Below are 144179 nucleotides of genomic sequence, written 5' to 3'. Positions count from 1 at the left end.
ATATGTCTAATAATTCTAATATCTGAAATATTTCATGTTGTTTCAGCCCTTTCTTGCTTTGCTTTTTCTCAAACATGGCACCTTCTTTTCTTGTGTGTTTTTTGACACTAAATTCTAGGCTTCTCATTTTTCTTGAAACTTGATCTGCAGAAATTCACCTGGAGTGAAGGTACCTTTAATTCTACTCTGTGCCTGAAGGCAGTATCACAGTCTAGGATGATTTAAAATTCTACTTGTGGCTTAAAGGTTTTCTAATCCCAAGGAAATATAAGTTTTGATTGCCAATTTAAGTAAAATTTAAATTTAAGTAAGTTTTAGTAAAATAAACATTAAAAATAACTTTTTGGAAATATTTACCTGTCTGTTCAAGTGTCTGTCTGTATACCCATCCATCTGTTTGTCTGTGTTTCTTTGTGTGTAAGTGCTTAGAGCATTATGTGAAGTAAAGTCTATTGAATGGTTAGCAACAAGGTTTATTCCTAGTTAATGCAGATTTATGCAGTTAATGCAGTTAATGCAGTTTAATTCTTTGACCTTTGTTCTAGTTTGATTTACTTATTTTTTGTTTAGAATGACCATATTTTTTTCTGCCAAAGGATGAAGTCCTTGATTTAAAAACACACAGACACAAGAGCACTTTGCTATAATGTATTACATTATCTTGTCTGACCAGAGCTCTCCTCATGTTCCTCTGTGACTGTTTTCCTGATTGTGCACTGGGCTTGTTTCTGTTTGTAACCTTGGATGAGAGTCCTGTCTCTGGTTTCTAATCCAGCATCTCCAGCTTCACTACTTACTGAGAGACTTTTTACCAAGCCTGCCTCCTTGGTTTTCAAATCTGGCCTGCAGAGAGAGTCCGTCTGCCAGGGCCTGCTGTCCAGCAGTTTACTCTGAGATCTTGGTGCCGACCACTGTGCGGGCACTGTGCCAGGCTCCTCTGGTCGGTCCCTCCAGATGGTGAGCTCTGCTGGATCATCTGAATATCTGCCAGGAACTTCCACTGGATGGGGGCTTCCCTTTGGGCAAGGCCACTTGCATGTGCCAGCTAGTTTCTCTAAATTCTTCCTCTCACCTTTTCTCCCCCCTCCCCATTTTACGTCTTCTCATCACTCTCCTTCCCACCCTATTCTTCCCCTCTCAATTTTATTTTGCCCCCTTTTATTTCTCTCTCTCTTTTCATCTGCTTCCCCCTTTCCCTTTTCTTTCCTTCAACCATTTTCTTCATCCTTCTCTTCATCTCCTTTCCTTCTTTTTTCCCATTTATTCTCTTTCCCTCCACTCATTTTTATCTGTAAAATGATCTGCTACAGGATTAAATGCAATTATAAAATGTGAGTTGTTTACCATACTGTTGGATACATAGTAAATGTCTTTTCTACAGGAGCCATTACAATTATTATGCATTTATTGAATCATTTATACATTCCTTCAACCAGTATTAATGAACTTGCTGTGTGTTAGGCCCAATCGCAGTTACAGTGAGGATTCAGACATGATTCTAGTCCTCAAGGAGCTCACAGCCAAGTAGTGAGAATAATAAGGAAATAAACAAATACTGTGCAGTTGGCGGGCCATCTGTGCCCCTGTGTGCAATACATGTGTCACCTTGTGTACAGAGGCTGTGGATTGTCAAGCCTGTAGTGGATTCAAGGGACCCAGTCCATGCATGCATGGCTTGTTAGTGTTCTCTGAGTGAGGAAGGGAATAAAATCAACAGACTGTTATAGTCGAAGAAGATGGATTTGAATTCTTTAAATGGATCCTTTCGTTTTGCTCACAACTATAAGTCAGCCTGCTGAGCTTCTAAACCTTGGTCATTCCTGGAGCAGAGTTTAAGAAATCTATATCTGAGCCATTTTTAGAAACAAGGCAGTAGATAAGAAATAGGTTAGGGTGCTGGCGCTTGCAAGAGGCAAGCCAGGTTTCTGTAAGAATTGAGATTTCTTTTAAAAATAGAATCACCATCCGTTCTGTGATTTTCATTGTGGCCAGATTTGAGCCTCCAGCACCATTTCTTGTTCAGAGGATTTTGCCCATGGAAAATAAGATGTCCCAAGGCATTCAAAGGACAATTTTCCACAAGCATTCCAACTGCTTTGAAAACTTAATCATGTGTGAAATGTTCTATTTCCATCTTATTGGCCATTTGGCCTTTGTAGAAGGCTCCTCACTAAGCCCTGTGCATTCGCTGTCTGTCCGGAAGCAGGGTGAATCCACTGAGAATGGCAGTGCATCCCAGGCAGCCCTCTTGCCAGGCTGGAGCCAGGAGCCTCTCAGTATTGATGTCATTTGTGGAAGTTGGCCTTGGCTGCCTCTCTCCAGGTCCCCTATCCCCGGGCTGCCCCATGAATGCTAATAGCTGACCACAATTTCCTTCAGGATGGGTCCAGTGTCGTGAAACACGTGGTACTGAACCTGCTAGAAAAATTGGTGGGTCTGTCACCCGTCCCAATCTTTCAGATTGTTGTTGTCTCCTAGTGACCTGGAGTCAATCCAGGTGTTGTACTATAACATGGCTTTGCTTGTTGGACAGTAAACAATGGTCCCTACCAGGTGACATGGAGGCTGAGTCAGTGACAATGCAAACCTTTGAAAGTTCCTTAGGATTAGCCCACTGAGCGGTTTCTTGTACGAAAGCAAGTGGGTGAGCGAGATATTTAGAAATCTGTAGGATTTGCTTTACCTTTCAAACTACACCTTCCTTTCTGTATAAAAAAAACTGGTCTTTGCTGTAAAATATCTACAGCGTGAGGTTCAGGGAAGGGAAGGACCAGCGGAGGCCTGAAGGGAGAGTGAAAGTCTGGACCATTTTCTTGAACTGTGTTAAACAGAGCCTGTCCCAACTAGCAAACCTCTCTCTTTTGAATAATGCTATTTTTTAAGATTTTAAAAGTAATGCATACTCACTTTAGATAATTAGAAAAATTCAGAATGCACAAAGTAAAAAATACAAATCATCCATGTTCTCATAACCTAGTTATAACCACAGCTGCCATTTGGTATTTGTACTTCTGGTCATAGATGTACAGATAAATAGAAAGGTAGGTAGGTAGGCAGGTGACATATAGATAGAAAGGTTAGAAGGTAGATGGATAGATGGATAGATGATAGATAAACAGTTAGATAGATAAATAGAAGAAGCCACAACATCTTTCCATATCAATAGAATTCCTCAATTCTCTAGAAGACGAGTTCTCAAGGTATCATTCCTGACTAGCAAGTTTGTACATTTAGAAGTTTTACATTTCTAACTTCTTGGAAATGTAAACCCTCAGACCCCACCTCAGATCTTTAGGAAATCAGAAACTCTGGGGGTGGGCTCAGCATCTGTGACTTAACCAGTCCTCTGGGGGATTCTAACGGACATACACTGAAGTCTGAGAACTGCTGCTTATCTCCAGTCTGGTTTTCCCATCCACTGGCTTTCTGAGCTCTAACCCATCTGCTACACAGGTATGTTTGTTAGAAGGATTCTTGGTTTGGGGTTAAACTTAGTCCAGGCCAATAATGTATAGTCCCTTTAAGTTTAACTTTGTGTTCTTGGGACAACTGTTCAGTCTTTCAGATTCTTTCCTTATCAGCCTCATCCACCTCCTCTCAAGCAGTCTGGGGACCAAAGGGACGCCATACCTTGTGGTGATGTCCCCCATGTGCCAGGAGGTAACTGGCCTGGTCTCATCTTTGGACACTCAACTGGCATTTGCCCCCGGACATTTGTGACTGTTGACATGTGTCTTATTCTTTCTCAGCTTATTCAGGGGCCAGGGGCCTCCCTCTCCTACTGGGTCTTTCCATGGCTCCTACAGACCCCTGAGTTTCTGCCCTATTTCCTGTATACTCTTGACTGGCTTGGCCCATGCATGCTGTCACCTGTCAATGTCTTCCCTGGGAGTCCATTGCCCTGAGGTGACGCTCGCTCTGCTCAGTTGTCTCTCTGCCTTATTAGTCATGTCCTCTGCACTTGCCTTGTACAGTGATCTCTGCCCTAAGTCCCGAGAGGACAGTAGGGTCAGGTTATGTTTGCCCTCAGTCCCTTGAGCTCACGAGACACAGCTTCTTCTCCCTGACCATCGCCCTGACTCTGTCTCCATTTCTCTTCCTTCCAGTCTTGTATGCAAAACCCCCGATATATGGCCCACTTTTCCCAGCTGTCAAGGCCATCTCAGGTGTAGAATCCTATTTCAGATGGCAAAAGCTAAACAGAAATTATTTCTCTTGGCATGTGTAGTAATGCCTCNAGTCATGTCCTGTGCACTTGCCTTGTACAGTGATCTCTGCCCTAAGTCCCAAGAGGACAGTAGGGTCAGGTTATGTTTGCCCTCAGTCCCTTGAGCTCACGAGACACAGCTTCTTCTCCCTGACCATCGCCCTGACTCTGTCTCCATTTCTCTTCCTTCCAGTCTTGTATGCAAAACCCCCGATATATGGCCCACTTTTCCCAGCTGTCAAGGCCATCTCAGGTGTAGAATCCTATTTCAGATGGCAAAAGCTAAACAGAAATTATTTCTCTTGGCATGTGTAGTAATGCCTCACCCTGAAGCAGATGGGTGTAGGAAGGCAAAATAGAAAAACACAATGCTATGTTTCCAAATGCTACCCTCTTTTCATAATCAAATATACACACAGCTTTCATATAATTTGGGTTCTACTGCACGTACTTATTGATGGGTCTTTTTTTGTCACTTATCCATATGCCATAAACACTGTTTCCATGTCATTAAATACTTTTCTACAACATGACTTTTAATAGTTCTGAGAAATTCAATTAAATGTGTGGTGAGAAGGAAAATAAATTGCTATTTTAAAAGCTATTGGCAGTTTGTCTCAGTTTCTTTAGGGTATGATAGCAAAATTCCTTTGAGGGAAAAATTGTTTTCTTTTTCTTTTTTGCAATTGGGATAGCAGGAACACTTAACTGGGCCTCTTGTTTATGCAAAGGCAATAACTAATGATGTCACTGGAGCCCAAGTAGGAAACATGCAGCAGAGAAATGGCAATGAGAAAGCTGTCTTCTTGAGCTGTTCAGGTGGTCGCAGATTTTTGTTTTCCCTTGGGGGTCTGGGGCCAGGGGTGTAGGCCTCAGACCTAGGAAAGTGAGAAGGATGTGGGTATGATGAGTAAGAGAGGCATCTAGAGGGGCAGGGGGCCCAGGACAAAGAGGCAATTTGGTCAGTGAAGAGCTCCTTGCACTGAAACACAAATAATGGATTTGTGAGCCAAGATGTTTGACTTTGAAGTTTTGCTTTTCTGTCTTGTATTCATTTTATGATTTGTCCAGTAAAAAGTATTGCACACACAGCACACATCCAAGTGATGCCTTGGGAAATGAAGGAAGGAAACTAGTTCTATGTTTGCAGTGAAGTGAAAAAAGAATAAAAATATGGTCAAAAGATATAAGTCAACTGCAACATGACCCAGGAGCTGAGAGGTACAACAAACCACTCTAGCCACTCCTGTGAATTGTTAGAAATATTCAGGAACCCCTGTGTCATAAAAGAAAGGGAAGTCCAGTTTTTATTTGAGTATTAAATAGCAGGTTAACTACACAAGGCTGAAAAGAGTGGGACACTTTAAACTTAAGTGTATCATAATTTATTTAACCATCTTTTATATGCTTTTCTATTTTCCACAATCATTCATCACACTGCTATAAGCCATCTTATAGATAAAGTTTTGGGTATATTATTGATTGTGTCCCTGGTGCAAATTCCTAGAAGGGGAGTTGCTTGGGTTACTGTGTACCTGTTTCAAAGTCATGTGAGGTAGATCAATTTTATTTTCAGTCTTTAACTCTCCAGAAAAACAATCATCAGAAGAGTCACGAACCTGTCAGAATTGATACTTGGTGTGTATTATGCGAACCAGATGGAGGATTCCAGCATTTGAAGGAATGCATATGACCCGGGTTCACATTCTGGCCTGGGTGCCATTGGGTAAGGCACATATCTCTCTGAGACTTTCCTCATTTTGGAAATATGGCTGATTCAGTATCAACCTTATCAACTTGGATTTGTGGAAATTACACATAGAAAACTGCATAGAATTTTGTGTATACTAAAAAAATCTTTAGATTTTAAAAATACTTTTTTCAGAGTGAGAGAAACTTGAAGATTTCAGTGCTTTTTTTCTTTGCACCTCCAGAAAGAAAAGAAAAATAAGTCACGTAGAATCTGCTTGTGATGCTGTCTGCTGCCAGCCATTAGCCCCAGTAATTTGATTCAAGGTTATTTATGACCTACTTTTTGATTCACTGCAGCCCTGGCTGTGCTATTTCTTATGTTCCTTTGCTAAGAAACCAACATACAAGCAGAGAGAGTGTGTTTCTGTGAAGGGGTGGGTAGGCTTCTCTGGAAATGCTGGAAACCTTTCCAAGTCTATGGCACAAGCTACTAGCGTGATTGAGAATGGCTGCTGTGCAAACGTAGGTGTGTTTCCCCAGGATTCCTTACAGGGTTGGAGCCTTGGGGATGGTTCTTATCTCCATTGGTGCTTCTTCCCTCAGACACTCACTCACAATAATGAGATCTCAAATGGCCTGTGGCTTATGGCTTGGGCTCTGCTTCTCCTATGTGCCTATGTCAATAAGAATGGAGTCATGTAGGCATGGGAAGCAGGTGCAAGAGGGCAAAGAAGTGTTTCTTCAGTACTGTTTGTGCTCCTTGACACCCGAGAGGTCAAATCCCAGGAAGAGATAAGAGTTCCTCACGAGAACATGCACGGAGCAAAATGGTAGAAGAAACCAATGTTTTGGTGTCTTCCTAGCTCCCTGACACTGTTCTGGAGGCTTTTTACAGAGGTTTTGTCATCAGGGCTGGGCCAGGGGGAGGTGAATGAAGAGTATCATGCTAATGTGGGGGGATCCCATCCTTACATACAATTTAGATATTTTCTTCTTCATGGATATTTTCATTAATTTTAACATTAAAAATATTGTCATATTGGGTTGAATAGTGACCCCTCAAATTCAGAACCTCAGGATGTGACCTTATTTGGAAACAGAGTAATTTGTTAAGACAAAGTTAGACCTTATTTGCCAATGTAATTTGTTAAGACAAAGTTAGACTGGTTGAGGGGAGACTCTCAAGTCCAGTGATTGGTGTCCTTATAGGAAGGCCGTGTGAACACACAGAGATACACAGGAGAGATGCTCATGCAAAAACAGAGGCAGAGATTGGAGCAGTGCAGGCACAAGTCAAGGAGCCAAAGACTGCCAGCAGGCACCGGGAGCTGGAAGAGCAAGGAAGATTCGTCCCTAGAACCTTGGAGGGAGCATGGCCCTGCTGAGACCTTGGTTTCTGACTCCCAGAGACCAGAACACGTTCCTGTTGTTTTGAGCTACCCAGTTTGTGGCACTTTGTACAGCAACTCTAGGACACCAACACAACTGCATGAAAATATTATTTATGCAGATTACGGAGTTTTTTGGTGCCCCTTACATTTTGTACCCCAGCTGAGTGCCTTCCTCTCCTGACCCTACTGCTGGCTCTATCCTCTCACTTATCCATTTGTAACAACTCAATGAGCACACAGGGGAAAATTGCCTATAGGCCCTTTTTGACACAACATATATGATACATGATTACTATTTCTTTGACTCTATTTGAATGCTCAGTTGGTGAAGTTTGGACATATCCAGGCTACAGAAGTGCCCAGTACTATTTGTGTAACAAACACCAGGCATTGACTGTCAGAAATTGTATTGAGTGATAACAGCAAAATAAACAATCTCTGTCTTTGAGGGGTTCACTGATAGGAGGAAGATCAGAGAGACACAAACGCCACAGAAAAAAAAGACAGTGCAAAGCAGGGCCAAGCTCCTCCAGAGGATTGTGTCTGCCCTAGAAACCTTCCAGGCCTTTCACAAGGAGTACTTCAAACTCCTTCTATCCATAGGGTAAGAGATGAAAGCTATGGAGTATTTCCTTTGCCCTATTCCCTCCCTCCTGCTTCCTAGTACGGGTGGTCCTCCTGGTGTCCTGCCAACAAACACCTCCTCTGTCTTGGCAACTGTTGTGAGATGGGAGGTCAGGCCCATGGTGATGTCAGAAAACACCAGGAGCCAGGAGGCCCACGCCAGGGTTCAGAAAGAGTGTTGTCAAAATAAAACATTTTCTTTGGAAACGGAACCCTGAGAGGGGCTCAGATTTCAAGAGCCCCTGGGTATTTACGTATGGTAACAGGATAAATGAGGTCTCTGCTGGTTTGGAGAGCCAGCTGGGAAGAAAGGGCAAGAAAGAAGAAACGGGTTGATGGCCACGTGAGCCTTGTGTGTGATGCCACACTGGAAAAAGAATATCAGAGAAATAGGGTTGCATGATTTTCCCAGCCAGAGGAAATTCAGCTCTCTTGGGGCCAGCTGTATATAAAATCATTTGCCTTAGTGATACAGGTTAAAAATAGTGGAAATTGCCAGCTCCCAGAGTGTGGCCAATTATTAAGATTATCATAATTGGACTGGAAATTAACCTATTGTGTATGGAACCCACAATGTATCCAAATTTGTTTTAGGCCAGCGGGTTTGTGAGATGGTTGCTGTGTTCTTGGAAGAAGCCAAAGCAGAGGTGGGGTGAGAGCAGAGCCAGACTCCTGCAGCACTTGTGGAAGTCAGAGCAACGACAAGCTGTGCCATGGGGGTGACAGGCTTGCCCTTCCCAGTAAAGCAGAATCCAGCCTGACCATCTAGGCATGTTTGCCTGCTCTCTGGGGGGCATGGGCACTGGCACTGTGTGCTCTTGATGGTCTGGAGAGAACCCTCAAAGGCCCCTGCCTTTGAGAACTCTAAACTGATATAAATGCTGAGACTTACATAGAAGTTTTGCCCATCTGGGAGACAACATGTAATGGGAAGAAATGACCCAGCACAATATGGTGAAGGGAAGAAGGGAGGGGGGCTCTCTTGTGTGGCAACACAAGGCAGAGCTGGGACTAGGATGAGGTCTGCAAGATGCCTACAATGTGAAATTTAAGGAGGATCTCACTCCCAGGTCCATGCAGGTGTAGCATCTGCACTTGCATGAATCTGAGAGTAAGGGCCTCCTCAAATATTGTGCCCTGGTCTCAGTCCTGGTCTCAGAACCGGACTCTGGTCCTTGTTGAGGGGAGACACTGAGCAGGATGCTGGTGACAAAACTAAGTAGAAGGGAGCTTAGGGGTCCTGTGGCAAGTGCCATGGTCTCCCCAACATTCAATTCTCCTTCCTCTTTAGTAACAGAAGCCCGGTTTTATTTAGGGTGGTGAGCAATGAACCTAGTTTAATAAAAACACATAAGCAATATTTCTCAGGTGCCCTGATACCTTGCATCTCGGTCTTGAGACCAACATCTCTTCCTTGAAAGGGAAGCTTAAATACATATTAAATAGGCAGACCAGCTGCTTGAAAAAGATCCTAAACCAGAAGAGAGGAAGAGACCTTCTTCTGCTTCTTTTACGCCCAATTTTGAGTTTTCTCCTACTTGCAGCCTGCAATTTGGAAGATCCACAGTCATCTTACACCATTAGGTAATCTTGAGAATGAAAGCCACATGCCAGGGAGACAGAGTAGAAGGAAATATCTGGGCCCCTATGATACTGGGGAGCTGTTAATGGAGCTGTTATTAAATTTTATACTAGATAGATCTTTATAGATAAGGAATCACTGACTCTGAGAGATAAAGGAAGTGGCTTCATCTTTTCATCTGAAGAAGGGCTGCACATGAACTGAAATCCAGGACTATCAGATTCACACCTGTGTTCTCAGCTGCTACCTAGTATTTCTGTTAGTCAAGGGTACTCATTGGCCTCTCTGGTATATTTTGGAGTAGAACTGAAAGCCCCTTTCATGACCGGTTGAAAGGTTTCTCTCAAGTTTCCCCTGACGATCGGTGCTCCCCAACCCCAACCTGAAGCCTGCTCAGTATCTCTGCTCCCTCCTGACTCTGCAGACACCACCTGCACCACAGTGCTGGTCTTGCTTGCCTAGCCAGGAGGGGAACGCCCTCTACGGCTTTTTTTTTTCAACCTCCACACTCTCAACTAGCTTAGGTTTTCATAAAATATGCATGCTTTTTCCAATAGCCTTGGGAAATCCGCTTCTGTCCAGATCAGCTGGGCTGATTAACAGTTGAGGCTGAGGAAAGTCACTCTTATTTTAACTGCTTTTGCCTTTCACCAAGGGGGAAGGGAGAGGAGTTCTGGCTGGAGCATCTTCATGTTTCAAGTGTAGCTCAGGATCAGAAAAGCTGCCCAAGGACAGTTCTTCAGGTGATGGTGGGTAAACCTCAGTGTTCTCAGGACTGGGCCTACCTGATGCAATTTAACCCCTCTCCCCACCTGCTTCTCCCAAACTTCCCACTTCTTTTCGCTCTCAGGTACTGTGGACACTGTTGACATCAGAGACTCCTCCCTTTCATCTTAAAGACTTTGAACCCTGGAGCAGGTTTCTCAGGCTGGGTTTGCTTTTTGAATCATGTTTATCTTAGGGTTCAGGCTTGTCTGATCATGTAGAGAGTTGATTATTGGGGAGGAAGCATGTGAGGCCTACATGGGGGGTCTATTTATATGAAAAAAATAAAGGATTTTGTAGGAAAAGAGCTCAAGGTAAGGGAAGAGAAAGTTAAAGTACATATATTTGGTTCATAGTGGAGGGAAGGGAATCAAGGTGATACAGGACATGGTGCATGACTCTGCCAGGAACAGGCAGCTGCAAGAAAGGCTTTGGTACAAATGACACAGGTTTTGTTCCTGCCTTCTCCCTGGGACCCTCAGGCTGCCATGAATCACCCCGGTGGCTCCAGGAGGTGTGTTGACGGTGCAGTGCTACCATGATGGACAACGGTGCTGATGGCCTCTGGGCACCTCCAGTGGACCGTCTAGAGGGTACCAGTGACCTTGCCAGTGCTTGGTGACACCCCTCCTAGCAGGGCTCAGCTGGGCATGAGCAGTGCCACTGACACCTCTGACTGGCACTGTGTGATAGTTAATTTTAGGTGACACCATGCTCAGATATCTGGTTAAACATTCCAGGTGTGTCTATGAAGGTGTTTGGATGAGGCTGATGTTTACATTGGCAGACTGATTAAGGCAGATTGCCCACCCTGATGTGGGTGGGCCTTTTGAATGAGTTGAAGGCCTGAATGAAACAAAAAGATTGACCCTGCCCTAGTAAGAGAGGACTGTCCTTCCCAAAGCCTTTGAATTGGGATACCAGCTCTCCCTGGGTCCACAGCAGCTCTGATCTTTGGACTCAAGCTGCGACATGGGCTGCCCAGATTTTTGACTTGTTATCCACCAAAACTGCATGAGCCAATTTTTAACTAATGAAATAATTAATTTTATTTAGTTCCTCTAGAAAACCTCTGACCAATATACACTATCAAGAAGCATCACCATTGTGACCCCAAATAAAGGGTCATGCCATGGAGTAGCCAAAAGGGCTGTCTGAGAAACATAAGTGGAAATTTCTAGAATTACCTTATATAAATCTTTAGGAAGAGTCTTGTTTCCTTAGAGTAAGTGAGAGTATAGAGGACACAGTCAAAGAAATACTTCTTTGTGGCCCTGTGGTGGGCTGAATAATGGTCCCCTGAAGATGTTCACATCCTAATCCTTGGACCCTATATATATATGTTACTTAACATGGCAAAAAGGACTTTGTGGATGTGGTTAGATAAAAATTTTGCAATGAGGAGAATGCTCTGGATAGTCCAAGTGGGTCCAAATATATCCACAAGGGTCCTTCGAAGGTAGGCAAGAGGGTCTGAGAAGAGGGCAGGAGAGGCGACAACGAGAGCAGATGTGGCGGCAATGGATTTTGAGGATGGACAAAAAGACCATGAGCAAAGGAATAAAGTGGCTTCCAGAAGATAGAAAAAGCAAGAGAGACTGTTACAGAACCCAGCCAATAGTGTTCTGGAACAGCCGTGGGGCTCAACTGCCTGCCACCAAGTGTGACTTTCAAGGCAAGAGTTTGGTGAAAAAGGAAGGGGGTTATTTATTTAAAGGTTGTGCAGATTTAGAATAACAGCAGATTTCTGCTGCTAAGTTCTGCACCCTTTTGAAAACACTCAGAAAGGATTAGCCCTGCTTCCTTTTGCCAAGCCAGGCCAGTTTCAGAATATGCCACTCAAAAATACCATCCTTCAGAAACACAGAAGTCTGTAGCGCAGCATTCTCGGTCACAGTTGAGCTCCAAGCATCTCCCATATGTCTGTGTGCTTGGCCAGGCTGCTTCCCCACAGTGCTCGTCGCCAGCTCTGCTGCCATCTCTATGTGGGAGGGGCAATGAGGGTGTTTCCAACAGGCCTCCAGATCTCCAGACCAATTGACAGACAGACCTTCATGCAGACTTCCAGACCTCATGTTACTGGGCCCACTCCAATTTTATTTTTAAGGATTTTATTTTTTAGAGGGAGAGGAAGGAAGAGAAAGAGAGGGAGAGAGACATCAATGTGTGGTTGCCTCTTGCATGCCCCACACTGGGGACCTGGCCTGCAACTCAGGCATGTGCTCCTGGCTGGGAATCGAACCACCAACGACCCTTTGGTTTGCAGGCTGGTACTCAATCCATTGAGCTCCACCAGCCAGGGCCCACTCCAATTTTAAAGGCTTGGCTCAGAACTTCCTGCATGACCAAACAGCTCTTCCTACACCTGGCTCTTTCTATGGTACATTAGTATCCACCATTTTTGTCATCTCCCCAGTGTCTTTGACCTTCTTCTGGCTGCCATCTTTAGTCAGGGCAAGAGTTCCCAGCCACGCATGGGCATCCAGGGTGGACGTCCACCTCTGTAGTTCACGTAGGCACCCTATGAGCTTTCCTTCTGGCTACGTCATGAGTCACTGTGTCAAGTCACTCTGCCAGTGCACATTTGTTCTCAAAGTCACATACACAATTTGTAGCTTCAGCAGTTTCTCCCTTCGGGAAGGCATGGGCTGTTAATCTTTGTTATGCAGTGTGCCTTAAACACTGTGCTTTCCGCTTTTCGGGCATTCTATCCCCCTGCTCTCCTGTGCCTTTTTTGTAGGATTTTGGGGGAATGTAGGATGCTCCTAATTTCAGGGACCCATGCTCTGTACACCCTTACAAGACTAATACAGGTCCCAGTTGAGAACAATAATCATCCCCTTGGAAGTGCAGGGCATGAAGGTGCCAACCTGAGCAGACAGTGAGTCTCTTTCTATACAGCCTGCGTGGGAGCCATGAGGATGATCCTCCCTGTTACAATGTGAATGTGGAAATGCTGAACTTATCCTGAGATGACCTTCCCCCAACTGTCTTTTCACCTTTATTATGTGAGTGTGTGTGTATAATATACCCTTATCTGTGAAGTCACTATTAGTAGGGTTTCTGATGTGGCAATCAATTGCATTCTCACTACCCAAATCTATGCTGGATTTCCTCTGGGCACCTCAAAATCTCACATGTAAGGACCAGGAGGGCTGAGCATTTTTTGGAGACACTTAAGGCTTTGCAGTTTATTCCTGTTGCACATGAGGCAGGTCCATCCTACTGATGGCAGGGAATGTGTGGGGCCCCTTTTGATGCCCTGGGATTATGTTTGATGTGAGCACAGTACCAGACAAGGTGGTTTGTTGATCTGATTTGAAGGCTTTGATGTTCAGTGAAGGTGGCTCGAGAGTATTTTCACCAAGAAAGAAGAGTGGGTAGAGTGAGCCCTGCAAAGCAAAGCAACAATTGGGGCTGTAATTATTTCCTGGGAGGTGGAGGAGGCAAGGCTGCAGTTCTGTTTTGTTACTCTCCACCCATCTTGCAGTTTCTCTGAGTTTGTTTTGGCTTCCCAAATAATCTGATTTTCACATTTTGTCATTGTGTTTTCTTTAACTATTTTTAGATCCTTTGAATCAGCTTAGTTGGCAGCTGCTGTTCCCCCAAATACTTGATGGACTTCTAGTTCCACAGTGGATGAGGCCAAGATGCGAGGGTGGGGTGGGGAGGGTGTTGACTAGAAAGCAGCCGTCTTCTCACTGCCCTTTCCTGGGCTTCTGAGACACGGGGCAGGGGGCAGGCTCTGGCTCAGCTGGTGTTGCTTGTCCACAGTTGGTGGGCAAGCAAGGCTAAAACCTAGGCTTTCTCACCTGTGTGGCAGCTCACATCACCTTCGGCGAATGCAACTCATGGCAATATTTTAAGGGTGGCCCTAGGTGCTTCTGCTCCAGAGAACACACTATAGGTCTTCGAAGGTTCTCTCTGTAGAAGTGGACAAGGGCAGGGCTTTGGACTAACTCCACAACAAATACGTGGCTTTAAACTCAGCTGAGATTTCAACATTACTTCATGATATTTGAATCATCCCTTGGATATTCCTCCTCTAAAACCTGACATTGGCTGGTGACTGCCTGGGTTCACATTCTAGCTCTGCCACTTACCACCTATGTAACTGTGGCCTCTCTGTGTCTCAGTTTTCTCATCTATAAAATGGGTATAGCAATAATAGCGTCTACCACCTAGTGTTGCTGTGAGAACTAAATGAGTCAATATAAATAAAACACTTAGGACAGTGCTTGGCACATAACACACACTACAGGGGTGTCAGCTGCCATTTGTTCCAACCTTGGAGTGTTTCTCCCGTTCCCACCCGTAGCCCAATTCTGCATTCTCGGGCAATGATGTTGCTGTCTTCACCAGTGAGGAAATAGAACCCTCTGGTACAAATGATCTCAACTTTATTCACTTAAAAACCTTCACATTTCATGGATGTGTTGCCCCTGCTTTCTGATGTCCAATGACAAATGGCCTCTCCTTGCTCTGGTGTTAATGCTACCACTTGTGGCCCAGACCCCTGCTTTTCTTGCCTCTTATGTCTAGATCTCCAGGGTGTCCCTGTCCTGGGTCATTTCTTCTTTTCATGTCCATACATCTTAATGCCATTGGAAATGGTGAGTCAAATACATTCATAGTAGAAAAAATACAAATAAATAAAAATAAAAATCACTCAGAATCTTACTTAACTGGGCTTCTCTCCAGTCCATTCTTTCTATCCATACCGAATGGGTTTTCTACATTTCTGATTCATCACACCACTATTCTGCAACCTCCCAATGGTCCCACTTTCTGCAGAAAATGTTTATCTCCCTCAGGACGGCACTGGGGCTCTTTGTAATCCACCTTCCCATCCTTCTCTGCCACTCAGGAGGCCTTTGTGATCCCCCAACTTTTGTTCCTACTCTTTCTCTACCTGGTAAAATTCTATTAGTTATTCAAGCTCTACATTAGATGTCTGTTCAGTTAAGCCTTCTTTTAACTATCTCCAGTCAGCAGCTATTGCTTCCTGTGTGCTCTGGCGCTTTCTGTTCAAATTTCTAATAAAGCATTTATCACACCTTACCACCTGTGCAGGTTCAAATTTACATGATTCTCTTGATTCATGGAATTTGGCTATTGTTGGGTGATTTTCTCTTGCTTAGCACTCCTGTGGATGGTTAAAATATGAAATGGCAAGAGAGTTCTTCCTGAGTTGTTCGAATAGGCATTTAACTTACTGTTGAACTAGCATATCATAAATTCTCCCAGATTTCAATTTGCAACAGCAACAGGGTTTTCCTCCTGCCGTCCTCCTGACCCCAGCTTATCTTGAAAGAGCAGCTTTCAGGGGCATCTTTTCTGGTCTTTCCAGGAAACACCAGTGACTTATCTATGCTAAAATTTCTGCTGTGTTTGCCTTTCTGAGTTAGAATCTGTCAATCTCTGGACTTTTAGATCAGTGGTCCTCAAGCTTCAGTGGATGTCAGAATCACAGGTGATGGAGGTGGGGCAAGTGGGTTGAGGGGAGGGAAGAGGGAGACAGGAGGAGGATGGGCTAAAATGCTGGTGGTTGGGCTTTGCCTCCAGAGTTTCAGATTCCCAGAAAGCCTGCGGTGGGGCCTGAGAATGTGCGTGTCTGGAAGGATCTGGGAGATGCTGGTGCTGCTGTTCTGGGGACCACACCTGGAGAACAACTGCTTATGGAAAATGGACCAGCTTAGGCTTTGCTTTCTGCCACTATCCTGCACTTTCTTTCTGTCTCTATGGCAATGGCCATGAGGCCATTTTTTTCCTTTGCCAGTAGCATCACTACTGGTGAGTCTCATTAGTCCTAAACCTGTTTCTTGCTCTTCCCTGGCCCTCTTGCCCTTCTCTAACCTGTCTATTATAAGCACAAAAAGGCAAGGATTATGCCAATGTGGTTTCTATGTCTTTAGTGTCAGTGATGACTGGCACACACCAGGAGCTTAAATAAATGGGAGAATAATTGGTTGTTTGGTTGGGGCCCTGCTATGGAATTGGTCTTTTTGGCAGGGAGTTAAATACTTTCCATTTAATGCATATTGTGGATGAAATAAATGAAATGGTACTTTGCAGCAGATATAAATTAGAGAATTGGGCACAAAACTGTCTGCCTAGGAGGAAGGTTAACTAATAACCAGTTAATCAATAAGTTGGATGGAAACAGTGGTTGCTGATGACACCAGGAGTGGTTGTGTGAATGCCAAGAGACCCAGTGGCCCACGGAGCCATTTTGTGGGCAGGGTTGTTCCAAGTGTCGTCACAGGAGCACAGCTGCAGCAGCACGCATGAGAAAAATTCTCCGCGAAGAACTTTGGTTTGCAGGGGAAAAAAGGAAATGTAAGTCCTACAAAAGCTGCCCTGGCCTGGCACTTCACAAGATATTAATAAAAAGGCTGACTAAAGGTTCACTATAAAAAAAGAATAACGCCTATTTTTTTCTGATTAAAAAATGAATTCACACTTTAGAACTTTCATGAATACAAAAAGTATCCCGTAAGTTACCTATAATATTAATACATGTACCCAGAAATCATTTGCATTTGTGTGTTGAATTATTTTCTTCCGTTTTGTGTCTTTCTCTCCATCTTTTTTTTTTGTATGGTATTTTATGGAGTTGCAGCCTTTATATTATGTGTCTTACTTTTAAAAATTAACTTGGAATTATAAACATTTTTATCATTTATCTGTCACCCAAAATATGACTTTAATCTTTATTTTCTTAATACAAAAATACTATTTTAAATAAACCTAAGGATTCAGGATTACATATATAGTAAGAAAGAAAAATTTTCTCCTCTCCAAATCCACTTCTGCGAAGAAATTGCTAACAGTTTGAGACTTTTTTCCAGGCATAGTCAGTAATTCAAAGTTTTAAAAAAATAAACAAATGGGCTCAAATCATTCAGCAACTGCTCTTAAAAATGATTTAACATTTTGTTGTTATGTCTCCTTTTTTACTAAAAATAGTGAAAACATGATTTTTTATAACTGCTCAATATTATTGAGCATTTATATTGTTTGGCACTTAGTATTCTGAAGAATGCTGAGATGAACATCCTAATACATACTTCATTGTTGTTAGGAAGAGAGGGTATTTCTGATGATTGTTGCATGCCAAACAAGTCAGTATCAAGAATTTAGCCTGAAACCGGGCTCTGGCCTAGGGTCTCATCTTGATTACTGACTTCACCCCTCACTTTCACCAGCCTCTCAAGTCTGTTTGGGGTTTAGTGCAGTCTGCAGTGGGAGTGTGGACCACTGAGACCCAGGTCCCACCGGTAAGAATTCAGGTGGCATTTTCCCAGAGGAAGGAGAAGTTGCGAGGCATTCAGAGGAGCAGAAGTCTCCTAAAGGAGAGGGAGTTCCTGTCACTCCTCCTCTGTGAACACCCGAGGTGAGGGGGTGAGGGGGATGAGCCCTGCTTTCCCCTCCCCCCTGATGTGGAAGACTTCCATCTTCACCTCTGATCCTGAGCCACACTAGAACAAAAGGTTTAAGATAGGAGACATTTGAAGTTATGCTAGTGTGTGGCAAGGGCGGGATTCACAGAGAAAGCTCTGGAGACAATCGATGCCTGGGCTAAATGTTCTTAGTATGGGAGTTCATGAGCATTTCTTGGAAGAGAGGAAGAATGTGTTCAATTTCACACAACAGGAATATGTGCTTCTTTTTTTTTAGAGGAATACAAGGAATTTATTTATTTTTGCTTTTTTAAAAATATATTTTATTGATTATACCATTACAGTTGTTCTATTCCCCCCTTCATTCCCCTCCACCCTGCACACCCCCTCCCCCACCATTCCCCCCTCTTTAGTTTATGACCACGTACGTGTCTCAAGTTCTTTAGATTCTATATTTCCCCTACTATTCTTGCCCTCCCCCCTTTCCATTTTCTACCTACCGTCTATGCTACTTATTTTCTGTACCTTCTCCCCCCTTCTCCTCCTCTCACTCCCCTGTTGCTAACCCTCCATGTGTTCTTCATTTCTTTTTTTGTTTTTCAAATTCTTTTCAATTTTTTAAAATTTATTTATTTTTTAAGTACAGTATTCTATCTATTACTCCCATCCCATCCTACCCCCATGCTCCCCCCTCCCTCCCATTTCCACCCTTCTCAGTTGTTGTCCATGTATCCTTTATATATGTTTCTCTAAATCCCTCCCCTATTTCCCCTGAAATTCCCTCCCTTCTGGTCACTGTCAGCTTGTTCTCTATTTCAGTGTCTTTGGTTATATTTTGCTTGCTTGTTTGTTTTGTTGTTTAGCTTCCTGTTAAAGGTGAGATCATATGGTACTTGTCCTTCAACACCTGGATTATTTCCCTGAGCATAATGCTCAGGAATATGTGCTTCTTGGTGAAAGTTTGGAAGAGGTTCATAGTTCACTTGGAATGAGAAGAAAATCTTGTCCTCCTGAGATGTACAAAGATAAGGAAGGACTCTTGGGTCCTTGGGGAATTATTCCAGGCCTGGGACACAGTTCAAGGGTATCAGCAGCCATTTCTCATTTCTTCAAGCATATCTTGATCTGGGATCATTCCTACCATGAACCTCTCCTTGAGATGGTGGAACTGGGGAAAGGATGCGTCTGGAAGGAAAAGAAGAAGAAGCCGTGAAGGCACAAAGGCTTTTCCTTTAGACACAGCACTGGGAATTTCATGATGGCCATTGTCTAGAACGGGCAAAATGTTCGAAGTCTCATGAGCTGTGTGCTTGGGGGTTGGTCACAAGTCTCTATCTATCTCTCAAGCCAAAATACCTCCAATAAATTATGTATGTATATTATATATTATGTCATTTATTTATATTTTATAATTGTTCAAGTATGGTTGTCTCCATTTTCCTGCCACCACTTTCCCCTGCCCCATGCACCCCCACCTCCCACCCTCTATCCTTTCCCCCTTTGGCTTTATCCATGGATCCTTTATACATGTTCCTCATGACCTTTACCCTCTGTCCCCCATCATCCCCCTCTCCCCTCCCTCTGATTATTGTCAGTTTGTTCTTTATTTCAATATCTCTGGTTATATTTTGCTTGCTTGTTTGTTTTGTTGATTAGGCTCCACTTATAGGTGAGATCACATGGTATTTGCCTTTCTCCACCTGGCTTATTTCATTTAGTATAACACTCTCCATTTCCATTCATGCACTTGTAAATATATTATATATTTACATAGAAAGGTAAGGTCAAATCCTTGTAACAAATTACGCATACATATTTATATGAATATATAAAAATATATGTATACGGAGCTACCTCATAAAACCAGAATTTAGTTCTAAAAATTGTGTATGTATTCATATATGTTTAAACTTCAGTCACCTTCAAAGTTCTATCCATTTGATGCAATACACCTATCATGACTTTTTTCCCACTGGTCAAAACAGTTTTTTAACTCATCGATTTTGATGCATTTTATTTATTCTGTCCTTTTTTGTTTCACCTCTTCCATATCAGCAAAATGTTTCTCTTTGATGACTTTTTTTAATCTGGGAAAACAAAAATTCACTCAGGGCAAGATTGGATGAATAGGGAGGGTGGGACACCAGGGTCATGCTGTTTTTAGTTGAAAACTGCTGAACACTCAGCACAGTGTAGGCAAGTGCTCTTGCAAATCACCCACCATGAAATGGGCAAACGTGTTGAAAGAGTCTTCAAAGAAATTCACTGAAACTGAACTCAGCCTTTCACACAACACCAGCTAGTACACTGATACAGATGGGTTCCTATAACACTCATCTAGTGGAAGGAGACTATTCTGCAAGGTGCCCACCCACCAGAAGATGATTCTGTTTTTTGGGGTCCTGTCTAAATATTATATTTATTATATTACATATTTAGAGAGAGAGATGATACCCATTATTTATAGGTAAGGTCAAGTGCCTATAACACTATATATGTATTTATGTGAATGTAAAGTAGAAGAGAACAAGGACAAGCTGGTACTCACAAGCACAAGTGGGAATGACAAGGATGAAGTGAAGCTCAGGGCAGTTCTTGATGCCCCTGGCCTTGGTGGAATGGACTTCCTGCAGAAGCTGAGTCTTTTCATCAATGAGTGAAGCGCACACCTGGCTCAAGAGTTACATAAGTTGAAGAAGAATCTAGGGGAGGGTAGAGCAGTTGTAGGCCTAACTACTCCCTCACACCAAGGAGATGAACCAGCAGATAAGTGATAAGATGTGTGAGCTGCAAAATACCTGCTACTTTCCTTCCAAACCACCACCCAAAAACCTCCCATAAGACTATCTCTTGTGGGCCACCCTAATCAGAAGCAAACAGGAAAGGGAATGTAAGCAAATGTAGTCCAGTCTAACCAAGTTCATACATCAGCAAGTCACCATTGTCCTCTTCTAACCATTTGTCACTTATACATACTGCTGATATCATATTTAATCTCCAAATAAAGCTAACAACAGTCATGTTCTTACCAAACATAATACAACATTCAGTGTGCAGACAGAAACACTCTAACCCTTTTTCCAAAAGAGGATATAAAGTATTTTTTTGTCTTTGGCAAATGTTCATTCTTCTTCTGGGATATTCATACTCACCCTTTTTTATCCTCTGCCTTAAGTACTGAAACACAAAATTAATATCTATTAACATATCTGGTGTAAGATAACAAAGGGAAGAGAGAGAAAGAAAAATATTCGGTAATAAGCATTTGAACCCATATAAAAATAAATGTTCATTACTACTATAGTCCTCTGTACAATTGACCACAGAGTTATATTGTAGCTTGTATTTTTACAATAACTACCTTCTTTCACTACTCATTCCATTTCTCTGTGTCTTCAACAAGCACCTCAACTTGTTGTGGTTCCTTGCTTAGTGAGTTACCCAAAACTATTGCTGAAGGGTCTGGGTCATTAGTAGTGTTTCTTCAATTAGGTCGTTGAATTTAATCTCAGAGCAGGGGAACCTTCTGCATTCCACACATGCTGCTTCTTGCCCTTCTTGTGTAGTAGCAACTCAGTTTCCCCATGATATGCAGGGTCACTTGTCCCAACCTGTACAAGAACTTGCCCTTTTCTGCATGTTGAGTCACTGGCACAAGGAGATCAAGTGGTCAGATGGCAGTCTTACTAGTCTTCAGCTGAATGGAATCATTGCTAAGTTGCTAGTGAAGGCATTTCCCCCTTGGAACTAAGACCTCTAACCCAGAAGAATCTAAAATTGAGGAGACAAAAACCAAATTTTTCTAGTGGGTGAGTGGTTCTCATTTCCAGCCCTTGATTCCTAAACCTGTGAATCCTGGCTATGGGAGAAATAGCACCATATGCTGATTTAGAGCATATATTGCATCCTGGAGAATATTGCCCCACCCTTCAATATTTTGCCACCAACTTAGTGCCAAAACTGAGCCTTAAAAAGGTCATTCTGTCATCTTGCCAAACTAGCTGCTTCCAGATGATGGGGGAATGTCACAGGACCAGTGAATTCATGAATTTGATAAATATGAATCCATTTCTGCACGTCATTTTCTGTGAATGAGTTCTTTGGTTGGAAGTGAGGCTATTTGGAATACCATGATAGTTTTGATGGAAGAATTGTAGGTGGGGAAGGCAAATCCATATTGAGCCACTGGCTAAGACTAAAATACTTTCCCTCCATGATGAAAATGGCCCAAGATAGTTGACCTGCCACACAGTCACTCTGAAGAATGGTGCCATATCAGTGGCTCAGTGTTGGCCTTTGTTGTTGGCAGACTAAGGACTCAGCAGTAGCTGAAGCCACATCAGCTTGGGTGAAGAGAAGTCCACGTTCTGGAGCCACAGGAGCACAATGTTCACAAATTCATTGGCAAATGACAAGAGTGGCTGGGGAAAGATGCTGGCTGTTATCCACAGAGTGGGTGATCCTAGGCACTTGATTATTAAATTTCTCATCTCATAAGGTCATCCTTTAGTGAGCATTTATGCACAAAGTACAAATATCTTTACAACCATTTTCATTTGGAGAGTACCCTTTTCCTAGACCTCCTTACCATTCATTTTCCAGCCCAAACATTAGCTATAGCCCATACAACAGTTTGGGTTCATACCTCTTGCCATCTTACTTTCAGGAAAAACATTGGGTTGCCCAAAAAGTCTGTTTAGTTTTGGGCATAAAATAAAAAGCACATTTTCTCATTTTCACCAATAACTTTATAGATTTGTGTATTTTGAGTATGTCAGCTCTCTCCCATGTGGTAAAATGTAGATTGTTCTCAATTAATGTCTCGATTTGATCACTATCAACTTCAACTGGCCACTGGACTGTGGAACATCTTCCAGTGAGAAATCTCCAGCATGAAACTTTGCAAACCAGTTTTGACCCATTGTATCAGTCACAGCACCTTCTCCATACACTGCACAAATCTGTTTTTGAATTTCAGTTGTTGCACTTTTACCCTTCTTGAAATAATAAAGCATAATATGCTGAAAATGTTGTGTAGTTTCTTCCATAGTCAATATTAAAATGCTACACAAAAATCCACCAATTTTGATAAATTTTGTTAAATGCATGCTGATATGACAGCTGTCACAATACAATGTAACAAATTTATTTAGAATGAAGTTAGACAACTAAGTGCTACTAGAGCCATCTTATGGAAAAAACCCAACGGACTTTTTGGCCAACCTGATAAATGAGTGCTTTGCTCCAAATACTACCCATTGGTCATATTTTCATTTATCATGGTCCTTCTGGCTGATCCTGGTTGTGGCTATAGTGCTGCAGCCACCTGCTTTCAGAGGAAGAACCATCTGTGAACCACTACAGAAGTTTCCATGCATCATTTCTCTGAGCCACTGACAGTTCAAGCATGATTACATTTGCTGGGTTATATGGTCCAAGTGGCAGAGCAGTTTGCAAGGCAGCCTATACCTACCTCAAAACCTTCTCTTGTTTGGAGGCCCACTCAAAGCTGGCAGTTTTTTGAGTCACTTGGTAAATGGGTATATGTTGTCTCTACAGTCCAGAGACCCAGTATACAAGATGGTCCAGAATGGTAACATCTTGTCCTCCACATTGGAAGATATGTCAACATGCCTGAGACCACAAAATTTCACTAAGGTTTTTGTGGGATTTCTTTTTACCTTACACAAATGTTATCTTAATGTCCCTAAAGAAGTTGATCACCAGGTCCAAGTAGCATAATATCATTAATTCAATGGACCAACACAGTATTCTGTGGGGTGGAAAGGTGGTCATGTTTCTATGGACTAGATTATGTATAAGACCAAAGAGTTTCTATAGCCCCAAAGTAGAACAGTGATGTATCGCAGGCCTTGCCAGCTGAAAGAAAACTACTTCTGATGGCTTTATTAACAGGCGTAAAGAAAAGGGCTTTTGATAGACTGATACATGCATGCCAGGTGCTAGGGGAAGTGTTGCTTTGCTCCGATTAAAGAAAACATATCCGGAAGAACAGTTGCAACTGAAGTCACCACTTGATTAAGTTTAAGATAATCCAAACTCCACCTGTTTTCTATGTGGGCAAACTCTTACAGACTAAGTATATGGGGATGTGGTACTAATCATCATCCCTGCATCCTTCAAGTCCTTGATGGTGACACAATCTCTGCAGTCTCTCCAGAAAAGTGACATTGGCTTTGGTTTGCTATTTCCCTAAGCACAGAGAGTATTAGTGGCTTCCTTTGGCCTTTCCTCCTATAATAGACCTCACTCTACAGATAGAGATTCTGCTGATTACGTCTATTCCCCACTCCAAGACTGGGGAAAACACCATAGGATGATTTCGGGATCCACTGAGCCCCTACGAGAAGGGATTGAACCAAAACTCCACTAGCCACTTGACCTTCATATCCCCATTCTCTGACTGGTGGACCACAGAGACATTTTAGTTTTTTAGGAATTAGTGCCAATTCAGACCCAGTGCCCCATAGTCCACTAAGAGTCTCATTGATTCTTCTTCTCCAATGTACAGTCACCATGGTAAATTGTCACATGTCCTTTCAGAGAAGCAGGGAAGAAGATAAACTGTAAATTTTTTGCAGAGTAGCATGCTTCTTTTTCAAGGACCTTCTAGCCCTGGGTTGGTGATCTGGCTCAAGCCTGGGAATTGACTGAAAGCCGGTGATCCTCTAGTCTCGTGACTTAAGCCATACTTCTGTTCAGTAGACTTCTTAGTCAGATAAAATCAAACTTAAATATACTCCCTAAATATTTTGGTTCAAGGATAGCATGACCAACTAGCCAATGCCAAAGATCTCTGTGAGTCAGATTGTTGTGATAACGGCTTTGCCTCTGCTGTCACTTGGCCCCTGCAACATCAGAACCCTATCATTCCTACTGTACTTAGAAACCCCAATTTATACTATAATATCTGACCGACAGAGAAGAGCATCTACAAAAGTCTTCAGGGATGCAGGGGGAGGCGGTCCACTCATGAAATTATCACAGCCTTAGTGAAGGGGGTGTCCTCTGGACCCTTTCAGATGGATTATAAGGTCCATGTGATCAATTCATTCTGGCATTCCAATCTCCTTAGAACTTTGAATAAACAAATACATATTATAAATATAATATTTTGTATATATTTTTTTTACAGTGCACCAAAGAAATTAAGGCATTTCATTCTCAATTACTGTAGAACACCTTTGTATATATTTGTCACGAGCGTATGTCCTTGATATAGTCTTTTCTATAAGCTAGCATTTTGTTCTCACTTGAATTATCTGGTGCTGGCCTTAAGAACGAAAAATGCTGAGCCACCTGCATGACCACCAGTCCTACAGATGACACCAGCACTGAGAAATAACAGGGAGCCAACAATGGTGACTTATGCTATTCACTCAGATCTTATTGTGCAGGTTTACTCAGCTTTTCATTAACCTAGTAATAATTCTAATCACTCAGAAACAATCAGTAACAATATCACATGAGAGAATTAGGGGATAATGAACCTGAGTCCCCGAGTTTCAGTGTGTGGTCTGGGAGACATCATGGTAGGCAAGGGAGTTGTCTTCCTTTTGCAAGGAAGAATCTCCAGAGCCAGGTGAGCAGCATGGCAGATGAATTTCTCAGTCCAGCAGGGACTCAGGTGGCTGATGGCAATGGAGACCAGTGTGGAATGGAACAACATCTTGGGTGTGTGGATCTCAGCTGTCTCAGCAGTGGTCTGCCTCAGTTACACCTTGAAAGTGGTGTACTCTACCCTTCTGAGTCTCTTCATAAGTGTCTTGACACCCCTGATGTCAAGTGGGGGTTTTCCCCCAGGAGCCTATCTATGGTCCTGCTCTGCAGACATGACTGTTCTGATCACATGTACAGATATCTTAGGTGTGTCTCCTTGCCCGATGTATATAGCATGACTTAGGTAATTTCCCTCCTGAACCAAAGTGTCATGGTTGACTGGAAGCCATCTTGGTTGGCATGAGTGACTGGACCAATGCCATTTAATTGGTCCTGGTCTTTGCAATATTTCATTTAGCCAACCATTCAGCATCTATGCAAAATGTTAGTTATTCACATCTCTTTGAACTAGATTATCAAAATGTATTTTAGCCTTAGTGAACCTATATTAATCAGAGTTCTTCAGAGAAAGAGAGAGTAAAAGAGCAAGAGAGAGAGACTGATTGTAAAGAATTGTTTTGCCCTGGCTGGTATAGCTCAGTGGATTGAGCTTGGGCCTGTGAACCAAAGGGTCGCTGGTTCAATCCCCAGTCAGGGCACATGCCTGGGTTGTGGGCCAGTTCCCCAGTAGAGAATGTGTGAGAGACAACCACACACTGATGTTTCTTTCCCTCTGTTTCTCTTCCCCTTCCCCTCTCTCTAAAAATAAATAAATAAATTCTTCTAAAAAGAAAGAATTGGCTTACACAATTAAAGAGGCTAGCAAGCCTCAAAATCTGTAGGGTGAGTCAGCAGGCTGGAGATCCAGGAGAACTGATGTTTTGGTCCCAATTTGAAGTTGGGCAAACTTGATATCCAGGAAGAGCTGATTTTTCATTTCATTCCAGTCAGGGAAAAGTCAGTATCCTGGTCTGAAGACCTTCAGGCAACAGAACTCTCCATGATTTGGGGAAAGGCCTGCCTTTCTGTTCTATTCAGGATTTCAACTTCTTAGATGAGGCTCACCCATGTGGAAGGCAATCTGCTTTACTTAATTCACTGATTTAAATGTTAATCCCATCCAAAAACTTTCTCACAGAAACTCTAAGAATAATATTTAATCAAATATCTGGCCATGGGTGGCATAGCTCAGCAGATTGAGCATGGGCTGCTAACCAAAGGGTCACAAATTCAATTCCCAGTCAGAACACATGTCTAGGTTGCGGGCCAGGTCCCCAGTGGGGGCCATGTGAGAGGCAACCATATATTGATGTTTCTGTCTCTTTTTCTCCCTCTCTTCCCCTCTCTCTAAAAATAAAGAAATAAAATCTTTAAAAATATATTTGGGCACATCAGGGCCAAATTGACATATGAAATTAACCATCATAAGCTCCTTATCAATAAATTTTGCCTTGTCTAAGTTTATATTTCTGTTTCCTCCAACCCTGAACTAAACAGAATGAAAAGGGAGTGGAGGAGAAAGCTAATATATAGAACCAATAAATTTAATGACTCCATTGGTCACAGTTTATATCACGACATACATTCTATCAGGTCCCCAAGAGATTGGTAAGGGATACCTCCTAACTAGCAAGGCAGATGACTGTCCTTTTAATTAGCTTATCTTTGCTTGTCACCTAATTCTTGGTTTTTAGTACTGAAGTGAGTAGGTGACAGAATAGCAAAAGGATGTTTTTGTCACCTTTTCCTTTCTCTGGGTAAGAATAATAACTCAGTCTGCAGTTTCTTTCCTTTTAAATGGGCTACTGCTTCATGGAAGTTGTGAGTATTAGAGACTACAAAGAACTTCATACATAGTGGTCATATAATAAGTAGTTGGCACTTGTTCTTCTCCTTACACCTTACTCTGAGAGGAAAATCCATTCTCATCTTTTTTGCTTGAATACTTTTGAGAACTTTTGTGATTATAGTTTAATTTCTTGCTGCTTATCCTGAACTTTGTAAAGTCAGCAAATTATACCTTTCCTACCCATGTGTTGTTCCTTAAGAAAACTATCTGTAGGATCTGAAATCCCAGAGAGCACCAGAAGGTGCTGTTCCTGGAATATTAAAACACACCCATGATGGGTTTATTCTGTGCAAACCGCAATGCAAATGCTACAGTGAGTAGTTTTTATCAGTCACAAGCTTTCTCTTCATTCAAATGATGTATTTTCCAGTGCTTGGAAGACCAGATTTCACAGTCATTAAAGGAAATGGGGTGAGGGTGTGGAGGAAGAAGGAGAACTACAATCTACTGAGTACTGGAACCTGCACATGGTACTGTCTTGCCTAATTAAAAAAATCTTCAAATGGTCTAATTTTTATAAACAGGTAGCCATACAAGTAATGAATAAAGTCACACAGAAAAAATCCAGGAATGGAGTGCTTCATAGCATGTGTTCTAGAGTCAGACTGTTGGGATTTGAATCCTGGTGAAGGGTAATCCCTCAAATTTCTTTGTGCCTCAGTGGTAAACTTTGCTTCCTCAACTGTAAAATGGGGACTACTCTGCCTACCTCAAAGGTTTGCCATGAGGGTTAAAGGAGTTAATACATTAAAACCTTAAAACATTTCCTGGCACACTGTGCATGAGCTCAGTAAGAGCACAGTAAATATTTGCTATCAGAGCAGGTCTCATCAGTGTACATGGTTATGTAATCACATCCTATCATGGGGGGAAGCTGGGGGAAGGGTCCACAGGAACAATCTGCACGATTTTTGCAACTTGCTGTGAGTCTTAAACTCTTTCAAAATAAAAGGTTATATAAAACAAAAGCAAATCCCTTGGCTCCGAAGTCTGTACACATCCTTAGATATCTCTTTCTCCATCATTAGGAAAAGGCAATTCTTAGTTACACTGCAGGAGCTGCTCTGGCCTAAGGGCTGCAAGGTTAATCAAAGAGAGAGTTTTTTCAGGATCCAACTGTACATTTAGAGTAAAGCTTTAGCTACTTAGGGAGTAACTAATTAAATCTGCAAGCAACTTGTAGTTGAAAAGCCCATGATTTGAAACTTTGAGAAAAATATCATCCTGCCTAGTTTAATTATGAATGCAAGATCTTGGCAAAAAAACCTCAGTGGTCTGAGTTCAGGGTGTGTTTGCACACATACATCACACACTTGCCTTAGTAACCTCAAAGATTAGCTGTTTGTCATGTGTATTGGGCCCAAATGTTAGATAAAATCTTAGTAAGTATATGAAATAAGTGCTATAATCTTGTGCATCATATAGTTAAAAAACACTTGAAATGTCTAGAGATACAATTTTTAAGACCTTAAAAGGAGCAATGCATCCAACCCCCCGCAGATCAGGTTATTTTGCTGCTCCAGTAAGGCACTTGAGGCTTTCTGGAGCCAGGGGTGAGGAAAAAGCAAAGAATTTTCTGGCTCTCTCAAAGGCAGTCTTATTCACCCTTCAGAAGCTCTTGAACTCCGGGAAGTATTTCAGGGAAAGTATGTTCGGACCAAAGTTCCCAGCAGTAAGATTTTTCCCAATGTTCTTCAAAGGCAGTAAATGGAATCTCTCAAAGGGATGGAATGAGTGGTTTGAAACTCATATTCAATTATAACAATGATGTGTATTTGGAAAAATAAATTTAAAATATTTTGTGTAATTTTTATCTAGAAAAAGTAAATCTGAATAAAATCTTTTTGACTGAGATGGACATGTCAAAGGAAACACTCTGTACACATCAATAATTCTTACGGCAATGGTGAAAATTTTCAGCAAATGGTGGTGTGGGTTTTAAAAAAAACTATTCTAAACTTCCGGGCAGATGGTATGATTCTTCTTTCCCTAAGAATGACATCATATTTGTCCCATCCCTACCCTCCCTACCCCCCATTATTGGCCAAGACAAAGCAGAGTGACAGCAAAATTATTAGCAGAAAATTTTGGGGGGCATAACTGAGGACTCAGTATTTGGAAGGGGACTTGGAGAAACATGTTTTCAAGATTGTCTGTTCTTTCACTGGTTTGAAAAAGCTGAGCCCTCTGAGCTTCACAGAATTATAGATTTTACATAAGCTCTCGCCTCCCCTCTGTGGTCTTGTTGACCAGACTGATCTCGGGATTTGAATCCTGTTTCAACAATTTAAGAGCTGAACTGTCCTGAGCGAGACATTTAATCTCTGTGAACCTCCACTTCTTCATTTATAAAGTGAGAATGATGATAAGCATACTAGCAAGGTGATCACTGAAGTGCTTGGATGAGATAATGCATTTAAAACATCCAGCATTTAAAAAGTCCTCAATAATATTGCTATTATTATTATTATTATTATTATTTAATCCTCACCCAAGGGTATGTTTATTGATTTTAGAGAGAGAGGAAAGGGGGAAGAGAGAGAGACATTGACGTGAGAGAGAAATATCAGTCAATTGCTCCTATATGCATGCCAACTGGGGACTGAATTGGTAACATAAATATGTGCCTGAACCCCAAATTGAACCTACCACCTTTTGGTGTAGAGGATAACACTCCTACCGACTGAGCCATCTGGTCTGGGCTCATAATTATTATTTAATTGAGTTTATTGGAGTGATATTCATTAATAAAACCAAATAGGTTTCAAGTGTATAGCTCAATAAAACATCATTTGCATGCTATATAGTGCACCCATTGCCCAAAGTCAAGTCTCTTTCTATCCCCATTTATCCCCCCTTTGCCCATTTCCACTTCCTCCCAACCCTCTCTTCCCTCTGGCAATCACTATACTGTTGTCTGTCTGTATATATGTGTGTGTTTGTGTGTGTGTTAAGCAATACCTATACATTAAACAGTATATATATACTGTTGTCCATATATATATATATATTATATATAATATGTAAAGTAATATTATATATTATATATACTAAGCTTAATCCCTTCACCTTTTGTCACCCAGCCCTCCAAAGCCCCTGCCCTCTGACTGTGCTCAGTCTGTTCTAAGTATCCTTGCTTCTGTTTCTACTTTGTTTGTTAAATTATTTTGCTCATTAGATTCCACATATAAGTAAAATAATATGGTGTTTGTCCTCTTCTGACTGATTTATTTTACTTAGCATAATCATCTCCAGGTCTATCCTAGCTATCATTATTATTCAGCAGTGTAATTAATTGGTCTGACCTCCTTCATCTAAATGTTCCCCCCACCATTCCACATACATATTAATGTTTTCAGTTCTGTCACAGGATCTTATGTAAATGCCTGGTCATGTTCCAAGTATAAATACATTGTGTATGTAGGAAGATAGAACTAATCAAGTAGAATCAGGATTAGGAGACCTAGACATCTCATCTGTAATTCAGCCACTGGTCAAGGCAGAATCTAAGGATAAAAGGTTTAATTTCAGATGCCTGAACCTGGGATATCTCTCTGCATAAGACAAGCGATAATAAGGCCAAACAACAGTCTTTTACTTTGCCTGCTAATCTCTTAAATTCCAAGTGCTCCGCTGTTATGGGGAACTGAAAACTCTCCAGTTTTATAAAATGGGATCCTTGCTGTCCACCTCCCTTGCAGATGGGTTGCTTCCATTTTGTGAGAACCCAGGAGTTGGGGGCTGCGTCTTGGTAACAGATGATCAGCTTCTCAGCAGATGGTCCAGTGCCTGAAGCTCCTGTGCTCTCTGAACACCCAGCTTGCATTCAAACCTCATGTCTCCCTAGAGAGCTCAGCCTCTCCTGAACTGAAGCTAACTGAACTTTGCAAAGTGCGCTTAGGGCTGCTTGCATTTACATTTCTAACTTTTTTTCTCTTTGGCATTTTGTTGCTATTTTTATGCTCCTTTTCTTGTATTTTATGTCTTTGTAAGGCAGATGCCATCTTTTCTGGAACAAGATGGCATATAAATATATACATATATGCATACATAAAATGTACACTGATATTTGAGGAAGACATAAATACAAATGCATCCCTCCAGGACACTTGTATTCAAAAGACTGGGAGTGGGAGGAAGGGAAAGCGAGCTGTGTTTTTAAAAAATATGCATGCCAGTATTCCTTCTGATTCATCCCTACCCCCACTCTCAGACCCAGGTGATATTTGAATCATGGTGGAGGGTGGGTTTGTATTTTGAAAAATTCCTCCAGGTGATTCTGAAATACCTCTGCCTCCCACTCCCCTGTCCATGGCTGAGAGTCAAGTCTCCAGGTTTGCTCAGCTCCGCTCCTGTGTTTGGTCAGAAAGCACCCCACTCTGCCAGATGAGCTCATCTTTCTGTGGAAATGCCATCCAGGATTCATGATATAGTGTTATGCCCTTGGTTTTAGAGAGGGATAATTTAAGAAACACAGTTTAAGGGCATTTCTGAATCTTCTCAAAGCCTTAGATGAGGCCATTGTCTGTTATGTGAACAAATGTCACCCAAATAAAGACTTTTCTTTGTAATCCCTTAAAATACTCAGTGCTCGAGAAAAATTCAATTCTCCAGGAGATGTTAAATTCTGCCTCTCTGTAGATGAGACTTGGAGTGTTCAATGTTTTGTCATTTTCTCTGCCATTGTCTTCTAGGGAATCCTATTCAATCCAGCAAATATTGAACACTAGGTCCCATGTTACGCACTGAGTTATAAAGATGAGGAGGGAAAGTTCTGGGTGGGCTCTGGGACACCAACAGTCTGCAGGACGCAAAGTGAAATACATGTCCCATTGCAGCTATGCTTTCCTCAGGTTTCTCTTATGATAGTATCATCCTTTTTCTCAGTAGTTTCTGGAAAACGTTGCTCTCTGAATGTTTAGTGCCCTATTATATTCATGTTTTTTTTTTCTTACAGTGGAAGACAGGCTTTTGGAGGGGTTTTTGTTGTGTTTGGTTTGGATCATTTGCTGTCCTGTACTTTCTGGTGCCACATTATCCCATTCTTAGAACATATTCTCTTTATAAGAGCCTCATATGCAATGCAGCCTCTCTTCCATAGCCACAGCTGATAAGACTGGAAGTGAACACCGAACCCATGCTGGGCCAATAAGGGTTTAAAATTTTTTAACCCTCATTCAAGGGTATGCTTATTGATTTTAGAGAGAGAGGAAGGGAGAGAGAGAAAGAGAGAGAGAAATATTGATTGGTTGCCTTTCATATGTGCCCTGGCCAGGAATGTAACTGCAATGTAGTAGGCATGTGCTCTGATTGGGAATCAAACCCACAACCTTGTGGTATATGGGATGATGCTCCAACCAACTAAGCCATCTGGCCAGAGCCAATCAGTTTTATCAGACTGAGAATTTAGAGTTGGAATTCTGAGAACAAGTCAGGGGTTCTTGGGGACTGAGGTTCCCATTCTGAAATGGGAACGGTGGAATTTGTGGTAGTGAAAAAGTGAAATAGGAGTGACAATCTTTGGAAGGAGGAGACTGAACTCAACACCCAGAGAAAAGCTAAAATGAAAAACCATATAAAGTGAAGGAAAAATGGATATGAGCATGAGACAGTGAGAAAAGTGTATGGGAGCTTATAAAGTTTTCTTGTGACTATTTCTATTCTCTCAGTAAAATAAAAGGCAAGGTCTTCAGCTGAGAGTAGGAATGGGAAGGGAGTGGGCTACTGTGAAAGTGAGAAGAAGGTGTAAATTACTCATCTCTGCCTGAGGGAGTGAACTGACTAAGGAAATGTGGTAGGAGTGACAATTTGACAGTCTCACTGAAGTGACTAAACTGAGACAAGTCATCTAGTTCTGTGCTTTTTCTCTGACCACACTTCCTCGGCTGACTGGGTATGCAGCAGGAAGAAAGTTGCGTTTGACCAGCAATGGGTTTTCTGCCAATTGAGCATGAAAGAGGAAGAGAGGTGCAAAGGAGCTGGTTATGTCTGTGGAGGAATGATTATAATATTGGAACGTTGCATACGTTCCCAAGTGAGGGGCATTTGGTTACAAATGAACAGGGTTCAAGATCCCATGTGGTCTAAAATCAGTGGTATTAAAATATAGAGGGAATAAGCTCCAGTGATAAAAGACTCTGTTTGGAGATTAAGATATTTGAAACACAGATAATGGAGGTGTGTGGTAAATGATAATGACAAAGAATAAGGTAAGTGTGAGCAGAGGTGGTCAAAATAAGCAGTGATGAGAAGATAGAGGAACTGAGAGGTAAAGGTACCTGAGGTAGCATCTATGTAAATACTGAAATCATCAAGTGTTGTACCAGTAGGTCTAGAGGTAGGGGGTGGGAAACAGAAAGGAGGGAATCCGAGACCTTTGAATAACTCCAATAAAGAGGAACAACAGATGGTACTGTATGGTGTGTACGTGTAAAAGAAGCTGTTTGTGTGTGTTCATGGGGGAGGAATGAAGGTCAGAAAGTGGCACTGAGGAGTAGGGAGAACATCTTTCCCACTCACAGTTCCAGTGGTGTGAGATAAATCTGTCACTTGAGCGTGCCACGAGGCTGAGAGGAGTGTACTCAGGGAGGAGCATGGCTTCAGCAACAGCAAGTAGAAGGAAATGTACAGCTCTTAAGGATGGATAGGATTTTGCTGATGACGGGTGATGGGTTTCAGAAGGTACAGTGGGAGAGTTTGAAGTAATAGGAAATTGAACTTTGTGGAGCTCAATTATGGGTTTGATTTTAACTTTATGGAGGTGAGAGTCCAGGTGGAGAAGAGAGACCTGGGATTGTGAACATCTTGTGGTAATGTAGGGAAAGAGGAATGTGGGGCCAATTGGAGCAGCACTGGTGGACTCCTACTGGGAGATGAACAATCCATTGGAAGTGTTATAACTCCTTGAAAGTAGATCCTTAGGCACATGGCAGCTAGCAGTGAGCAGAAACTAATGGGATAGAGGTGCTTTGTGGTGGAGGCATGGATGGGTGAGCATGGTGGAGTAAATGCATGGGACATAGCAGTGGGCACATGACACAAGCTCAACAAATCACAGACCCCAGCTCCCATCAGAGATGGTCTCTAACACCAAGCATCAATAGTATAGGCTTTAGTGATCACTTTCCACATCCCTGCTATAGATCTGCAATATCTTGTACTTTATTCGGAAACCCTAACCTCTGAAAAACAAAAGGTTTTACATTATGCATAGTGGCAAAGTCTGATATGACCTGAGCTAACAAGATGTTCTATATAAATGTCCTTTATTTTAATATTATGAATATTCATACATTTTATCATAAAAAAGTTAATGAGTTTTATTATGGAGTGCTGCTCCACACCTTAGTGGGGTCACATATAATCCCTAGTATATACTTCATGTTTCTAAAATTGAAAAGGTTCTAAAACTCTGATTCCAAAGGCAAATGTTTTAGATTAATATACCCAACTATTTAAAAATCCTTCTGAAGCAAACCTAGAGGTGAGGCAGCTTCATAGGACTTGGCTCCACCTGGAGACATTGTGAAGAACACTGTGGGGACTCCCAGGACCCAGGGATCCTGCTTCTTCTCTAGTTTCTTGTTTTTAGTCTCTGTTTCCTCTATGGGTCAAAACATGGTGGAAAGAAGAAAAGCAAAAATAAATTCTTTAAAAGAAGCTATTCCCCTCTGTGTTTCTTCTCTCTTTATTGCTAACTAGCTTTGGCATAAAATCATCTGTTGTAGGAGAAAGTTAAAGGATTTTAATGCAGGTGTTGAAATTCATACCCATTAGAGATTCCAGGGCTGCTGCAGACCATGGTTCTTGTCATTAGAGAGTGAAGGTAAAGCCAACTTTTAAAGACAGCAATGGTGAGAGGCAGGACTAGAGAGCAGATCCTATCTATATTCCAGTCCTGGCATCCATTATTTCTGAGGCCAGTTCCACCTTTCCAAGGTTTGATTATTTGAGCCCATAAATCTCCATCTCCTGCTTAAGCTGGTTCAAGTGTTCTGTTTAAACATTAAGCGGCAGGGATGTCCTTCCAAGTAGACAGTGTACAGTTTCAGGGATTCCTGACCCTGGAGATATTGGGTATCATAAACAATAAGTAGCTATTAGGACCATGGAAGTGTCTCAGTAAGTAGCAAAGTCTCTTTCCACTTCTGAGCTGGGCTTTAGGATGGGAGAGAAGTATTATGGAGACAAGATGAGGGATGTGACAGTCCTGGATGGAATGGGTTACTAAAAGAGTTCCAAGTCAAGAACTCAGAATCACGAGACAAAGTAGATACCTAAGTGCTATCCTCAGCCAACCAGGTTCTAAGGTGCTGAATTCAGAGCCCTGGGAAGGTCCTGGGGTGAGCATCACTTACAAGTGTTCCCTCAAACATAGAAATAAGGAAGCTGTATAAGGGGTAGAATCTGAGTTGAAACAGAGTAATAAAAGTCAAACAGGCCATCCCAAGTAGTAGTCATCATTTGAAAGAGGCTGAGCAGAGAGGGTGGTTATGGTAATATTTATAGAAGAAAGGAAGAAAATCAAATGAGAGATAAGAACTTCAAAGAGGAGTGAAAGAGGTAGAGTATGGAAAAATTCCTGAGCTGAAGAGAAGATAGGTATAGCTGCTCTTTGTAGGTTATTTGTGGCTTAGGTTATGGATATAAAAAAAGGTAGAAAAGCTGACAGTTATCTGGAGACACAGAAGCACAATGGTCAGAACATGATCAGGGTGGTGTGGGGGCAACTTTCCTCGAAAGTCCCCCCATGTGCTGCGGGTGAGAGTAAACATGACTGAGACATGATCTACTTGCGGGTGAGAGGTGGCCAGTTTCCCAGAGGAAAAAGGCCTTGAGCAGTGGTCAGTTTCTCAGGGGGAAAAGGCATTGAGCCCTCTCCTCTAGGGGCTTTTATTGGGTTGTAATATTCAGGAATACAGGGCGGCAAGGATCAAAGAAATCTGAGGGCTTAGTCTGAGTCTGTCAGGCAGAGAGTTTTAGAGTTTCCTGCTTGAACCCTTAACATATGAATGAAAGCACTCTTAGCAGAGCAGATTTCACAGGTTTATCAGGAAGTCTTTGTGATGCCAGATTTTTCCTCAGGAGATGCTCTAGAAAGGCAAGGAGCTTCACCCCTCCCCATCAGGTATTCAGGCTTAAGGGGATTAGAGCCAGGAAGCACTTCTCAGAGAACATGGGGACTCAGGCTATGTCAAAGCCGGGGGGCAAGAGTCCATTGCTCCCTCTTTGTTGCAGCCCCACGAGTCCTTCCATGATAGCCTCCCATGTGATCGTGTCTGGCTAGGTTGCCCCTCCTCTGAGGGGTCTTACCCATCTGACCATGCTTTGCGGGCAGGGAGGAAACTGAGGCAGCATTTGCTAACAGAGACAAGCTTTGTCTCCTGCGGCTCACATTCCAGAGGTAGTCGCTCACTCATCCTTAAGCCACAGGGGGTAGAGAGTTATAATTCCTGAAACCAGGCAGAGAGGTCCACAATAGGGCGGTACTGGACTCAAGGATGAGCCAGATTGTTATGATGGTAACTCTTACATTTCATGCTCCCCAGGGAGCTATGTCTCTCAGTATTCACACTCTTGTGTAGCCCCTCCCACATGGACTCTAGTCTCAGCCAGGAGACTTGCTTTGGCCAATGTGGTACCAAGAGATATAGTAGAAGACTGATAGGCACTTGCATATTGGATCTATACTCTTAGAATGTTCCACCTTTGACTTCTGAAATCACCATGCTATGAGGAAGCACAAGTTAGCCATGTGGACTCTCAACCTGGAGGATGATCAAGAAACAGCCAAGAATGAAACTCTAGGTCCTAGATGTATGGCTCTGATTGAGCAGTCTTGCTCAGTCCCCCAGCTGAAACCCTAGTTATCAGGGAGCAATAAATTCTCTGTTGAATCCACTCAACTTTCTGACTCATAGCATCGTGAGCAAACAAAATGATTGTTGCATTAGACCTCTAAGTTTGGGGGCAGTTATACGGGAATAGGTAACTGAAATAGGTGGTCTTCTACTTACGGAGTTCCTGTCTCAGGTCAGAATTGGCCTTAGAGCTAGTGGGGTGGGGGTGGTGATGGTGGGGAAATGACTGAGCCTGCAGCATGTCAAATCTCTAGTTGTGGGGGTCCTAATGCTGGAGAGTTTAGCCAGCTTGACTCAATGATCTCTGTGTTTTTAGCTGGGTGTTGCTGGTTGTCTGTTGTTTTTTCTTCCCCCTCCTAGTAGATTTCAGGTATACACCCCCCTATTCATGGTAATTTGTAGAAAAGCTTCCTTAACCCCAGGATTAGATCCTGACTATTTAAAACTAGTAACTGGTTTAAAAGGGGGCATGTGACTCAGTTTTGGCTTATGAAGCAAGAAGATCCTGCATAGGGGCATCTATGGTTTCTGGATTATAATAAACAGCTGCAAGGTAGAGTCCCTTTCCTTCCAACGCTGTCACTGTTCACATGCCTTGACCAGCTATAACCATCTTTGCACAAGCCTGTCAGAGAATCCAGCACAGGAGAGATGGGAGAAAGAGGAGAGTTGTAGAGCTATGGGGCTGGAACTCTAATGCTACATGCCTGTCTTCTTATTATGTGACTTAGTAACCAAACTTCGTGTTTAAGCTCCTCAGTAAGTTCAGTTACAGGTACAAATATCCTAATGACACAGGCTTGTGCTTTGTTTCTAATTTATGGAGGTAAAATTCACACAATGGCATGGGTTTTTATTGCAAGCTGGAAATAACTAAGAATGCTTGCAAACCACTTCACGCCTTCAGTGGGTAGGCTCTATCCTTGGGTCCATGCTTCTCCCTCAGCACCATTTCTAAAGTGCCTGCCACTGGGATGCGGCAAGGATCCAGACAGGTAATTTTAGAGCATCACAACTGTGAGGATTATTATAGGTTATGTGTGCTCATCCTGAACTAAGACCTTAGGTTCCAATTGTCAGCTTGTCACCCAAGGAAACATTACCCATTAATCCTTACCCCCAAGATGCTTTGATACAGATACAGATTCTGCCTTTGTGTCTTCTAGTTCAATGTCTAACATACTGGCTGACTTGAGTGCCTGAAACTTAAAAAGAGAAAATAAAAGACACATATCCACATGTTGAATAATTGTATCTTCAAATATTATATTCTTTTTTCCTAGATATAATAAACAAGTAAATTAGCCTGGTGTAAAAGTGTAGCTAATAACTCCATTTCTATCTAATATGTTCTGTTACATAGAAGACTTCATAATACTCTTCCTAATGTTTCCCCAACACTTTCTGTACTTTGGTATCAAATAACTGTAAGATGGTGCTATAGAAATTAGAAATTTATCTGTAATTGTCCTTATCTTCAACTGTGTCTATAGTAAGTCACCATACTGAGGTCACTAAATTCTATGTATAGGTCAGAGGGTGCAGATGACTCAAATCTATTCCCACCACTGAAAGGCAGCGCAAAGCTCCTCCTTACTTCTCACTCTGTGGTGTCTTTCCAAAGAGGTGACAGAAAGGCTGTGTTATTTGGAGAGAGCTGAGTCCTGTGAGTGGAAATGATCAATGGAGTATCCTCACTGTTCATTACGGGGAAAACTCAGAGAGGGAAAATGTGCCGTTTTCTTTTACTGCTCTTAATGGTACAAAATCTCATTGCTCCATCTCTCTTCTTGGACTGCACTAGAGCAAATTGTTTTGGGACATGCACAATTTGAAGCAAAGCAATTAAGTCAGGATGGCAAATGCTGTAATGCAGCTACCCTTCCTCCTTGGAGAAGTTAGATAAATAATGCAATTGGTCTTCCTAGGAAGACTGTAACAGAGCCTTAAAGCCTTAAGTAGGTTTAGAACAGTAAATCAAGGTCCTTTGTCAGAAGAGAACCGCAGACTCTATTTCCAGTTGGTATGCTAGATGTATTAGAGATGTGTAAGTCTGCACAGTGTCTGCATTCTAGGTGAGGAGGTTTGGGGGACAGCTAGGCCAGAGCTCTTTCCTCTGAGCCAGGCTACTCTTCTAGGAATGCTCTAGGTGAGGCAACTCTAGTGTTAAATGGGTTCCATATTTTAATCTTCATCACTTGGTTGGCACTTGCTCGTATCCTAGTTCCATCACTTTATTTTCAATCTCAGTCCCAGCTGTCTGCAGGATGTAGGGCTTCTTCCTATAGCCAGCCAGAAGGTAGCTGGTCAGTACATCACAGAGGGTGCTGTTAGAGGCCAAGAAGGAGGTGCAATGGTAGCAGCTACCTATGTACATGAAAGAAAGAGGGTGCAAGAGCATTTCTGTTCAAGTAAGTATGTATTGATTACCCCCTTTCGTCCAGGTCTCAAAGATCTTACTGTCTAGAGTAAGAATTGACAAATTACATCTGTGGCCTTTAGACTGTTGCCTATTTTTGTAGAGAAAGTTTTATTAGAACAAGATCATGCCCAATCATTTATATATGAGCTATGGCTGCCCTTTGCTCTACAATGGCAGAATCAGGTGGTTGTAAATAAAATCAGATGGCCCACAAAGACCACAATGTTTATTGTTTGGTTCTTTACAGAAAATGTCCATGTCTGTCCAAGTCAGTGCTTTGGGGCATATATACAGAATTACCACCACTATCAAATAACATGATATTTTCATCACCCAGGAGAAATCTTGTATCCATAAGCAGTGAGCTTTCCAACAACTCCTGGCAACCACTAAACCATCTATCTCTATGGATCTGCCCATTCCTGACAGTTCATATAAATGAAATAATGCACTGTGTGGCCATTTATGACTGGCTCCTTTCACTAAATACACTGTTTTCAAGGTTTATCCATGTTGTAGCATGTATTGGTACTCCATTTCTTTTTATTGCCAAATAATATTTCATTGTGTGGATATACCACACTTTGTTCATTCATCAGTTGATGAACATTTGAGTTGTTTCCATATTTTGGCTATTATGGGTAATGCTGCTGTGAACATTTGTGTATAGTCTTTTGTGGATGTGAGTTTTCAATCTTTTGGGGTATATATACCTAGGTGTGGAGTTACAGGGTCATGCGATAACTCTATGTTTATTGTTTTGAGGAACTAACAAACTGTTTACAAAGCAGCCATTCTGTTTCACTGTTCCAGCAGTGATGCATGAAGATTTCAGTCTTTCTGCATTTTTGCTAACACTTGCATTGTCTAGCCATCCCAGTAGGTGTGAAGTATTGTCTTGTGGTTTTGATTTGCATTTCCCTGATGATCATCTTTTCATGTGCTTGTCAGGCATTTGTACATTTATTTTGGAGAAATGTTTGTCAAGTCCTTTACTCCATTTTTTTAAAATCCTCCCCTGAGGATATATTTTTATTGATTTTAGAGAGGGTGGAAGGGCGAGAGAGAGGCGGGGAGGGGGTGGAGAGAGAAACATGGATGCGAGAGAGAAACATTGATTGGTTGTCTCCCAGATGCAGTCAGACTGGGGATCATATCTACAACCTTTTAGTGTATGGGGTAACTCTGCAACCAACTGAGCAACCCAGGTAGGACCCTTAATTCATTTTTAAATTGGGTTATTATTGTTTAATTGCAAGCTATTTATATATCCTGGATTCTAGTCCCTTATCAGACATATGATTTGCAAATATGTTCTTCAATTCTGTGGGTTGCCTATTCCCTTTTTTGATGATAACCTTGGAATTAAAAAATTGTTTTAATTTTGATGATATCCCATTTGCTTATTTTTTCTTTTGTTACTTGTACTTTTGGTGCTATATCTAAGAAGTCTTTGCTACTTCAATGTAACAAAGATTTACTTGCATGTTTTTATCTAAGAGTGTCACAGTTTTAGCGTTTGCATTTAGATCTGTTATCCGTTGTGAATTTATTTAATCACTTCTTATTTTTTAGTTACAGTTGACATACAATAGTATGATTAGACATTGTATAACTTACTAAGTGATCATCCTGATAAAACTTGTACCCATCTGACACAATACATACATATTAGCATATTATTGACTATATTTCCTATGCTGTACTTTATATCACATGACTACTGTGTAACTACCAATTTGTACTTCTCAATCCCTTCACATTTTTCACCCATACCCCAAAACCTCTTCCCATCTGGCAACCATCAAAATGTTCTCTGTATCTATGAGTCTGTTTCTATTCTGCTTTTTAGTTTTTTTTAATTCAATTGCTGATAGAAATGTATTTAGTACCATTTTGTTCATATTTGTGTGTGTGTGTGTGTGTGTTTGTTTCTTGAAAGAAACCCTTTACCATTTCATGTAACACTGGTTTGGTGGTGATGAACTCCTTTAGCTTTTTCTTGTCTGGGAAGTTCTTTATGTGCCCTTCAATTCTAAACGATAGCTTTGCTGTGTAGAGTAATCTTGGTTATAGGTTCTTGCTTTTCATCACTTTGAATATTTCTTGCCAATTCCTTCTGGCACACAAAGTTTGTGTTGAGAAGTCAGCTGACAGTCTTATGGGAGTGCCCTTGTAGGTAACTAACTGCTTTCCTCTTCCTGTTTCTAAGATCCTCTCTTTGTCTTTAATTTTAAATTATAATATATCTTGATGTGGGCCTCTTTGGGTTCATCTTGCTTAGGATTCTCTACACTTCCTGGACTTGTATGTCTATTTCTTTCACCAGTTTAGGGAAATTTTCTGTTATTATTTTTTCAAATAGGTTTTCAATTTCTTACTCTCTCTCCTCTCCTGCCCATGATGCAGATGGTAGTACACTTAAAATTATCCCAGAGGCTCTTTATACGATATTCTTTTTTCTTTTTAATTCTTCTTTCTTCTTGCTGTTCTGATTGGGTGTTTTTGCTTGCTTATATTCCAAATCACTGGTTTCATTTTGGTCTTCATCTACTCTGTTGTTGATTCCCTGTAAATTATTCTTTATTTCAGTTAGAATCATTCGTTTCTGAGTGGTCTTCTTTTATGGTTTCCATGTCTTTTTTTTATGTTGTTGAAGTTCTCACTTAATTTACTGAGCATCCTTATAACTAGTGCTTTTAAATCTGCATCTAGTAGAGGGCCTGTTTCCGTTTTTAGTTTTTTTTCTAGGGTTTTGTTCTGCTCTTTCATTAGGGACATGTTTCTTTGTCTTCTCATTTTGACAGTCTGCTTGTGTTTGTTTCTGTGTATTAGAAATAGAACTGGTACGTCTCTCAGGCTTGGTAGAGTGAATTTATGCAGTAGGTATCTTGTAGTATCCAGTGGCATAGCCTCCCTGATCACCCAGGCTGGGCATTCCAGGTATGCCCCCATCCAACCTGTGGGCTGAGTGAACCCTTCTACTGTAGTTGAACTTTGATCACTGTTGGCACATCAATGTTGGCACATTTACCCCCAGGCCAATTAGCCGCAAGGACAGGATGTAACCAACATGGAGGATCATCTGTGCAGGAGCCCACCCTGAAAGCAGGGCTCTGGTGTCTGCTGAGTCTGCCCCTTGAGTATGTCCCTTGTGGAGGTGGTTTAGTGGTGTTTAATTGTGGTCTGAAGCTGTCCAATGGTACAATGTCTCTGCGGCTTACTAGGTAGTTCAGGCCAAGGTCAGCTATTGCCTGTGTTCCACCTGGGCCCACCCCAGCTACAAAGTGATCTTCTAATAGCTGCTACTTTTGCTGGGCTTAGAGGTGCCCAGGAGAGACCAAACTGCAAACCAAGTCTGACTGCTGCTAGTGCTGGGCCTGGGACCACTTAATAAGAGGTATGGGGCATGCTGAGTCCAGAAGCTGCTTGGTTGAGAGATTTTTAGGAAAGTCTGAAGCATAAGCCAAGACCAGCTTTCATATGTAAAAGCCACTGGAAACAAATTGGGTGGGCCCACAAGATGGGTGGGGCAGGATCTCAGGGAGTGACCAGGTTGGGGCAAACAGTGTTAGTCAGTTGATGTAGTCTCAGACACTACACCTGCATGCCAGCTCTGTGGGGGAGGGCTTGGCAACAGAACAATGTTTTTTTTGCCAGCCCTTCTCTCTGGGAAAAAGCTAACCCTCCAGCTTTCATCCTGATTCCAGGTAATTCAGATTCTCCCTGTATGTCCCTGGTGCCATTTGAGCTGCTGCCCCAGCAATGAAGCTTAGAGTGAGTCATTCCAAGTAAGTTTGTGTATAGCCTCTATTTAACAGGTGTGTCTGGAACTCCAGTGGCCTTTTTGTGTCACTCAGCCACATCCCCACTGATTTTTATAGCCAGAAGTTATAAGAAGTTCCCTTTCTGGCACTGGAACTCTGGGCTGGGGGCCTAGTGTGGGCCTGGGATCCCTTGCTCCTCAGGGGGGCACCTCACAACTAAGATATCTTCCCCAATTTTTATCCACTACTTGTGCGTGTGGGATCAGCCTTTTCCTCATCTCTGCCCCTCCTTTCAGTCTTGATGTGGCTGTTTTTTATATCCTTAGTTGTGGGAGCCTTGTTCAGCTAGATTTTAGGCAGTTATACATTTTGAGTTAATTTTGGTATATAGTGTGAGGTTGGGTTCAACCTCATTCTTTTACACGTGGCACCATTTATTGAAAGGACTATTTTTTCCAATTGAATTGTCTTTACATCCTGTTGAAAATCAATCAACTGTAAAGATGAGGGTTTATTTCTTGATTCTTGGTTTTATATCAGTGATCTATTAAATGTCTCTCGTTATGTCAGTCTCACACTATCTTGATTACTGAAGTTTTATAATAGGTTTTATAATTGAGAAATGTGAGTACTATAACTTTGTTCTTCCTTTTCAAGATTATTTTGGCTACTTTTTATTGCCTGCATTTCCAAATGAATTTTGGGATAATCTTTCAGCTTTTGAATAAAAGGCCAGTCAGGATTTTGATAGGGATAGCATTGACTGTAGATCAGCTAGCGGAGGATTCCAGGATCAATATTAATCCTTTGCTTCCAAAATGTTGTGAACATGGGTCATCTGGGTTACTTACATCAATGATTTACAACAGGTTTGAGCATCAGTGCAAAATATTATTGTTGATTTCTCAAAGGATAAAAATTGTACTTTTCCATTAATAGTAACCTTTTATTGCCTAATTACAAAAGGACAAAAACTATTATATATTCAAAAAAGTTTTGATATGAATTTGTATTTTGTCATTTTATAACTACATCTCTATGTAATTGAGATATCATAATGCATAATCTGACAAAATGTTAAGTACTCTTGTCTTTAGTCAATATGTGGAATAATATTTATGGGGTTGTTGTACCACTTACAAAACAATTGTTGGCTCCCACCTTGAGAAACTTTAATTAGCTTGAAAGTTTTTCTTATATAGCAGATTCATCTTTCTATACAGAATGCCTCAGCCACAGAAGGGAGCTTCACCAGGAGTGGCAACTGAGACTAAATATAATGTCCAGCTGTAAGAAGGGAGGAGGGGTGTGGGGGCTGATAGAAAGAAGGTGAAGAGATTAGTCAAAGAACATGTATGAGGGACCAAGGACATGGACAAAGGTGCGGGACTGATTATGGAAGTGGGGGGTAGGTTGGGTGGAGGTGGGTAGAGGGGGAAAAGGGGGACAACTGTAATAGCATAAAAAACAAAATGTTAAAAAATAGTAGGGGTGTTTTGGCAGGCGTGGAGAGATAGAAGAAGGTGAAGGGAAGATAAATGGTCATGGAAGAAGACATGACTTTGGGTGATGAACACACAATACAATATACTGAAGATGTATTATAGAATTGTACACTTGAGACCTGTATAATTTTATTAACCAATGTCACCCAATAAATTTAATAAAAATTAAAAAATAAATGGCTGTAAAAAATAACAATACCAGTTAGCTCATCATCAACCCAATGCTTGCAATAAGTTGACTTTCTTGTAAGAAGAAGATCCCACACTGAGTGCTGCTCCTGCTGTCTCAGGCTGACTGTGCTGATTGCCTATCCTGCCTTTGGAATTCTTGCCCTGGGATGCTCTAACAATTGAGTTAATTAGCAGCAATAGTCACATGAACAAGTCAGCCATGAAATACCTTAATTTTTTCTTTGACACCTCTAATTACCAGTCTTTGTAAAAATAGAAAACAAGCAGACAGAAATCTCATGAGCACATTCTAAACTTTCTTGTCGCTACCACCTTTCTGTATATTTGGAACAAAGGGAAGAAATGAAAAATCATGGGGTGTTTTTCATTCAAAAAGATGTATTAAAGAAAAATATAAGTACATTGATTGCTTACACCATTCCAGAGAATTTGCTAGCTTTTTATTCTCCTTTACTTGGAAAGATCCATTTTGCCATAGTCTAATGGAAGAACACTGATTCTAGCATAAGAGTCTCTGAGCTCATCACAAATTCCTGTTTTGCTAGTCTCAGTTTCTTTATCAGTTACAGAATTACTAACAGTGCACTTTTGTATGCGAGACTCAAGGAAAAACCTAAGAAGGAGAAGACTACCAGTTAGTTTAATGACTAAAGTAATGATTTTTACTACTAGTGCACAATTTCTGTATTAACAATACTGTACCTGTCACCTCATGAGATTCCAAGACTCCCGTAGAAGGCCATCTATTTCCAGAGAGGCCTGGGTCTGTCTGGGCATGTTTCCTTCTGGAACAAGTGGAGGCCATGCACCTTCACAAGAGTGTGCCCAAATCATGGAAAGCTCGGGAGAGACCAGCCTCCAGGAGCTCCTTTCTGATGGTGGGACGGGCCAAAGGCAGAGAGCCAGAGACCTGTGTGAAGTGAGACCAAACAACTGGAAGAGAAGAGGGAAAAAGTCTCATCTGTCAGAGAGAGGAGCCATAGCACCCCAATCTCCCAGCTGTCCATGAACTGATATTGCTTTCATCTTTTTGTACTCTTTGGCTTCCTGTTATGTTCTCCTTTCTTTTTCAAAGGGTCAACTAACATTTTTCCAGGACTCTGACTTGGTGCAAACTATTTGTTCTTGTGGGAAATAATATTTTTTGAAAGATGAACTAATATAAAGGTTTTCTCTAATTCCCTCTCTTGTCTCTTCCCCACTTCCTGTGCAAGCCAGATTCCACTCTGTGTTCATTGCCTCAGGGAGGGCTGTGCTGGTCAGGGTAGCCTGCCAGGTGCTGGCTTTCTGTTTCGGAAGCTTGACCCATGTGGGAGAGCAGGTGAGGTGCCCTGGGTAGGGTTTGGGGATAGTAGGAAACCTCCAGGACAAAGGAAATATAAGTGCCTCTGAGGGAATATGCCCATCATCAACAGAGAAGAGGTTTTTCCTCCTACTTTCCCACCCCCAGACTGGAAAAGGGCCTGAGAGTTGGATTCAACCCTCAGAGGAGAGAGGTAGAGAGGTGACAGTGAGAACAAAAGTCAACGGGACTGAGAGGGCTGTGTTCACTCAGCTTCAAAGGCAGGGTCTGGGAGCCCATGAGCTGCAGGGAATTGGGAGAGGCTGAGAATCTGGGGGCCCTGCAACTTTCAGCTTTGGCCTTAGATTTGGGAGGCTGCAAGAGCCTAGAAGAGTTGTGCCTGAGCAGCAGATCTTATAAGGTGGGCCACGGAGAGCCTGGCTGAAAATCTTGCGCCCTGTTTGGGCTCAGAAACTTTACAATGTGTCATAAGTAAAACAAAAAATGCATCCCCCAAAGGGCCACAAGAACAGGAATCCCAGGTTGCAGACAAGTAATGGAGCAAATGGCATGAGATGATGTTGGGAACTGCCCTGCCTGATTTCAGGAGCTGTAAACCCCCATTGCTACGGCTGAGTGAGTGACCTTTGGACCATAAGCCACTAAGGAGACAAAGCTTATCTTCCTGGCAGGAGCACCACTTCTTCTCCGTTTTCCATAACTGGCCTCCAATGCTTGATCAGTTATTCAATGATGGGTAAGATTCCCCAAGGGGGGAACCACCTAAGACAGGCATGATCATGTGGAGGCCCCAGGGAAGGACTTGGGGGGCCATGGAAAAAGGGAGTGATGGACCCTCACCCCTCGGCTTTGACAAAGCCTACCCCCTGAGTCTGAGAGAAGTCTCTGAAAGTTCCTTGGCTAACTTGCCTCCTCTGCCTGACTTAAGCCTGAAACAATGACAGAGGGTGGTGCAGCCCAGGTGATCAGGCCTGAGAAAGAATATATAAAATCCTGTGAAACCTGCTTTGGTAAGAATGCTCTTAGTTAAATGATAAAGGCCCAAGCAGGAAATGAGTGTGTTTGCCAAAGTTTTGTAGCCTCTTAGCTGATAGACCCTGACTCAGAAGAAGCCCTAATTGCTTTGTATGCTATCTATCATCTGAATTTTACTGCCTGACAATGATTAATGAGCTGTACCTACATTCCTGCACAAATTAAACCCAATAAAAGCCTGTCTAGGCAAGGGTCAGCACACTCTCCCTTGAGAGAGTGACCAGGCTGCTCTGCAGTGCTGCCCCCTTGAGGGAGTAGCTGTGCCATCCCTTTTCCTCTACAGGACCCAGTAGTCCATGTGAATTTGTCTCATATCTTATCCATGATGCTGTGGGTACTGTGGGCTGGTGTTGGCGTCAAGATACATTTTGTCCAATACCTGTGGCTCAAGCACCAGGAAATTACTTCCTCTCTCCCTTGACCCCCATGGCCTTGGCACAGAGTAATCTCTCTTGAACTGCAAAACTACCCCAGACAAAGTGGAGGTGGTTTGCCATGGACTGAGAGTGCATTTTTTTTGGCCATCATTGATGGGTGAGGGATCAAATAAAAATTGAGTTGTAGAAACTTTTGTAATTTTGACATGCTTAAATTGGTGGACTGAAATTCATAGGCATCATACCACTATTTGTTTATTCCTTGTATATACCCTACTCTACATGGTGTGAGTCCCTCAGACCAGATTAATTGTGGTAGCACAAGTATTACTGAACCTACCATTTACCTGGTTTTCTATTAGGTGTGGGGCATGCCCACATGACTAATATGTGGTTGGTTTTAGAAAGCCTTTAAGAAGACCCCACCTCCTGGTACTTGTGACCTTGAGCTAGGTAGATGCTGAACTTATGGAATGCCAATTCCAACATTAGGATACTATAACACTGTGACTTCATCTTGCTCTCTCTCTCTCTCTCTCTCTCTCTTCTCTCTTCTGCTTGTTCTGAGGGAAGTTGCCTACCAGGTTGTGAGCTGCCCCATGAATAGGTCCATGTGAAAAAAACTGATATCTTTAGCCAACAGCCAATGAGGACCTCAGTCCCGCTAACAGCCATTGATGGGAGGTTGGCTTCTTCCAATGTTGGACTTGCAGATGGCTGAGTCTGGTTAACACCTTGATTTTAGTTTTGGAACAGGCCCCCAAAGACACCCAGCTATGCCACCTGGATTCCTGAACCTCAGAAACTATGAGGTGATGCTGCTATAAACTGCTAGGTTTGGGGCTTATTAGCTATGCAGCATTAGATAAGTAGTACCTAGTCCTTGCCCTCCCAGAACTCATGCTCTAGGATGATACTTTTTTTGGAAAACAGCATCCATGATGATAAAGATTGGCAAGCTGAGTGTAGTGGCGTGGATGCTGTTGATCAGGCTTCAAGGTGGTGAGAAGGGAAAGAAGGGGGACTCTAAATGCTGAACAGGCGATCAAAGCTTTTGAGGACTATGATTGGTTTCCTCTAGCCAAGCATTCTCTTTGATCACAAAAGTGCATTTTCTTGAGATGACAATATTTGCATTTTCACTTAGCAGGCCAGCAAAAATTGGAGAAAATATCATCACATGGGAGAGATGCAAAACAAAAGCAGGGCTATTCTGCTGTTAAACTTAGCTCAAATGAACAACTATTTGGGGGGATGCCCACTCTGTACTCATGTGTGTCTCAGATATTCATAACATGCCCTGCCCCAGCCTCTGCTGAAGGGCCCTTTCCTGATGACATCTTTGCTAGCAGCAAGTGTGCCTGTGAGGGACACCCTTAGTCCTCTTCCCTTCTGTAAGAGGGGGAGCTCATAGCCAGTGACTGTCACCCACCATTACCGCAGTTGTAACAATTTTGTTGCAACTGGAAAGAGGTTATGGTGGTGGCGGAGGTGGCAATGTAGGAGAAATGGGACAACTGTCCCTTCTGAAAAGCTTTGACTCAAATATTGGGAGTAATGCAATCTTTTTGATTCTGCTACATTTAGCTAAAGATCCTTAAACCACTGTAAAGGTATGCTCCCTTTTCATCCAAAATATTGTGTTCTAACTAACACAACCCTGGGCATGTAGGTAATTTCCCTGCAGATTGACTTTTCTTTTGGATAACATCATAGTGGAACATTATTCCTGGTTCTTAATTTTAGGAGAGTTCAGACGGAAAGATGCATCAGATTGAAGGAGGGCACTGAAATCAATTACAAACTGATTATCTTGGAACAGTTTCCTTTTTTCCCCCTTCCCGTATTCTCAAATCCCCATACACACTGCATTTGGGCGTCATCAAGCTGCTTCAACCTTCTGATAATTGCCTCAAGTGTCAGAAGTCATGGGGAGAAACAGCAGTTTAGCATCATTTCTGCAGAAGTACCACTGAGATCCATGGAACTTTGCAAATCTTGTGGGAATACCTTACATTTAATCTTGTCAGCCCAATCAACTTACTGCTTGCCACATTCGATCTTTTAGAGATGATCCATTCCTGGGCACAATGTGTGTTTTACCTGCTAAGCATTCATTCCCTTGTCTTCTCCTAAGGGCACCCTGATTTTCTGAGGAGAAAAATCCTCGATCCACATGATTAGAAAGGGACTGATCCCATGCCTGGCTCTGGCAGCAGGCATGAGACCCAGACATGGGCAATCAGAGGACTGTGTTACCTGGTCCCAGTGATTGGTTTAGGATGGACATAAAACCCAGTCCAGGCCAAACATAACCACTGAGATTTGATTTTAGGACTTGTGTTAGAAGGGTTGGAAAAAGACATGCCCTATTTTGGGGCATGGTACTACAGGTAAAAGCCCTCTTAAGATCACAAGAAGAGTGCCTGCCAGTGGGAGGAGACACCATAGAGGAAAAAAGAGGGGTGGGATGGGGAGGGGGGTGAAGGAAGAGTTTTGTGAGCCAATACATTTTTCTTCAACACTCCTTTGTTTTTTTTCCTGATTTGTTTAAATAAGTTTAAGCTCAGTAAGTATAATTTGCATCTTTATGAGTCTTAACTGTATGTTGGGGAGCAATCTTTCACATGCCCTGCACATTCCTGCTGGATTTATTAAGAATTCAAGGCCCTGACTGTGCCACCCACCATATGTAGAGACATTCATCTAGGCTTACCTGTGTTGCCCTCTAGGACTTGGGGGGCATTAGGAATGGACAAAAACCAACAGCATGCTCATGGCTTACTGTCTGTGACTATTGCTCCTTTGTTTTTAATCTAGGAGTTTTGTGTCTTCTGCCAACACCCATGAACATGTAACAGACTAGCTTACTAGCTTGATAAGTAAGGTGAAATCCCAGACCCTGAATATTCGTTGTAGAGCTCCTCTGGGCTTCCCTGTGCCAGTGAGTGTGGCATGTTCATGTTCACTTGGCTGGAGGCACACACTTGACTGGAAGACAGATCGTCTTGAATCCTGGCTCTGCCACTATCGATGTGATTATGAGTAAGTTATTTAACCTCTCAGGCCTTCTCCTCTGCGTAGTGGAGAAAAGATGCCAATTACACACACTTTCCATGAGGATCAAATAAGAAAATGCTTGCCATACATTTGGCATAGAACCTTGCACAGAGTAAGCTCAAAAAGTGCTATTATTAATCACTTGGTAGTGGCACTTAGTACATTATATTAATTTTTAAATGTTTCAAAATATATTCTTATTACAAAGGAAAAAAATGTTCACTGTTGAAAAATTGAAAAACATATATCAGGAAAATAAGAAAAGTTTTAAAAATTGTAATTCTGCAATCCAGACACTCATTATTATCATTTTGGTCGATATCTATCTAGAATTTTAGTGTATGGGTGTGTGAGTGTGTGTTGTGTTTAAGGCAGGATCATAACGTACACATTGTTTTGTAATTGGTTTCATTACTTAATATATCATGATGATCTTTCTCTTTCTAGTTCATACTTCTGTAGCTTTTTGTTATAATAATTATTAAATAGTTATATATATATATATATATATATATATGAATATGAGTAGCATAGTTTATCTGAGGTTTATCTTTTTTTTTTTGAGACAGACCTGTAATGCTATGAATTTCTCCCTTAGGATTGCTTTCCCTGTGTCCCACAGATTTTGGATTGTTGTGTCCCCATTTTCATTTGTTTCTAGGTAGCTTTTGATTTCTTCCTTGATCTCATTTTTGACCCATTCATTGTTTAATTGTATGTTATTTAGCTTCCATGTCTTTGTGTGTTTTTTAGTGTTGTTCTTGTGATTGATTTCTAGTTTCTTAGCATTGTGATCAGAGAGGATGTTTGATATGATTTCAGTATTCTTAAATTTGTTGAGATTTGTTTTGTGTCTTATCAATGTGGTCTACCCTAGAAAATATTCCACATGCACTTGAAAAGTATGTATATCCAGCAGCTTTGGGGTGAAATGCTCTGAAGATGTCAATTAAATCAATCTGATTTAGAGCGTCATTTAAGGCCACTGTCTCCTTGCTGATTCTCTGTCCAGAAGATCTATCCACTGAAGTCAGTGAGGTACTAAAATCCCTGACTATGACTGTATTTCTGTCAATCTCTCCTTTTATGTCCATCAAAACTTGCTTCACATATTTAGGTGCTCCTATGTTGGATGTGTGAAAGCTTACTAGGGTTATATCTTTTTGTTGGATTGTTCCCTTTATCATTATGTGGTGTCCTTCTCTGTCTCTTACTATAGCCTTGGTCTTAAAATCTATTTTGTCAGATATAAGTACTGCTACTCCTGCTTCTTTTTCTTTTCTATTTGCATGAAATATATTTTTCTAGTCCTTTACATTTAGTCTGTGTGTATCTTTCAATCTGACATGTGTCTCTTGGAGGCAACATATATATGAGTCTTGTTTTCTTATTCATTCAGCTACCCTAAGTCTTTTGGTTGGAGCATTTAAGCCATTTACATTTAAGGTTATTATTACTAGATAGGTAATGGGGAGGGGAGGTTAGTGGGTAGAGGGATTGAGCAAAAAGGAAAAAGGACTCATGGGTGTTGGGAACTGCCCTGCCTGGTTTGGAAGCTGTAACCCCCCATAGCTAATCCTGAGTAAAGGATCTTGGGACCATAAGCCACTTAGGAGACAAAGTTTACCTTCCTTGTAGGGGCACCACCTCTGCACCCTTTCTCTTCACCTTGCTTGGCCCAGGGCAGATGACTGGTTAGGGAATGATGGGTAAGATTCCTCAAAAGAATTTCTTAGGACTACCTAAGACAAGCATAATCATGAAGGGGCCCTCAGGGAAGGACTTGGGGGGCTACAGAAAGAGGGGATGATGGACCCTTGCCCCTCCACTTTGACATAGCTTGGGTCCTCATTCTGTTTGCAAGAAGTCTCCTAATCTCTTGGCTGCCTTACCTCCTCTGCCTGACTTAAGCCTGAAACAATGCTGGAGGTGGGTGCAGCCCTGTGCTGGAAAGGGCATGTTCCCTAGGGTGATCAGGCCTAAGAAAGAATGCATAAAATCCTATGATGAAACCTACTTTGCTAATACCCTCAATTTAAATGATATGGGTCCAAGCAAGAAGTGAGTTTATTTCCCAAAGTTTTATGGCCCTTTAACTATCTGACCCTGACTCAGAATAAGCCTTCAGAGTTCTTTGAATGTTATTGTTTAATAATTTCTGCCTGACAATGATTGATGAGCTTTACATATACATCCTGTATTCTTGTGCAAATTGAACCCAATAAAAGGTTGTCAAAGCAAGGGTTGAGGTGCTCTCTTCTTGAGAGAGTAGTCAAGGCACTCAGAGGCTTTTTCTCCCCTTGAGAAAGAAGCCACACCATCCCTTTTCTTCAACAGGACTTGGTAGTCCATGTGAATTGTCTCATCTCATCCATAATGCTGTGGACCCTAGGAGCCAGGATTTGGGTCATATGGACATGGATGACAGTGTGATGATTGCTGGGGGGAGGGAGGTATAAGGGAACTAAATGTCGGAATGTTGAATTCTTTCGTCCATCCTACTATTGTTTCCCTGTAATTATTCTTTATTTCAATTAGTGTATCCTTTATTTCTGACTCAGTCTTTTTTATGCTGTTGAGATCTCACTAAGTTCCTTGAGCATCCTTATAAACAGTGTTTTGAACTCTGCATCTATAGATTGCTTATCTCCATTTGTTCAGCTCTTTTTTTGGAGTTTTTACCTGTTCTTTCATTTGGGCTATGTTTCTTTGTCTCCTTGTTTTGGTTGCTTCCCTGGGTTTGTTTCTATGTATTAGGTAGAGCTGCTTTGACTCCATGTCTTGGTAGTGCAGCCTAAAGTAGTAGGTGTCCTGTAGGGTCCAGTGGCACAGCCTCCCCTATCACTCAAGCTGGGTACTTAATGTGTGCCCTTTGTGTGGGCTGAGTACACCCTCCTCTTGTAGTTGAGCCTTGGTTGCCATTGGCAAATCAGTAGGAGGGATTTACCCAGGCTAGTCAGCCACAAAGATTGGCTGTGACCACTGACCACCAAGCTCTGCCCTTCATGGAAGATCAGCTGTGCAGGGACAGTGTGGTGGTTCTCCAACATGGTCTGTAGCTGTCCACTGGGTGCCTTAGCCCTGGGGTTTTCCAGGTGATGTAGGCAAAAATATACATTGCCCAGGGAACCCTTCCTGAGCTGTAAAGTAATCTGAGATGGCTGCATATTGTTCTGGGCTTAGAGATTCCCAGGTGAAGCCATGCTGTGACCCTAAATCTGACTGCTGCTAGGGCTCACTGAAGCTAGCTGTTGTTTGTTTGATAGCACGTAGGGCCAAAAGAAACCAGTGTTATGGAAAAGCAGCTTGGGTGGGCTTATAGTTTGGGTGGGATAGAGCCTCTGTGGATCACCAAGGTGGGTCACACAGAGTTAACCAGATTGATGGAGTCTCATATATAGCACTAGCCTACCAGTTCTGTGAGGGAGAGGGCTCAGCAAAGGTACAATGGCCTCTGCTTGCCCTGATGACAGACCCTCCCTGTACACTGCTGGTGTCTTCAAGCTGCCACCCCAGTGCTGAAGCACAGAGGGAGCAAGTCTGTGTTGGTGAGTCGAAGTGTGGGTTCCCAAGAGGAATTGCTTAGGGCTCCAGCAGCCTCATCCACCAATTCAATCCCTGCTGGTTTTCGCACCCAGAAGTTGTGGGGCCTTACCTTCCTAGCACTGAAATCCTGAGCTAGGGGGTTCAGTATGGGTCTAGGTCTCCTTGTTCCCAAAATACCCCTCCTGGATTTTTATCCATGTTGGTGTGGGGCCAGCCCATTCCATGTCCCTGCCCCTCCTAGCAGACTGGATGGATGTGGTTTCATATTTTTTAAGGAAATTTTATTGATTATGCTATTACAGTTGTCCCATTTTTTCCTACCTTTTATCCCCTTGCACCCTGCACCCCCCCACCAACATTCCCTCCCCACCTTAGTTCATGTCCATGGGTCATACATATAAGTTCTCAACTTCCTATACTATTCTCAACCTCACCCTGCCTATTTTGTACATCTAATTATGTTTCTTATTCCCAATACCTTTACCCTCCATTCTCTCCCTCCTCCTCCCCACTGATAACACTCCATGTAACCTCCATTTCTCTGGTTCTGCTCCTGTTCTAGTTGCTTGTTTTTGTTTTTTTATGTTCAGTTTTTGATAGTTGTGAGTTTGTTGTAATTTTACTGGTCATATTTTTCATCATTATCTTTTTTGTTTTTAAAAGATTTTATTTATTTACTTATTAGAGAGGGGAAAGGAGAGAGGAAGAAAGGGAGAGAAGCATCAATGTGTGGTTGCATTTGTGTGCCCCTCATTGGGGACCTGGCCTGCAACCTAGGCATTTGCTCTCAACTGAGAATTGAACCAGTGACCCTTTGATTCAGAGGTAGGCACTCAATCCACTAAGCCACACCAGCCAGGGCAATCTTCTTTTTTCTTAGATAAATCCCTTTAACATTTCATATAAAAGAGCTTGTTGATGATGAACACCTTTAACTTGACTTTATGTGGGAAGCACTTTATCTGCCCTTCCATTCTGAATGATAGCTTTGCTGATTAGAATAACTTTGGATATAGGTCCTTGCTTTTCATGACTTCGAGTACTTCTTTCTAGCCCTTTCTTGCCTGTAAGGTTTCTTTGGAGAAATCAGCTGATAGTCTTATGGGAACTCCTTTGTAGATAACTGTCTCCTTTTCTCTTGCTGTCTTTAAGATTCTCTTCCTATCTTTAATCTTGGGTAAGTTAATTTTGGTGTGTCTTGGTGTGTTCCTCCTTGGGTCCAATTTGTTTAGGACTCTGTGAGCTTCCTGAACTTGTGAGTCTATTTTATTTGCCAGATTGGAGAAGTTTTCTTTCATTATTTTTTCAAATAAGTTTTCAGTGTCTTGCTTTTCCTCTTCTACTTCTGGATCCCCTATGATTCAGATGTTGGAACATTTAAATTTGTCCCCGAGGTTCCTAAGCCTCTCCTCATTTTTTTTTTTGAATTCTTGTTTCTTCATTCTATTATGCTTGAATATTTCTTTTTTCCTTCTGGTCCAAATTGTTGATTTGAGTCCTGGTGTACTTCCATTCACTGTTGATTCTCTAATATTTTTCTTTATTTCACTTTGCATAGCCTTCACTTCTTCCTCTATTTTGTGTCCATAGTGAATCATTTCTGTGAGCATCTTGATTACCAGTGTTTTGAGTTCTCCATCTGATAAGTTGGCTATCCCCTTGTCATTTAGTTCTTTTTCTGAAGTTTTGATCTGTTCTTTCATTGGGGCTATATTTCTTTGTCTCTGCAAGTCTGTTACATAGTAAAGGGTGAAGTCTTATGTATTCACCAGGGTGGAGCAATCCACTTCACTGTGTCAGGGTGCTGTATGTGAAGGGGGGAACAATGGTGCTTGCTAGGCTCTGAGCTGGCTTTCAGTCACTTCCCCTGCTTCCCACAAGCAAGGGCATCGGGCCCTTCTGGCACTGATTCTTGGATGTGCGCTTTTGCGTACATTCTAGGACTCTGTGGATCTCTCCAGCACACTTTCCTGTGAGGCTGGGAGTTCTTCCTGCTGCCACAAACCCCACAGGTTCTTACCGCCAAAGGTTTTGAGCCTTTAGTTTCCTGCACTTAAACCCTGGGTTGTGTGGTCTGTCTCACTCCCCAGTTGTTTCTCCTGGCTTATTTGTATACAAATGTAATACTGCTTGGTCTGCCAGCGGCCGCCTCACCCACCTGGTCTGCTGCCTTGCTGTGCATCCCCTCTGGCCCAGCTTTTCATCTTTGCCACTCCTACCAGTCTGGATGAATGTTACTTCTTTAACTCTTTGGTTGTTGGACTTCCATAAAGTTTGATTTTCTGGCAGTTCTGGTTGTTTTTTTGTTTTTAAATTTGTTGTTGTCTTTTTTTTTTTTGATCATGTGAGGAAGGAAAGCATATCTCCCTATGCCCCCATCTTGGCCAGAAGTCAGATATGGTTTCTTCAATTCTGTAGTTGTCATACTTCCATTCAACTCAATTTCTGACATTTCTGAATGATGGTTGTTCTGTATTTTAGTTGTAATTTTGACATGGTTGTGTGAAGAGGCAGGCCATGTCTGCCTACATTGCCATCTTGACCAGAAGTGTATATTTATCTTTCTCTTACAATTTGAATAGTTTTTACCATGCATGTATATATTAATAAACACTACATCATTTGGTTTGCTCATTTTAGTACTAAATAGACACAGTACTACGTTGCATTTCTGTGACTTGCTTTTATGTCTGCCATATGTACCTGAGATCTATCCATGTTAACCCATGTAGTGGGTCATTTATTTTTCAGGGGTTATGGTGTTCCTTTGTATAAATATACCCTGATTTAGTCCATGGCATCTGACTAAATCATCAAGGAAATAGGTTTGGGGAAGGATGTTGCCTACCTCCCTTGGCAGGTGCTTCAGACTCTGGATGGGACATGGAAGTTCTACCTTGACTCTAACCACTTGCTCCCAGGTCAGTTAGAGGTTTCCCAGCCCTACACAGTCTGACTCAGACAATGTTGGCCCTAGGGGTATTGTGGAGGGGATCCTTACAAGTGTAGAGGAAGGAAAGTTTGAGGATCTGGGGTTATGGATAGAAGACAGCCTGGATAACACAAGTAGATTACAAAGATTCTCCAGGGGGAAAATGTGGAAGAGACAAAACTTTTTTTTCATTAGAATCTATGGCTAGATGCATTTATGGAGTATTGAGTAAGCTGAGATTATTCTGCCTAAGAAAAAGCATAGAAAAAAATCATACAATTTAAAACAACCTATGCAGGTTGAGTGTGTGGAAAAAGTGACACTTTCTTACATTACTAATAGGAGTATAAATAATCAAAACTGACATGGAGAGCAATTGGCCAAACCTACAAAAATTTTGAATGTACCTACTCTTATTCTAGTGATTGAATTTCTAGGAATTTATCTTACAGTTATTAAAGATTACGTGTACATGGTTACTGATTGCAGCATTATTTATAATAAGATATTCAAACAATTCAAATCTCTTTCTGTAGGGGATTAAATAAATAAGTTATGGCTTGTGGAAAACAAAACAGCTGTTACAGACAATGAAGCAACTTTTAGGTACTAGTAAGGTACAATCTCCAAGTTTTGTTAAATGAAGAAGCAAAGTACAGAGGTTTTAAAAAGAAAGTGTGTATGTGTGTGTACTCATGTGCAATTTGCTATCTATGCATAAAATATCCCTGGCTGGGGTGGTTGCCTCTGGGACCTGAATAGTAGGGGCTAGAGATATGAGAAGGATATTACTGTTATCTTTTGCATCTTTAAATTTGTAACATGTGAAGATGTCAATAAGCTGAAGAAAAGTGACATGAAGATAAAAAGAGATGGGACAGAGAAGGTAAAGAGAAGGAAGGGGGAAGAGGAGAAGGTGCAGGTACAGGCTGCAGCTCTGAGGAAAGGCAGAAGGGATTTGTTCTGAAGTGGGGGGCTCCTGGAAGATACACAGGTGAAAAGAGTTTTTGAGAAGTTTGCAGAGTCTCATTGGGGGAGTGAGGTGGGATATATTGTTTTTCGTGATGCCCTTTGTCCAAGAAAATATTTACTATTGGATGTCACTTTTGAAATTGGAGATTTTCTTCTGGTCAGTGTTTTTGTTTTGTTTTGTTCTTTGCAAACAAAAAGTCTAACAGTGATAATAACAATAACAAAAAGTGATAATAATACCAGTGATGAATTATGGCTATTACGTAGCCAAGTACAATGTGACAGATATTGACTAAGCACATTACATGCATCTCAACTATATGAGTTTGGTAGTATTATTATTTCCATTTTATAGATGAGGAAACTGAGGCACAAAAAAGTAAGTAAAGTGTTCAACATTACATAGCCAGTAAGTGATAGCATGAAACTTGAACTCAGTTTGGTTTGCCTTCAAAGATTGTATTTTTAACCGCTCTGTTCATTTCTAATGAATGACAAATTTGTTAGGAAGCATGGGTAGCATAAGTATGCACACACACACCCACCCCCATATGGCATCTAATTTCCGATGTTAACTGTGTACAAACACACATGGGCCAATTGTCAGATGGAGCTGGGATTAAAAAGTGAAATAGATGTTATAATCTTGTTCACCCAAGACAAGTCTAGAGATTTTAGAACAGTTGGCAGGGCAATCATTTGGGGACTATTAGGAGGAAAGGCCTGCAAACCAGCAGCCAAGCAGGTATTGTTACCATTTCCAGTAGGCTGCTGGGAGTTCCTGAATGGGAGACTGAGGAGGAAGTCAAACAAATAGTTTGCTGACTCCACCAACTTGCAAAAGTATTTTCAAAACTCCACACAGATTACTCACTCTTCAGAGGCCCTCATGCTCTGTGTGAAATTTCAGAGAAAACGAGTTAACCCAAAAAGTCTTATAAATTACCCCAACGCTAAGTTTAGTCAAACTGCTTTGGCACACATGGGAGACTTAGGAGCCAGTATTTTTCCTAGAAGACTATTTCTTTTCTTCTTCCTTATTATCCAACAAGGCTGACTCCAGTGAGTTGATGAGAAGAATTCCAGGCTGATTTTCTCAGTCTTCCTTCTAAAGGGAGATGAAGTGATGCCAGTACCTTCATTACCGCCGAGGGAGAGAGTGTATCTCTGCATTTTTGTCCATGTTAAATCGCAATTTGTTGGAACAGCGTGTTTCTACTCGGTTACTTGTATTCCCACCAACTCTGGCTTAAAAAGAAAGGCTGCTCTCGACTTATGTTTTCAAATATTGTAGCCACTAACGGTGTGGCTATGGAGCGCTTGACACGGAGCTAGTCTGAAGAGAATGGTTCTGCAAGGGTCCATGCATGTTGTATTTTAAATGCTTAGTATGAAAGAAGTGGTAAATCTCAAAATTTTATGTTGATGATCTGTTGAAATGATGTTACAGGTAGCCCTTGCTTTGTTTGCATGGTGGTGCAGAACCACAACAGTGACTGTGCAAGCTAAAACATACAAATAATTGTAACAATCAATTGGGGGGAAATTATGATTGCTATGTGACCTTTAGAAACTTTTGTCAAAATATTAAAAATTCTTACTGCCAGTTACACATGTTTGAAGGAATGAAAAAATAGTAAAGTTGATTTATTTGGCACACAGTCATTTATGATAGTAGAAAAGCTGAGAATTAAAGTGCTTTTTTCTTTTGATAAAGTTTTCAAGAGTAGTTTGAACAGTGCTCATCACGCTCTTGTATAACTTACATGTGGAATGAGCATGTTCCTAAGCTTTGGGGAACTGCCACACTCCTTCCTGAGATCACTTCCCAACATTTTATCCTTTGCTATCCCATGTCATGAAATATCTCCTAAAGTTCTTCATTGTGCAGTGTTTAGTTGGTGTCACCTCCTCTGGGACATCCGCATCCTTTTTGTCATAACACGTCCCTCAATTTTGTCACGTTTGTCTTTACCCAGTTCCTCTGCCTGCATGCCTGGAGTCTCTACACGGGTGGAGGTGCCAGCTTCCCACAGTCATCTGTCTTCTTGTCACACCAACCTTCACTCCAATAATGTCATGCTTGCTTCTTTGCTGGTCTCCCATCTTTGTTGGCCAGTCCCTTGTCCAGATTCCCATTTTTGTAAATGCCTCATGGGATTTACCACTGAGAGACAAGGAGGCAACACACCTGCATACTTTGCTGTCTATGCATGAACTGATGAATAGATGTGCAGCGACCAATCACCAAGAGACTTTGAAAGAGATCATATGGTTGGTCACTGATAATGATGCACACCTGTTGTTTAGTCAGTTGTGGCTTGAAACATAGCAGCAAAGTTTGTACTGTATGCAGTTACTCAGTTCTTATACCACAGTAACTTAAATTTGAACCATGTATTAAATATTGAATAACATATTGAACATGATATTATTCAACTAATAATAATTAGTTAACTGGTAACTGAACTTCATGCATATTGAAGGCATGCACAGCAACATTGCCCATATTTTGAATACTGGGTTGAATAAAATATATGATTAAAGTTAAGCATACTTGCTTCTTTTTTAAAATATATTTTATTGATTATGCCATTACAGTTGTCCTATTCTCCCCTTTATTCCCCTCCAGCTTGCACACCCCTCCCCCACCATTCCCCCCTTCTTTAGTTTATGTCCATGTGTCACAAGTTCTTTAGATTCTATATTTCCCATACTGTTCTTGCCCTCCCCTCCGTCTATTTTCTACCTACCATCTATGCTACTTATTCTCTGTACCTTCTCAGCACTTCTCCTCCTCCCACTCCCCTGTTGCTAACCCTCCATGTGATCTCCATTTCTATGGTCCTGCTCCTGTTCTAGCTGTCCTCTTAGATTGCTTTTGTTTTAGGTGTGGTTGTTAATAACTGTGAGTTTGCTGTCCTTTCACTGTTCATATTTTTTTAATCTTCCTTTTCTTAGATAAGTCCCTTTAACATTACATATAATAAGGGCTTGGTGATGATGAACTCCTTGAATTTGACCTTATCTGAAAAGGACTGTATCTGTCCTCCCATTCTAAATGAAAGCTTTGCTAGATAGAGCAATCTTGGATGTAGGTCCTTGCATTTCACGACTTGGAATACTTCTTTCTAGCCCCTTCTTGCCTGTAAGGTCTCTTTTAAGAAATCAGCTGACAGTCTGATGGGAACTCCTTTGTAAGTGACTGTCTCCTTTTCTCTTGATGCTTTTAAGATTCTCTCCTTATCTTTAATTTTGGGTAATGTAATTATGATGTGCCTTAGTGTGTTCCTCTTTGGGTTCAACTTCTTTGAGACTCTCTGAGCTTCTGGGACTTCCTGGAAGCCTATTTCCATTGTCAGATTGGGGAAGTTCTCCTTTATTATTTGTCCAAGTAAGTTTTCCACTTGTCGCTCTTCCTCTTTCCCTTCTGATATCCCTATAATTCAAATGTTGGAACATTTAAAGATGTCCTGGAGGTTCCTGAGCCTCTCCTCATTTTTTTGAATTCTTGTTTCTTCATTCTTTTCTGTTTGGCCATTTTTTTCTTTTTTCAGGTCCATTTCCTTGATCTGAGTCCAAGTTTCCTTTCCATCACTATTGGTTTCCTGTGCATTTCCCTTCATTTCAATTAGTTTAGCCTTCATTTGTTCCTCTAATTTGTGACTAAAATCAACCAGTTCTGTGAGCATCCTGATCACCAGTATTTTGAACTGTGCATCTGATAGACTGGCTGTCTCTTAGTCACTTAGAAGTATTGGCTCTGGGGCTTTGAGCTGTTCTTGAGCCATAATGTTTTGGTCTGTTCACGCCTGATACATATGAGGGGTGGAAACTTAGGTGTTCAGGAGGGTGGGGTGACCCAGTCGCTGGGTTGGGACACTGTATGTGGGGGCAGGGTCAGAGAGGGGCAATGGCGTTTGTTCTGCTCTCTCTCGGATTTTGGTCTCCTCTGCTGCTTCCTGCAAGCAAACTGGGCCCCTCTGGTGCTGGCTCCTGTACACCCTCCAGGACCCTGTGGGTCCCTCCAACAAACTCTCTGTGAGACTGGGAGCCTCTCCCGGCACCTTGACCCTGAAAGTCTTTCCAACTGGTGCTTTTAGGCTCTAATTCCCGTGGCTGGGGCCCTAGCCTGAGTGGTCTGTCTTGCTGCTCACTCCTTTACTTGGTTTATCTGTGCGCGAATGTGTGACTGCAGTCAGCCAGCTGTCTTGGCCCCTCACTGGGTCCGCCTGTTGCCACCCCACGCCTGGGATCCACCAACCACCACCTGTATGTCTGCATGCCTGCGCACCTGGGTTGGTCCAGCAGATCATTCCTGCGTGACCCCACTCCGCCGCTCACTCAGCCCCTCTTACCAGTCTGGCTGAACGGTTCATCGTTGTCAGACTTCTGTACACTTCAATTTCCTGTGTTTTGGCTGCATTTTTGTTACTAAAACTTTGTTGTCTTTAAACTTGGTTGTGTGAGGAGGCACAGTGTTTCCACCTACGCCTCCATCTTGGCTGGAAGTCCCACTTGTTTCTTTTTACTTTCTGAATGTGGATAATGGAAAATTTAAAATTATGTATCTATCTTGCATTATATTCCCATTGGACAGTGCTACTCTGTACCAATTGATTTATTGAAACAGTGCTACTCTGCATTAATAAAAACATTAGGAGAAAAAAAAGAAAAAAAAAGACCTGCAAAAGAATCAAACATTGTCACAGTTTTGAAGTGATAAGAATAACAAACAAACAAAGGCATAGATTCAAATCTACACAAATTAAACATGATTATAGAGTGAAAAACAGCAAAGCTAAAATTATACAGATAATAGATTGGGAAAACGTTTGCACTAAATATGTAAGCCAAGAGCAAATTGCCAATATTATAAAATTACTCATTCAAATTTATTCTAAAAAATATCAAGATTCCAAAAGGTTATAAAAGATGTGACTAGCAATTTATATGAGAGGAAATTGAAATAGTACAATAAGTGAACACTTTGTAAAGCATTCATTTTACCTAGTCACCAGACATAAAAATTATTGTCAACTTTGGGTCACCATTTAATATGCATTTGATTAACAAAACAATTACAGCACCCAACACTGTGGGGAATTCAGTGATTTCATGCATCATAACTAACATTGCAATTAGATACAATGCTTTTAGTAAGCAATGCTGTGTAAATAGAAAGGCCCATACAGATATCCCTAACCCTTTGACCCAATAATGGCATTCTTGAGAATTTACTCCAAGGAAATAATTCAATAAGAAAAAGAAGTTATATATATATAGTAAGATGTATATTGTGTCATTACTTACAATAGCACAAAACCGGAGCTCTGTCAAATATCCAATATAGAACACTGCATCCAACAATGACAGAATGAGTACACAGTGGTTTTCAAATGCACATGGGACTTTTACTAGATTCAGCACATGCTGTGTCATAAAGCAATGTGCAATGTGTTTTAAAAGATTCAGCACATGCTCTGTGAGTATAGTGGAATTACTCTCAAAACCTATAACAAAAGCTAACTACAAAAGCACCAATTGCTATAAAATTAAGCAATAAAATTCTATGAATCCCATGAATCAAAAAAGGAAGCACAATGGAAATTAGAAAATATTTCCAACTAAATGATAGTGAAGATATAGTATATTAATATGTAGAAAACACCTAAAAATGGTGATTAAGGAAATAACTTCCTAGAATTCTATAATCATCAAAAAATATCCTTCATACATAAAGATGAGATAAACATATCTTCAGATTAACAAAAACTGGGAGAATTCATGCAGTGCCTGGAGCAAAATTTATGTTCTTATGTATGTATTAGAAAGAAAACAAAATGCTATACATCAGTAATTCAAGTTTCCATCTTAAAACAGAGCAAAACAAAACAAAATACTACATACACATAAGTTAATCCAAAGGACACAAAGAACAAAAATAAAAGCACATTAAAATTATATTTATAAACATAAAGATATAAAAATATAGAACAAAATACAATAAAAATGAAATCAAAAGTTTGTTCCTTGAAAAGGATTAATCAATTTGATAAAACTCTGGCAAGAATGATGGAAAAAAAATGAGACTAAAACTGATACACTAAGGGAGAATACACAGAATATCATGTACCTACTAGAGAAATTAGATATTTTACTTTAACTACCTCTGCAAGTATAGGATTCCTGACCAAATGGTTTTTCTGGTGAATTCTAAAAATTAAAGGAAGTAATAACTTCAATTTTATAAACACTTTTTCAGAAAAATTTTTCAAAAGGTACTTTTCACAATCTTTCTATGGGGCCTTGACAGCCAGATGAGTTATAAAAATTGTAAGAAAGGAGAATTACGGACTAGAATGTAGTATGACCACATACGTAAAAATGCTGAATAATATATTAGCAAGTATAACTAAATGATACATAAAATAGAAGTGCATCTAATCAAACAAAGTTTATTACAGGAATGCTAATACTATTTTACCATTAATACTCAATATAATTCACCACATTCACAGAAAAGTAGAGATAAATAAAACAATTATCTTAACTATGAAAATAACTTTTGATAAAACGCAGTATTGATTTGCAATAAAAACTCATAGCAAAATCGAAGTCAATTTAATAGTGAATTATTTAAAACTTCCTGAGAGTAGTGGCATGATATGGATATCTGTTTTTACTATTTCTATTAAAATAAAAATGAAAATCTTAACTAATGCAATAAGATAATAAAAAGGAAAGTCATAAGGTTTAGAAAAAAGACAAATAAAACTGTCATTATTCATAGAGAACATGATTGTGCATATAAAATATGTTTTTAAGAAATTTAGAGGCAAACTACCAGAATTAATAAGTGAATTATCCAGGTGTTGTATCCAAGGTCAAAATATGAAATAGATTTATTTATATGTACTAGCAATTTAAAGATCACAAATGAAATTTTAAAAGATATAATTTATATTACCAAAACCCTCTAAAATTTAGGACTCTATTTAACAACATGATTAAGACCTCCACACTGAAAACTATAAAACTTTGCCGAGAGAAGTTTAAAGAGCCTAGATGGCTGTCTCCCCCACTCCCATCCTCATTGCTTGGAAGAATTAAATGTGTTGTAAATTATTCCCAAATTAATCTTAGACCAAACAAAATCCTAACTAAAGTCTCAGCAAGTTTTGTGTAGAAATCGACAAACTGATTCTAAAATTTATGCAGGAATGTGAGAGGAACAGAGCAACAGAGTCCAGGACATCATTAATCAAAAGGAAGAAGTTTGCAGACTTACACTGTCAGATGTCAATCATAAAACTATCAAAATTATGACAGAGGCTGCACGACTAAAACTGATGCAAAATAATACTGAGTGCAAACTATAATTTAAAAGTAAAAATAAGAAAAGACAGAATGAAGGTTCCATGTAGATGAACAACCAATGAGAAAGAGTCTCACATCTATACAGTTACCTGATATTTGACAAAGGTGACACCATTGTATAGCATAAAATGCCCTTTTTAATAAATGGGGCTGAGTTATTTGTATATTCACATGCAAAAAATTAATCTTTATCTTTAAATTATAAAAATCAATCATAGATGAATTATATATTTATATAGGCAAAGGAAAAATGTTTTAGAAAAAATCAGAGGATATGTTTATTACCTCAGGCACCCAAATTTTCTTAAATAGCATGCAAAATGTACTAATCATAAAACATTCATTTTGACTACATTAAAATTAGAAAGTTGCTATCATCAAAAGACACCACAGAGAGTGAAAACACAAGCCACACAATATTGAATATATTGATAATACATACTGAAAGGAATATCAAGAATGTATAAAAAACTATAAATTATTAGGAAACAGTCAACCAAATTTAAATTAGGACAAATGAGTTTTAAATAGACATTTCATCAAAGAGTTTATCCAAATGGCCCCTAAACATGAAAACAGGCCTAGCATCATCAATTGTTAGGAGATGCAAATTAGAATTACAATAAGATACCACCACATATTTGCCAAAAGAGCCCAAACAAAGACAGACAATATCAAATCTTGGCCAGGGAGTTGAGCCACTGAACTCACATTCATTGACTGAATGAAATAAGTATATCTACTTTGAACAAAACTTTGGTGGTCTCTACTAATGCTGAATATATGTGTATCTATGAGACAGTAGTTCCACTTTTACGTACTCACACAATAAGAATACATAGTCTATCCCCAAATGTACAAGTTCACTGTACTATTTGAAATAGCTTCAAACCAGAACAATACATGTTCATCAGCAGTGAAATGGATAAGCAATTTTTGGTATATTCATACAGTAAATGCTATAGAGCAATGAAGATAATGACCCACTGCTACATGCAACAAAGAGTAAATTTCTACACTTAATGCTGGGTGAAATAAGCCTGACCTCACATGAGAGTTCACATATGATTCTATTTATATTAAGCACAGAAAAAACAAAAAAATCTTTGCTTGTGGAGATCAGAATGGTTGCCAGCTTTGGGTGGGTGGGGTACTGAGGTTAAAGCCTCTGAGCTGGGTGACTGCTTATAAACTTCAAAAAATTCATCAGACTCTTAAGATTTGTGTACTTTTTGCATGAATATTATATTTTAAAAGTGCATAAAACAGAACATGAACAGCTGTGTGTGTGTGTATGTAGTGAGAGAGCGCGAGAGAGAGAGCAAGCAAGAGAGAGTGAGGATTGCTGACTGTCCCTGGCAGTTAGGAAAAGGGAGGTGCAGGAGAGAAATAAGAGGTTCACTGACCAAACTGGGTTCGCAATTTATTGTAGTCACAGTTGGGAAACCTGCTTAATAGTCACCAAGACAGAGTCTGCTGTGTGATTGGTGCTTTCTAGTTCATAAAGGACTTCTCATTACCAGGATTCCTTTGCATAACAACTTTTGAAGAAAGAATTATCTTTCTATGTTGGCTGTTAGGAAACTGGTACCCACAGACACTGGGTGAGGATTCCAGGGGAGCAAAGCCAAAAGGGTAGAGCCGCTCAAGCTCTAGTCCTGAGTCCTATTCTTTTCTCTGCACCATCATTGGAGAACGAGGTGTCTGGATTTAAAAAGGTCAATAAATTATTTCTCACAACTTCTCCATGAAGTTGTCATTATCCTCACTTTACCGATGTGGCTCAGAAATATTAGATAATCTACAAATACAAAATCTCATAAGTCACTGAGGAAGGATCTGAAAATGGATCTCTCTCACTGTAAAGTTCATTTCTCTCCATCAAACGTAGCTGCTAGCTGCCCATGGGAAGTCCAGTCAATTTAGTCCTGAGAACTGAGACAGCAGAAAGATCAGTGCAGGCCTGGTTGATCTGGGAGCACTAGTGGAGGAGGCGCCCTTTGAAATGCATTTAAGCAGGAGACCAAGGAATGGAAAGAGCTCTGGGTCAGGGGCTAGGTCAGGAAAGTGTTGGACGTTTCACGAGTCAGTGAGCAGGCTTGTTTGGCTGGACCAGAGGGGTTTTAAGTTCCATAAAGTCAGGCACTGTGTCTTTTGAACTAAGTCATCCCCAGAGCCTGACACATGATAAATGCTTGGTTGATACCTGTTGAACATATGAAAGAATAAATGAATAAACTGTATATTTAGCATCAACTTCAAGTTAAAGGCAACTGTTTAAGGATTGTGGATAGTTCATTCACTCCACTGATAACACAATTTGAGACAGAAGTTAAAAACTGAGAAGTATGTAGATAATAAATTTCCGAGTCTGTTGAGAAAATATTCAGAGAAATGAGAACTTGTGCAGCGTGACTTTCCTTCTGAGTGCACAGTGTATCTCAGAAGACCAGGGGTGACAGCTAAGGTTAGTATCTGTCCTGGAACCAGAATCTGGACATGACACTGAGGCACCTTCCCCACCTCCTTCCTTTGGGGTTTTAAAACCTTTACCCTTCCTGTCAGGATTGGCATTTCCTGAAAACTTCTTTCTGAGCTCTCTTTTCATGAGAAAAATTATTTGTTGAGATGATCTGTACAATGTTACAGCATATTTCAGGCACCGCCTCTCATTTGAGGGGGACAATCAGCATTTCAGGTAACTGTTTAAGAATTTCTCTTTTTTGATTTTGCAGGAACACTGCTCCTCAAGTCATTTCCTCCATGGGATGAGGAGATGATGAACCTTCTAACCACAGTGTCTCTGACATTTAGGCCCACGTGCTTCTGGGAAGATTCATTTCTAAACCATCTCATGCTTTGGTTGAACAATGGTATCCGAAAGGTGTTGATTAATGGATCCATGTCAATCCCTAAAGAAGTTTCTAATGGACTGAAACAAAGTTCTATCTGTGACTCTGTCCATTTTATTATAGTTCATGAAGCTGTTGAAGCCAGACTCCAGACAGACAATTGGAATACGTGTTAATACCTGTATTAATATATGTTGGATGAGAAATTATGATACAAAATTTCAATAGACTTAAAAAATGTGCTGAAATTCAGTAAGTATAAATGGTGTCATAGAGTCAGGAAGCCAGTGTCACAAGTTGAGAATGGAACACGTGAGACTACATGGCAGTTTAAATATAAATAATATAAAGGCTTTAATTAACTTACAGTCAAAAGATAAAAAATAAAACAACTTGTTTTCTAGTGAACACTTGCTGGCCTGTCTGTCCAGCACATATTTCCTGGGAGTTTCACCTCCATCTAGTCCAAATGGTTGCAAGATAAGCACTGAAGTCATAACATGACCTGGTCCTATGGTCACACAGGTAGGGTCCAGGAGTGGACATTTGATTCGAGATGAGAATCCATCTCTGAGGACCTAATAATTATTAAGTTCATATTAATTTAAACATTTGTCTATTTTAAATTAGAGAGTCATGTGCCAGTCTCTCTCTGGAACCCTGGGTTTGAAGATGGGAAGCTCTGAAATTGTAGGCAGCCATGTCTTCACCACTGGGGCAGCAGAAAATCTCATTTGTGAGAGAGGAACAGGGAAGAGAGATGGAAAGAGAGACTTCTGCCCAAATTTAGACTGCTCACTCAGGGATTCTGTGGTTGTTACATTCTTCCTTGCTCAGCATCATTTTATTCTAATAACCTAATAGAACTTAATGAATTCCCTTTTAATTCAAGCTATTAAGTTTCTGTCATTTGCAACACAAAATTTTCTAAGTAATAATACACAGACATAAACTGTCCAGAGTAAGGGTGAGATTATTATAAAATACTAAACTTCTTGGTAGCCCTAATCTAAGTTCTTCCTTGGCTACACTAGTGTGGAATATTGTGGTCATTTCCAGACTCAGCTTTCTAAAGATGACTGTCAAAAGGGAGAAGACTTGGAGGTGGAGGCTGTAGCCGTGTAGAAATGTTTAAAAGGTTCTATGTTGCTCTTCTGGACAAAGCTGATACCAATAATCAAAATTTGGAATGAAGATTTCAACTCAACATAAAAATTGCCTTTTTAAATGTTAGAGTTATCCAATAGCGGAATAGATGAGCTCATGAAGAATCAAGATGTTTGGAAAGGGAAGGAAAGTTGGATCAGAACTTGGATATCTACTTATCTGGTAATTTTACAAATAGGTAGCAACCATTAGCTATAATTTACTGAAGGCTATCTATGTGTGAAATGCTATTCTTGACATACATTTACTCATTTGATCTTCACAATGATCATACAAAATAGGTATTTCATATCCACTTAAAATGATCAAATATTGTGCATAAAAGCAATATTTTGGTGTTAGTGATTTTCAAGTACAAAAGACAATGTATAGAAATTGCACTACAGTTAGCTTTAATTTTAACTACAATTAGCTGAAATTTTACCATTTCATGGCATATTTTAAGTTCAATAGTTTTCAATTGTGGTTCAATTATACAGCAAATAGTGGACCTACTAGATTTTCAAATAAGTGCAGGCTATAACATTTGCATTTTCATTGTGATTAATTCAGTTATAGTCACCCAGTAAGCTTCCTATAGTGTTCTCAAGACATAGTGTCCTTTCATTGGTTACACAGTAGGAGAACTGACTTGTTTCCCTGCTCCTTACCTCCGATGCTCAACTACTTTATCTTTCATAAGTGGGTAAGGCAAGCAGTAAAACTTTCTATTTTATTATTACCTATTATCCCCATATACTTACTATTATTATTTCCTCCATAAAGATTCCAAAACACCACTCAAGGGTCTGGTTATCATCAAACTGAATGGATCATTTCTTTTGGAACATGACCCAAATTTGCTAACTAGCCCAACCTACTATACATTGCATAAAATAAAAAAATTTTACTTACCACACTAAATTGTAAAATATATTTTTGAGCTTTGAAACACTTCCTATAACCATCTATTTAATTTTGCATTTATTTTTTACCAGCTACTATAAAAATCTGCTACATCGTACTATTTATTATTGTTGCTCTACTTTTATCCTTCCCTTTTCCTAATTTGTCTCACATTTTTTTCTTTATAAAGTGCCAATGAAAAGACTAAACATAAATATACAAAGATTGCAGCTAAACCAGATGTGGAGACTGACAGTTCATGCCAGATGCTGAATATTCTCTTCAAGTCAAATATTCAGCACCAGGTGTGAGTTGACCTAACAAAGAAACACGTGCTTGTGAGGGATACAGACACAGAGTTAGAGGTACTAGCTTTCATTTGGATAAAATCATGTTATTTAATGAGAGGATGTAAGAAGGATTTGAAATCAAAGTAAAATGAAATTAAGTTAAATTATTCATTCACATCTAGGCAGAAGGGAACTGTTATTGCAATTTGTAAAATTTTTGTTCAAAATTAATACTTAGGACAAATGCTAGTATTTATAATATCAACGAAAGGAAAAATCCTTTAATTATGTTTTAGCGACAGCATAATATTAAATTTGTTTCCAACTCCCTAGAGACTGGTAATAACTGAAATAATCAACTTTTCTCCCTTTGGGATAAAAGAGAAATATAATTTTTGGTAAAAATATATTGCATTTCTTGTACTGAGAGATTTCATAGCTGAAATTCATGTTGCTGCTCTTGCAAGTGGCTGCAGTAAATGAATTGACCAGGTAGTATGACTTCATGTAGAAACTACCGACCTCAGGAGCATTTGAAGATATTGTCTTGGCTTCCAGTCAAGATGGTGGTGTAGACAAATGCAGCACTCCCACAATCACATCCACAATCACATCAAAATTCTGACTAAACTACCAATCAACCATCATTCAGAGGCACCTGAAATCTAGCTGAACAGAAGTCCTATAACAAAGCATATAATTTTAAAATACATTTTATTTTTTAAACTACATTTAAAGAATGTATTTTTTAAACACATTTTTATATTCCCATCTGGGAAGAGAAGTCCCCAAAACTTCTGGCTGTAAAAACCAGTAGGGATTGTGGCTGAGTGAAACGGAGGATTTCTGGAGTCCCAGGCAGTTCCTCTTAAGGGGCCCAAGCACAGACTTACTTGGATTTGCTCCCCCTGAGCTCCAGCACTGGGGCAACAGTTTGGAAAGGCATAAAGGAAAGAAGGGAAAAAACTGAATTATCAGGCATCATAATGGTCTTGGGACCTTCTGCTCAATTTTGCTGTGGGCCTAAAACTGATTTAAAAAATAAAATGTACTTTAAAAAGTTTATAGTGCCCTACCTCCATATATTATTTAGATTATATATACTTAAAATTATGGTATCCCCTACATACATTCAAAAATGAAAGACTATAGCCCCGGCCAGTGCAGCTCAGTTGGTTGGAGCATCACCCTATACATGGAAAGGTTGTGAGTTTGATTCCCAGTCAGGGCACATGCCTAGATTGTGGGATCAGTCCCTGATCAGGACATGCGCAAGAGGCAGCCAAAAGACATTTCTCACAATGATGTTTCTCTCTCTCTCTCTCTCTTTTTCCCTTCCCCTCTCTCTAAAATCAATAAGCATGTCCTTAGGTGAGGATAAAAATGAAACAGTATAAATTATAAATTAAATTTTTTTCTAAATCACAATGTCCCTGTTTTGGGGGAAATAGCAAATTCTTTTCAAGAATATATTTACTTTTATTTTTGTGTGGGTGTTCCTGCTCTCTAGAGCTTGGGAGGATGCATTTTGGTTACCCAGCAGTAGGAGGAGGTGCCTTGTAACTTCAATGAGTTTTCCTTCCCCAGTGATTCCCGTGGTCCCCATGGCTGAGATACTTGGAAAAATCCAAGGCCTGACAATCAGTACCCATGGTGAGGTGCCTGTTTTGGTCACAGACACATACTTCCTCTTGGTTCCTAGAGTCCCGGATGAGCTTGGCAAATCTTCAGAGGTCACTTCCAAGGTTGAATATGGGTTTTAAACAAACAGTTGTGAATTTGAAAGCTACCTCCTCTCGTCTAACAGTCCAAACTTAGGCAAGTCATTTTTTTCTCTCTGAACCTCAGATTGCTCACTAATATTTATTTAAAAACAAGTCCCTTAGGAGAAATGTGAGGAAGAAATGGAATAATACACAGAAAGCAGATAGTGCCTGTCAATGGCTATCAGCTCCACCCTGCTCTTCACCAAGTCCATGATAACGAAGTTGGTCATGGAGATAATAATACAGTGTATTTTATAGTAAGTTATAAACTTTAAACCAATTTCATATACATTCATAGAATTATGAAATCTTACTGTTTGAAGGTAACTTAAAATTCATCGAGCTCTCTGTTCTTATCCATGAATGAACCAAGATCAAGAGACCTTGTGTAACTTATCCAAGGTCATTTGGCTAGGAAATGGCAAAGTTATGTCTGAAAAAATGGGTAATATTTTGGTCCTAAATATGTCTTTCATTATATCTTGTTTTTATTGGGTTTGTAGAGCAATGTTGTGCAATAATAGCTATTATTTATAATCATTTAGCAAATAACAAGATTTTTCCAACATTTTCTCTCCAATTCCTACAACAATCTTCTGAGGTGAGTATTATCATTTTCTTATTTAAGAAATTAAGAATAGAGGCTCAGAGAGGTTGTGTGGCATATATAAGGGGCCTCAGCTAGTAAGAGGCAGTGTAGGAGTGAGTCTGACAAATTCCAAGTGTGTGCTCCCAACACCAAAGGGTGTTGTACAGATGGGGTTAGTACAGCAGAGGTTGGATTGAATTAGACGAGCTATTCAACATCTGTGTGAATGACTGACTCCCTGTGATTGCTATTTTTTAGTAGGAAATTTGTGGTGGAAAATGTATCTGTTTTGGAGTTAGATTTGGGCTGGAATCGAACTCTAGAGAAGGAACCTGTCAAGTGGAAGGGCTGAGTGTTGACTTTGGTGTCAGTCTGACCAGTGCCGAGTCTTAGCTTTGTCACTCACCAATAATGTGACTTGGGCAAGTTACTTGTCCTCTCTACCCTCTCTTTCCAATCTGTGAAATAGGGAATTAATAGTTTCCATCTCATTGGGTTGTTGAGAGGAGGAAATTAGAATGATATTGTTTATAAAGTATATACATAGTATTTTGTACAGTACTTGTTACCTAATAGGTGCTTACTGAATGTTAATGCTCCTTTTATTGTTGTTTTCATTATTATTTAACCTCTTTGAGTCTTGGTTTCCTTATTGGTAAAGTGGAAAAATGATATCTATATTATATGTAATCATTAGAGACATGTATGTAGATGAAGTTCCTGGCACTCAATCAATGGTCACTCCAAAGTCAAGAGCATCTTAGAGCCTTCTGTAATGAAGTCTTAGATAATTGAAAATAAATATCAACCTGTTGGGAAAGTATATATAAGGTAGTCTTAATGTCAATAATATTGTTTTATGTGGAAGATACCTCTGAATCCCCACTTTCCATTGTTGTAGAACCACCATCAGGGTCAAATGAAGGCTACAGGTTAGGAAAGAAGTGAGTTTTGCCTGGGACAATGGGTGAATCACTGAAATGTCAGCTCCAATGTAAAAAGACAAAATCTGTTGGTCTCTTGTCTTCCTTAGGAGTCATGGTAACCAAGTTCACCAAGATATGAGTTTTAGCTGAGACATTAGTCTTTGCTAAGAAAAATGATTTAAAGTAGTTAAAATAGAGATGGTTCCAGAAGGCCTCTGAGTGGGGGATAAAATGGTGTGTGTTTCATGGTTTTGCAACAGATTGCTAAGAGTGATGTGCTTTCTCAAGTATGCCTTTTGTGCTGCTTGAATCACACTAGGGTGATTAGGGATGGCTTGTGCTTACATCCAAGTGGCTGATTCTCCTCCTTACATTCCTCAACAGGCAGAGAATCATGTGGTTGTCTGAAGCTCATGTCTCCTTGGGGAGGTGGTGGTGCTGTGAGTGGCATGTAGGGTGGGGAGCAGGGATCCTACCAGAATTCTCTTAAGTGCACACAGGTGGGAAGAACCAAACATCAGAAAAACCCTACTGTGGGGGAGAGCAGAGATACCACTCTGGAGAGTTCTGAAGGAAGCATGTGCTGGCTGGGTGTCTCCCAGTCACATTGCTCTGCCTGTCACAGGCTCTTAAGAGAACTGAGGGGTCCTGAGGTTATGGTACCCTCTCTCCTTCAGATTTCCTCATGGAACGTGGGGTGCACAGGAGCAGGGGGGAATGTTAGAAACCATGGGGAGTTGGGAAGGGCATGAGACTTCAATCCCAGCTCAGTTTCTATCAGGTGTTGACTCTGGGTAAATAGATCAACTACGCTATGTTGTCCCCTGACTTTGCCATCTGTAAAATGGGAGGAGAAGGTCTGTGGCATGGCATATTGTGGGTGTTCCATCAATGTCTTCACAAATTGAAAGAATTTTTCAGTTTTATTCACCACAGACAAAAAGAAACCTAGCTTTCCAGGCCTCCTGTTCAAAGCATGAGATAACACCTCAGGGAATGTTTTGATACTTACTCCAAGTTTAAAACAGTAGTACTGTTTTTAAAAAGAATCCTTTATTTAGACTTTGCTGACTTAAAACTGCTTTAAAAGACATTTTCATGGAACAGTGACATACTCTTCTTGTCTTAACTTGGCATACTAAATCACAAAGATTGAAGAAACTTAAAAAAATCTTCTTAAACATTTGGTATCTTGATAAATAAATGAATTTTTAAATTTGAGATTCTAAATTAAGTATTTGGCCATTGTCTAGAAAAAAAGAGTCTTTATATTTCTGAAAAGCACCCTACTGTCATCTTGATTATGACAAAGTATCTAGTTTTATAGGAATACTGGCCTTTTCACAACTCACAAGATCACACAAAGATAAATTAACAAATTCTGAATTTCTTATTTGTATAAAGTTTAAGACTGTAAGTATGAAGACTCAGAATATTCTGTTTTATAAGTTAGCTCATTTCTGAAGAGCAGCCAAAAGCGTCCCTTGACTATTCCAATGCTTTGTGTAGGAAATGAAGATATGAGACAGGCATTTTCCCATATAGCCTTGGGAAAGTGGAGCCCAAGGCTATATGGGGATTAGTTTAGTGGGGGGCCAAACTAATTTTCACTGGGGGCCACATCAGCCTCATGGTTGCCTTCAAAGGGTTGAAATAATTTTAGGACTGTATAACTATAACTACTCCTTAACTGTTAAGGAGTTGAAATGACATTTGGACTTTTGAAGACAACCGTGAGGCTGATGTGGCCCTCAGTGAAAATGAATTTGACACCCCTGGCCTATAGTTTTCCACATAGAGAGAGGCAAAATCTATACCTCCTCAGAATAGCAGGACCCAAGAGGAGAGGAAATAATGTTTATTGAGCCAAGAACATTAGATGTGTGATCTCAATTGACTTGCACAGACTGATTTTTATCCTTACAACAAACCTATGACATGGGCAATACTTCACGTTTTTGTGCATCTTGCATCCCAAACATGTCTCTCTGTTGCCCCTACCTCCCCACTTCAGTACCCAGTTGAGCAGTGCCTCCCAGCCTTTTCGTATTGTGGCTCACAAAAGGGTCACAGCTGCATGGCACACTGAAATGAACACCAGAGTATGATGGGCCACCGAGATAAGGTGTGGTGAAAAATTCATATCTATAAAATATTGTAAGAAAAATAAAATAAATATATTGTAGAGGCTATTAAATATTGAATTTATATTGCATTACAAATAAAAGCATTTTAATTTTTTAAAAGATTTTATTTATTACTTTCAGAGAGAGGGAAAGGGAGGAGAAAGAGAGGGAGAGAAGCATTAATGTGTGGTTGCCTATTTTTTTTTTTTTAGATTTTATTTATTTATCTTCAGAGAGGAAGGAGAGAAGGAGAGAAATATCAATGTATGGTTGCCTTTCATGTGCCCCCTGCTGGGAGTTGGCCTGCAGGGAACCAGCCTGCAACCCAGGCATGTGCCCTGGCTGGGAATCAAACTGCGATCCTCTGGGTCGCAGGCCCGTGCTCAATCCACTGAGCTACACCAGCCAGGGCCTGTGTGGTTGCCTCTTGCACACCCCCTACCCAGGACCTGGCTAGCAACCCAGGCATGTGCCCTGACTGGGAATTGAACCAGCAACCCTTTGGTTTGCAGGTCAACACTCAATCCACTGAGCCATACCAACCAGGACAAAAGCACTTTATTCTTTAAATGACAAACTTAAGCCTGCTTTTCTGAACATCACTGCCATTTATTGGAAATGTGTATTGAGGCTTAACTTGCATCCACTGAAACACACAAATTTTAAATGTGCACTTCTGATAATTTTGGACACATGAACACATTACCCATCCCTATACCCTATCAAAACATAGAACATTTTTGTCACCCTAGAAAGTTCCTTTTGTACCTGCTCTCAGTCAATGCCTGGTCACTCGAAGCAGCTGCTTGATCTCATATCTATTACTGTAGTGAGTTTTGCCTTATTTTAGACCTCAATATAAGTGGAATAATATCACTTATAGTTTTCTATATGTCTGGCTCCTTTTATTATAATGTTTTTTCAGATTCATTCAACTTGTTGCATACCTTAGTCATTTGTTACTTTTAATTTGAGTAATATTCCATTGCTCAAATTATACCATAGTTTGTCCAGTCTCTTGCTAATGGATACCTGGGTTGTTTTTAGTTTTGGGCTATTATGAACAAAACTTACTATGAAGATTCTTGCACAAGGCTTTTTGTTGGCATATAATTTCCTTTTTTCATGGATAAATACCTAGAGTGAAGTGGCTGAGTAATACGGTAGATGTGTGTTTAGCATTTTACAAATCTCCCTGTTTTCCAAAGTGCCATATTTTTTTGACCATAAGATGCACCTAGGTTTTAGAGAAGAAAAATAGGAAAAAATTTTTGAAGCAAAAAATGTGGTAAAATATTTAATAACATAAATAACATAACATTTCACCAATGTAAATGCAAACAGGACTCAACGGCAGCATCAATAACCATTGTTACTGACTTCAAGCTTTAAGTACAGAAACTCCTCTGATCATCAGGGAATCCCAAGAACTCCTCCTCACTACTGTCCACATTTATGAAGCTCAGTTCCTCAGAATCACTAGTATCACTATCTTCACTCTGTTCATAGAAGACGTCATCTTCAGAGCCACCTAGGGCATTGCTGATTTTTTGAAGGACCTCACAACGGTTTCATCCTTCACTGACTGTATAAGGTTTTTACCCACTCACAAACTTGGGTAATAGTGGGCCTTTTCATTCATCCAGTTGGTGTCAGATCATGATCCAGCAGCCATCCATTTGTTCCACTCTTCTCTGATGAAAAATTTAAATGGCTTGTTGATGGAAACACCCAAAGGTTGCACCTGGCTGCTAAGTCCCCCAGGAATTAAAGCTAGCTGGGTTTTCTCTTCTTTAAGTCCCTTTTTTGTGGCATCAGTGATACATGCCCTAAACTGGTCAAGCACTAACAGAACAGATTTTTTTCAGAAGCCCTCCAGGATGTTTGAACCACACTTTTTCTATCCATATTTTCATCTAACCATCCTTTGTCATGAACATGAACAATAACTCCTCTTGGGATTGCCTCTTTTGGCATGTTTTTTCTCTTGAAAATCAGCATTGGTGGCAGTTTGGTGCCATCTGCACAACAGGACAAGACAATTGTGTAATGGGTATTATCATGCCCTGAGGTTTTCACAGTTATGGTTTTGGCACCTTTCACATCAACAGTTCTGTTTGATGGAACATCAGAGGTTAATGGGACTTCATCCATGTTCCCAATCTGGCTTATTTCAAATCTATTTTTCTTTCTTGCATCAGTACAAATTTGTGAAAAGACACAAACTTGGATTCATATTCTATAGGCATTTTTTGTGCAATCCTAGTTTTGGTGCATATAGCAAGGTCACATCTCTTCATAAATCTGTGGCACCATGATGGTGATCCAGCGAAGTCCTCAGTGCCTTTCTCTGAAGCAAGACATTTGGCTTCATATATGATCATTTTTATAGACACTGAAAAGCCATTGTTCTTGTGATGTGTGATCTACTCTTTCATATCCACTTCTAACTGTGGCCACTTTGCAGCATGCCCACGAACACATTGTTTCGTTTTGTCTGTTTTTTGCAGCTGATCCTCCTGTTTCCTCCATTCCCATATCATTTTTTTTTTTGTTGGAGGTGGCCCAAAGTGTCTCTCCGCTGCTCTGTTCCCATGTTCTTTGGTGTACTTCACTGCCTCCAGTTTAAAAGGGACTTTATATGAAATCCTTTTCTGCTTTGACATCTTTCCACAATCATGGTAGATTCAGCAGGAGACTACAGTACACTATTGTATCTTCCTACAACCAAATGCAGTAATGACAGAACTATCAGCTCTGTGTCCTTTAGAGTTATGGGGGCGCTGTAGCTGAGAACATCAGTGGATGACGCACTGTTATGGGGGGATCTGCTGCTGACACTGTTATGGGGGAAGCTGCTGCTGGAGGGCTACAGGTTTGTGCAACACTCTTGTATGGGGACAGCAGTGTTTCACAATCTGTGTGGCTTGCAGCTGCTGCCAAATTACAGCTCCCATCATCTAAGCATGATAGGAGTTGTACTTTTGCAACAGCTGCAGGACCACATTGACTGGTGACCCTGCAGTGGAATTTGCCTATGTTAATGTTAATGGAGTGGGGGACACACCAGTCACATGATGGAGGCATGAACGGGCACCGTAGGCTTTCTTCTCTTAATATGCCTGCACCACCTGTACCTTCCTCCCTAGCACTATAGTATGCTGCAGCGGGGACTCCACTCCTTCCTCCCTTGCTTGCACCGCCGAGACACCCCCTCCTCCCAGCCCAAAGCCTGCAGCATTGTCCCACTCCTGCCACTGTGGGCTTCCTATAGTGGCGACCCCAGTCCATTGTCTTCCTACCTCCACGGTGAGCAGGTAAGCTAATTTGGACTATAAGATGCACTCCTGAAATCAGAGGCTGCCGGACTTCCGGTCAAGATGGAGGCATAGGTAGACACACCGTGCCTCCTCTCACAACCCAAATAAGGACAACAAAAATTTAGAAACGAAAAACCAACTAGTACTGACAGAAAATTGAACTGTATGGAAGTCCGACAACCAAGGAATTATAGAGGAAACATTCATCCAGATTGGTAGGAAGGGTGGAGTCGGGTGGCAAAAAAAGTTATGGCTTGTGGACCCCAGGCATACAAGGTAGCAGCTGGTGGATCCCTCTGCTCAGGGTGGCAGTGAGCAGACCCAGTGAGGCAGCAGATTGTGGATGGGTGCAGCACATAAGGAGGCTGGCAGACCGGGCAGTCCCATATTCCCACGCAGATAAACCAGGTGAAACTCAGGAGCAAGACAGACCGCGCAACCCAGGGTCCCAGCTCAGGGAAATAAAGCCTCAAAACATCAATTGAAACACCTGTGGAGGTTGAGGTGCTGGGAGAGACTCCCAGCCTCACAGGAGAGCTTGTTGGAGAGACCACAGGGTCCTAGAATGTACACAAGCCTACCCACACAGAAATCAGCACCAGAAGGGCTCAGTTAGCTTGGGGAAAGTGGCAGAAGGAACTGAAATTTGGCAGAGTGGAGCAAGCACCATTGTTCCCTCTCAGACTCTTGCCCCACATACAGCATCACAACCCAGCAACTGGGTTGACCCGCCCCAGTGAACACCTAAGGCTCTGCCCCTCACTATGTAACAGGCATGTCAAGACCAAAAAAAAAAAAAGGCCCTAGTGAAAGAACAGATCAAAGCTGCAGAAAAAATACAACTACAACTAAGCAACGAAGAGATAGCCAACCTATCAGATGCACAGGTCAAAACACTGGTAATAAGGATGCTCACAGAATTGGTTGAATCTTGTTGCAAATTAGGTAAAAAAAATGAAAGCTACACTAAGTGAAATAAAGGAAAATGTACAGGAACCAACAGTGATAGGAAGGAAACTGGGACTCAAATCAATGGAATGGACCAGAAGGAAGAAAGAAACATCCAATCAGAAAAGAATGAAAAAACAAGAATTCAAAAATATGAGGAGAGGTTTAGGACATCTTTAAATATTCCAACATCGCATAATAGGTGTACCAGAAAAAGAAGAGGAAGAGCAACAAGTAGAAAAGATATTTGAACAAGTAACAAAGGAGAACTTCCCCAATCTGGCAAAGGAAATACACTTGCAGGAAGTCCAGGAAGCTCAGAGAGTCCCAAAGAGGGTGGACCCTAGGAGGCACACACCAAGACACATCATAATTACATTACCCAAATTTAAAATGGAGGATAGAATCCTAGAAGCAGCCCTGGCTGGTGTGGCTCAGTGGATTGAGCGCGGGCCTGCGAACCACACAATCGTGGTTTGATTCCCAGTCAGGGCACATGCCTGGGTTGCAGGCCAGTTCCCAGCAGGGGACACACTAGAGGCAACCATACATTGATATTTCTCTCCTTCTCTCCTTCCCTTCCCTTCTAAAGATAAATAAATAAATATAAAAAAAAGAATCCTAGAAGCAGCAAGAGATAAGGAGATGGTCATCTACAAAGGAGTTCCCATCAGACTCTTAGCTGATTTCTCAAAAGAGACCTTACAGGCAAGAAAGGGCTGGAAAGAGGTATTCCAAGTCATGAAAGCCAAGGACCTACATCCAAGATTGCTCTATCCAGCAAAGCTTTCATTTAGAATGGAAGGGCAGATAAAGTGTTTCTCAGATAAGGTCAAATTCAAGGAGTTCATCATCACCAAGCCCTAATTATAGGAAATGTTAAAGGGACTTATCTAAGCAAAAGAAGATAAAAAACATGTATAGTAAAATGGCAGCAAACTCACAATTATTAACAACCACACCTAAAAAATACAAACTAAGCAAACAACTAGAACAGGAACAGAACCACAGAAATGGAGATCACAAGGAGGGTTAGCAACATGGGAGTTGGAGTAGGAGAGAGGGTGAAAAGTTACAGAGAATAAGTAGCATAGATGGTAGGTAGAAAATAGACAGGGGGAGGGTAAGAATAGTATGGGAAATTTAGAACTAAAGATGACACATGGACATGAACTAAAGTGGGGGAATGTGGGTGGGAGAGGGTGTGCACGGTGGAGGGGAATGAAGGGGGGGATGAGACAACTGTAATAGCATAATCAATAAAATATATTAAAAGACGCAGTCCCATTTCTCCCCCAAATTTGGGCGGAAAGGTGCATCTTATAGTCTGAAAAAAATATGGTAATTGTACAATTTTACACTCCTACTGCCCATGTGGGAAACTTTCTGTTACTTACACATCTGGCCAATGTTTAGTGATATTGATGTTTTCAACTTCAGCCATGCTGGTTGGTTTGTAGTGATACCTAATTGTTGTTTTAATTGCATTTTCTGATAAATATTTATTTCAACATTCTTCATGTGCTTTTCAGCTCTGTATAAATCTTGTTTGTGAAATGTTTGTTCAAGCCTTTATCCAGTTTTGATTTGGGTCATTTGTCTTTTTATTTTGAGTTGTAAGAGTTCTTTATGTATTCAGGATACAATTCCTTTGTCAGATGTTATTTTACGAATATTTTTCTCCCAGCCTGGGACTTATGTTTTCATTTTCTTATTGGTATTTTTTTGCATGCAGAAGTTTTTCATTTTAGTGGAGACCAATTTATCAATATTTTATTTTATGGTTACTGCTTTTCCTATTTTTTCTATAAAACTTTTACTCATATAAACATCATGAACATGTTTTCATGCTTTATTCTAGAGGTTTGTATTCTAGTAGTTTTAGCTTTTAAGTTTGTAGCCACAATCCACCTGAAATCTGTTGTATGTGATGCATATTTGTGTATTTGGCCATATATAGACATTTACATTAGTTAAGATACAAACTCACCTGCTAAGTCACTCTAGCCATACTTGAAGTGCTCAGTAGTCACACGTAGATAGCGACTGCCATTGGGCAGTGCAGGTACAGAACATTCATCACTGCAGAAAATTATATTGGGATATTTTTTATTGTTATAAATTTCTAATTTAAAGCTTGCAACTAGAGAATATACTCTGCATTATTTTGACTTTTGATGTTTATTTATACTTGTTTTATTGCCCAGAAAATGGTCTATACTGTTGAAATTTTCATGTGCATTTGAGATGAGTACACAATCTTTTTCTGTTGCTGTGTATAGTATTGTTTATCTCAGTTGAGTTGAGTTGCATGTTCTGTGTCTTTGTTAAGTTATTTGTCTACTTGTCCTATCAACTTCTGAGAGACAGTTGTTAAGTTCAGGAACAATTGTTGATCTACCTTTGCTTTTCTGAAGTTCTGTCACATTTAAAATTGTTATATTTTGTCCTGACTGGTGTGTATCAGTGGGTTGGGTGTTGTCCTGCAAACTGAAGGGTCACCAGTTCGATTCCCGGTTAGGGCACATGCCTGGGTTAGAGGCCAGGTCCCTGGTTGGGGGTGTGTGAGAAGCAGCCAATCAATGTTTCACACTTCAATGTTTCTCTTCCTCTCTTTCTTACTCCCTTCTCCTCTCTCTAAAAATAAATACACAAAATGTTTTAAAAATAAATAAATAATGAAATTATTATATTTCCTTGATCACTACCTTTTTATCATCATGAAATGTCTCCCTATATTGTCCTGAAGTCTTCCTTTGCTATAAAACATAGTAATGATAGATTTTAATGATTAGAATTTGTGTTATATCCTGTTCCATTTTTTATTCTTTGATTCTCTACTTTTCTGTGTCTTTTTGTGTAAAGTTAAAGTGTGTTTCTTGTTGACAACGTATACTCTGGTCTTGTTCTTTTTCAATCAGTCCAGATATCTCTAGCTTTGAATTTGGCTCTTCAGGGATTGCACAATTATTGATATGTGTGGGTTTTCATCTACTGCAGTGATATTGGATTTATATTGGTACATCTGCTCTTTGTTTTTTTCTTTTGTTCCTCCTTTTATGCCTTTTTTTGGTGTAAATTAACTATTTTTAGGTATTCATTCTTATTTTTATTTTTTGTGTTATAGTCATTAGTAATCTCTCTACATTATTTTTAGTGCTTGACCTAGAAATTATAATATGCATCTGTAACACATCTACCATAGAAAATTAATCTACTACAGTGTAAAAATAATATATGTTAATTACTACTCTCTCACCCTTTGTGCTTTTGTCATATGTTTTACTTCAAAGTATTCCAGAACCTCACATCACATTGTTATTATTTTTACTTTAAAAGATGAGTAGTCTTTAAAGTGTGTATGTTTGTATGCCTCATGAGCATGTTTGCATGAGTGTGTGTTAATGTTTTTGATATTTACTGACATGTTTTCTCTCTCTGGTGTTTGTTCTTCACTTTTTCCTGAAGAACTGGTTCTCTATACGGTACTGTTTCATTTTGGCTTAAATAACTTACCTTACTATTCCTTATAGTAGGAGTTCTTTACATAATAGGAATTCCTTATATTTAAGACAACTTCTTTATTTTTGTATTTAAAATTTTTTACTTTTGGAAAATTATTCATTCAGACTGAGAGTTATAGGTTGATACAGTTTTTGTTTCAACATTTTAATGATATTATTCAATTGTCTTTTTGTCCCCATTCTTTTTGGTGAGAAGCTGTAATTTCTGTTATTGTTCCCCTTTATGTAATGTGTCTTATTTTCTGTGGCAGATTTTAAGATTTTCTCTTTATGGTTGGCTTTCAGAAGTTTGATTATGCTGTGTCTAACGGTGCGTTTATTGGTATTTCTTTGTATTTATCCTTCTTTGAGTTTGCTGAGCTTATTGAATCTTGAGTTGATGTCTTTAATATATTTTAGAAAATTCTACACCATTTGAATATTTCTCCTGGGACTTCAATTATGTATTTACTTGAATTTTATGTATATAAATATAATATATAACTGTATGTATATTATATTTATATATAATATGTATCAGATATTTTGAATGCAAATAGAGTTCAAACAGAAATTGTCAGTTTCGCTGATTCCTTCCTCTGCTGTGTCCAGTCTATTAATAACATAATTGAAAACATTCTTTATCTCTGATCCATTTTCCATTTCCAGCATTTCTATCTGACTATGAAATTGTCCATATGTTCAAATATGTTCTTATTCTAGTCTATCATTTTACATATTTATTATTATTTTAAAACATTTTATCATTTCAACAATTCTATTTTATAGGTCTGGTTCTATTTACTATTTTCTGTTTAAGAAAAGGTATTTTTTCATGTTTCCTATAATTTCATTTTCACTGGATTCAGACATCATGAATTATAAGTGAATAGTAAAGAGTTTGGAGAAAATAACAATCCCATCTAGAAAAGGGTAGATGTTCTGTTTGGCATCCCATTAGTGAGAAGATTTGAGACACTCTAGCCTGTAGTTGACTTATGTCTAAGGGTTTTGTTGTTTTAGTTAGGTTCAGTTCTCTATAGGCTTCTCATGATATGATGGAGGAATCAGACCCTTCTCTTTACCAGGACTCAAGGTCTAAGCACCTGGGGGGAATTTGTCAGCTCTTCTTTCCCACCCTCCACTTTAGCAGACCCTGTTTGCCTTTGTCTCATGCCTGTCTCTTTCTCCTGCTCTCTCCCAACTGGCTGTGACCCTTGCCTTCTCCTCAGTGCCAGCCCTGGGCGGGTTTGGCTCAATATCCCTGCTCTGCTGGTAGAATTCAGTGGGCCCTATGTACTTGTCCCAGGCAAGGTTTCTTGGCTCTCCAGCTGTTTCCCCAATAGGAAGACTTAGCCTAGTAAGGTGAGGCCCATAGGTGTCTGTGGAATTTTTCTGTTATCCTTCAGACTGCAGCAGGCTCTGCCCACCTGTGCCACAGGAAAAAGAGATGTTTTCCTACCCCAGGGGTAGTCACTTGCTGCCTCATCATCAGCACCATGACTTGAGTGCCAGGGAATTCCCTGAATTCTCCTGGTCAGACTTCAGCAGGCTCTGCACACATTTGCCTCAGGGTTGCTCAGCTTTTTCTTTTTCCTCTTGTCTTTTTGTTCTTTTAAAAAATCGACTTTCTTTTTAGAGCAGATTTAGGTTCAGAGCAAAACTGAGAGGAAGTTACGGGGGAGGCATACATCCCTGCCCCCAGCATAGGCAGAGCCTCCCCCATTATCAACATCCCCCACCAGAGTGGTGCATTTGTTACAACTGATGAACTTTCATTGACACGTCATTCTCACCCAAAGTCCATAGTTTATAGTAGGGCTCACTCTTAATATTGTACATTTTGTTTGGACAAAAGTATAATGACAGTATCCATCATTATGGTATCATAGAGAATATTTTCTTTTTAAAAAATTTATTGGGATTACACGGGTTTTCAAAACCGTACAGGTTTCAAGTGTACAACTAAATCAAACATGTGCACACTGAATCATGCACCCATCACCCCAAACAAAGTCTCTTTCCAGCCCCATTTCCCACTGTTTTGCCCACCTTCTCCTACCCATCTCCCCACTATGGCTAGCACCACGCTCGTGTCTGTGTCTGTGAGTTACTTATATATGGTTTTGGGTTAATCCCTTCACCTTCTCAGCATTCTTACTCTACCCGACAGGTGTCCTGTAGCGTTCGTTCGGTGGAGGCCCGCAGGAAGAAGTCAGTGGGAGGTGCAGACTGCCCTTTCATCTGAGCTCCTGGGGATTCTGAATCCCTTAAAATCGCACTAAAACTTCAGCTGTTCATTTTAGTCTGCTTCCTCTTGCATTCACCGTGCTGCTGAGGGTGAATGTGGCTCTCCTAGGAGGACAGTGGTACTTTGGGATTTTGGTTTAGCGGGTTTCTTTACAACCTGAATGCTCCTACGGGCTTTAAAAATTATGACTTTGTAGATTAGATGGCTTGTTTTTGTTGATAAGGTGGGAGCAATGTTCCCTTGTTACTTTCTATATCCCAAGTGGAAGTGGAAGTCAACATAGCTTTTTCTATAAAATTTTATGTTGAATGGTTATAAACAAATCCTAATTGACTTTTGAATGTGTGCTGTTCAAATTATCATCATCGCCATTGAAAACAGAGTTTCACACAGAGGCGATAAAAATTTGAAACCATTTTTTATGGCCACTCAACATTTGCAAGAGTTAAAGTTGTATTTAAAGATTTTAATAGGCTTCCTTTTCTTTTATTGACAAATGGTATGTTAAATTTTATTTTATAACAATGCAAACAGAATTCAAATGCAAACTATCTACTGCATGTCAACTATTTGAAAATAACAATGAAGCTCCAATTTATAGAACATACATGGCAAAGCAGTCATGGGATGCTAGCGGGGCATTGCTAGCAAGAGCACATCAGCCACAAAGCAACACTGACTTGATACATGTAAAACAGAGATTTGGGGCTGTCAGGCCTGGAGCTGTTCCTGCCAGGGGCCTCTACACACCTTTGCCTCATCAAATTGCACTGTGGGCTCTGAGCCCTGCTATGTGGCCACTTGCAGTATGAACTGTAGTGTGTCCACGGGCCCTTGTTCACAGTGGGAGGAGGAGTACTTTGCAGGGGGCTGCTGATGTAAAGGTTCGATGGAACTATTCCAGATGCCAGCTGAGGGAACCATGGGCCCACCGTTAGATCTCATCACACTAGATTCACCATCCAAGGAGCCTGTAAGAGACTGCCGTGCCTGACTTTGTCTTCCTGCCACTCCAGGTGTCCTCTGCTGTGCTGAGAAATCAGTATCTTATTGTCCACTGTAAACCACTGGCACACCCATTCAGGGAAGCCCAGAGACAGTGCAGACTCTCACAGTGCTCCCAGGCCCCTCAGCTCCCCTGCTCTTCTTTCACTTAAGCCTGTGTTCTGAGTTCTGTTATCACTTGTAAATTTGCCAGATAAAGTACAGATAAAAATTACAGATAAACAATGAATAATGTTTTAGTAGTATAAGTGTATCTCAAATACAGCATGGGGCATACTTGTACTATAAGAATTTGTCATTCTTTACCTAAAATTCTGCCCTAGCCAGATAGCTCAGTTGGTTGGAGCATCATCCAAAAATGCCAGGGTTGTGGGTTCAGTGCCAGGTAGGGGCACATACAGGAGTCAAGCAATTAATGCATGGAGGGGTGGAACCACAACTTACTATTTCTGTCTCTCCCTTCCTCTCTCTCTGTCTAAAGTCGATTAAAATAAAATAAAATAAAATAAAATTCTAATGTAACTGGCAGTCCTATGCTTTTATTTCCTAAATCTGGAAGCCCTACTCATCTGGCTATAGCCAGTAATAATGCAAACTCCTGATTATTTTAGGTTTTGATTAGCTATGCTAATTTGACCAGCACACTTAATTTCTACAGACCTGAGAGGGCCGGGTGAGACTCAAACAAGATAATGCACATAAATGCTGTTGGCAAACTCTAAACCACTCTGCAGAGGTCGGAGAGCATAGTGGTTGCAGAAAGGACTGAATCTAGTTCCAATGCCTAAGCTCTTCTAAAAATCCTTCTGCCCTGCCCTCCTTTCCAGCAGGGTGGCAGTCTTTGGGGGGAACAGTATAATATTTTTGGGGAATTGTAAACCCAAAGCCTCATGACTCCACCACGTAAAAAGGTGTGGGACATTGGACAAGCTATTGCTCATTTCCACACCCCCGTCTCCTCTTTGTAAAAGGGAGATAGGATAAGTGCAGAGTGCATGTGGTGCTCTGTGCCAGAGCTGATGTAGTCCTGGCACCCGCAAGTGCTCAGGATGCGGGCACATCATTTCTGTTTTGCTGAAAGAAGACTTCAGTGCTCCTTTCTCCACATCCAACAGCAGATTGCCCCCTCTGCTTTTTTATAAGTGTTTCTTAACATATTAGTAGATATACTGTGGAAAAGAAGGAAGTAGTTACAATCTAATGTTTGCGAAATGCCAAGCATTATATGTCTCCCTCCATTTTTTGAAAATTGTTACCAGAGGACTTTGTTTAAAAATTGCTTTTAGAAGGAAAGGGAGAGAGAGAGACATTGGTTGGTTGCCTCCCATACACACCTGTACCGGGGGACCAAATGAACAACCTAGGTATGTGCCATGGTGAAGAATCAAACCAGCACCCTTTTGGTTACAAGATGATGCTTCAACCAACTGAGCCACACAGGCCAGGGCACTTGCCCCTTTGAAGAGGCACAGCACACTGTTGCACATCAAAGCCTCTGAAGTGGCCCGTTCTAGAGAAACTTGTTCTACTTATTTACCCAGGCTTTCTTCAGCTTATTTATATATGGAACACTTTTTAAATGGCCCATCTATTAACATCTGTGTCACTATTTTCACCTGCCAATGTTCCTGTTAAATCCCTTCAAGGCAAGGGAGAAAGTAAAGAGGTACTATTGTTCACAGGCATGGAGCAAGAAAGAAAGGTTGTGAAATGTCATAGAAGGTGATAAAAACAATCAGGAGAGGGAGTACAAACCGTGGTAAAACTGAATGGAAGTCAGGGGTTGGTATGACAGCCTAGGTGAGCTAAATCTTCATCTACCACAGAGAGTCAAGGGAATGCTCAAATTAGGACACAGAGCAAGAGTGACATACACAGATTATTTGTAGGTAGGGTAGAAACTTCCCAGATTTTTGAAAACAGAGGTGGGGCAACATAGACCAGAGACTGCTTTCATTCCAAATCCTTCTGTAAAACTCAATTTTTTAAGAAACATGTGTGCACATTTAACAAAAAGAAACATCTGGGAGGAAAGGACCGCCCCCACTCTAACACCCCCGACAATCCGACAGCACACAGACAGAGCTGCGGTGGGTCAGTGCTAGCCAGCTGGAGCCTCGTGCAGGGCTTTCTGCCTGCTTCCTCTCAGTGCTGTGCTTGCTTTGGTGACCTTCCCTCCAACCTTCCCTTCTTTTCTTTTTCATGTTTCACGGCATCCTGCAGTTCTATATTGCACTGTAAGACTGAAAAGAAACTAATAAGCCCAGAGCAACTGGCTGATTGGTGAATTCAACTACCATACTATCTAGACAATATTATGACTTTTTCCCTCCCTGCTCCTTTGTGGTATTTTTTAGCAAAAAGATTCCGTAAATTTGCCAGTAATCCTAAAATAAGAACTTCACTTGCTGCAAACTTTAGAAATAGGATCCAGATGCATTGTCTAAGCTACTTTAAATCTCCAAAGCAAGTCACAGTGGTCTGACTGGCTGATTAAGTGATTAATTCTGCCTGGAATTCAGCTGTGGTGCAGATTAAAGCATTAGTCTTTTACCCAGAAACCTGAATTTGGTTCCTCCTTGATTTACAAGTGCAGCTTGCATTAGGGAGCAAACCTCACCCATCAAAACTCAGCTCGAAGTTCACCTCCTTTCTGAACCCCATTTCCTCACTCCTTCTCCAGGCGCTTTTACTCATAGTTGCCCATGAGGCCGCATACATTTCTTTGTGCCCACACCTCCTATATTGTACTGCAATCTGTTTACTTGTCTCTGTGCACCTTACTAAAAGGCACATTTCAGACACACAGATAGGGTGTATCTATGTGATACACACCCTGAATGTGGGCAGGACCTGTGAATGCGATGGGACATCACTCCCCTGATCAGGAGATGGGAAGGTCTCTCTGTGTTTACCTTATGTGGTGTAAGACTGTGATAGCAGATGGCAGGGGCAGAGCACTGCTGATGCCTTCACTGTCAATCACTGTGCTTACCCCACTTCCTCCCCAAAGAGAAGACATGACCCAGATTTCCTATCCTGGAATTTGAATTTTAAGTGAACTGAGACCAAGATCAGATGGAAAGCATTGGAGCTGAATCATCCTAATGCAACACCCGGAAGAAGACTCTTAAAGTGAATTTTACCAGATGAGATCCCTACAGGTCCATCCTTCCCCAGGCTGATTGTCTGGTTACCCTTTGATACAGTCGGCCCTCCTGTTTCTTTTCTTTAACCTAGCCAAATGCAATTTCTTTTGCTTGCAATTAAAAACTCTACCAGCTCTCATATGGTCAGCAATTTTATCTTCATCCCCAAATAGTATCTATAGCTTGATTTACCTTCCCAGGTTCTGTGCTTTGTCTTTAATTACATCTTAACTCTTATCAATAATTAACTCTTTATACTCCAATTCTTACACTAACTCTTTTTCTTTCTTTTTTTATTGTTGTTCAAGTACAGTTGTCTTCATTACAATGATTCTAGAATTAGCTATTCTTAGACTCATTTCACTAAAGGGAAACAGACACAAAACATTAACTTGCCCAATTTGACGTGGCTATTCTGTGGCAGCATCTGAATTCATATGTGGGTCTCTTATTTTCCAAAGTGCATTTGCCCAGCCACTAAGCTCAGCTATATTGCTTTAAAATAAGTGATGTTTGTCAAAGATCAAAGAAGCATTTCTCACAGAGGGAACAGAAGAATGTAAGATTAAGGGTAAGGAATAAGTGATGTAGCTATTGTAGATTAGAAGCTAAAGGAGGAGACTTTTTAGAAGGGAGGAAAACCCCTGCCTAGAGGCATTAATCAATCAATGTTGGTTGTTCCTCTCAGGATTCTGTCCTGTACTGTGATGTTGGGATAAAATATCAAGCAAAAGAATCATGAGAAACAAAAGGCAGGTTTCCTATTCCAGGGGTCTCAGTAATCTACTTCTGAAGATATGACCAACGGTTGCAAAGAAAAGGGCTGTTGGAAGGATTACAGGAAATAATGCCAGGAAAGCTCTTGGCAAAGTGTTTGGCAAGTAATGAGACTAAATAAACACTTACTCTAATTCCAGACTCTTCCTGCAACCAGAGACTTTCTTCCTTTAGATATGGTAGCTCCTCCAGCTGAGGTTTGCCCCAGTGCAGTCCTGATCCAAGGGCAGTTGCTTTCCTGATTGTCTGGCTGATGGCAACCTCAGTTTCCTCCTTTTTCAACCCCGTGGAGGGCTATCCACTTTGGGATCCCACAAATCAGCACCAGTGCCTGTCAGATAATGTGGAGGATGGCATTTTCTCCTTCTACCTCGACCCCCGTTCACTCCCTTCCTAAATTGGGTCACTAGAAGACCATCTTTGATGAGAAAGAGAAAATGTGGACATAATAATGCATCAGAGCTTACACCTGAAACCAATACAAAAAATACAGAATGTAAACTGTAATTTAAAAATTAAAAAATAATGCACTAGAGCTATATTTTTAGCAACATCAGGTTGAGAAAGGTTGATTGTCTTGAATGATTCTCGCTGAGGCTAGATGATTTCAACCCAATATCCTACAGAAGGAATGCAAAGGCTAAAACTGTTTTCTCCAGCTCCACCTAGGGGAAACTGTGCCAGTCTGGGTTAGGAGGTGAGAGGAGGCGGTGGGGACTCGGGGAAAGGCAGAAATGGAAAGACCAAAGGAGACAAAAGGGCAACAGAGAGGCAGTGGTCTGAGAGGCAACAAGAAAGGAGTAAGTACATTCTTTCATTCTGTGGATAGTTGTGGGCATCTAATAGACATATGCAGGTTTCAGGGAATGTGCTCATAGGAAAAGAAGTTCCTGAAGGCTGCTGCCCTCCAGGAACTGCCCTGACAGTGAAAGCTTGGACAACAGACTAGTGAACAAATGGACAAATAAGATGGCTTAGAGAGGGATGGATCCAAAGACAAAGATAAAGGAGGAGGATGGAATGGAGAGTGCCCAGGCGACAGGAGAGGGAGCACTGCTGGAAACGACGTCCTGGAAGTTCTCTCTGAAGAGATGATGGTTGAGATCTAAATGACAAGAAGGCAGCGCGTGGAGATGAAACAATAATCCAGGCCCCCCCCAAAACATAAAACCTACCCAACCCCCCATCCCCTCCCCCCAATAACCTAAAAAACTGCAAGTCAACATGGAGGTTCGGAGAAAAACTGGTCCAGGTAGAAAGAAGAGAAAGTTCCAAGTCTTGGTTGCCATACACCTGCCATGGTCAAGCAATGGGAAGTGAAAGGTGGGGCTGGGACCTGAGGGCAAAGTGTTCCTGCTCCACGTCCTTGAGAGTGCAAGAGGAGCCATGATTGTCCTTGGGGAAGGAAATAAGGTTGCCTCTTCAACAGTGGACTCCGCCAGCCCACCCTTCCAAATGTCAAGGGAAAGGGCAGGAATAATGATGCAACGTTCATAAATGAGGAACCCTGGGCACAGAGTAGTGAAAGGATCCTCCCAGACCATCAGCAAATGAGTGTCTGAGTCAGGGCTCGAGTCCAAGGGGTCTCCATCACAGCTACCTGCTCTGTCCCTTAAGCCTCAAAGATGTCCTCCAGATTTAGCTCTTGGGCTGCTTGCTTTCAAAGAAGCTTCTCACTTTCTTTGCTATGTCTTAAAGAAACCTTGAGTGACATCATTCTTAGTTAATACTAATCTCTATTTGGCAGTCCTATCATTTTCCCTCTGTTTCCTTTCCACCCCTTTCCCTGTGAAATCCACTCTGCCTCCGTGCACTTGGTTAATTTAGCAGCTGACCCACCTCAGTGGGCCTCTAGAGCAGGGGCGTCAAACCCATTTTCACTAGGGGCCACATCCGCCTCGAGGTTGCCTTCAAAGGCTGAATGTAGTTTTAGGACTGTATAAATGTAACCACTCCTTAACAGTTAAGCAAGAGCTCGGTGCTGCTGCCGGGTAGAAACAAGGTGCCAGGCCAGACAAAACCAGGTGGAGGGCGGAATTTGGCCTCAAGCCTTGTGTTTGCCTCCTGTGCTCTACAGACAGGATCTTTTTGGCCAGAAGGAAACACAGTCATTTCAGTATCTAAGAGAAGGAGACAAGCTATTAATCACACTGTCCCTTACCAAGTACCCTGCAGCATGGGGGTAGCAGCGGCCTAGCTCCTAACCCCTCCTTCTGCTTATTATAATATTTCCACTCACCCCAAGGGCATTTATCATGAGGATTCTCACATTCCATAGAAGGTACTAGAATTCCATGTGGAGCCTAGTAAGAATGCAAATTCTAGGGCCCTACGATCACAGACTCTGACTCAGTGAACCTGGGATGGGGCCCAGGAATATGCATTTCAAAAGACATCTCCATCAATTTGTTTCCTCTGAATCAAATTGACAGTGATCTCGGTTCCAGAAATAATTTGACTTCATCTTTTAGTTCAAATGCATGTGTTAAAATGAGTTTCGTAAGTATTATTTAACATTTTTGAATATAATTTGAATTGAATATTGACTGAATATTAGATATTAAAATTGCTGATAAATAAAGGATGCATATGAAATGCCTGTCCTTCAGGTCTCCTGGAGAAGATGTCATTTGGGGTAGAGCCTGAGGGGAGACAGGCCATTCTCCAGAGAAAGGGTGCCAAGCTGAAAGACTGGCAATTGCCCAGGCCTGAAGCTCCATTGTGCTAAGTGTCTCTGAAGGACAGTAGGGAAGCCTGTGAGCTTGGAGCAGGATGGAGCAGGCAAGAGAGGGAGGACTGAGTTACATGGATAGGCAGTGTCTAGCCTGAGTGCATTGGGCCAGGGAAAAGATTTGGATTTTATTGGATCTTCAAGGATGAACCTCTTTGGATGCTGGGGATGACCACCACAATGCATGCTGTTGGCACCCTGCCTGGAGCCCCTGGGACTTCTTTTACTTGCTCTGAGTTTCTCAGCCAGTTTCCCTGCCTTCAGAGCACTGACTGGCCAAGCTCACTGGAGCCGCCTCGCCCCAGGGGAACTGGAGAAGCCAGAAGAGCCTGAAGAGCCATGGCCCCAGGACAACGCTGGCTGGTGTTGTAGAAGAGCCTGCCCCCATTCTCCCCCTGGTGTGTTGTCACTTGTACCAAATCTTTGGTTCCAGTACTGCTCCTGGGACCACCCACCTCATGAAGACCCCCAGAGGCTAATATCCAGTTAGTTGTCCCCTTGTCAGACCATGTCTCCCTTCTGGAGAGCTGGCTGGCAGCCTCTAGCAGGAATTCTGTGAAATTCCACTTGCCACTTATTCCTCTGGCTTTATCTTCCCAACCCTTCGGAGTTTTACTATCTCCCTGTCACTGGAAGTTCAAAGTGCAATTCTGGGGAGGCAGCTGGAGCTGTCTCGGGCTTTTCCATCCAAGAGAGTTTTGGTCTTGGCCCTAACACCACCTTGCTACGCGGCCTTGGGCGAGGAGCCTGGCCCCCTGAGCTTCAACTTCCTCATATGAAAATCTGTGATAATTAAGCCACCTGGCCAGGTGGATGTGCCAATTAAATGCCACAAAGCTCATAAAGTGCTTGGCACCCAGTGGCTACTCAACAAATGCCATAGCCTTCCTTCCTTGAACTACCCTTATATATTAAAACTCTCCTCTCTTTCTTCAATGACTTGAAGGGAGGCTTAAAAAATGGTTACAGTAATAGGAAACTTATATTTCATATTTATAATATTCCAGGAAGACCGCTGAAGGCTTTGTACATGTGACCTCTCTGAGCTTGCTCTCATGTTGTCTGTGATTTAACCTTTGAGCCTAACAGGGCATTCCTCCGTGTGTGTGTGTGTGTGTGTGAGATTGTGGCGAAGCAATCCCCCAGGTGCAGCTGGTACTCTAATGTGGACGGACTCGCTGGCGTGGTCCCTGAGCACCTCCACTGGGAAGCCGCCCCAGAGCGCTAACACAGGTTTCCGCTATGTGCACCTCCATTGAGATCAGATGCTTTGTTTATTAGCTTAGAGGATGTCAGAAATGTCTCTTTATTGGTGAAATTAGTGGCTTTCTAAGGAACATGGTAACTGCTGGAAATGGGTTCCAATGGAAATAAAGATCTTCAAAGTATTTGGACTGGATAAAATATTTTAGAAATGCTGTCTACCTTAGCATAAGTTGAGTATAAAGACCCAGGGAGACCTGAATCCTTAGAAATAACTCAGGGGAACTAAATCCCTAACTTGTTTGGTGTCCAGCCATGAGCAAGGAGGAAGGTTCTGGGGCCCAATGCCAGTGACAACTCCAACAGAACCTGCCTCAGCAGTCACCATGTGTTTGCCTTCAGGGAACCTTCATGCAAAGTGGAGATTGGAGCATTAGAAGACTAAGAACTGGGACTTTGTGGAATATACAGACAAGCATTGTGAACACTTCTGAATTTGCTTGCTAATAAGTTCCTGTATGTGTGACAGAATTTTGAAAAGTCCTTCCTGTTTAACCTGTTGGCTGTCTTTTAGTGACAGGGTGGGCCATTGGAGCATTAAAAGACCAAGAACTGGCCCCCACTGTAACATTCTCAGTTTACCCATATTTTTTTAAGGTTTATTTATTTATTTATTTATTTATTTATTTTAGAGGGGAAGGAGAGAGGGAGAGAAACATCAATGTATGGTTGCCTTTTGTGCATCCCCTGCTGGTAGTTGGCCTGCAAGGAACGGGTTTGCAACCCAGGCATGTGCCCTGACTGGGAATCGAACCGCGATTGTGTGGTTCGCAGGCCCGCGCTCAATCCACTGAGCTACGCCAGCCAGGGCTCAGTTTACCCATATTTACCTGATAGGAACCTAAGAAACATATGAAACAAAATTGGCCTAGGTCAGTTCACAGTGAATCAATGGATTCTGCGAGGGATCCACTGTTAGAGAAGTCAAGCAGCTTCTCCACAGCCACGACAAAGGAGCAGAACAGGCCCAACTATGTAAACACAGAGGACTGTTCTGATGGCAGAACAGCCCACTGGTCAAGAGAGCGGTGCATCCGGAATGCAGCGTGACCCTGATCCTGCCACTTCCTCATGATCGTGGACGTGTTGCACACGCACACTCACTCGCGTTGCGACGATCAATCAGAAATGCTACCAGTCTTCGTGAAATATTCCCTGGGAAAAAAATCTCTTCTGATATAGTTTCTTACCTTCTTTGCAAAATGCTCTCTTTTACAAAAACATGTTTCCTGAGTGCTTACAATGTGTCAGGCACTGCGTCTAATGCTTCAGCTATGGATTTGGTGTCAGTAAGCACACCATTAGCTCAGGAGCATAAGATGTGCTTAGTATAACTGCTCCAGGTTAAGTAGGAGGAGTTGGCTCAACATCACCCTACACAGAGTCCAAGACCTTTACTGGGAGATGTGTGTATATGTACCTGTGGCAAACAGACCTCGACCAGCTGGTCTTTTCCGGTTGTGACATTGTCACTGTCAGAGGCAGCTAAGCTCTACTCCCTGACAATGGGATGTACAACACACAAAGGCCAGGCCATGTGTGACAACAGAGCTCTGACTCATGACCTCTGCAGTAACCAGTCCAGGACTGTCAGGACTTGGTCAATGTCTGGCAACTCTCCCTTAACTCAGGACTAACCAGAGACAGTCAAACATGCTCCTCAAACTAATCACGTGAGATTCCCAGCTTCTAGTTACCCCACCGACAGTTTCCTTCTGCCTGTAACTGAATAGGGTCACATCCAAAGCCCTTCCTTCTCCCCACTAGGAAGCTTTCCCACGTCTCTGCCTATCTTTGGGTCTCTGCCTAACAAGTGATGGCAGGTGACTCCCTTGTTAGAGCAATTTCTGAAGAAGTAGCCTCCATCTGTTCTCATTTTACTTCCAGTCTCCTTCCCCCAACCTTGCTATCACAGGTACACTACATGGAAGCAGATCTCAGAAGGAAGTCTACCACAGGTACAAACATTGAGGAGCAAGCAAGCAAGCAAGCACAAAAACATTCATGCAAATGGATTCTATGGAATTGTGGAAACCCCAGCCATCAGTTCCCCAGGCATTTCTACAACACCTTGCGTGAAGTTTCAACTAGAGTTAGATGAGATAGTAGTCTAGACAAGAGAGGCAAGGTAGCTTGACCATACTCCTGGAAGCCCTTCCTGAGTATCTGAACAAAGGATTGAATGGGAGCTTTAGACTTTGCAGATGCTCAAGAGGGTTTAGGCAGTCAGGTTCACTAAATTCTCCTGTTCTTGTTCGCAGGAGGCAGGCATGCCTGTGCAATATTTATATCCTTTCTGCATATATTGAGCACCACTTCTTTCATCAATGAAAAATTGCTTTTAATATCCCTGATGCTAATTCATAAGCCCTCTAGCAGCTATCAAAATAGCAAGATTGGGAGAACTGCCACAGAGCTCTGGGGTGTGCATGCCTCAAAGGGGTTTTTCTCACTAAGTCCCTGGAGGGTGATTCCTGATGAGGTCCATTCAAGGTTAGGGAACAGAGGCTCTTAATCTTCTCTGTACCTTGGACCCTGTGAACAGGCTAGTAAAACCCTTAGATCCCTTTCCCCAGAGTACTGTCTATAAATAATGTTTACAAAGAGGAGAAACCAATTATACTAAAATAGTTAATTTGAAAACCAATCAATGTTACCCCAATAAATTCAATAATTAAGATAATCATAAAAAACTTTGAATATCAAGTGTATGTGATGTAATAATATACGTGCTTCTTTACTAATGTGTTAAATGTTAAGGTCTGGTGACAGGTCTCAGAACTACCATCATTTTGGAGAAGTCATGATCTTCAAATATTTCAAAATACCTGCAATTGTTGAAATGTGAAGTGCAAATATCTGTAATATTTATTGGCTACAAAGTCACAGGAACTTCTACAGTTGTCTTAATTTTTTAATTTTATTTATCTGTTTTTAGAGAGAGGGTACAGGAAGGAGAAAGAGTGGGAGAGAAACATCAATGTGCAGTTGTCTCTCATGTGTCCCCTACTGGGGACCTGGCCGGCAACCCAGGCATGTGCCCTGACTGGGAATAGAACTGGTAACCCTTTGTTTCACAGGCCCGTGCTCAATCCAGTGAGCTACACCAGCCAGGGCTGAATTTTTATTTAAGGGGAAATGCTAAATTTTAGTTAAGGTTAGTGAAAATAAAGAGGTAATTTTGTCCCACACTCAGGCTCCTGAGTTCCCCTTAGCTCACTCTGTGGGCCTCAGTGTGAGAAGCCCTGCCCCTGAGTGTACAGTTGAATATTTGTAGAGCACACTCTCTACCCTGAAGCAAGTTATTCTATGCCACTGTTCCATGAAGGCAGAATTGTTGTTTGTTTAACATTGCTTAGTCTTCTTTCTGCCACATCTGGAAGATGAGCTCAGGGACTACAGGGACTGTGTTGTGTGGAGACTTAGAGTCTCCAGTGTTAGAACAGCACCTGGCACATTAGCAAGTGTTCAAATATTTATTGGATGACAGGATAAGACGGAGACAGCAAGTTGATGTGTCCTAAATGGGCCTCACATGCCCAGGTGGTCAATGGATGAGGTGTTGGACGCTGACAAAGTCAGGGTGTCCCTGAGAACAGGGGGAGTATTGGCACTGCCCCAGGCAAGTGAGAGGCAGTGGGCTCACACGAGGTTCTGAGTTCTAGGCCTGATGCGTACTTTCTGGCCTTCCAGGACAGTTGACTCTTCTGGAACCTTCTTCCAGAACCAGCATGTAGCTGTTGTCCCCCAAACCTCCTCATCTTTCATGTCCTCTGTGTCACGGCTCAAGACTTCCTTTTGTCCTCTTGTCCAAGCGAATCCTTCCTTGCCCCTTTGCTCCTCCTCCACACCACCTTCTCTTTTCTCTTTTCTCTTTTTTAATCTGGTGTCCTCTTTTCCCTTCACAAGAAAACTTGATGGCTGATTAAATCCAGGGTCTTGGTATTTAAGAGCTTCCAAGACAATATGGATAACATTTTCTTGAGGGCCCAGAGGCTCTCATTTTCAAACACTGCCTAGATAGATTAGTGACATTATTCACAGAAAGACAGAAGTAGAAACACAGAGAAGCAGGGTCAGAAAGAGGAGAGGTTAGAAGGGAGGGGAAGGGAAATTGAGATTGAGATTGAGAAAGAGGTTTGAAAACCATCTGCCCACAGTCTGCCCACATGCATCTTGTTTTAAATCATTCTCAGAAATATTCTGTAAGCATATATTATTGGCCTATTTCAGTACTAAGGAAACAAAAGACACAAAATTTAGGCAACCTGACTAAGGGCGCACAGCTGCTAACGAAGGAGAGGGGATCTGCTTCTCCCTGACTTCAAAGCCCTCACCTTCAATCCCCAGGCTCTTTGCTTCTCTAGGTTGTCCCCTGGGTGGACAGGAGTGGAGAACAGCTGTGGGGCAGTGGGTTTCAAACTGCCTGTGGTGGGGTGCCAGTTCATTTCCAATCTGTTTCAGATCAGTAAGTGGGTTTACTGTGCAGGGCTAGTTCACATCTCTCGCCATAAATGACTCCCAGTTAGTTTGTAACATCCCTACTGGTCTGTGTTGAACTGATCGCCGCCTCAGAGGTCATGCAAGGGCAAATTGCTCTACTTTGAATGCTCACTCTCACTTTCTGTACTGATTGTGGCCTGGCAGCAGATGGTTCACAGATGGGCAGTGCCCAGTGGACTACACTCCGGGGTCAGTGGTGCAGGATGTGATGCCTGCACTGTCACCAGGACTCCCTGAGGGCTCTGCGGTTAGCAGTGTGGCACTGTCCAATGCATGCACCCTCCTCCGCCGAACACAGAGCACTCTCTAGGTGTCTCGCAGCTCAGGGGCTGCACAGCTGGCTCTAGATAAATAATTTGACAGTATCTTCATTCATGGGGGAGAATATCTATGACTCCTTTGAGACGCTAAATGAAATATTTTCAAAGTTTGTTTTGCCTTGTGTGTGATATTAATTACAGTGTATTTATGGCTGTTGCTATGCGTTTCTGCCAGGATGCCGCTGACTTGTTTAAGAATGTCCTTTCAACAAGAACTTGTTGAGGCGTTTGGGCAGCCTTGCTGCTGGTGATTGTGCCTGTAATTTTTCTTTCTTGGAGCACCCATGGGGTTTTGGGTACTCCAGGTAAACAGATGTATTTAAATAGCATGCCCCAGGATTATGATTTTTCACTGAAATATAGGAGATAGTGGATTTGCTGCTATCTCTTCTTATCAGCATTAGACACCCGAGGAAACGTGTTTTCCAATTTGTTTCTCTGACCCTTGGTTTACTTCCCTCTGGGCGGTTTTGCCTCCCTCTTTGCCCAGCACACCTCTAGGAGCATTTCAGAGCTGAAAACCTCCCTGGCCAGCCAGCTGGCTTTTTGTCTCAGACATACCTTTTGATGCCACCTAGTGGCCAAATAGGGCGATCTCAGGGCCCTGATGTCTTTCTTGCTGGTAAACCTGGGCTCACATTGTTTAAGGAACACTCCAAAAATTTGAGAAACTGAGGCACCTTAAGGAAATGGCCATCTAGAATAATCAGGATTTTTTTTCAAAAGATCCAGCATAGAGCAGTTTTGAGAGCCTGCCATGTTTGAATTTGAACTCTGGTTCTAAAGGCTTGTAAGCTGGGTGACATTGAGCAAATTACTTAACCTCTCTTGGCCTGGATGAGTCGTCTATAAATAGGAGATAATAATACTATGGTGGTGAGAATTAAATAAGAGAGTACATTTCTAGTGTATATCCCAGTAACTGGCACATGATAACAGCTCATTAGTTATAATGGCCATTATTCGTATTATTCTTATTATTTAGTGCCGGGAGCATGACAGATATTTCATAAATGATTGTTGTAGTAATAATAACCAGGTCCAAATTATCAGCCATGTATGCGTTCAAATCTGTGTTTAGTGTAGCACCGGACAAAATACTTGGGGATGGTTATAGGCTCTTTGCCACTTAAGAGCTTAGAATCCATGTAAGTGGAGGAACCCAGCCAATAACATGGTAGTCTGCACAGAGGCTGGGGTGGAGTGGGGGAGGGGGAAGGGGAGAGACCACTGGGCTGTGGGGAGGGGGGCTGCCAAATGAAAGGAAAGAAAATGAGTGGATGGTATTAGTAAATACTGAGGTAGGAGAGAACAAGAAGCACTTGATTGGCTACACAGCAGGCTGGGAAGCTGAGGCAGAAGTTTCCGTAGGGGAAGTGGCAAGTCATTTTCTGCTATCTTCTGTACTAGTTTCTTTGTTATTTTTTAAATTTTTGCCTAGGGTTACGTTTATTGATGAGAGAGAGAGATCGAGAGAGATCAGTTGCCTTCCATGCGTACCCTGGCAGGGACAGAACCCACAACCTAGTATGTGCCCTGACGACGCTCCAGCAGCCCGGCCACTCCAGCCAAGGCGGCACTAGTTCCCTGTGGCTGCTGCAGTAAAGAACCTGGGTGGGGCAGGACAGAAATGTGTTCTCTCACAGCCTGGGAGCTGGAAGTCTGAAATCAAGGAGTCAGCAGGCCAGTGTTCCTCCCAGAGTCTCCAGGGCAGAATCCATTCCTTGCCGCCTCCTCCAACTTTTGGTGGCAGCAGGTATTCTGGGCTGGGAGCACATTCTTCTAATCTCCGCCTCTGTGGTTACATGGCTTTCTTCTCTTTGAGGGATTCTTCTTGCCTTTCTTATAAAGACACTTGTGCTAGAAAATCTCATCATCTCAAAATCCTTACATTAAACACATCTGCAAAGACCCTTTCTCCCAATAGGGTCATATTTACAAGTTCCTCGGATGAGGGCTTGACATCTTTTGGGCCATTATTCCATGCATAGCATCTTGTTTCTTATTTTTCCCTTTTGTCTAAATTTTCTGAGCTTCTTGTTCTTTTGTAGTCTTCTTTTCCTTACATGCACTATTCTGTTTTTCTTATAGTCCTCCAATATTCTTTTTTTCTCATATTCTTCCACTATCCTTCTTTCTCTTTCTCCAAAGTTTACTAGGAAAGAAGGAGTTCTTAGGTAAGGCCTTTGATGATGTGTGACCCCTGCTGATGACTCTCTTCCCTCCCTCCCTCCCTCCCTCCCCCCTTGCATCCTTTCTCACCATCTGGCTGTTGTTCTTCTGGGCCTTTGCACATGCTGCTTCCTCCTCCGGCGCTGCTGCCTTCCCCACTCCGTATGACAAATGTCATTCTCCACTACTACCCAGCACAACACAACCTCTTCTGGGAAGTTCCCTCACCAACCTCACCTTTCCTGAGGAGTTTTCTTAAGGACTCCCATGGCATCCTGGGCTTTTTTCCCCTTCGGGTCCACTGGGGTTTGGCAGGTGTCTCTGTTCAGAATCATCTCTTAGGGACCCAGGCTGACAACAGCATAATTTCAATGCCTGCTTCCACCATCACACGGGCTCCTAAGGCTTCCACCTAGAGATGACACACTTAGCTTCTGCTTATGTTTTATTGATCAAGTCACATAGCCATGCCTAACTCTAAAGGCGCTGGGGAAGTACAGTCCTACCTGTGTCTAGAGGAAGACCTGGAGCCATCAGTAGATGACACAGTTGACCAGCACACAAGATGAGCCTTGGACCTAAAGGAGTTTAGGTCCAAGCTAAGAGGACAGCATCTCTGTCCAGGTACCCCCAGGTGCACAGAGATTTATACATACTTTGTAAATTCAGAGCAGACACAGGAAGAGGAAGGGTTTGGAAGCAGTTGTCTGTGTTAGTCCTCAGTTTCGCCTACTCGGTTTCTGGGCCGTGGGGTAGGGTAGGGTGGGGTAGGGTAGGAGAAGGAGAAATCTGCCTGCACACTTCACATGTTAAGAATGGGCAGAGGGGTGGGAGTTTCACAGGCACATCTATGAGATGTGCCTCAGGTTTCCCTGTGTCTGTCTCTGCTTGAGGGGTTCGCGGCACCAGGGAGAGGTCTCGGACAAGTCTGTCTGACCCAGCCTCTGCATACCTCCCCTAGCTGTTCCAAGAATGGGTATGCACAGAAGTCTGTGTTGGCCTGACTGAGTGGGTTCAGGATGAGGGCCTGGGGTCCCACTGCTCCTCAGTAAGAAGCAGGTGCCTCCAGAAACCAGAGAGGAACACTGGGTCTCCCTGCAGGGGCTGCCCTGCGGCTTCCGGCTCTGCCTCTCTGCTCTCACCGAAAACCGTGTAACTTCGCATTTGGTGCTTTTTTCAGGGCGGCACTATTTCTGCCTTGTATTACTTTTTTGGTTTTTTTTTTCATGTATGATTTCTTTAGTGGAAGTGATCTCTGCTATAAAGAAACTCGACACACGAAACTGGAGATAAATTAGGGAATGGCTCTCTGCTCTGTGAAAAGATTCTTTGATATAGAAAAAGGATTTGTCATGAAATTTAAGATACTTGATATATGATCTGAGCTACAAAAACTCAGTTTGTATACAACATTAAAAGGACACATGTTTTTCTTATCTAAAGCTCATCTGCATGTTGAAATATAAAGAATAAGGAGCCATTAAAATAAAAATTTAGTAGAAACTGACTCTTTATATAGGGCAAAATCCTGGAATTTAGGTCAGGCAGATATAGTACCGAACCCTATCTATGCCATTTACCAGCAGTAAGTGGTCTGAGGGAAGATGCACATCTGAGTTTCTTCAATGGACATGAAACCTTGGACCGCAGGGGCCACCTAAATAACTCACAAGCTGCAGCTCTTATTCGCACCTGGCACTGAGTTGGCTCTTGATAAATGCTTTTCCCTTGTTCTCCAAGGAGTTGACTGGGATGGTGTCCTCGTTGTGTTTATAGGAGGTGTGCGTGTGTGTCTCTAAATAGACTTGTTTAACTTCAAACTGCAGAGAGAGCAGAGCAAGAGGCTGGGGTTTCACACCGCAGGGAGCTTCCATCTTTAGTTCCCAGCCCAGGCTGCTTCTCTTCAGGTTGCCTCTAGGAGGAACCCAGGCTTCTTCCTCTTACAAAGTCAGATGATGGAGGAAAAGGACTATTCATGAGTCAGAAACACTAATAGGTTGAAAAATCCCTAAGATTTAGCTGCCAGAAACTTCCACTTAAGATTGCACTTTCTTCACAAAACTGACGGAGAGAGCTCCTCTTTTCTAGCCAGGTGGGTGGGAAGGAAGGGTCATCAGAAGTAGCACAAGCATCTGCCACTTCCTCCTTCAGGACCCTAGACACAGGAACCTCAAGTGACCACACCCAAGCTTCCTTGAAAAAAAAAAAATAGACAGAGAAGCCAGCAGCAGAGTTCTAGGACCTTTGAGACTCATTCTCTGACAACGATGCATGAAAGTGTTTTCCTCCTGCTCCTCTTTCTCCTCCTGCTCATGCTCCTCCTCCCTCTTCTCTCTCCTCTTCCTTCTTCCTCCTCTTCTTCCTACTCTTATTCATTTACAGAAATCAATATTCCCTTCTAAGATTTTTTATTTGTAAGTATATTTTATTGATTATGCTATTACAGTTGTCCCATTTTCTCCCCTTTATCCCCCTCCACTCTGCAACCCCCCTCACATCAGCATTCTCCATGAACACTAACTAGTTCATGTCCATGGGTTGTACATATAAGTTCATTGGCCTCTACATTTCCCAAACTATTCTTAATCTTCCCCTGTCTATTTTGTGCCTACCAATTATGTTTTTTATTCCCCGTACCTTTTCCCCCTCTCTCCTCCTCCCATTCCCCGTTGCTAACCCTCCGTGTGATCTCCATTTCTCTGATTCTGCTCCTGTTCTAGTTATTTCCTTAGTTTTTGTATTTTTTTTTTTGGTTCAGTTGTTGATAGTTGTGAGTTTGCTGTAATTTTACTGTTCATAGTTTCAATCTTCTTTTTCTTAAATAAGTCCCTTTAACATTTCATGTAATAAGGGCTTGGTGATGATGAACTCCTTTAATGTGACCTTATCTGAGAAGCATTTTATCTGACCTTCCATTCTAAATGATAGCTTTGCTGGATAGAGCAATCTTGGATGCAGGCCTTGCCTTTCATGACTTGGAATACTTCCTTTTTAGTCTTTTTGTGCCTGCAAGGTTTCTTTGGAGAAATCAGTTGACGGTCTTATGGGCACTCCTGTGTAGGTAACTGTCTCCTTTTTTCTTGTTGCTTTTAAGATTCTTTCCTTGGGTAATTTAATTATGATGTATCTTGGTGTGTTTCTTCTTGGATCCAACTCCTTTGGGACCCTTTGAGTATCCTAGACTCACATGTCTAGTTTCTTTGTCAGATTGGGGAAGTTTTCCTTCATTATTTTTTCAAATAAGTTTTCATTTCCTTGCTCTTCCTCTTCTTCTTTTGGCACCCCTATGATTTGGGACTTGGAATGTTTAACGTTGTCCCAGAGGTTGCTAAGCCTCTCCTCATTTTTTAAAATTCTTATTTCTTCATTCTGTACCAGTTGAATGTTTCTTCCTTCTGTTCCAAATTGTTGATTTGAGTCCCAGTTTCCTTCCCTTCACTGTTGGTTCACAGTATATTTCTCTTTATTTCACTTTTCATAGCCTTCACTTCTTCCTTTATTTTGTGACTATACTCAATTATTTCTATGAAAATCCTGATTACTAGTGTTTTGAACTCTGCATCTGATAGGTTGGCCGTGTTCTTATCACTTAGTTATTTTTCTGAAGTTTTGACCTGTTCTTTCGTTTGGGCCATATTTCTTTGTCTCGGTGCACCAGTTATGGAGTAAGGGTTGGAGCCTTAGGTATTCGCCAGGGCAGTGCAACCCACTTCTCTGTGCTGTGGCTCTATATGTGGGGGAGGGGTCAGAGAAGGAACAATGCTGTTGCTAGGCTCTCACCCCACTTCCTGTCACTTCCTTCACTTCCCACAAGCAGATCGTACCCTTTCTAGTGCTAATTCCTGGGTGGATGGGTTTGTGTATGTTTTAGGATCCTATAGGTCTCTCCAACAGACTGTCCTGTGAGGCTTGGAGCCTCTCCCTCTGCTTGAAAGCCCCACAGATTTTTACAGCCACAGGTTTTCAAGCTTTAGTTTCCTGTGCTGGAGCCTTGGGCTGTGACAAACCAAGACAAACCAAGACAAACCTTGGTTTGTCTTGCTTCCCAGTTGTTCCTCCTGGATTATCCACACACAAGTGTGGGCTTACACACTCCATCAGCCCCCACCTTGTTGTGTGCCCTCTCCACCTTGGCTTCCCATCTCCACCCCTTGTACTGGTCTGGAAGAACGTTTCCTCTTTAACTCTTTGGTTGTCTGACTTCCATACAGTTTAACTTTCTGGCAGTCCTGGTTGGGTTTTGTTTTTAAACTGGTTGTTGTCCTCCTTTTGGTTGTGTGAGGAAGCAAAGCACATCCACCTGTGCCTCCATCTTGTCTGGAACTGTAAAGCTACCCTAAGGATTTTTTATATTCACATGTTCTGATTTTTTGTTTATATCTCCTGTCTCTGTAATTGTCTCTGCTCAGTCTCCTTGGGGATGTGACCCACTCACTCCTGAACTGTGGAAGCCCCTCTGTTTTTGTTTTGCTCCCCCTTCTCTCGAGGCAATTTTATCTTCCCCTGTAGCTTCAAGAGATGCCACCTCAGTCTTCTTAAGTCCGTGTTTCTGAATGAGGCCTTTGTCCAGCTGTCAAATATGCTTTATTAATGGGCTGTCTCACTGGCACCTCAAGTTCAACATGCCTTGAGCTGAACTTTCTGCATTCTCCTGCCTGGTTTCTCATGATAGACCTGTATGCCGTATTTTACTGCTTTTTCTTCATCAGTCCTCAGAGAGTCAATTGCCTGTTTCTTCTGTCTCTTCTCATTGTCACTTCTCGAGTTGAGGATCAAACAACAATTACCTGCATAAGCCTCCTAATGGGTCTTTCACCTGCCATCTTGACCTGTGCCTATGATTTCTACAGAACCACTAAGATCTCTTTGTAAAAAATGCAAACTGGAATATTTCTTAAGAACTTTGAGTGGCTCTCATGATCCACAGGATGAGCTCCACTCTCCCTGGTAAGGCAAGGTAGGCACTCTGTGGTCCAGTGCCTGTCTCCCTATGCTGCCACACTGCATCAGTACTAGTTGTTGTGTGGTTCCCCAAGCAGGCCATGCTGCTTCAAACCTCTGTTCTCAGTTTCTGGAGTGTCTTTTCTTCCACTGTACACTTGGTAAACTTGAAAGCATCCTTGAAAAAATAGATTTTATTTATACTTAGGGAGAGGAGAAGGGAGGGAGAAAGAGAGGGAGAGAAACATCAATATGTGGTTGCCTCTCATGTGCCCCTAACAGGAAACCTGGCCTGTGTGATCCAGGCATGTTCCTTGACTGGGAATCAAACTGGCAACACTTCGGTCTGCAGGCTGGCACTCAGTCCACTGATTTTTATTTTTTCATAAAGCATTCAGGGCTCAAAAGCATTCTTTGATTTTGATTTTTTTCTCTCTATAAAGTAGTCTCTGCCTTTCCCAATTGAATTAATCACTCCCCACTGTAGGAGATTGCTGTAGCTCATACCATGCCCCTTGATTGCTGAACTCCAAGTTACTTTTTATGAGTTCATCTCTTCCATTAGACCACGAGTGCTTGAGGGCAGGAATGGAATCATACTCATCTTTGTATCATCAACTTCTGGTCCAAGGCTGTATTGTCAATATTAAATACACACTGTTTCAGACCTTGAGTGTTTTGCAGGAGAGTTTCTGTGCATTTGTAGGGAGAGACACAGAAAGTCATCTGTGTAGTCCTCTGGCTCATGGTTCGGAGTGTGGCTTGCTGTGTGAGAGCTGCTCAGGATCTCCCACAACCCCCTCACACCCACAACATCCCTTTCAGTTTTAGAAAGTTTCTGAACTCTTTTTTCTTCCCAAACTGTGCTTTGCTTTCCTTTCAATCTGTAGATGAACTAATCTGGGCTAATTTTGACAAAGGCATTGATGGCTGATAATGCCCTTAAAAATAACTATATGCAGCTTGTATTTAAGTAATATGACTGGTCTTCAGGTTATTTATGTTTTAGTAAAAATAGCTACCATTTATGAGTTGGTTTTATTATTTTAGAAATTTAATTGTACTATGTACATTATTAAAATAAAATATTTTTATTGATAAAAACAAAGAAAAAGAATCTCAAATGAACACTAAATTTTTAGTTGATGTTTCTCCTACCATAAAAGAGATCAATTTCTTGCCCTGGACAGTGTGGCTCAGTTGGCTGGAGCATTGTCCCCTAACTGAGAGGTTTCAGGTTTGATTCCAAGTCAGGATGTGCGATCATTGGTCTGGCCATGTAAAGGAGAAAGGAATCTATGCTTCTTTCTTGCATGATGCTATTCTCTCTTCCATCCTCTCTAAAAAAAGGCAAAGGAAAAAGGTCCCCAAGTGAAGATAAAAAAAATCAGTTTCTCTAAAAAACCCTAAAATTCATGAAGAGAATTATGAAACTTTGTCAGGGATTAGAATCAGTACATTTATTTAAATGCCTGTTTCAATTTCAGGCAGCATCTATTGAGTCCCTTCTTTCTTGTTATAATTTTGTTCAGGTCTCACCTTTTTCAGTATGTTCTAGTTGCAGTTGACCCTTGAACTGTGAAGGAATTAAAGATGTGGACTGCTCATGCAATTGAAAATCCCATCTAACTTAAGATGGCTGTCCATATTTATGGATTCTCAACCAGATGGAAAATATAGTTGACACTTGAAAAAATGCAGGTTTGAACTCCATGGGTAAATTGAACTGTGCAGGTCAACTGAAAAAAATCTGTGTATACATGGACCTGCTCAGTTCAAACCTGGGTCGTTCAAGGGTCAACTGTAGTTTTGCCCCTCATAATAATTCTAGTCACCTTGTTAGAGACAGGATAAGGGAGGACATGTGATTCGGTTCTGGCAATGAACTGTGAGGGAGGATTTGTAGGAGAGTCTTGAAAAGTGTTTCATTTTTTAAAAGATTTTATTTATTTATCTTAGAGGGGAAGGGAAGGAGAGAGAGAGAGAGAGAGAGAGAGAGAAATATCAATGTATGGTTGCCTCTCGTGCGTCCCCTGCCGGGAACTGGGAACTGGCCCGCAACCCAGGCATGTGTCCTGACTGGGAATCAAACCGCGATCATGTGGTTTGCAGGCCCGTGCTCAATTCACTGAGCTACACCAGCCAGGGCTCATTTTTTTTTTCAGTCTTCTTCTGTTGGACAGTATGACATCTGCATGAATATCTACAGATGTGGCAGCCATGAGGAGGGGCAGGCAAAGACCAGGCCAATGTGAGATTCACAGGGCAGTACTTGGCAGCTGCTGAATCACTGTAGCCAGGGCCTCTCTATATTGGGAATTATTACAATGTGAGTAAATACATCTTCCATCTTGTTTACCCCAATGGTTCTTTGAGATCAACAAAGTTGACAAACCTTTAACTAGAAAAAGAAAAAAAAAAGAGGAGACTCAAATGAATAAATTTGGGAATGAAAGAGCTGGGTTCACTACTGATCTTACAGAAATGAAGAAGGCTTATAAGGCCATGAACAATTACATGCCAAAATATTAGAAAATTATGATGAAATAGACAAATCCCTAGAAGAAAGAAATGACCAAAACTGACTCGAGGAGAAACAGAGCATCTGAATAAACCTACAACAAAGACTGAGGTTGAGTTAGTAACAATTAAAAAAAAAACTCCCCAGGATCAGATAGTTTTACTGGTGAATTCCACCATTTATTTAAAGGAGAACTAAGACCGACTTTTCACAAAAATAGAATAGGAGAGAATATTTCAAGACAAACACAACATAAGGAAACTACAGATTACTGTCCCTCATGAATATAGACTAAAACTTTTTATAAAATACTAGCAAACCATCCATCAATATAAAAATACATACAATGACCAACTAGGATCTTTTTCCAGGAATGCATGGTTTGTTCAAAATACATGAATTAATCAGTGTAGTGCATTAGCAATATTAATAGAATAAAGAACAAAAACTATATGATTATCTCAATAGATTTAGAAGAAGCATCTATTTTGAATTTGACAAGATCAATACTCCTTCATGTTAAGAATACTCAGCAAATTAGGAATAGAAGGGAACTTCCTTAATATGAAAAAGGGCATCTATAAAAAACCTAAGGCCAATAGCATACTTAATGTTTAAACATGGAAGTCATTCCCCCATGGGAACGAGCAAGATGAGGATGTCTACTTTTACCACTTCTACTCAGCATTATTCCAAAGGTTCTAACCAGATGATTAAGCAAGAAAAATAAATACAAGACATTCGTATTGGAAAGGAAAAATAAACTCTTTTGCAGATGACATGATTTTTATATAAGAAGTCTTAAGGAATTCACACCAAAAAATTATTAGAGCTAATAGACAAGTTCAGTGAGATTGTAAGATGTTTTATCAATCTTTAAAAGCCATTGTGATTCTAGAAATGGGCAATGCACAATCCCAAAATGAAATCGAGAAAACTATATTCCATTTACTATAACAGCAAAAAGAATAAAATATTAGTACTTAAGAATGAGTTTAATAGAAGTCACATAAAAATTGTACAGTGAAAACTATAAAATTTCATTGAAATAAATTTTAAAAACTCCAGGTAAATGGGGAGGCTTCTTATGCTCATAAATTGGACTTAATATTGTTAAGATGACTACAGTCCTCAAATTAATTTATAGATTCAGTGCCATCCATATCAAGATTCCAATGGACTTTTTCAAGAATGGAGAAGATAACCTTAAAATTTATATAGAAATACAAGGGGCTTGGAATAGCCAAAACAATTTAGAGGAAAAAACAGGTTGGAGGACTCACATCTCCCAATTTCAAAACTTATCACAAAACAGCAACAATCAAGACTGTGTGGCCCTTGCATGAGGTAGGCATATAGATCCAGGTAATAGAATCAGGAGGCCAGAAATGAAACTTTACATGTATGGTCAGTTGATTTTTAGAAGGGTGCCAAGACAATCTAATAAGAAAAAAGAAAAACCAGTCTTTTCAACAAATGTTGCTGGGACAACTGGATATCCATGCCAAAGAATTAATTTGGACCCCTATATCATACTATATACAAGAATTAACTCAAAAACAGATCACAGACCAAAACTATAACCTTATTAGAAGAAAGCACAGATGTGTACCTTTGTTTCTTTTTGTGGTTGTGATGGAGTAGAAGAGGGAGGATGCAACAGAAGTATTCCCATTCTCCCACCGCTCGATGAAAATCTTTCTCCTCTGTTATAACATGGGGATCCTTGCTGTAAGCCAAAGTAATAAATCTTCCGCTTCAGAAATTTCAGGCAGTTTAGATGGGAAATGGGAGGGGCTTTTTCCAGAGAACCTCAGTTTTTCAAAAAGAGGGGTACTGTGGCCTGGAAGAGCACTGGATGGGGAGGTAGCAGGCCTGGGTGTTTGACTATGTTCCCTTTCTTATTATCTGTGTAAGGTACTTAACTACTTTGAGGGTTAGGTTTTTGTGTTTTAAACAAAGAGAATAACAAAAGCCTTACCAAGCTTATAGGATTAGTAGGAAGATCAAATGAAATGAACAATATTATCCTATTTGCAAAATGCTATAGGAATATAGCACATTATTTTTATATTTTCACACTGAGCTTCCTGGAAAGCTGTCAGGGAATATAAAACAAAAGGATGTCACAGCTACTGTTGCCTTTTTTATTTCATCTTAATGAATACTACCCCCCCCCCCCAGCTAAGCTGCAGTCATGGAGGAATCACATTAATATGGAATTCATATAATTCATAAACTGCTGCAACAGCCTGAAAAAGATTTAATGAATTGCCTTCACTCTTAATTATTTTAAAACCTCAGTAATGGTCAAATGAGCTGCATGGCAGTTTAATTAATTTGCATTAAGCCCAAAGTTCCTGAATGAGTGGTGAGTTTATGAATACATAGTCTAAGGGCTCGGCAAGAGCGTGTTAGCCTGAATCTGTATTCACGAGTATCTGGGCCACTTCCCTTTCATTCCTCCCAAATCAAGCTCTGTGTGTGTGTGTTGCATTCATACAATTCCTATCTCTGTTTATTACATTAGTACTAGCATTGAAGCCTCTGAAAATGAGCTCATTTGCTGTCACTTGTCAGAGAAAATTTTGGAATTATCTTTGAATTCCAATAGCCTATGCTCACATTGTTTCAGTTTTTACGATTAATAGAGAGCAGGATGAATGTTATTTTTATTTTTGTGCAGGAGAACTGTTGCTTTTTACTATTTGCTCATCACACTGGTTTGGAAATTAGCATATTTCAGAGCAAAAATCCCACTGGGTGACGATGGCATTCCTAAACGCTTTCAATCTCAGCTGTATTCTGCCCTGACTTGAGCCTGCCTAGCACAGCTTTTGCTCAGGCTGGGAGACTGCCCTCTCAGGCCTGGCTCTGGGCAGGGTCTATTCCCCACATTACCATCCCTCCGGGTTTGGAGATCTAACCCATCCTATCGTGAGACATTTATGCCCAAATGTTCAGAAGGGCAAAGAGAAACAAAAAGGAAGTGGGAAAGTTGAGTCATTGATCTGACTCATTTCATTGTCTATCATATATGGCCACCAAGGCAGTGATATTTCGCAATGGCAACACTAGCAAATGAGTTCAGAGGTTAAAAGTATACCACATATAGCCCAAGTTGTGAAGATTTTATGATATGTTGTATGTACAGCAGGCACAACAGAATCTGGCATGTAGCAAACAGAGTGGTTGTTTATTTAACATGTCCCATTTAAGTGCAAGTCCTATTGCTGATATGATGTTCAACTTGGTGTGTGTTCCAGCCATCTAGAGCAGTGCTGTTCCACAGAACCCTCTGTACTGATAGAAATATTATGTAGCACTCACTGTTCAATATGGTATCACTAGTCACACATCGCTATTAATATCCTGAAAAACTTAATTTTTAATTGAATTTAAATTTAAATAGCCACAGGTGGCTAGTAGCTACTTTGTGGGAAAATACATATTTAGACCCTACTGAAACAGGACAATTTAAACTTTAAATAGCTAAAATATCATCTCTTCACTGACACTAAGAACCAGGTTCCTCATAGTCCCCTAGGCTAGTCTACAATGTTATCATGCCATTCTCTCTTAGCATTGTAGTCAGTCCTTAAGTGCCCAGCACATGAATCTAATAAATTGAATTCTTTGCTACTTTCAACCAAACACGTTGAAATCCCTATTGCTGCACATTCTAGAGGTAGAAAATAGTATTTAAGGAATGTCCTAAGTGGCTTATAAGGGGCTTTTATTTACATATTTAAGGAAATTAAAATTTCTGCTCAAGTTTGCCTGACTTTCTCTTGTGAAGAAGGAGAAAAATTCCTTGTGAAAAATTCCTTCGCCTAATAGAATTTTAGGAATTTTCCTAATAGAAATAAAGGTGGAGGTGGTAGGAAGAGGCTGAGAGATGGATGAGGATCTTCTTAAGATTTTATGTATTAATTTTTAGAGAGAGGGGCAGGGAGGGAGAAAGAGAGATAAACATGAATTGGTTGCCTCTCATGTGCCCCCTACTGGGGACCTGGCCTGCAACCGAGGCATGTGCACTGACTGGGAATCAAACCGGCAACCCTTTGGTTCACAGGCCAGCACTAAATGCACTGAGCCACACCAGCCAAGAGAAGGATAAGGATCTTGAGTCTCACTCTATGCTTCTCAAGGGAGGTACTGTTAGGGGATGAACTTCTGCTCTTACCTTAGAGAGAACTCTTACCCCATGGCTTTCAACATATGTTACCACTTCAGAAAACACAAGCACAGCTGGAAGATTAACAGTTTGATGGGGTGGGGAAGGAGATCTTTATTACTTCAGTCAATTCTTATTTGACAGGCTACTGGGTAATGGGCCTCTAGGCAGGGAGCATAGAGAGTGAGAAAAAATAGATGCCACTCTTGCCTTCATGGAGATTGGGGTCCTGTGGCCAGTCAGACATGATTACATAATGACACAAGAGCTTCAGTGACAGGTGACAGCTTCCCTGGTGAAGGAATATTTGGACTGAGCTTTACAGGATGGGTCCTATGTCCCAGAAAGTGTCTCCTGGAATTAAGAGGAAAGAACAGAAGATGATTAAGTGTTTATTTAATACCTTAGTGTATGAGGAACTGCTTCAGCTACTGGTAGGAGAAGCAAATGTAATGAAGATGATTTCTTCCTTTGGAGACTAAGGATGGGCTACTGAAGAGGTAAGTTGTACAAAATAGATGCTAGGGCAGATGCTAGAATGCAGTCAACATCAATTGGGGGTAAGGAGATAGAACTCAGAAGAGAAAGACTGGTCCCAATTGAAAGGTTGGGAAGGCCTCACTGAGAACAGGCTTTAGGTTGGGTTTGGAGACAGAGCCACCCGCTTCAGCCTGACTAGCACAGTGAGCACCAAAAGTAGTATCATCAACTAGCCATGTTATCTTGTGCCTTGTAAACCAATGTACAGTCTCACGGTGATGGCAGGAAGGAAGATATGAAGAGGGAGCCTGCCATTGGCTGAGATTTAATGCTTCTCCAGCTGCCAAAGCCATGATTGTTGTCCCGTGGTTCCTCTCTTCAGGGAACTTACTGTCAGGAGGTGGGTGAATAAAAGTGTGTTAATTTTTGCCGCAGTGCTGTTAGTGTCATCGGTGAGGCTTCCTATGTGCGTTTAGAAGAAGAAAGGACACTTAATGGTCGGTAGAACCAACAAGGTCTTAAAGAATATACTGATATTTGGAAACAAGAACAGGTGGGATTTCATGGAGGGGAGGGAAAGGCATTCCATACAGGAGAGGAGTTTGGACAAAGGCCTACAGAACATGGTCTTGTTCTGGGGGCAGAGACTTATCTAGGGCAGACTGACAGAAGAACCTAGCTTTTCCTTAGCTCGGGATCTGAGCATTCCCTACATTGTCAAGTCTCATTGAGAATCACTGTATTTTCTTTGTATTCCCCCAGATCAGGGATAGTTTATCAACCTATATTGCAAACATCAATAGAAATACTTATCATGATAAATGTAATATTGGATATGCTTTTTATAAATCACAAAGAACTGGTAAGGACCCTCCCTTTAGACTCTGATTCACTGCCAGTCCTCTTCTTCACCTGAAAATCACTGGACTTGATGAGAGCTTAACACATGTGTGTGGGAAGCCACGGGGGTTAGTCCTGAGAATTCAGTACTAAGAAGACTAAGCAGTTGATACTGAGTAGACACAGAGGAAATTGATCAGATCAGAATGCTGTGATCAGAGGAGGATGGATTAAATCAAGGAAGACTTTATAGAAGAGGTACAATGAACAAAGCACTAAAGAATATAAAGACAATTCTGTGGAGAGATGGTAGGGGAGGGGGACTGAATAGCCACTTAGTGCGATATTGCTGAGTGAATAAGCAGCTTATAAATGAATGAGTGCATGAACGCAAGGTGACATGAAATCATTAAAGGGGATGACCCCAAGGACGGAGTGAGTCACTGAGGCACAGGTTACCAAAGGTGAGCATGTCACGAAATCTCATGGCTCATATTTGGAACTCAGTAGGTTGATGGCAGATAAAGAAAAAACAATTCCTACTGTCACATGAGAAGAAAAGATTTCCTTAGAGCTAATTGAAACTGAGTGCAGCCACCAGCTTGGTTTCCTGGAGTCAGCAGGAGAGGTTGTTTGACTGAGGTGTACCCTGGGAATCTTATTTATTCTCAGTTGGAAATCAGAGCACTATTCCATTCAGGTGAAATAACCCTGGAAAATCTCCTGGGCCTTCATCAGATTAACTGTAAGTAAAATTCAGGCAGAAAATAGAGTCAATGGTGAGGCCGTGTTATCAACTGTTCAACCCAGAGTGTGGAATTGAATTTAATTCTGCAGAAAATTATTTTGGGGGTGAGAATGCCACCTAATTGGACTCTCAGGACTGAAGGAAAGTCAGTAACCTTGGTAGCTTGGTTGCCCAGAGATGACAGATGGGGTTCCTCTTTCCAAAGGCACCCAGCAGTGGGAAGAAAGAGAGGGAGCAGAAGCAAGATCATTAATGTCTGGAGGGAGGACAAAGCTGTTTGATCTGAGATGCAGGGCCTCCTGCCTGGAAGCCAACCACACGGAGGTCAGCTCGAAGCCTGGTCTTCAACTGGTACATGTGGTCTTGGAACACTTTGTAGGTGGTTCTTGCATAAGAGTTCTGTTGCGATTTTTATTTTATTTTATTTGTTTATCCTCATCCAAAGATATGTTTTTTATTGATTTTAGAGAGAGAAGAAGAGAGAGAGAGAGAGAGACAGACAGACAGACAGACAGAGAAACATTGATGTGAGAGGGAAACACCAATTGGTTGCCTCCTGTACATGCCCCAAACCTTCAACCTAGGAATCAAAACCTTCAACTGGAATCAAACCTTCAACCTAGGTGTGTGCCCTGACTGGGGACTGAACCTACAATCATTTAGTGTAGAGGATAATGCTCCAACCAACTGAGCCACCCAGCCATGGCACTACTGCCACTTTTAAAGAGAAGGCAAAGCACAGTAATTTTCTAGATAGTCACAAACTCGATCAGTTCCCCTTTCCCCACCCAGGTTCTAAATAATTTGAGGACTATGACCAAGGAGAGGCATGTAGAAGTCAAATATCACCAGTATAACCAGTAGAAAGCAGGATGGAAGACATGGCTTTAGGTCTGTTAGTTCCCCTAAATTAGGCATGCTCACCCCTCCTAACCACGCTGGCATGCTAGAAAGACCACCTCCTCCCGACAAGTACCAGACACCACCTGCTCCCCAAGGGAAGCTTGTTCCCTGGAAGAGAGAAGTGTAGCTGAAACAAGCGCATGGTAACCAGCAGAGTAGAGAAACACCCTACTCTATTATCAGGCTGACCAAGTGGTTTCCCTGATACACTCAGGAACTAACTCAAGATGCAGAAGAAAGCAGCTCTTTCCACTACTCCCCTCCTCAAGACCTTGTCACCCTACTTACTATGGGCTCTGAAGTCAACTGGCTTCTCAGGACTTAATGGTAAAAAAAGGCAGATGCAGTTCTAGTTTCCTTGAAAAGGCATCCAAAATCATTTCCGAAATTGAATCTATTCAATGACCTGCTCTTGGACTTACTGGGGGAATTTTGGATTCTGGATAGTGGCAACTACCAGTACTCAGGATTCGCTCTGTAATTTACAGGCCCACAGTAAAAGGGAAATGTGGGGCCTTGGTTATTAAGAGTTTTAAGAGTTGTAAGAATGACAGCAGAGCATTGATCCAAATTCAGGACCCTGTCAGTGTGGGGCTGTGTGCAACTACATAGCTCACACACCTGTTATTTATAGTCTCTGGAAGATTTCCTTCTCTGCCTGTTCTCCAGCTGGGATCTCTCTCTCTCTCTCCCCCACCCCCCTCTCTCTCTCTCTTCCACCCCCATACACATGCGCACACACCTTAAAGGTAATTATTATATAACATGTATGAGAGAAATTGTACTTATTGAAGGTGCTTGATCAATTTTGACACATAACCACACCTTTGTAATCAGCCTCCAGATCAACTAATAGAACATTACCAGAATCTCAGAAACCTCTTGCGCTTCTTCTTAACCATTACTCCCTTTATCTTTCAGGATTGGGTTATTACATTCAATTATCTTTGTGAGACTTATCCATGTTGTTATGTGTAGCTGAGATCATTCATTTACATTGCTGTATTCTAAGTCATTGTATTCATCCATTCAAGTTATTTACTGCTTCAGAGTTAACGAACATCCAGGCTGTTTCCAGTATTTGGCTGTTACAATTAGTGAAACTGTGAACTTTCCAGTGTATCTCTTCTGCTGCCTATGTACACTTGTGTTGGAGTTGCTGCTCATGGAGTGAGCTTATGCTAAACTCTAGTAGTTACTGGCATTTTCCCAAAGTGATTGCCCAATTTGCCCTCCTACTAGTAGTGTATGAGAATTTTATTTTCTTAATGCTCTTGGTAACATTGATTTTGTCTTCTTTTAAATGTATTTTTTATTTTGACTATTCTGTTGGAGAAATATATAAAAATTAATGTTTTTATCCATTCCCTAATTTCAGAAAGGATGAAAGATTCTTATACTTGCATATAAAACACACTCATTTCAGCTCCTCCCTGCACAGTGGCTTTTCTTTCTCCCATCACTTTTTTCTCCACATTGTGACAAAAAAGAGTCACAGCAAATTCTTTTTTAGAAAAAGATTTAATTCATTCATTTTTTTAGAGAGAAAGAAGGGAGGGGGGAAGAGAAGGAGAGAAACTTCGATGTGAAAGAGGAACATGAACCTGTTGCTTCTCACATGCGCCCCAACTGGGGACCAGGCCTGCAACTCAGATGTGTGTCCTGACTAGGAATTGAACTGATGATATTTCACTTTATGAGATGATACCGAACCAACTAAGCCACACCAGCCAGGGCTTTTGTTCCTTTTTTTTAAGAGAAAATTCTACTGCTTTTAAAATTTAGGAAAGAGAACACTTCAGACTAGAAAAATCAAGGAAAGTTTTTTCTGGAAGGGATAAAATTTGAGTCCGATTTTTAAAAAAGATTTTATTTATTTGGTTTTAGAAAGAGGGGAAGGAAGAAAGAGAGGGAGAGAAATATCAATGTGTGGTTGTGTCTTGCATGCCCCCAACTGGGGGCCTGGCCTGCAACCCAGGCGTGTGCTCTGACTGGGAATCAAACCAGTGACCCTTTGGTTCACAGGCTGGCACTTAAATCCACTGAGCCACACCAGACAGGGCTGAGTTAGATTTTGAAGAACTTGGAAAAGGCAAGGAAGAGGTGTGAAGAATTCTCAGCTGGTATAAGATGATCAGAGGGTCATGTCAAAACTGTTCTGGATGCCGTATTAACCTAGGGAGGGATGGTAGGCTGAGGGGCAGAGGAAGGAGTATGCAAATAACTCCCTGTAACTGAGAGGCTTTGTGGTTGCCACCTGTTTGCTTATGTCTGGTTTAGGAAAATTAATCTGGCAAAGGTCCATTCAAGGGAACCAAAGGGGAAAGGCTAGAGGTCAATTAAGACAGAAAGAATGAATATTGGAGGGTTGCATTAGGGTTCTGGGGAGTATCAGAAGACCACAAAAGGATTAGATGTATGTAGAAGGAAGAAGTGATGGTCCTTGGCCATCTTCCTGTCCTCTTGTCATCGTGGGCTACAGTTGGCATGCTGATTACACTGCCATGGAGAAGGCCATGCTGTCTCACTGGGTTCTTCCCGCCCTGCCCCTAGTAAAGCAGCACCACGTAAATATATGCATATTAGGCACCTCCCATGAAACTGTTGTCTAGCTAACAAGATATGGTAGTGCCTACTGAGCCTAAATACAGAGAAGAGTATTACAGGATAAAAGTACCCTGTGCCTTTCAGCTGATTTCATGATTTTTCATGATGGAAAGAAGTGTTTCTTTTATTTATTTACTCATTTTTGTAAGAATGTGTAGTTTATTTTGGTGATTTGGAGTCTCAAAATAAATCGAATACATCGTGGGTTTGCACCTGTGGCAGTGCATGACATAGGCTATTTTATATTGCTCCTTTTCTCCACAGTTGCAAGTGAGGTCTTCCTGCCCAAGTCTGCTTTAAAGGTTGCAGGGCATCACGTCAATCTCCTTCTCATTTTAATACTTGCATATTATCCTATTTGTGTATGAAATTGATTGTCTCTTTGTTTTAAATATTTTACAAATATTTTATTCTGCCCCACTGCCAAGTGCCTATCGTACATAGGATGTAAAAGATATGCACCTAAGTTTCTCTTTTGTATGCAGAATGTCTGAGGACATGTATAGAACCAATTTTCAATGGCTTGTGCTTAAGGGAGGTGGCAGCGATAGCTGAATGATCAGGGGTCTACAGAGTGGCTGAGATGAGCCACTGTGCTCTTTGCCTCAGGCCAGAAATAGTTTTTGTTGATACGTAGGGGTATCTGGGCACATGAGCATCTTCAAGCAAATCAGTAATGGGGGAGAAGTGTGCTGAGAGAAGGCTCCAACTCATCAGTGGACGGGAAGGGCTGTATATTTCTAGAGCGATAATTTTGTGCTATTTTTCCCACTGGAAATGTCTGTGAGCCTCAGGAAAGACCACCTACACTCACTGGTCCTCAGTTTCCAACTCTCTAGTACAAGATTAAGGCCACCTATGAACCGCTTCCTATAAATGAACAAACACTTGGTAAATCTTTCAGACATTTCCCATGAACATTTAGACTTGGAGCATTTGACTTTGAAGAACTGGACAAACAAAAAGAGAGTATTTATTACCAGTTCTCATTTAGGCTAAGTTTGCTTATCCTGTTTATCTAAAATAAGAGCCAACAATCTGGAGTGGTTTTGATTGGATCTAAATATTTCTCCATGTCTGAATGGGCTCTGAGGGCCTGTCCCATCGCTTGTGCCAGAACATCTGCCTGTTACGGAGGAGAGCAGGGTTGTCTGTGTGTGCAATGGCTCTGCCTTGGCCACAGACAGGTGACAGTGTCATTGTCCCTACACTACTAGCTGTAGCTCTTCAACTGCCTCCAGCTGTCTCCCGCTTCTCTGAGCTGATGGTGAGGTTCGAGCTCTGGAATTAAGTCACTGTGGGAAGCAAGCTTCTGCTTTTAGCAGCTCAGGCCACTCTGCCTGAAATCTTAATGCTGGGAAGTTGGCCTTTATTCAGGTACTGTACATAATTTGAGAGAAAAGAATTAACATAGCTAGTATTTATTGAAAACTTATGTACCATGCACCATTCTTAGCATAGTCCTGATGTTAACTCATTTAATCCTCATAATACTTGCGGTGGGTACTGTTACTATTTGTATTTCACAGAGAAAGAAATGGTGTGGTGTGGTGAGGCTTAAGAACACGTGAAGTTCACTCTGGTAGTGACAACATGGGTGATAATAAAAAAATTTTGGATGACCCAGGCACTGGCCAATCAAAGGCAAACATGCAACCACTTAGACATGCTACCTGTACACAAAGCTGGCCTGGCTATACAGGTACCACTGACTGAGCATCACCCCAAGTGAAGATACTCTGGTACTCTGGCTGCAGGGTCCACATACTCACCCTCCTCTGTATTCTGTTTGCTTCCATAGTGCCCGACCCAGAGCAGATTGCTCAATAAACAATTTGCTAAACCGAAGTGCTCTGCTGTCTAACGGCTCCCTGTGTTGGGGCGGGTTCCCATATTTCCTTTCTCTTACTCCTCCTCTTGGCATCTAGGACAGTGCCCAGAGCATGGTGGTGCTTTTGTGGCACAATTCCCAAGTGGTCTAGTTTCTTCTCCAGGATACCCCTTCTCTCTCCCAATCCTTGCAAGATTCATTGCTCACTCATGTATTTTCATCTTCCTCTCCAAAATAACCCATTACTCCACATGCCAATTCATGCAAAAAGTTTTTATTTTCTTTTGCTCTCTCTCAAATTGTTCAGTACAATGTGATGGCCTCCCTGAAGGCACTGAGACTTTGTGGTTCTGAAGAGGTGGCCTGGGATGGTCCTGGAGAAATGGGGTAGGGGCACTGACCCACACAAGGGTCAAATCACCAACCTCAGCAGGCCATTCAAGATCCCAACCATCTTTTGGAGAGAGAAATAGAATTTTTAGAGAGGGATTCCTGCACAGATTAAAAAATGACACAGAATCTCTGATTCAGTAGGTCTGGGACAGAGCCTGAGGACTGGCATTGCTGTTAGACTTCTAGATGCTGCTGCTACTGGTCTGGGTACCACACCTTGAGACCACTGCACTACATTACTCATTCCTCCGTTTCTAGAGCCAGCTTGTCCCTCCTGGAGGGGACACTCTTATAGATGAATTTCATGTGAGAGATTGGAAGGATGCAAGCCCAGGGCCTGTTGTCCTTTCTTAGCATCCTTGGCCACATCTGCATTCTGGGTACTTGTGTGAAGCGTTCATCTTGACCTAACTCCCAGCACCTGGATTTCCTCACCTGAAACCAAGCCCAGAGCATGATGTGGTGGAGGCCACAGGCAGCCTATGTGACCTATGTCCTCCCACTAGGGACCTGTAAACCACATACTTCACAGGCCTGCCATGGTCCCACTGGGATCCTCATGTTCAGAAGGCACAAAAGGGCACCTAGTTAAAATTTTCCCACTTACCCCACTCTCAGCCACTAAACCTTTCTCCTCAGTCAGTCAAGGTTATCACCTCTCTGAGGTCTTCTCAATCCTCTTCATGTAGATTACAGCATTTGCCTCTGTGATACCTGAGCACTGTGTGCACACCTTTGCCCATTTGAGGCATTGATTTAGACCAGGAGCAACTGAAAGGCATATCTCTCTGTGTTGTTTTAAAAGTGCAGGATGCACTGTAGGCAGTCTCTGAATGTTTGATAAATACAAAAAAACAGTGATTTTGTAAATTTGGGAGACAACATAGCACAACGGAGGAAACATAGTGTGGCTTTGAAGTCATCAGACCTGAGTTCAAGTTCCAGTTTTGCTATTTGTTAATTATGGAACCTAGTATAGAAATTACTTAACCCGGTTCATTCTCAGTTCATTCTAGTCTGCAAAGTAGGTACACCTATATCTTTCTCATAGGGCTGTTGTGCTATTAAGTAAGACTAATCCATACAAAGCTCCTATCACTGCATGTGGCGCACAGTAGGTACTCAGGTAACCACAATGCCTAGTGCAAGAACCCTATGCTGGATCGGTGGATGATGGATGAGTGAAGGAGGGATAAGCATAGAAAGAGGAGTCTTGGGGCCCTTATCATTCAAGGATTGACCCAATGTCATCTTTCAGCCTGAGAAACTGAAGTTGGATAAAGCAAGAGGCTCTAGATGTATCCTGTCTGAGGGGACAGAGCCAAGGAGAGTAGAAAGAGACAAGACAGACACAGCAGGCAATTCTCTGCCTGCTTTGTTTCCATATCTGTGTTTGTTTTCAATGGTTTTAATTCACTGTCTGTCCTGTTTCACAGACAGTCTTTCTGATTGTGTCTGTCAGCATATCTGAGGTCAGCGAAGTACAGAGGTAATCACAGTAAAACTTGGACAGGCCTGTGCTGGGAACTATGACATCGGGGATCTGGGTTTAAGAGATGTTTGGGAATGACATTGTTTGTTATATTCACATGATCTGTCAGGGCTGTTAAAAACCCCTCCTTACTCAGTCCTCCAAGCTGAGGTTGGATTTTGTATTAGCTAACTCCCTTTGTTGGTACTGTGGAGAGCTGCTGCCCAAAAAGTGGTGGACATCGTTTGTCAGTTCCCACACTACTTGGTATCATGTCCAGTTCTCCTTCCCTTCCAGATATATGGGAGACAGACCTCTGGGCCTAGTTCTGGGTCAGTTCTGAGCACAGGCAGTGGAAATCCTACACCCCTGTGTCTGTCTTTCCTAAGGTCTGTGATTTGACAGGAGGCTTTGTTTTAGCAGCAGAATTACAAGACTAAAGCAACCTGGGTCCCTGAGCCACAACATGAAGAAAACAGCCTTAAAGAATAATCTGCATCTCCCAAACTCCTTTGTTGCATTAAAGCCACTGAAGTTTGGGAGCTGGTTGTTACTGTAAGATAACCTCACTCAGCCCTGGCCAGGTGACTCAGTTGGTTGGAGCACTGTCCCATACACCTTAACCTTGTGGGTTGGAGCCCCATATCTAGGGGCACATACCTAGGTTGTGGCTTCCATCTTTGGTCAGAGCAGGTACATGAGGCAACCAATTAGTGTTTCTCTTTCACATTGATGTTTCTCTCTCTCCTTTCCCCTTACTCTCTCCATAAAATCAATAAACATATCACATATCCTTGGGTGAGGATTAATTTTTTTTAAAAAGATAAGTTCACTCATCTAAATACAAATATCAGTGCAAAAACACTACAAGTCTATTCATATTTTTTCCATCATCAGATTATCCAGGGCACTCCACTTGTGACTTTACCTCAGTTTAAAATTTTCTTGATAATTATGTTTCTGGCCTGGAGCTCTGCCCTTCCCACCCTCCAACCCCATTTTGGAGGAATCACATGGTCAAAACTCTTCAAAATGAGATCTAGATACAATCCTGGGCAGCCCAAACCTGCCCCCATCTGGTTGGAAAACATTCATACTTAACTCGGGGTGAAGAAAGAGAATCAAATGCTCTGCACACCGAATAGGATTTCTGGATGAGTCCTTTTTGGCAAATCTAGAGAAATGCATGAGGCAACATTAAATACTGTGAAAACATATTATTGCCAATTTTTATTGTTTCCTGTTTCTATGGCCCCAGATGGTAGGAGGTAGCACAGGGTAAATACCTACATCAGGGCAAGTGAGAGTGAGTTTCTAGGGAAGCTCACTGGGGTCAGCAGTGTGGTTGGAGGCAACCATATGTCCTGGGGTCATGGTTTGCACGACTCCGGTGGGCACTGTTCTCATTCTGGTCTACGGACATGGGGCCTTCTGTAGCTCAAGGAATGGGGCCTTCCTGTGCTCAAGGAATGCAGTGTCGACTGTTCAGAGTGTCAGGCACTGACTGTGTCCTACCCGCACCCAAGTTTCCTTGTCACACAGTGGGGCTATTGCATGCTTCCCAGGCCTTTGGAAAAGATATGATGCTTGGTACATTTCTGTATAGTTTTACCTTTTCTATTTTATTATGGGTAAATATAATTTATTTAAGAAACATACAGAAAGTAAAGACTTTGAAAGAAACCAGGATCAGAGACATGGCTGAAATCAAAATTATGACTGATAAAACACCATATAAAACTCAGGGACCAGATCTGGCCTCCTGCTTGTTTTTGTAAATAGTTTCATTAAAACACAGTCAAGCTCATTCATCTTACCTAATGTTTACAGCTGTTTTCATAGTATAATAGGAGCATTGCTTAGCAGTAGTGATAGGAACCTATGAATCTTGGAACCATTTGGTACAGATTTCTGGGCTCCACCTCAGGATTTCTAATTCACTAGGTCTCGGGTGGGGCCCATGAATCTGTATTTCTATCACGTTCCACCCAGGTGATACTAATGTTGCTGGTCCGGGGACCATGAGAACAGCGCCATGGGCGCTGGACTAGGGATGATAGTTGAGAACCATAGGACTAGGGATGATAGTTGGCAATATGTACTAATGAGACAAATTCTGATGGACAGAATGGGCAGCTGTGCTTGGGGCTATTCTCCAACTTCCAGAACAGGGTAGAGAGGAAAAGAGCTCCAGGTGCCTTTTTTTCTGTAACCATTTGGCTCGGCTGAACAACAAACACGTAGCTGTCCCAGGGCTATACAGANGGGGACCATGTTTTGAGAACCATAGGACTAGGGATGATAGTTGGCAATATGTACTAATGAGACAAATTCTGATGGACAGAATGGGCAGCTGTGCTTGGGGCTATTCTCCAACTTCCAGAACAGGGTAGAGAGGAAAAGAGCTCCAGGTGCCTTTTTTTCTGTAACCATTTGGCTCGGCTGAACAACAAACACGTAGCTGTCCCAGGGCTATACAGAAGGTATTCACTCTGTAGTTACTGAGTTCACACTGTCTACATAATATTTGGGGAACTCCGTGAACAAAGCCAACTTTTTGGCTATAAAACAATCCCTCTATTTGTGGGTGTGTGAGAATCCTATAAATCTGCAGTGCCTGAGGTAAAATGCTCCTTAAGTACAGTCATCAGGTACCAACTTGTAGCTAGATAATTACTGAATTCATCTGTTATTACTTCTTTCCAACATTTGTCATCTACTGAGCTCTGCAAGCTAGTCTTTCAGAGATGAAGCCAAGTAATGATGATCAGCCCTCTTTTTTTGTTACTCATTCTTACCCTCATATTACTTTGGGACATTAGTTCATTGGTATGGGGTTACACAAGAAGCCTCTTGGCATAAAAGGGAAAGGTGGTGGGGGGAAAAGTCAGATCTTGAGCAGGGGATGAAATGGGGACGACCTACAGAGTTCTTGTTTGAAGATTCAGCCATGAAGGAAGGAGGCTGGTGTCCTCTTACCCATTAGGCTTCAGGACATGCATTTCATGAGTGACATCCTGCTTTTGTTGCCTGCTTCTGAAAATTCTCTTCCCACAGTCACACAGTTTGGGGAATTAGTGAGAGAGGAGGTTTTGGGTCCCTACTGTCTCATACAAATTGGTTCTCTTTCAGGCTGGGCTTGGATGGTCTGTGAGGAAGCTCTTCAGAGACAGCTGGGAAGGGCTGGAATTCAGGGAGAGCCGATGTCCCTCCACCGCTCCAGACACTGCTTTCCCCATCACCTCTTCACTGTGGGGCCTCCAGACATAGAGAAAACACAGCTGGCCCAATGTCTCCGTGGGGAATTGCCACTGCAGCACATTCCTGACTGGAATTGACCTTGTCGGGCTGTGTACATGCGAAACGTGATGGCGGTTAGGAACCTGGCTGACCAAATGTCCAAGGACTAATAAATCGGGAATGAGGTTTTCAAAGCAAGGCTTCTGAGCATTTTACTTCCAGCCCAGCCACAGGCTTATCTCTTCCCATGTGGCCTGGGAGGACCTAAAAGTAGGGGAGACAGCGTACGACGAGGGAGGTCAGCTTATGTGTTTGGCTATTGCAGGGCCTCTGCATCCTCCCTTGTCTCCCCAAGACTGCTTGTGCTGTACACTGTTTTAGGGCCACCTTCCCGGTCTTCTCTGAAAAGACGTCTCCACCTCCCCATTAGAGCTGGCCTATTCCCTGTTTAAGCTTCCAGAATGCATCTTAATCACAGCACTGGATAGACATTCCTCAAATGATCTGGTCACAAGTCTATTTTCGCTTGTGAATTATATGCCCTTTTGCTTTACTTATTTAAAAAACACCTAATATGTCTTAACTCTTCTGAGTGTTTAACAAATGCCAACTCATTCTATCTTTGTTGCTTTTTATTGCCTTTTCCCCAGTTTTATTGAGATAATTAGCATATAACATTTTGTAAGTTTAAGATGTACAGTGTGATGATTTGATACATTGCAAATTAATTACCACAATAAGATTAGTTAACACCTTCATCACCAAACATAATTACAGTTTTTGTGTGTGCTGAGATCATATAAGATATATTTCCTTAGCAACTTTCACGTGTATAATACAGTGAAAGGGCATCAACTCTCGTCAGCATGGTGCCCACTGGATCATCAGAACTTACTTATTTGCGGACAGGAAATTTGTGCCCTTTGACCAACATCTCCCCATTTTCCCAGCCTCCAGCCTGGTTGACCAGCATTCTACTCCCTGTGTCTGTGAGTTCAGATTTCAGATTCCGCATGCAAATGAGACCATTTAGAATTTGTGTTTCTCTGTTTGACTTGTTTTAGTTAGTATAATGCCCACAACATACATCCATGTTGCTGTAAATAGCAGACTTCTTTCTTGCTCATGGCTCAATATTAAATAAATTTTGTGTGCGTGTGTTTCTGTGTGTATGTGTACACACACACACACGCCACATCTTCCTTATCCATTTATCCATAGTCAGACTCTTAGGTTGTTTCCATATCTTACTTATTGTGCATAACACTGGAGTGAATGTGGGGTACAGATATCTTTTCAAAACAGTTATTCCAATTCTTTCAAATATATAAATAGAAGTGGAATGACTGAATCATGCGGTAGTTTTATTTTTAATTTTGAGGGGAACTGTTTTCATATTGTAGTTTTGTAATATAGTTACAAGCCAGGGAGTAATGATGCTTCCAACGTTGTTTTTTCTATTTATGTGGAAAATGCTGTTGGAATTCTGACAGGGGTGGAACTGAATTTGTACATTGCTTTGGGTAGTATGGATACTTAATGTTAATTCTTCTAATATATAACCATGCTCATCTTTTCATTTTTTGTGTGTCTTAAATTTCTTTCATCACAATCTAATTGTTTTCAGGGTACAGGTGTTTCACCTCCTTGGTTAAATTTGTTCCTAGGTATTTTATTATTTTTTGATGCAATTGTAAGTGGGATTTTTTTCTTAATTTCTCTTTCTGATAGTGTGTTGTTAAGGTACAGAAACACAACAGATTTTTAAATATTGATTTTGTATCCTGAAACTACTGAACTTGTTTATGGATTCTAACAGTTTTTGGGGGGAATCTAGGATTTTCTATATATAATACCATATTATCTATGAATAGTGACAGTTTCATTTCTTCCTTTGTAATTTGGATGCCTTTATTTCTTTCTCTTGCCTAATTGCTCTGGATAGGACTTCCAATAAATGTGAACAGAGGTGAGAGTGGTCACCCTTGTCTTGTTCCTGATCTTAAGAAAAAGCTTTCAGTTTTTAGCTGTTGAGTATAGTGTTAACTGTATACTTGTCATATGTGGTCTTTATTATGTTAAAATTTTATTCACTGCATTGATCACCTGTAAAATTTGTTTTGTTCTTTTTTTAAAAGATTTTATTTATTTATCTTTAGAGGGAAAGGGAAGGAGAGAAGGAGAGAAATATCAATGTATGGTTGCTTCTCATGTGTCCCCCACTGGGAGCTGGCCTGCAACCCAGGCATGTGCCCTGACTGGGAATCGAACTGTGATCATGTGGTTCGCAGGCCCATGCTCAATCCACTGAGCTACACCAGCCAGGGCTCGTTTGTTCTTTTTTTATAATTTCTCTTTATTAAATTTCTCATTTTGTCCATGTATTATTTTCCTATATTGTCTTTCTGAACAATTTATGGAAACTCATTAAACTTCCTTAAGACAACTATTTTGAATTTTTTATCAGGCAAATTATAGATCTCCATTTCTTTGGGTTCAGTACTGGGAAATTATTTTGTTTCAGTGGTGCAATTTTTACTCTTGATTTTCCATGTTCCTTGAAGTTTTGCATGACTCTCTCTGCATTTGAAGGAGTCACTTCTCCCAGTGTTTAAGATTGGCTTTAGGAGAGAAATACATTCCTTCAGCTCTGCTGTGGTATTCTGAACCTTTCTAAAGGTACATCGGCTCTATATTCTTTGTTCCCTCTTGAGGGGTAATTTTTGAGTTTGTGTGTCTACAAAGCCCAGGTGGGTATTGATAGCTTCCCTTTGTTTACTTTACCTAGGATGATGCTAAAGTCTCAGGTTTGTGCTTTCTCTCAGTCCCACAAAGTCAGGCTCATTCTTGTTGCTATTGAGGACATGCACAGGGAGTAGGTCACAGGGTTGTGGGTGAGGTGTACAGAGTTTGGGGAGTGCCCATGGGTCAATTGGGGGGATTCACAGGTGAGGCATCCCCAGTGGCTCATGGACAGGCCTCCCAATGGAATGTCTGATGCTGTTAGTAGGGCCTATGCTCCTTTATTTTTTTAATTTTTATTTTTATTTAATTTTGGTTCAAGTACAGTTTTCTATCTTATATTCCCAGCCCTGCCCCGCCCCAGTGCTCCACACATCCCTCCCATTTGCGCCCCCCACCTTAGTTATTGTCCATGTGTCCTTTATACTTGTTCATGTGAGTCCATCCCCTCTTCCCCTATGATTCTCTCCCCTCTCCCCTCTGGACCCTGTCAGCCTGTTCTGTATTTGAGTGTCATTGGTCATATTTTGCTTGCTTGTTTGTTTTGTTGTTTAGATTCCTATGCTCCTTTGATACATTCTTTTCTGAGTCCTGGCTGCTGTTCTCCCAGCAGCTCACCAAGCCTCAGTCATGTAGTCTACAATTCACTATTCTGAGTGGGGCGGGAGACTAATGCACTGCTTTGGCAGCAACCCACTGAGTTGAGTATCTGAGTGCTCACTTACATGTTCCCTCTTTTCCCCACGGAAAGAATCAGAGGTAGACTATGTCTTTCTTGGCACTGAGCTATGCCATCTTGGGGGAGAGGTGATTGGTAAAGTGAAACTGTTTCTCCTATCCTCTTCAATGTGTTCAATTTGGATTTTTTCCCTCCAAAATTGTGCTGGAGCTTCTCTGCTGGAATCCTGGGCTTTCACAAAGGCCCTCTTGCCCATGGGTGATTGTCAAAATCAGTGTTCTTTGTTGGGAGATGCTAAAAACTTTTTGCCACATTGATTATGTCATTCTCCTCACTTAATCTTCATAATAACCCTGTGAGGTAGGAGTGATCCACAGTTTGGGGCTGTTTCCTTCAGGTTTGGCTGGTCCTCACTGTTCTGTCCTGCTGGCTTTTTATCAGCATGAGGCCCAGGGGTGGTTCATTTAATGTTTGATAGCACCACATGTACCACTCTCACCTGCCTCTACCAGGGGCTTCTGGTGTGATCAGGAGGGTGGGATCCCTGGGTCACACACATGAGGCACTGTTCAGTCTTCAGGGAAGGTTGTGGGTGTGTTCCCCTGCTCGCATGCCTAGGTCTTTCCCAGATTATTTCCAATCATGTGTAGTTTCCAATTAATTAGCTGTCTGTTTCATGTGAAAGGGTCAGCTCTTCCCTGTTTGCACTGATGGCATCTCTGTAAGAGCCAAGGCTGGGCGGGGCCCTGAATACCTCTTGCTGCACCAGTTTCTAATCTCTTTCCTCTGCTGTCTTGAGTGGAATAGGGTCCAAGGAGGAGCCAGCATAGCATCTGATAAAAGTCCATAACGAGTTCCTTTAGAGATTCTGTTTCTTTCCCCTGTGGGTAGGCATCTGGCAGGGGGTTCTTGAGCCTGGCCTTATTGTTCTGTGGAATTTGCAATCCTGCAGGAGGGGGTTGGGCATGCCTTCCTCTTTCCAGAGCTTTGTATTCTGGGGTGTGATTGCCCCTGCATGGCTGCAAAGAATCTCAAGTGCTCAGCTCCTGCCTGTCCAGCTCCTAGTCCACTGCTCTCTCAGTAGGCTCAGACTTAGATCCTCTGTTCCCCACCCAGCTCCCTACTTACCAGCTGTGCTGGGTGGGGTCCCACAGTCCCTTCTCTGTGCAGCCTTCTCTTCTTGTCCAGCTAGACTCAGTGGACACAAACTGTGCTTTTGATCTGGCTTCTTTGCTGGCAGGGAAGCTGCACATGGGCATGGGGTGCTTGCCCAGCCATGCCACGGCTCACCTCTTAAAAAAGTCTCTATGGGGCACTCACACTATAGTGTGTGGGCGACTTCCCTCGCAAGTCCCCCCAGTTGCCATGGATGAAAGTGGACATGGCTGAGACATGATGAGATCTGCTTAGGGAGGAGAAGTGGCCACTTTCCCAGAGGGAAAAGGCTCTGGGCTGGTGGCCAGTTTCTCTGGGGAGACAAAGGCCAGCAGCGGCCAGTTTCTCTGAAGAGAAAAAGGCCTCGAGACCCCTCCTCCATAGCCTTTTATTGGGTTCTAATACACAGGAATACAGGGCGGCAAGGATCAAACAGTGGATAACATTTCAAAGAAATCTGAGGGCTTACTATGAGTTAGTCTGTCAGGAACAGAGTTTTAGGGTTTCCTGCTCGCACCCTTAACATATGAGTGAAAGCACTCTTAGCAGAGTAGATTTCACAGGTTTATCAGGAAGTCTATATGATGCAAGATTTTTCCCCAGAACATGCTCTAGCAAGGCAAGGAGCTGCACCTCTCCCCATCAGGTATTCAGTCTTAAGGGGATTAGAGCCAGGAAGTGCTTCTCCCAGAGAACATGGGGACTCAGGCTATGTCAAAGCCAGGGGGCCGAGAGTCCATTGCTCCCTCTTTATTGCTGCACCCCAAGTCCTTCCATGAAGTCCTCCCAAGTGATCGAGTCTGGCTTAGGTTGCCCCCCACTGTGAGGGATCTTACCCGTCATTGACTTTGGACCAAGCTTTGGGGGCAGGGAAAGGAAACTGAGGCAGCATCTGATCCCAGAGACAAGCTTTGTCTCTTGTGGCTCACATTCCAGAGGTAGTCCCTTGCCCTTAGCCACAAGGGGTAGAGATACAATTCCTAGAACCAGGCAGAGCAGTCTACAACACTGTAGCACCAAATCACTGCCCAGCTCTCTGGACACTCCACCTTCTTAAGAGGGAGACACTCTCTCTTGGTTGGGGTTGGCCTCTGAAAGTTTTAGAAGATAGAATTTCTCTCTTGAACTCTCCTGGTTGGCACTGAAGCTATGAACATGCTGCCCACTTTTGTCCATAGCGCCTGAATCTCCCAGACTCTATATATCCTCCCAAGTCTCTCCTGATTATGTAGGGTTTCCCTGTGTGGGACCAGGCTCCCCTGCTCTGGGAAGGGCAGAAGCTACTAAGCTGTGTTTTCTCTCTTCTATTCTCTGTTGCAGGCACTTCATGGTGCCTTTCCTCTTCAACTTATAAAAGCTCTTACCAGATGGTGCAGAGCTTCCTCTATACTCCTTGGCTTCAAACATTCATATCAGCTGAGATTCTGTTGATTGTTCAGGTCGCTTGCCAGAAGTTCAGCTGGAAATCCATGCTGGGGGCATGAGAAAGTGGGCTCTGCTTTCATCTACTTGGCTGCCATCTTATTCCCCTTGAAGCATCACATTCTATAAGCACCTCTTCATCCAGGAGAAATCAGAGGGCCTTTTCAACCAAGAACAAAGAAGAAGGACCATGGACAACAATACCTAGAGCTAGACCTGGTTGGTTTCATAGACTCAAATACAGCAGCAACCTACATAATATAAAGGGGTAAGAGAGAGCCATGGTTGACCAGTGGGCTGTGTTTGGATTCCCAAGCACTCTTAGGACTTCATGAGCTTGGCATCCATATTTCCAGCTTGTCTCCACTGTGGACAAACCTGGCTTTTGTTGGAAGTATGTGCCGCTGAGCCCTTTAACTCCCGAGAAAAGAACTTTGCATTAGGGTGTAAGTCACCAGGAACAGCTTTACTTCTGCTGGGACCATGCTGTGGTAGAATCTGGGTTGAGCCATGATTATCTATCACTAAATGACAGCCCAGGTTTTCTTCCCATGCAGCTGCATTTGCACATTGGTAATTTCCAGATAAATATATCACTTTTTAAATTTCATTTTCTTTTATTATGTATTTTATAATACATATTATTTTAATTAATCTGTTTATTAATTGTATTGTAGTTTAAATAATCAGGCAAACCCATAACTCTTATACAGTTGACATTTGAACAATGTGGGGGTTAGAGGCATTGACCCTCATGAAACTGAAAATTTGTATAAAACTTTTGACCCAGGACTCCCTCTGGGTACCGAAGTCCATGGATGCTCAAGTCCCTCATATAAAGTGATATAAATTAGTGCATACAGTTGGCCCTCCACATCATGGACTCTCAACCGCAGATCAAAATCCATACAGGTATTTATTGAAAAAAAATGCACATATAAGTAAGTTGACCCCTGCAGTTCAAAGCCATGTTGTTCAAGGGTGAGCTGTAATAAGTTAGGATTTCAGGAACACTTTTTCATGGAGACTATCATATGCTGTCCCCTTACTGCAGAGATTTAGACCTCCAGATTTTGGAATGAGAACGTGATGTTAAATGCTATGTGCTAAGCTTTTTACATATTTTATCTCAAGCACTAGTAAGATTCAACTTTAGGAACTGCAAGGTTGAAATTCCAGTCAGGTGAAATTTAGGTGTTAGTCAAACAACTCATGAATTCTGTGTAGGTTTAGAATTGGTAGGCAAAACCTGAGTGCCTAGTTAGTGGCCGACACTCTTACAGAATACCTGCCATGGTATTAAGAAAATGAGAGGCAAATCCTGTCTTCCTCTACGACTGATTGGGCAGTTGATTATTCAGTAATAACTTTTCTAATCACCTAGGACTTGCATTCAGCTGCAAATATCAGATATTCAAAAGTAGTGGCTTATTCCAATGAAAGGTTTTATTTTTCTCCCCTAATGTGAAGTCTGGATATAATCAGTGCAGGACAAAAAGGGCAGTTCCATGCTACCACCAGAGACCCAGGCTTCTATCCCTACTCTGTTGAGCTTACTGCATGCTTGTCTCATGGCCACAGCGTGGTTGCCATCCTCCATTCCATTTGCATTTCTGGCGGGAAGAAGAGAATGGGCAAAGGGTAGATAGAACATGTTAGCAGAGTCAGCTCCCCTTTAATGGAGATTTCCCATCGTTCTCACCTGGTAATTTCATTTTGCTTCTCATTGCCAGATTTTTGTTACCTATTCACCCCTAAATGCAAAGGTGGCTGAGAAATTAGGTATGTTTTGGGGAGTGATGTTTACTATCATGACTAGGGGGATATGGGAGCCTGCTGAGTGCATCTTTGAGCTTTGGTGTACTGTTTCCAGCTTATATAGTCGCTCTGGTAACTCTTGGAGTGGAGGTGTAGACTCATAGTTGCCTACATGGTGTGGATCAAGGAACACAGAAGGCTCAGAGTCAAGTCATATAGCTATTTGACTAATAGGTGAGCGACTTGCTCTAGGACATACAGCATGGCTGGAATGGAGTTTGAGTTAGCTTCTAATCCTGTGTCTTTGCACCACACTACAAAAACCTCCTAAAGGACTGTTAACCTGCAAATAGAAAGAGGCTGGGGTTTGGGAGAATTCAAATAATCTGGTGAAATATTTTCTCTTCTTCAGTGGTACTTGCGGGGGAAATTTGCTTTTCACCATATTTGCAGTTTTCCAGGAGATGGCACCAGAGAGCTTAGAATCAGTTCCAGAGACAACAGCTCAGAGGTTTGTCAGAGGGAGAGAATCTCCGTAGAGACCTGGCGCCACCAGCATTTAAGCTCTCTCCATTGCTTCAGGGACCTCTGGGGTGCTTCTGAGGTGGCTGAGTTTGTAGCCCTCTGAGAATCAAGATGACAGAATAGTCACAGGGATGCAAATTACAGCATAGGGAATATAGCCAGTAATATCGTAATAACTATGTATGGGACCAGGCAGATACTGGAACTATCAGGGCACCACTCTGTAAAATACATGACTGTCAGACCACTATGCTGTATATCTGAAACTAATACAGAATAATATTGACTGTAATGGAAAAAGAACAAGAAAAAGAAGAAAGATGACTCATGACATGAGAGGTATTTGGTGAGGGAGCAGACTGTTTGAAGGAGGAGCTGGCTTCTGAAAAGGAGAGACTGGCTACTAAGAAGCCAGAAAAGAACAATAAAACAACCAGCCTTATTCTGTGAGGATGTGGAGCCCTCTGTGAAATCTGCTGAGTGATCTCATCATGTTATTATCTAAATATTTAGTCCACACTGAGGAGTAGGCTGTCTAGGGTCTGCTAAAGCCATGTGACAGAGAACAAGTATCACCTCTAAATGATACTCGCCTCTTTTTGAAGAAAAAAAAAATACAAAGCAAAAAGCACCTAACTCCAGAGTGATCTTTTTTGAAAAAATCCAAATACATTGAGGTTTGTTCTCTAAAACTGCTATCTGCAAAAATCCAAGGGGCCCTCCCCATCGTCCACTCCACTGTCAAACTGAGAGTGGCCAGCCACACTGGTAAGGCAGGTCTGAGTCAGCTGGACTGTGGCCTTCACCAAGGTGTCAGGTGATGTCAGCCACCTGTCCCTACTTCTGGAATCCTTACAGGTTCAATGTCCACATCAGATAACCAGTGCTTTCACCTGCAGCCTTTGGTCGCTAAGGGTTTGCCCAGTGGCCCAGAGTTGTCTTCTTCCCTCAGGTGTTTCTATTTCTCTTTATTGAATACATTTTAACTTGGCATGGATGCAAGATATATTTAGGTGTGTTTATAAATATCATCAAAATGGTAGCAACTTAAAGCCAAGTGAAAGTCGTACTTTCTACAGTCCGTCTTTCAAGCTTCTGATGTCTGCCTTGGTAAGCCTGTATTGTGTGTGCATGCATCTCATGCATAGAACTGTATGTTCTCAGTGCCCAGGCTATAGAAAGTGTGGTCCATGGACCAGTGGCATCATCATTACCAAGGAGATTGTTAGATGTGCTGTATTAGGAAGCTTGACCTAGACCCATTGCATCAAAATCTGTGCATTTACAAGATCCCCAGGGGGTTTGTATGTTCTTTAGAGTCTGAGAAATGCAGCCCTGTGACACCCTTCTTAAGTTAGCTCCAATAGCTAATAGTTCAAGAGGGAGAGGAAGATCCCAGAGCTGGGCCCTACCTCCTGGGTGGGCACATTATTATCAATCAGCAGGAACTGTGTTTTTGTTACAGAACAGAGGTCCAAGGGGAGGCAATGTTTGGCCCACCCAGGCAAACCAAAAACTGTTACAGAACAACACCCCCCCCCAAAAAAAAATGGTATACTAATACTTTCCTGACCACCTACTGGGCTTGACTGTCCGCTGCCAGAGGAAAGATGTCTCTCAATGCCAGAGATTTGTGAAAAGGAAAGGAAAAGTTTATTTAATGCTATACAGACTTTAAATAGTGACCCAATGTCCCCATTAAAATATCAAAGAGTCCTTTAGAATAGCCACAGACACCCACAGTGCTCCCTTCCCCCCACCCTAATTTGGGGTACCGTATCTCAGGAAAAGAAGCACACGTCCATATTTCATGCCACTGGCACTATCAGCTGTTTCACCGTCCAAGCAGGATCTCCAATTAATCCAAGGTCATGTGGCACCTTCTCATGGTCTACTGGCAAGAGTTCTCTGTACCCATTTTTCCAGACAAAGTCTCTCCTGCCTCCCAGGCCACACGGCCATAGGGAGCACCCCAAATCCATGAGGGCCTCCTCTATCAATACTGCAGGGGTCTGCACTCTGCCAAAAGTGCGTGGCTCTCTTCTTTACATGGCTGTGGGGATCCCCACTCTAGCAAAGCCACGTGGTTCTCTCCTACGCCCGACCAAGTGGGGGTCCTCACTCTACCAGAAGCACGTGGCTCTCTCCCCTTCTCACATGGCTGTGGGGGTCCCCACTCTGGCAAAAGTGCATGGTTCTCTCTGCTGAAGCTACATGGTGATTCTCTTTCACATGTCTGTGGGAGTCCCCATTCTGGGCTAAAATGTATGGTTCTCTCTCCAATGGCTGCTGTGTCTGCTTTTTAAATCCCTGTGCCAGTCCTCCTTTGCAGCTCCATTTCTGACTCCTCCTACAGTCGGCTACACTTGTCAGCATTTCTGTATTATTCCAAGTTTACTGGGCTGCCATTGTGAGTCTGGGCGGGTATGGCCCCATGTTCTGGAGCCAATCAACTCCAAGCTCTCACGCAGACACTGTAACTCAGGGGACCTGCCCCCAGTCACATCTTGGGTGGAAGTCACTTCTATCCCCCTGTCTCAGAGCATTGCCACAGCTATTTAACATACCTATGCAGCCAGTTAAAGGCTGTAGATATGTTAAATGACCATGCCAGAGGTTAGCTGCAAAGCCTTTGCTGTACAAAACAGCTCTCAATGGCCCTGCTCCTTTTGTCCCTTCCCCAACTCATACCTGGGGTGGTGGTGAGGACATCTTAATATTTCCTAGACATCTTGAGTTCTGGACCCCAGACTCCATTCCAAATCCCTTTCTTGGGCCCCCTTCTTGGCTGCACCCTGTTACATTTTCTGTCCCATTGTCCAATTTGAGAAGAGGCAAAGGCTGCTTGGTGGTCAGCACATTTTATGAGATAGTAGGCAGAGGCTACATACGTGTGCCATTTTAGAGCAAAAGGTGTGAATTAGTGACCTACAAAGATAGCACTTCTGTATGCAAATAAGGAGCACAGAGTATCCTGGAGAGAGATGTAGCTGGAAAGGGCAAGACCACAGTGGGATGTCAGCAGACGCCTTAGTTCAAGCAGTCAAAGACCACCTGAAGCATAAGGTATTCATTCCTTTAGATGAGAGCTGGTTGAGCAGTTTGAGACGGGAACACCCATCTCATTAGGTTTTTCAGGCAAAACCCAGGGACAGAAAGGGATTTCCTATGGCCAAGAGGCTCCAGGTGTTGCCTCAGGCTGTGACCGGGGCTCAGTGCTAAGTGGGACGATTCGGCCGTTTTGGTTAGGTGGCAGAAGGAGGCAGTAGGCAGGTGCGCAGCCCTCACAGTTATGAGATTTTTGTGCTCATTAAAGAAGGATATCGATGGCCCAAAGGGGCCATTACTGTGCTTTTCCTGACCATCACAGATGCCAGTCACTGAGCTGGTCAATATCTGCCTCTGCAAGTACACCAGTCCTTTTTAGTAGGATCCGGCTTTAGGCTGAGATGAAGATAAGCTTCTCTCTACAACATTCTCAGACCAGTGCAATGGATATCATCTCTCTGATCTGGATATTCTTATTTTTATATAAAAGCAATGTTAATTTCTACTATTGAGGAAATAATTGGAGTGAGGGACGTAGTGCCACCCACCAGAAAAGCACGGTCCACTAGATTGGGTGAAGAGAGTGCAGATGGGTGGTGTTTGTGTGAAAGCAGTGACCCATTCCTTTCTCACATGTGCACTCATCATTAGACATCACACTGCCCATTCAGAGTATGCTTACTCTCCTAACCTACTCCTGAGTCTCCAAGGTCGCCCAAGTCCTTGGAATTTAGTTTTGACACAAGGAAAGGGAAGAGCATCTCTCTTACTGCTTGGCTTCTTTATTCTCTTGGGGCTTCAGTTACTCATTATGCTCCTGTTTCTATCTGTAAGATATAACCCAGAAAGAAATATACCCTGAGAGAAAATGGCAGCACGCCATGCAGGGCCTCTGCTCTAGTATGTGAGCCTAGAAATTAGGTCAGAATCTTAAATCTAGGAGTTAGGTCCCCTACAGACAGGTGAGTCTCTGTGCCCCTTTGGATACTTGAGCAGCCAGCCAGCAATCCCTCTGGTTTCCTCTCCCCTTACGGTGTTTTGCCCCTGCAGGACTGGGATCCAGCTGTGTTCTGTCTCTGCAGTGGGGTTGGTTGGCTCACCTCCTTCTCTGGAGCCCACTGGGGGAATCTGAACCACTGGATGCCTGGGGCCTGGCCAGCTATAATTAAGCATGCGTTTTTATTTTGATATTTTGACATCTGGCATCTTGCTGACCCTGGAGAGACTGCCCCTCCTAGGGTCAGCCAATTCCTTGACACAGTAAAAAACCCATTAGGAGAGACCCTTTACACACAAACCAGCCAATCCAGGGGACATACCATTCCCCACACCTCCTCTGTAGGGCTTTCACTTGAGCCACTGTCCCCCTACTCTAGTCACACCAGGGCCAGGTGCTAGACAATGAGGGAAGCCTCTGTGCCCCAGAGCCTGCCAAAAGTATTCAAATGAGTCAGTCCTAGGCTGCTCACCCAACTCACACATTCCCCCCCGCCCATAGAAACCACCATGAGGGGCCTCGCCCACGTTTCCTCCTTCCTCTCGCATCTCCTGACGCACTCTGGTACAGCTCTCTGTGGCCCTGTGTGGCAGGCTACGCATGTCTCCTGTTTCTAGGAGCTATGAATATAAAAACTTCCTTTTTCATGACAGTTATATGGAAATAACTGTGTGTCTTCCATCCCTGATTAAAAGAAAATCTGGGGTACATTTTAAAACATGAGCCATTCTGCCTCTGGATTAAGAATGAATCATGCTCCTTGAACCCATAGTTCATGTCCCCTACGGATACATCTCTTGTCCTACCTGAATCCCAACTAGGAACCCACCCCACCCCACCCTACCTTGTAATATTTTAGTTTCACCTTATTAGACATTACAGGACCAGCAACATCTGGAAATTAGGAAATGACTATAGTGTACTCTCCAAACACCGTACCTGAGCCACCAAGATGTGTTTTTCTGAACTGGTGCTTTTATTTCTGTGGATGTATTCCAGGAACGAAACTGCCAGGATGGGGAGTTCAAGTGCAGTTCATTGTGATGAATATTTCCAGGTAGCCTTACAAAAAGGCTATCACAATGCCACAATTCACATTTCTGCCAGCAAGACGTGAACTGACTTTTTCCCTGCAAGCCCCTGGGGACCTTGGCATTCTTGGAGTCTAATTCTCCAGAGGCCCACGGGTGAACACTCTCTCGCCAGGATCGTGGGGCACCCTAGGAGCTAGGCTGGGGCTGTCAGCAGCTCGTGGGTGTTGAAACCACCCGAGAACTCAGGCTGACTCTTCAGCCTACAGTGGGTGCTTGTTCTCCGAGCTGAAGTAATGCAGGCAACATTGCTGCTGGTCCTCTTCCCCGATGGTTGGGCATCCCAGGCTCTGGCCACTCTGCTGGAGGGGCAGTTACCGCTTTAGAATAAGTTTACAGGGAGCAAGAGGGGAGGAGCTCCCTCTCAAATAATTTCTGCTACATTTGCTTTCGTGAGTAGTTGAATATTAAGGAGATTATGGTTGCTGTGTCGACTTGTCTTGTTTTCTTTTTCTCACCTATGTTGACTTCCAGGTGAAGATAGCTCTTGGTGGCAATTAGCTCTGTTGGGTGTGGGATTCCTGGTGACACTCAGGACACAAGGCCTTGCTGCTTACTCCTCAAGACCATGCCAGTTCTGGGGCCTCCTTTTCAAAATGTATTTTATTCTTAAGAAAATCGCACAGTTATTATTTTATAGGGAAAAGTACAGCTAATCAAGATAAAAATTATTCAAAATCTCACTCATCAGAAATCAACCGATAATTTTGGTTGGATTGCTTTCCAGACTTTTCATGAAAATATTATTTCTGGTCTGTAACCTATATATTTCAAATTGAAAAAAAATCACATACGTCATTCCTTTTCAGACTATTGGCTCACAGGAGCACTTCCTACGGATGGATGCGTATTTTGTCATAGCTTACATTGTTTAACCACTTCTCTATTGTCAGCTGGTTTTCCCAGATTTTCACTATTGTAATAACTCCTCTAATAAACAGCTTTGCCCATATGCCTGTATAATTGTCCAATTACATTCTTAGGCAAAATGCCTAGAATGAGATCACAGAATTAAAGTATTGTCACTGTTTAAGGGCTTTTGTGCTGAATTGCACTCTAGAAAATGTATATCAACTTATTCTCTTTCAAGTGGTATTTGAGTAACTATTTCCCCAAACTCTCCCCAATAGCTGAGAACTGTTATTTTTCATCTTGGACAATTTGAAAGTGCATTTAATATTTTTACCAATAAGAGCAATAAGCCCATACCCTCACTTCCAATACAGCTTCATCCTTCTTCACCTCACCATCCAACGCAATAGGCTAACTTGGGGTCTGCAGGTTGAAAGACCATGTGTGTATGGCCCTGGGAAAGTCACTTAACCCCAGTAAGTCTTCCCTCAACTCTAAAATGGGCATAATAAAAAACACGCACTACTGGATTGTTGAGAGTTTGAATGAGGTAATATAGGGGATGTGCTTAGCACAGTGCCTGGCACGCCCAAGTATTGAATATACTTTCAATATGAATAATCTTTTAGAGAGTCTTCAACATGTCCCTTGGTTTGTCTTTTGCCTTAAGCAAACTCAAGCCATATTAACCCCTCTTTAAGAAGCAAGATGCCAACACAAGCTATGGGGAAGCACTTGAGCATTGCTTACTAATGAGAAGGTCTACGCACAATCTAAGTACTGTTTATAGTAATGTAGAGTAGTTTTGTGCACCCTACATGTGAGTTCTCTCTCATCTCACACACACACAATCAGTAAGATTTCTATTTGCTCTATTAATGAGGGCCTATTATTACAGAACAGATGTGGGGTGGGGGATGAACTATATACTATTACCGAATGGATCCACCCTTGTGTTCTGGGGATCCTCCACCCTATACTAGATTCACCTTGCCTGCTGCCAGGGAAAGACATCTCTCAGTGTCAGAGATTGGTGAAAAGGAAAGCGATTATTATTTATTTAAAGAGTTATACAAACTTAAGAGTAATGACTTAATGTCTACATTGAGATCCCAAAGTCCTTTAAAATACCCACAAATGTGCAGTCCTTCCTTCCCCCTCTGTCCAGTCCAGGGTACCGTATCCCAGAAAAATAAATAGAAGTCTGTGGTTCTTCTCTGCCCAAGCTGTGTGGTCCCAAAAAGCCACCATGAGGCTGCCGCACCTGGATTTAAATCCCAGCATCACTCTTCCTCTGCAGCACCATTTCCAACTCCTCCCACACTTGGCCACACCTGCCAGCATTCCCATGTCTTTCCAGCTTTACTGGGCTGCCATTGTTAGTCCTGGCAGGTGTGGCCCTGTGGTGTGGAGCCCAATCATCTCCAAGCTCTTTTGCAAGCTCTGCAACCAGGGGGAGTTGCCTCCCAGTTACATCATGGGTTGAAGTCACTCCCATCCCCCTGGCTCAAATATGGCCACAGCTGTTTAACATATCTATGAAACCAGTTAAAGGCTATAGATATGTTATCTGCAAAACTATTGCTATGCAAAACAGCTCCTAGTGGCCCTGCTCCATGTGACCCGTCCCATCCCCCAGTTCAGACTTGTGGGGGTGAGGACATCCTATATATATATTTTCCTAATATTTCCTGGATACCCTTAGTCTTGAACCCTATCACATATGCCTATTTGCCCCCATGCTTGGCTGCACCTTGTTACACTATAATATACAAGATTTGTCTTCCGGAAAAATTTGAGCAAATCACTTCACCTTTTTGTGCCTCAGTTTCCTTATCTGTAAAATGAAAATAATAATAGTACCTACTTCATAGAGTTATTATGAGGATCAATTGGGTTAGTAATTGTAAAGTACATAGACCAGTGCCTAGCACATGATAAGTGTAGTGTTTCTTCCCTGAACAGATGAGTGAGTGCTGGCCCACATGCATGTGTACCAGCTATGTCCTCACTGAGGAGTTGGCTTTTAATCACAGCGGGGAGTGGGTGTAAGGCCCCTATAGGAAGTAGAGGAGAAGCCCACAAGCCGGGTCTCTGGAGAGTGCAAGTGGAGGATGCTGGGAGGGTGCCTTGGTGTGCCAGTCTGTACAGATAGAAGAGGAGGCAATGTGTCTTTCAACGGAATGGAAGGGCAGAAAAAAGGGAGATTTAATACAGTTTCTTTGAAGAGAGTTATGCCAGTCTGATGAGGGTCGAATGACTTGATCAAACGTTTATCTCATCTTATCTCCCTCCTTGTCACTTCAACTCCAACATCATCTCAGCAAGATGATTCCCCAAAGAAACCTGAAACTAGAAGTTCGGGTGAGATCAGAGAGTCACAGGCTGGCCACCTGACTTTCCATGTGGGAATGATTGGAAAGTAACCGGGCCTTGTGGCTATCATCACCTTCCTCGTTTAGAGGCACAGTGAACAATTCTTTCTCTCAGGTCGGGCCTCAAACCAGGCATAGGGGTGAGTCCCTTTAACCAGGGTTGACCCATCACTGAAGCTGGCCACTTGGATGAATACATGGCTGTGGAAATTGGAGACAAGGACTCCAGGATGGCTGTGGCTCTCTGTTTTGTGCCCACGGTCTCATGGCAGACCTCCTGTCACTCAAGTTGCCTAGGGAGTCCCATCTGAAATCTGCCTCTCTCAGCAGAGCTGGGCCCACAGGGATCGTGCTAGTCTGGTTTAATAGGTTCTAAAAATTCAAATTGGGGTTCCATGGGAGCGAGTGTGGGAGTTGCCCTGCTCACTCAGCCATTCCCTGTCATCCGATTCACGGCCTGCTTCCCAGGGGACTTGCCTGGCTCGATGGGCCTTTGGGAGGGCTGCCTTCATGAGGAGGAGACCCTGAAACTTGTGCCGTTTTCACTAAGTGGCAGCTGAGCTGGCTCAAACCACAGAATGTGGCCTCTGTCTCTTCTTTTTAGACCCTGACACCATGCAGGGTCTAATTTTCTGTCCTGCCCCAGGCTGAGACAGGAACACTCTCCATCTTGGTCTCTGACTGTGGGTGAGCTCTGAGTTCCTGATCACTTGGAACCTGCTGCTCCTCCCCAAAAGACCTCAGAATTCTCTATTTTCTGCATTATTTTACCACCGAGCCCTGTCCCCACTCCCGGCTCCTCATAGAAGAGTATCTGCCTGAACTAAGACCAAATTAATGACAACTCCTTGGGTGACTGCTAAAGGCTACCCTCTCAGGGTCCAGCCTGACAGTGAGATGGCTCTCTGGGCCCCTGGGCCCCATCCCAGGATGTCCCTTCTGACTGGCCTCACTGTGAGGGCCCAGGCAACCCTCATCATGACCTCCAATCTGTATTAAGAACCTATCAAACAGTGTTTAGGCTTGATTCTAGCAGTTCTGTTATCCGACTCAGTCAATAGCATATGAAAAACAATGAAGCAGGACAGAAGGTACCCAGAAGGAAAAGGAACAGTTGATGATGATCCGGCAGAAGTCAAGACCACTGAAAAACTTTGGTATTATGTGGACCCAGCTGAGAAGCTGCTTAGAGCCCCACAAGTGGGCTGTTGGTGTGAGCCTGCCAGCCAGTGAAGGTTGAGGGGTCTGTTCTGGCAGGAGACTCTGGGAAGGAGATGTTTATTGTTTATGCATATGGTGGTATATAGGACAAATGTGAGCATGGTGCTTAGGAGGAAGCTTACACTGAGCACATGC

This window comes from Sturnira hondurensis, unplaced genomic scaffold, assembly GCF_014824575.4.
Source record: "Sturnira hondurensis isolate 20B ecotype Veracruz unplaced genomic scaffold, ASM1482457v3 Scaffold0000256, whole genome shotgun sequence".
Lineage (NCBI taxonomy): Eukaryota > Metazoa > Chordata > Mammalia > Chiroptera > Phyllostomidae > Sturnira > Sturnira hondurensis.
This window is presented reverse-complemented; position numbering follows the sequence as displayed.